Source organism: Nannobrachium achirus (assembly GCF_963921795.1).
Source record: "Nannobrachium achirus genome assembly, chromosome: 2".
Lineage (NCBI taxonomy): Eukaryota > Metazoa > Chordata > Actinopteri > Myctophiformes > Myctophidae > Nannobrachium > Nannobrachium achirus.
Window position 1 is genome coordinate 64,633,569 of NC_137811.1, and position 144,179 is coordinate 64,777,747.

At 42.6% G+C, this 144,179-nt stretch overlaps 5 protein-coding genes across 6 annotated transcripts in view; 2 read left to right on the forward strand and 3 right to left on the reverse strand.

Annotated features, from left to right (window-relative positions):
• Positions 1–8,763: 8,763 nt before the first annotated feature.
• On the reverse strand, positions 8,764–10,329 carry hoxa13b (homeobox A13b; the record flags this gene model as incomplete). Its single annotated transcript, XM_080751804.1, has 2 exons — positions 8,764–9,005; positions 9,678–10,329. The coding sequence occupies 2 exons, from the start codon at positions 10,327–10,329 to the stop codon at positions 8,764–8,766; spliced, it is 894 nt and encodes a 297-aa protein (XP_080607930.1).
• Positions 10,330–16,805: 6,476 nt separating this feature from the next.
• Positions 16,806–37,337, reverse strand: hibadhb (3-hydroxyisobutyrate dehydrogenase b). The gene is made up of 8 exons (XM_080737524.1): positions 37,251–37,337; positions 35,409–35,569; positions 33,647–33,756; positions 30,008–30,129; positions 23,657–23,793; positions 23,201–23,277; positions 21,217–21,373; positions 16,806–17,674 (listed from the first exon to the last, which is right to left on the reverse strand). Exons 1-8 carry the CDS (start codon positions 37,318–37,320, stop codon positions 17,516–17,518), a joined length of 993 nt encoding a protein of 330 aa, XP_080593650.1. The 5' UTR covers positions 37,321–37,337; the 3' UTR covers positions 16,806–17,515.
• A 420-nt stretch (positions 37,338–37,757) lies between these two features.
• tax1bp1b (Tax1 (human T-cell leukemia virus type I) binding protein 1b) lies at positions 37,758–82,526 on the forward strand. Of its 2 annotated transcripts, XM_080736908.1 has the most exons (19): positions 37,758–37,774; positions 38,244–38,331; positions 43,409–43,605; positions 55,724–55,826; positions 56,968–57,158; positions 58,160–58,318; positions 62,217–62,365; positions 63,448–63,538; positions 66,056–66,241; positions 70,674–70,925; positions 71,579–71,755; positions 72,426–72,498; positions 72,638–72,756; positions 73,853–73,978; positions 76,681–76,767; positions 79,175–79,376; positions 79,511–79,674; positions 80,190–80,275; positions 80,996–82,526. In XM_080736908.1, exons 3-19 carry the CDS (start codon positions 43,468–43,470, stop codon positions 81,192–81,194), a joined length of 2,502 nt encoding a protein of 833 aa, XP_080593034.1. In that variant the 5' UTR covers positions 37,758–37,774; positions 38,244–38,331; positions 43,409–43,467; the 3' UTR covers positions 81,195–82,526. The 2 variants fall into 2 exon arrangements, with proteins under 2 accessions (XP_080593034.1, XP_080593035.1); XM_080736909.1 differs by lacking the exon at positions 37,758–37,774 and having other exon boundaries at positions 43,413–43,605.
• Positions 82,527–86,703: 4,177 nt separating this feature from the next.
• On the reverse strand, positions 86,704–117,741 carry jazf1b (JAZF zinc finger 1b; the record flags this gene model as incomplete). Its single annotated transcript, XM_080749257.1, has 5 exons — positions 117,544–117,741; positions 99,056–99,128; positions 94,098–94,300; positions 88,595–88,764; positions 86,704–86,880 (listed from the first exon to the last, which is right to left on the reverse strand). Exons 1-5 carry the CDS (start codon positions 117,662–117,664, stop codon positions 86,704–86,706), a joined length of 744 nt encoding a protein of 247 aa, XP_080605383.1. The 5' UTR covers positions 117,665–117,741.
• Positions 117,742–139,557: 21,816 nt separating this feature from the next.
• Positions 139,558–144,179, forward strand: part of creb5b (cAMP responsive element binding protein 5b) — a gene marked incomplete at both ends in the record, with an annotated part of 123,342 nt that continues 118,720 nt past the window's right edge. The window contains 2 exon segments of the mRNA XM_080749172.1: positions 139,558–139,611; positions 144,031–144,124. Coding sequence (XP_080605298.1) covers positions 139,558–139,611; positions 144,031–144,124 — 148 coding nt within the window.

The following is a 144,179-nucleotide window of genomic DNA, read 5'->3' on the forward strand; positions in this document are numbered from 1 at the left end:
GTTTCAATGATACGTTAAAGGGCGGACGTTAAAAGGCAAGGATTATTATTCGTGGCAGGCATTTTGTCGTGGGCGTGAAAAGTAAATAGTAGAATACGTTTTGCTTTCTCGAATAAGTCACACACTAAGTCTAGGAACCCCTATGTTTAAATGGTGCGTCAAAGGTTAGAATTACACATGCGCTTGGGTAATATAATCATATAGCCTGTATATTTTTTCATGGGGAAAGAAAAGAAAAAAGAAATAAAAGCAAAACTCCTCGGTTCATAACTTTCCAACAATACAGCAGTGTTTTACTATGGTGTAATACTCCGCATGTGGGCCGGATGAGGCCGACTGTACTGTGAACATGATTAGTGACGCTCGCAGCCGTGACGAAGCACGCAATTATGAGCCAGTACATATAACACCACAGTGTTGATAACGTTTAATGTAGACGTGTTAGGCCTGTTTACAGGCTGTCAATAATCAGCGTATATTTCTGAATGAAGCGGAGTAGTGGATCTATACAGGCATTTGCACTATCGTTTCACAGCTTGTTCTATGTTTGGCAAAAGATATTCTATATGCAGGTTACGCATGTGCAGATTAGACTAGGCCGAATTTATTTTCCATTTGTCATCGCTTCTTAAAGTATGACCACATGAGATATTTGGGCATTTGGTGCTGATGCAGAGAGCGGTTATGGTGCGAAATGCATCTGTCATAGCAGGATATAAGCTAACGTCCTGTGGTGGACTATTAGCTATAGATGGGTTGTTCTCACCTGCTGGAAACACAGGTGTTGTGGTTCTTCCTAATTTATAGCCTATAGGCTACTCTCACGTAGTAGCCTGCAAGCCAAGGGTGTCACTCGCCGAAAATAACAGATCTTCAAGCTGTTATAGCTCGGTTGTCTTTTTTTTTTTTACTAAATGATATCTGACCGAATGGAATATAGCCTAAGCTAAACCGTATCTTTTCCATGACTGCAATCTTAGACTATATTATTAAGATATGTTTTGATATTATAATACGCAAAAGCACAAGGAAAGTAGACCGAGGTCTGTTTGGGGTGTTCGAAATAGTTTTTGAAATGTCGCCTAGATGACCAATATATAGGTGACATTTCATTTGTATTTTATATTTCGATTCATTCGTATCGTATGTAAACAAACAAAAACAAACAAACACAGCAGCCTGAAATAGGCCTAATTAGCCCTTCGCCTTCCAGACAAAACATAGCATGGTCAAAGTTAAGAACACAGTATAGGCCTATAGTTTAACTACAATTATTCAACTGACCAATGTTAAGTTGCAGTTATCTTGTCAAAAGAAAAGAGCGAGAAATGTGAGCAGGCTAATTTGACCATGCATGCACATATAACCCCGGGCCCGGCGTCTATCAGAAAAGCGAAAATAGCAAATCCACATAAGCTCAGGCATTGCAAGCATGTAAGCATGCAAGATCTGTTATTTTAGCTATTTGTCACGAAAGGACTGTAGAAAATGCAAATCATTTTAAACATTTTTCGAGTAATTTTCATTTTTTTGCAGGTATAGTTTGTTGGTCGGGTGTGCCTTGTCTTTTGGGGGAGTCAAGTGATTAAGGCAGAATACACAGTAAAATCCTTAACTTTGAGAGTTCAGAGACAGTCCATTAACATTTTACTGTGCAGGGTCGGATTCTCATATACCATTCTAGGCCTTCTAGGCCTATATAACAACAACAACCCCAATAAATGTTAAGCATTGAACACGGCTTAACATTTTTGTTTGGTGAGTTAAAATATTGAACTAATACAAACAAAATAAAATAGGCCTGCTAAATATTAAAAGGTTCTTGAAAACAGAGCAGTGGAGTGGTTATGAATTTCGCCAAATGCTATAGGCTAGTCTTCAGATGTGTTTCTGCCTCCATGATAATAGACTTTTCTAATTAAGGCAGATTTGGAGCCTATCAAAAATATTTTGAAAAATGTACACAATGTTTACATAATAGCTGTTGTACATGAACTGTGAAGTGAAAAGAGCATAATATAACGTCACTGTTGAGCAGAAACCTGTCAAACCTCGTATCTCCAAGTTTCAAATTTGTACATTGTAAAACCCTGCTTCATCATACAAGGCAGTTGCACAAAAGTAGTGAAAACAGCCGATCTACAAGCACACAAGCCTCTAGTTTAAATCATTTTTAAAATGATAAATACAAAACAAACGGTTTTGGACATACAAGGTTCCCACCCGACAACGACGATAATAGAAATGGCTACTTTTGTTCTTTGAGTTTAGATATAGACTAGACTAATCTCTCAAGACACCACTGCCTTAAACATGACATGTTGTTAGTATGAATAAGAAACACCCAGGCTTTTAGCGAATGGGGATTCCCTATACTGGGGGTGACACTTCCAATTTTCTTGATTTTCTTGAGGTCGGGGATTCCCTATACTGGGGGTGACACTTCCAATTTTTTAGGTCGTGATTTCCTAGACTGGGGGTCGACACTTCCCGAGTGACTTTTCTGCGATTAAGGGCGACTTGAAAAGCGGTCGTCTTATCTGGCTACCGTTCCGAATGAGCCTGTTGGCCCGGCCTAATAGACTAACACATTTGCTATGCTTATTGAATAACACCTCACATTATTCTAAACAAATTCATGCAAATATCCAAATGTCCGAATAAGATTTATGCACGCAACCAACGTCAAATCTTTGTCAAATCAAATTGTCAATTCTTGCGAATTCCACGAAGAATAGCCTGCAGCTATAAGTGTCTTCCTGTCATTTCACAATCACCATATAGCAGTAAACCCCTTAAGGCTCCGTGGTCCAATTTGTACACTCTTTGTAGTAAAGTTAGTTTTTTTTTTTTTTTTTTTTTTTTTACTGTAGGCTATGTGAAAATCTTCGGTTTAGATACAGTTCATAATACTCACTCAAAGCAGAATATGTATGAATGTATGGATTCCAAAACGGACAATAAAGAGTTAACGACAAACCAAATAGATCAGTGATTCAGTTGTTTACGAATTGTTCTATGGAACCAGATGGTTTACAAATGAGCCATGGTGCTACACATACTTGACACGAATAGAAGTAAACTAAAGAATGTACAATTATAATTATAACATTTGTTTGTCTGCATAACTTGGTTAAAAAAAGGTTGGTTAAATAGATGTATATTCTGATGCTCAGAGTGTTTTAGCGGAGTAGAGGAAGTCTCTCAAGCTCTTTAATAAACAGAACATACATTTTCAGGTGGGGATACCAATTTTATCCAATCAGGATAGAGTGAAATTGGGAGTGATGACACAAAGAAATAAGCAGACAAAATTGGTATGGAACACAAATGGTTATACTCTCCTGATTGGCTGGCTTTTTGCCACCAATACTGAAATGTATGTTCTGTTTATTAAAAAGCATGGAGAGATGAGGAGAATCCTGTTATTGAACAAACACTCTATAGAAATATATGATTCTGTCAGATTATAGAGCAGCTTTAACCCTATCACTTATATATCTTTGAATAGCTCAATTTAGTATTAATTTCGCATTAAGCTCCATCAGTGTTTTCATACGATTACATAACACAAAACACGCCCTGCAGTTGAATAATGGAACACACACACACACACACACACACACACACACACACACACACACACACACACACACACACACACACACACACACACACACACACACACACACACACACACACACGCCCCCCAAGGCCAGACGCCAGAGGATCTTGACTGTGACCTGTGACGTCATCAACATGCATCCGGATCCGGAGCTGCTGCATAAACAACATGAATGGGAGAGAGAGAGAGAGAGAGAGAGAGAGAGAGAGAGAGAGAGAGAGAGAGAGAGAGAGAGAGAGAGAGAGAGAGAGAGTGCTTATTGTGGTTTGAGCCAAATGTTTGAAATCCTCGTATGAGTTAATATGAACCCAAGTCATAAAGAAATAGGCTTAAATCAAGAGAATCTCTAAGTGAAGCAGTTCTGTAATGACGCAATTATATAATAACATGGTATAATAGCATATGGTTGATATTAGGTATAGTGTAAAATGGAATATATGGCGCCATATATATATATATATATATATATATATATATATATATATATATATATATATAATGCAACTAAACAGTATGTGTGGTGTCCAGTGATATTACACATGCATATGCATAGCATAGGTGTCCAAATGTGTTATAACCCGGTATGGTGACATAGGCATTGTTCATAATTGGTCTCACAACAGACTCCACTCCGAATTCCGAATTATGTTAGGCCTATAACTAATAGGCCTAAACCCAGATATATATATGAAATACTGTCTCTGATCCAATGTGCGTCACACATTGTGGAAGAGTTCCAATTACTGGTCTCTAAATGATACTCTGAACAACAAGTTACAGTATATAGTTGAAATAATAGAGTGGACATTAGGGCCGCTTCCCAATACAGAGGCTATTATGTCCAAAATAGTGAACACTAGGGGACGCGTCCGTGTTGGTTGTTAGTTCATTAGTTATATTGTAGTAATATAAGTAATAATTTAAGTTAGGTTAGGTTGCAATTACAATCCAGATAGGACTGTCTGTTTGTTTTCAGCTGCATTTTATTTTGATTGAGTATATATTTAGAGCAGTTTATTCTTTTATTATAATTAATGATTATATAAATCCATATGGAATAATTGTATGGGAGTGTATAGCCTATGTGTATTAAAATGTTGATTTGTCATCCTTTATAATTATTCTTTCAAAAGAGTCAGAGGTCTTGAAGTCTCATAACATTTAAACTTTCCATTAAAAATCAATTAGTCAGGAAAGTTGAAACGCATTCTTATATTCAAACCTTACCAGCCGATCACAACATCAACACTTCGGCAAGTTTCATAATTAACTTAATAATATATTATATAATAAAGAAACAATGCAAGATATGCCCAAAATAGGGAGTCCAGGTTGAAAGTGGTAAAGATCTGGGGCAGACCTTATACAAGAGGCAACACATGTCTATTACACCTTCTCAACGCTAGATGCCACCACGAGCATTGCAGGCCTTCTAGTATAGAATGACACTGCCTGCAAGTCTGTGTCTCCTGACAGTGCCAAAACAAACAACATTATGGAAATGAGCATATAGGCTATAGACATAACGGGCTAGATATTCAAATCTATGTGATGTTGGCAAAATATAAGCCTAGTCATTGTCCCCCCCCCCCCTCGCCCAATCGCCCTAATGTGATAAAGGGCCTGCACTGCGGACGAAAATTCGTCGGTCCTGCGAATTCATTCGCGTAATTCAAATAGCGCAAAAGCCTATTTAATACAACGGTTTCAGTCAGACATAATGGTATGTCCCTGTGAGGCTGTGACGACTTTCAACGCACAGCAGATGCAAAAAGGTATCTATGTATGTGAGTAGGCCGGTGTTCTCAGAACTTCTCACTCGAGCGAGTCTCACAAAATGGATACAAATATTAGGGATGGCAATACTGAGCAACGTAGGCCTACACAACGCAATTAAATCATTAATTAATTTAGATTCAACTCTGCAGGGACTGCAATTTGACACAAATGAAAAATACAGCTGATATGCGGGATTGTCTGATTAGCCTCAGAACGGAATTGACACCGTTATAATGTACGTTTATGCTATAACTGTCTGCAACATTTGGATTAATTACATAATGTGCAAAATAAATGACATCAACTTGCAATGGTTTATATAGGCCTATACGCATTAAAAACGAAACAGTATTAACCATGTACCAAGAATCCATGGATTGAAAGATTGAGCATTATCTATGCCTATTTTGTAGATTTTGTTTATAGCCTATTAGGCCTATATTTTAAGAAAATCTGTTTTGGCAACGAAATCTTAAAGCCTATTATTTGAAAGAATCAGATCCGTATGTGCTCAACAACTTAAGGGCATAGCATTGTTGAAAATCAAATTAATAAATTACCATTGGTCAAAATCCTTATTTGTCTTGACACTGCAGTGAACAAAGTTTCAGTTTGCAATGTTACTGGAACCACATCTGTAATTACATTATAGCTTTAGGCCTATATAGATGATAGTAATGGAATATTATACTATTGAACACCTACGTTCTATGCCCATTATTAGGCTATGAATAAATTGTGAAGTTAGAGCATTCAATAGAGCTCAGTGTGATCTCTGCACAGAGGATCTGTTTCTAATATCTACGCTGACATACTTGAGGAATGATGACTTTGAAGAACAGAACAGAACAGAACAAAGGGATCATGATAGAAGAATGGAATATAGATTTAGCAACACAGTTGTCTACTTATTGAACCACGCCAATAAGCTTGCACAGAGTAGAATAGAATAGAATAGAATAGAATAGAACAGTGGTTTTTCAAAATAATCATATTTGAACCGGGGACCCCCCCACCCTGATGTGCAAGAGTTGAGGCATTACATTTTGTATATCACGGTTCTAAAATGCTCACAACACTTGCGAGGCGTTGTGAGCAAGCATGTATTTGCTGTTTTCATAATTTCTGCCTCTAATATTTGACAATTTGGCCAATTTCTCATTTGTTATTTCAGAGGTAAAAAGTCCTTAAATTGTCACTTTATCAATATGTGCAGATGCCCTCTATACACTTAAACTTTATGTTGGTTTGTTTACAGTGGTGTGAGAAAACAACATTGCACATTTAAGTTGTTTTTTTTTATAAGTTATTCATATTGGGACCCCCCAAAATAATGTGGGGATTGAGAATCACTGAGAATAGAATAGAATAGAATAGAATAGAATAGAATAGAATCAATGAAGTCACGTGAAGTCTGCTGCCAATCATCCTGCTTGTCCTGCTTGTATCAAGTGCAATTGATTAAACAGGGACACTGTGTTGACACACATTCTTCACTAGATGGCGCCATAAAGGTACTGGTGAATCAAGAGGACTCAAAGAGCTCCCAATAGTCGATATAGTATTGGTTAATTGCTGTATTATTATTTTGTATTATTATTATTTTTTACAGCTGTGGCAATATCTAATTTAATCAAGGCCTGTCCTTATAGAAATATTTCAACATAACCATTCATTTTTTGATCATGACGGATTACAAAAGGTGGGTGAATATAGCACAATGTTGGGCTATAAGGAGTCTTTGAAAACATTTATTGGGAAATCTTGGCTATTGCAGTCAGAAGACGGAAAATGCGTATAGCTGCATTCACATAGTATTTACATGTTTAAATAGACTTGCATGTTCAATATTTTCAGAAATAAGTGACTGAAAGGTGTTAAAGGAGTAGTTCACCCCAAAATTACTTTTTTTCTAACGATTACTCACACTATATGGAGACTTGAGTTCAGTAATATTATTTTGTATTTGTCGCATTCCTAAGACAAAACATCGAATATAGTAAATTTACCCCCATTGATTCTGGAATCAATCAATGGGGGTAAATTCGTTGTAATCAAATTATTGTCTTAGGAATACGGGGGAAAAAATCAAGTCTCCATGGCGTGAGTAATCAATAGAAGAAAAGTCATTTTGGGGGTGGACTACTCCTTTAAATGGCATGGCATGTTGGCACGTCACACATGAGGGCGCATATAGGCCTATTCTGGCCTTAAGTTACAACAGGACAAGTTGCAAGGGGTTTATAAATGAATAAGCATGCTAATTTTGTATCCACCGATGGTGACATGCATGCGATGCGGGCCAGCTAATTCCTATATCATTCTAGCTATAATATCACATTCCATTTGAGGGAATAACACTCTTTCATTACGCGGTCAGTCAGCCGCTCACAATGAAGGTCTATCAAATCGGCAGATTGATAGTTAAAATGCTTAACTTAATTAGGTCTGGTTCTCAACTCTAGTGCACTGGTTCTCAACTCTTTGACGCCACCTTGACGAGCACTAAGAGTGGAGGCATTACATTTTGTATAACACGGTTCTATTGTGAAAATAGCCGATCTACATGCTCACAACGCGTTGCATGTGAGCATGCATGTAGATCTGCTATTTTCACAATTTCTGCCAATAATAATTGACAATTTGGCCAATGTTTCATTTGTCATTTTAGAGGTATTAAAAGATCTTAAATTGTCACTATAGAAATGTGGATATACCCTCTAGTATACACTTGTGTTTACTGTTGAGTGAGAAAACAATGTTATGTTAAATATTAAATCATCTGGGGACCCCCAAAATAACTTGGGGACACCAGGGTGAGAACCACTGCTGTAGTGTACATGAAACCTCTGTCCTTTCTGCGCTTGAGAACAATTAGAATTAACATAATAGAAAAATACGAGTGGCAGCTCGTTGATTCCGAAGATGCATCCATTCCAGACGGAGGTTTAATTAATGTCTGATTGAACCGTGCGTGTTGTTCCTCTACTGAGCAGTACACCCACATCCACACAGCTCGTCGTAGTACAACATCCTTCTCCAGGAGAATGAATGGCCTTGGTCAACATGTTGCAAGTCATTTCCGACCCTCTGTCAACAGCCGACGCTGCATGGTTCCAATTAATGGCGTTGGGTGGAGGAGGAGAATGTGCAGGCCTAACAAAAACGTGAATTTCCAAAAGCAAGGAACCATGCACCTTGGCGGCAAAGCATAGGAAGAATAAGAATTAAAAAAAAAACACTTCATAAGGTTACGTAATAAATTATATAGAACAGTTTATTTCGATGGAGGAACGTCAGTCTCAACCCTTATCGCCCCCCCCCTCTGGTTTGTTTTAAGTATAGTATTTCCAAAGAGGCTAACTGCTGCTCTTGAATTTGGTGACGACTTTCTTCTCCTTGACTCGCCTGTTCTGAAACCAGATGGTCACTTGTCTCTCTGTCAGATTGGTCTGGGCGGATATCCGTCTCCTTTTGTCCTTGGTGATGAATTTATTGGTGGCATACTCCCTTTCCAGTTCTTTCAGCTGGATCTTGGTGTACGGCACGCGCTTCTTTCTCCCGCGGCGCATGGAGTTGACGTCCCCGCCGGATATAGTGTCTGCGAATAAAAAAGAGCACGTTCTGAGATAAAATGCAACTATATATAAGAGGTCTATAAAGAGTTTTTTCAAAGTGTTGGCCCCACTCCAGGGGGCCCTTGGACAGTGTTTCAGTGCACTGAGTGCCTGGGTCCTCAAGCTTAGCCAAGAGTAGCCTATTTCATTTCACTATAATTCAATTCACTCCAAGACAAGTTATTATACAAAACATTCACGAGTGACTAACACGTTTCAGAGTCACCACTAAATGCATTTGTCATGTACCCTACAATTATGACAATTATACAATTAAATTGTATTTTACAAAAACATCTTTCTGGTCCTTGGCTATAATCTATCATTTGAAATGGGACCCATTATAATGACATTTAATTTGGGAGTCCGTGACCTGGAAAGCATTGAGAAACCCCTGCCCTTTCAGTCAAACAGCAAAAAAAAAAAAAGTTGGCAGCAAAACTTTCAATCTTTTTTCCCCCTTTTTTCCTCCAATGACGCCCCCCCTCCTCCCCTCATATTTCTTCTCTTCGACACATTTTACACCAAAGTGATTTAATCATGGACAATAGAAATATCACGACCATCGAGACATATAGCCCATTCAAATCCATTTCAAAGGTCATATATTGTGCTTTCTAGTTATTTTATTGCATTAATACATTTACGGTGTGTACCTTGTAAAGAGGACTTCCACAGGGCATTGGACTGAGGCTGCTCCTTGGCGCAGTAAACCTGGCCGTTCCAGCCGTTGCTGATGGCCCACGGCTGGTGGTAGGGCTCCACGGGCAGCAGGGGCTCGTGCCGGGGCTCAGGTGGGGCCCCCAGGGCCGGCACGACGGGTACGTCCAAGTAGCTGGGCTGGTAGGGAGCGGACGAGTAGCCCTGGTAAAAGGCGAATTCCTTTGCCCTTGACTGGAAGTCCTCGCCGGAGACTGACGTGTCCATGTACTTATCCCCATGGTAGCCGGGGGGCTGCGGCGCGCACGTCTTGACACCACCGTGTGACACCCTGCACGGGTAATAACCGCTGCCAAAATACCCGTAGGGCAAGGACGCGTTGGGCGAGCTCTGGGTGGCAGAGCAGGGGCTGCACTGTTTGACAGGCTCGCCCATCATGCCGGAGACTGGCACCTCGCTGCTGCTGGAGGTGTAGGTGGTGCTGGGCGCCAGCGAGGTCGGATGCGCCAGCAGATTCCGGCACTGGTTCGCGGCGAAGTTACCTCCAGCGAAGCCCTCCATGTTCTTGCTTCTCTCGTCCAAGGCGTTGTCGTACAGGAACATCATGGGGTCAATCCAGTGCGGATGGAGGAGTAATGACGCGGTCATAGCATTGGCCCTACATCGAGACACGGAGTGGAGCGGCTCTTTTTCAAAATCCCCTCGACTGAAAAGAGATAGAGAATCTGAGAGAGAGTAACCGATACCAGCCTGCCTGTGTACATAACGAGCGGGAGGTTATTGGCCAAGGCCAGGACACGTGATATGCAAAACGAGATGATAAAAGTCTAGACCGCAGATCACGCAGATCAAGGCGAGCTTTCCACGATTTAAGATATAATGTTCGATATAAGCATATCTTCTTCTTCTTCTTTTTAAATTTAGTACAGAGATGATCAGAGCTCCCCAGTCTCATTCAAAAGCAGATTTTACAGATTGTAACAGATATAGTTGCTTTTCCCCCCCTTTTTCTTTTTTGCACAGCATGCAAAAGACAACAAGCTTAGGCTACATGAAAAATCTTGTCATGGAAGAGTACAATTGATATATGTGCTGCTACTCATACACAATTATGTGTAGGCCAAGTAAAATTTAGTGCGAACCAGATGCATGATATTGCAACTGCATTCCATTCCAATTATGCACAAGGGTTACACCAATAGACTACTGTTAAGCTAAAGGTTATCTGAATACGAAGGCTGCATCAGCACGCCTTTACATTTTTGACCCAATTAATATGGCCGTCAGCTGTGACAGTCTGAAAACAGCAATGCATATATTTATAAACTGCGCCAACAAGTTTACGGGCTTAATTGGGTCCCTGGCAAATGATATGAATTATTTCACGGAGGGAAAAGGAAAAGAAAATAACCTGGAAAGCTTTGCCTAATAATTACTCTACATATAGGCGCAATTGAATCAAGTATTCTTAAGCTTCTTGCGTAATAGAAAATGTGCGTAATTTGCTGACATGACACTATATTATGCCAATATACAAACAGATCTAAGGTGTCACCAAACACAGGGCACATTTGGCGTTGTTGTTTTTTACGTTCGGGCTAGACACGACTATAGAGGCCAAGGTCAAGTTGAAAGTGGCCGTCTGGCCAAACAAGACACTGGTCATCAGCCCCGAATTCCAAGAACTAAGAAGTGAGAGTAGAAGTGAGAGTATACGAGAAGAAAGAGTTAAAACCTCAAATACCATTAAATGATCAATTCATAAGGAAGGTCTATGTTTATTTGATAAAATTATGTTTATAAATAGAATTATCCTATATGTTATAAAGGGGAAAGGCCAAACACAGCAAATGCATTGTCGCAGCATGCATTCAAACGAGGGTTTTAAAAAAATAAGTAAGGATTTTAATTGTGTTATTTGAGTCACAACGCAATTTAAATAAACAAAATGCACAAGAGAGGCGAACCAGACAATTATGTGCGTGCGTACAGACGTCGAACATAATTATAAACAATAGACGTATAGATGCTTCAAAATGCTGCGTGTTGACCGCTATAACAAAATAAACATGAACAAGTTCGAAATTCGTGTTTGCTGCCATGATAGCGAAACGAAATTCCTCTCAGTGCTGCAAACGACTGAAATTCGAATATACAGCGTCAAAAAATTAGGCCTAATCATGAGCCTACTATTGAAATAGGCCCATATTTGCTGTAGGTTTATTTTGTATTAATAATCTTTTTATGTTGATATAGGCTATATATTATTTAGCATTGCGGTCGGAATGTGAACATATATGGAGCAAGATCATTTGAATGAAAAAGGCGGATGGTTGGGGTTGGGGAACAAACAAACAAGAAAGAGAGAAAAAAAACAACACATACGTTTGTTTTCCATTCATTAAATTAAAGGTTTTATACCGCTTCCCTTTCCTAGCAGTAGGCTATAATTAGCAGAAATCTTGAAAAATATATAAAAATAAAAAAGGGTTGTCAGGATGTCAAAACAGGATGTCAAAACTGGAGATTTCAGACTGTGATTTCGAGGTACAATCCAGAGGATTTTGCAGTGTGTCTGTCTGGCTGCCCTATAGCCTATAGTGAAGGATCCAGAGGGTTTTGCAGTGTGTCTGGTTGCCCTGCATGGTATAGTGAAGGATCCAGAGGGTTTTGCAGTGTGTCTGGCTGGCTGCCCTGCATGGTATAGTGAAGGATCCAGAGGGTTTTGCAGTGTGTCTGGCTGCCCTGCATGGTATAGTTAGTGAACTGAAGGGAAGTGTTGTATTTGTGCAGGGTGGGCAGGAAACATCTCAGCCGCACATTGTTCTCACCTATAGTAAACCCGGCGCTGCGCTGTGTGCCACCATGGCGACTGTCACCAGACCTAAACCACCACAAACTGCTGCACGGAGGGGAACACAAATAGTAGTATAGCTATAGCTGTGGCCTATCATAAAGGCCTATTTGTTTAACAATTTAAGCCCTATATAGGCCTATTCGTTGCACGGCGAAAACGGCTGATCAACAAGATCACAATGGTGGCATGACGAGGTTGTGACTGTGAGGTTGTTGCCTATACGCCATGCTGCTATTCTTTTGACAATTATGACAAGACCAAAATATGGACGCCAAGTTGAAAGTGGTTAAGGAATGATGAGACGACGACTGTTTTATAAAATACAAAATGAAGGAAATAAAGGTTACAATACAGTAGAAAATGTATATTAACACGATGCTACAAAGAAACCGCATCAATATATTACACCATTATAATCAATGTGATTGTTTTTAATATTTCAAAATATTTTGAGCACCAGGATAAATACGAATATCTAATTTTTGGGTAACAATATTGTGAAATGTGGCACCAATGTGGTGGGCATGACGAGCTACACACACACACACACACACACACACACACACACACACACACACACACACACACACACACACACACACACACACACACACACACACACACACACACACACACACACAGTGAGTGTGAAAGAGACTGGAGAAAGTCAAAGCTATTTTGAGGTGTGTGTGTGTGTGTGTGTATGTGTGTGTGTGTGTGTGTGTGTGTGTGTGTGTGTGTGTGTGTGTGTGTGTGTGTGTGTGTGTGTGTGTGTGTGTGTGTGTGCTCGCGCGCGCACACACCTGCATGCATGGAGGTAAATAGCGGTTTAGCTGAATGAATAAATAACGTTGAATAATTTACTACTGGTAAAATAGGGCTAACAGGGGTAATTGTTTTCAAGTTCATTATTAAACTCTGAGGCCTCAGTGTTCATTATTTGATGTAAATTCTATTTTTTTATTTCGTTTTCAGATTCTGAATCTTAGACGCATTATATATGCACGACTGCTATCCTAACAGCTTCATAAGAAATTGGAATAAAATAAATAAATAAAAACACTATATAGGCTATAGCCGCTAGGCTATTGGAGTCATGTCGTGCACGATATTTAGAATTTGATCCCTATAATTGCGTCGGTTTTCTAGTCTTAGAGTAGGCTACAGGCCAAATAATGCAGGGCTTAAGTGGTTTACCATTTACGAAAACGTAGTGTAAAGTAGCCTAATAGTTAGGTAAAAATGATTAGTTAATTATAGGTTAGTTATATAATAATGATAGAGAAAACACAGCAGCTGGCTATCAGCAACAATGAGGGATAACATTGAAAGTTGTAGCTCGATAACATGGCAGATAATAAATCTTGATTATTTTGATAATCCGATTGTTTTCATAAAACTAAAACATCAAAGCAATGTATTTGTTCAAAGTCAAAGCGGTACACAAAACATAATGTGAATGTCAGCTGCATAGGCCTATTTAAAAGACGCTTCAACCACATTAATCCAACGATTTAAAGCAGGAGTTCTCCAACCTTTTTAGGCCGTGACACCCAAATAAACATATATGAACTGGGGACCCCCACCCTGACAACTGACAAGCATTTGGAATTTAATGTGACTCGGTTCCACACAGATAAATATTGTGAATAGGCTATAGCAGATCTACATGCGAGGCGTTGTGAGCATCTATTTTCACATCGTTCGCCTCTTGCTTAGGCCTACTTAATAGTTGACAGTTTGGCCAGCTTGGTATTAAAACGGTCTTGAAAATCCTTGAATTGTCACTTTATAAATGTGCATTTACCCTGTAGGCTATACGCTACACCTATTTTTTTTTTTTTTTTACATTAAGCTAATCATCTGGGGACCCTACAAAATAATTTGGGGACCCCACTTGGGGTCCCAACCCCACGTTTGAGAACCACTGATTTAAAGGTTCAAAGTAGGCTGGGCGGACATTTCATCTGCATTGTGACAGTAAGCTAGATCCCTCCCAGGGACCAGGGTATGTAGTAGTACTACTAGCCTACTGGACGTAAGCCCTGAGACCAAAGTGGTGTTCTGTTTGCAATACCTGCCAAGCAGATAACAACACAGCTCTCAGTCTACAGTGCTTAATGGACTTTTTATGACTTTGTCTTCTGATCGTGTGACCTATGGCATCTTGGCCCCTCACTGGCTCTTGGCAAACCAGATCAGAAACATGCCGACCCTCTTTTGTCTAAGTGGAGAGATACAGAAGAGACATAATATAGTTGTCCTTATAATTCACTGAAAGCGAAAGGCAATAGGGACGACCTTAATTGTATTTAATACGCTAACAAATCCAATTAAAATGGTTTAGCAAACGTATGCTACAGGTAGACATACATGGGAGATTGTAGAGTGTTGAGTGTCAGCCAGACTGTAAAGGAAACTATTCATAAATTCACGCCGAATCACGCATAGCCTTAAGGCATAGGCCTACAAATTGGTTTCTGACGATGTAGGTACACGTGCGCAAGCTTTTTTTTTTTTTTTACTGCAGCAGATCTTTGGACAAAGTTTTGTTGGACTATTTTTCTTACCTAACGGGGACGTTTGTAGGCATATAACAAAATAAAAGTTCGCTCACTGACTGACTGTATAGCGCCCCTTATTAGTTTGCACATTTATTTTGACGTATTGAGCACTAAGCTCTTCTTCAGACTAGACTAGTTTGGTACAACAGACGCCATCTTAAATCAACAACAACACTGATCAGTGATCATCACCTGATATCTAATCGGTGTGCTGTAGCCTACAATTTAATATTTACATAAAAAGTGAATGACAAAACATATAGGCTACTACAGCATAATAAACAACCAAAATATCAGTCTCTTACATAAATGTGATGTAACAAGCCGTCCTCGATCCTCCTCGTAAGCCTATAGTTTGCATGTGCATGTTCATTAATTTAGAAGAAAAATATCAAAATATGCGTATCTATTTACCAAATAAGGCACAACAAATCTATGACATATTTTATACAAATACAAAAGAACAGAATAGAATGGTTTCTCTTCACAGCAACCCTCAACAGGGGCCTTAATTCTCCACGTAAATATACTCCACGGTCAGAGCTCATGTAGGCGAAGATTATTATTTTACGTAGGCATGACACATTTATAACCTTTCAAGCCGCTAAATAGGCTACTGTCACATGCAGTGCATACATTTATATATATATATATATATATATATATATATATATATATATATATATATATATATATATATTAGTGCTGTCCGAGTTAACTAAATTAATCGCAATTAACTCACTGTTATGTTAATCGTGATTAATTATTTTAATCGCAATTAATCGCACATTTACAAACATTGGCTACAATATCGGCTATATTGGCTACAAGGTCCATCCCTGTTGATGTAACAAAAAATACAATGTATAATTAAAGCATAAAGGTGGACACAACAGTAATCATTTAGCAGATCCTTATACCCATCAGCTGCAGTCTGTTTAATGCAATACCATTATGATTTATTCAGGTTTTTAATTGATTTCTAATAAAAGATTAACATACTTTCGCATAAATCCAGCAAATATTTCCACTCCCAAGTTAATAGGGCCACGAAAGACTTGAAAGATATCCCTCTAAGTTACATTGTGACCTGATAAAAGCTGATGACTTATTTGTGATTAATCGCGCGATCAACTACATAAATCATGCGATTAATCGTGATTAAGATATTTAATCGTTGGACACCACTAATATATATATATATATATATATATATATATAATGTATTTATCTCAACAGCTATGTGACAGTATTTAGCGGCTTGAAAGGTATAAAGGTGTTCCAGTTCTGCCTATCGCAACATATTTTAGCATATTTTCTGAAAACTTAAGTCAGGATTTGGCGTTTTTAGAATGGACCTCATGCCTCTGGTCTAAATGGGTTTGTGTGATGTGTGGGACTCAAAATATTTCCAAATGCATACGCTTCAAAGGAGGAACGAAAATACATTTCCTCATGATTCAAGATTTACTTAATCTCGTCCAATTTGGCTACTTTTGTGTATTGCTTTGTTCATAATATTGGCCTTGAACATGATAGGTGGCAAAACAATGAAGAAGGACCTGACATTGCTATTCCTTGAGGGCAGAATAGCTGGGTGGACAGGTGGTGTTTGTTTGATAATTATAACTAATACGTAACTACACACACAGTACCTGGGTGGAGCTTTTGCAAGACTACAATTGAAATAAACTGTAGACAAATTAAAGACAACACAATCTCTCATCTTTATTACTGACATGAGGACACACGAAAGCCTTTCCCAAAGCAACCATCCCATCGCCGAGAGACAACAAACCCCGTAAACATAAGTGAAAAGGGGCAAAACAAACAAACAAAAACAAAACAGAAAAGCAATAATCACAATCGACAGATAAACGTGACGACTTAAACCGTTCAACCCCATCTACTGTAGGCCAAGGTGGCTGGTCGCTCATCGCCCTGACCCCTGTAACTCTCACCACAGCCACATGACAATCATTAGCCTACTAAACGCCATCTTCGGAGGAGGAGACTTCCTCAGAATCCACAACGCTTCTATAAATCTTTAAAGGAGTGTTGCTTTGCGTTATTCATTCCATATTAAACAAAGGCATGATCACGCATCAGGTACTGTAACACGGCTAGCCCAGATATGAGGTGATATAAGTGCACTAATCGTCTGCTTTGCGGTGGAGGTTTGGTTGAGCTTCATCTCGTTCTTTTGTCTCACACTTCACATCTCTGACATAAAGTCCTTGAGCGGGGCAGAAGGCACCCCGTTAACGAGCCTATGTGTGGGTCCTGTTGTGGGGCCGGGCCAGGCCTGGAGTGGAGGAGGGCTGCTGGGACGGGGGAGGGAGGGGAGGGGAGGGAGGGGGGGAGCAGGGGAGGGACGAGGCAGGGCAGGGTGGGGAAGGGGGAGTGTTTTCTTCTACTGGCCCTCCTCTTCACGCAGGAACTGAAACACGGAGGAGAAATCTTTGCCGGCGTAGCCGCGCGCGCACATCATCCTGTATATTTGGTGGGCCAGCGAGCCGAGGGGAACGGGGGTCTTTGTGTTGGTGGCGGTGTTCTGTGCCAGGCCCAGGTCCTGATATGAGAGAGAGAGAGAGAGAGAGAGAGAGAGAGAGAGAGAGAGAGCGCAACCATAACAATTATGAGCAGACATACAGCGTGTATACATGATGCCAAAGCCAGCTGCTTCAGTCATATCCACTTCAAACACTGAAGCCACTTCTGGGAGGCATGTTTTTCTGTCAAGGGCAGCAGAAAGGTTTCCAGAATTACATACTATAGCGACATCTATTAAGATGTAACCATCTCCCCCCCCCACACACCACCATATTTATAGAATAAGACATTTGGATTCAATATAACCTTGATGTTGCCCATAAACCATTACATAACTAATTAATATTTTAAGTAGGGCTGGCAATTAATTTGAAATGTTTAACAATCTAATAAAGTGTTCGTGTGGTATGACATCAGCCACACACTCTTTTGTGGAACATTTTTGCTCACACACCGTTTGCAGTCCATTAACTTGCACCGTGTCAACTTGCTGAAGATGACAAGTGCACAGAACCTCCAAATGGTTTTAATGGGAGAAATATGCGAATTTGAATTATGCGAATTCAAATTGCACTTCCACTTTCAAACCCTAGCATGGTTTGGCTTGACTTTTGATGGAAATTGCCCAAAAAATGTGAATGGTCATTCAGAAAAAAATACATTCCTTCAAAAACATTCAACTGTCCCTTCAGTGTGGGATTTATGAAACAAACAAACACTGCAAAGGAGTGACTTGACAAATAGTACTGGCCGATACAGTACTTCTAAGAGACCATACAATAACCAAGCTGTCCAGCTTGATTACGCTGGGAAACCTTTAACTTCTTTTGCTAAAGTAGGAGGTCTTCACTGGCACTTAGCGGTTTAATTTGGCTAGCACTTTAAAAGCTATTTGTGCTAATAACAGATCAGAACATTTGAGCATAGCAATGGTTGATCGGTTTGAGCGCTGCGGGTGTTTATAAACGCGGCATTTGAGCACTATGAGTGCCCCGGCACTCATAAAACACTTTGTCTGCACCGTATAAAGACAACGTGGAAGCTCAGTTAGGGGTGGACGATATGTAAAAATACAATAACACAATATCTTGTGGTCCTCAATGTGGATTCCAGGGACTCTGGGTTTCTTTTGGGAGGTCTAAATTGATCCTTACAAGTATGTAACTCTTACGGGTCCATTTGGTTTCATTTGTATACAGTCAGAGTTAAGGAGAGACCTTGACATTTTAAAGTTTGAGAACTACCGATTTAGACAAAAATGCAGGTTTAAATGAATTCTGCAATGAATCTCTGTAACAATTCAACAGGATTTTTTACAAGGCTCCCTCATTGTATCACGATGAAAAGGCATATCCTGGAGACATTGTATCGTCTCAACGATAAGGTGCTCCAGTCCAGGTGTCTCCTCAGGACCTGCGCACCAGTGTTAACCCACCATATCAACCTATCCCGTGCCCAGTCCATACACAGCCCCCACTTGCTTCAAAAGGGCCATTGTCTCTGCACCCCGGAACGCCTTCCCAGCCAGCCTGAATGACCATCGCCAGGTTGTGCTCATCACGGTGGTCATGGGAGTGCTTGGAGAGGCTAGTAAAAAGACCACATCTGCTCCTCTCTACCCAGCACCCTGCCTGCGCCTATACCTAAGTTTGCCTACGTCCCAACAGATCCAGCAACACCATCCATGACGCATCTCCAAGGTCCTGCATGCCACCCTGTCCCACCTCCAGAACAACAGGCAAGGGGGGATTATTAGGCTGGTGTTTATTGATTACAATATACTTTAACTGGGGACTGTGCATTCTATTATACTACTACCGGTATACCCTAATTCTGATAATTCTCCACTGCACATCACATTGCTAGAGGATTTTTGAGCGGTGGTTACACCGTCTCCTATACGTGGCCGTGTGTGTATGCGTGTGTGTGTGCGTGTGTGTCTGTATGTAGCCTGCAGGCCTGCAGTACCTTTTATGACCACACATGTTAAGGGAGGGGCGCTGTTGTTCAGGCCAGGCCAGACCAGGCACACACACACACGCACACACACACACACACACACACACAGGGGGGAAGGGGGGGGGGGGGGGGGTAAACCACCGCTCAGTTCACACGGGTGTGATTTTTTAAAGAGGATGTGTGTATTAAACTATTCTTCAACTTTTTAAAGAGTCATCTTATTTTTCTAATTTTGTTATCCCACAACCTTAATTAGAATCGCCCCAAAAAATAGTGTGTATGCTGGTTTGTCCGTTCAGCAGTTGTTCAATTGTCTAAAAAACATAATACAAAAATCAATAACGCATGTACCTTGCCCAACATCAACTTTATCACCTTCAGATGTGTCTCTACTTCTCATAATCCCCAAATGTTTAAAATATCTTCCCAAATTTTGGCCTGTAGGCGGCTGTCCTGTGATGCGATTTACATCACAAATGGGCGTCAACATCACAGTCTGTCTGCTTCACACCAAGGGGCTGTAGGCTAGTTTTATTTAATTACAGTCCAGGATTATCATTATCCTCATTATCTTGTGTAAATTAAGTACAAGTAATATTGCTGTTGTTGCAGTCGTGCTGCTTTTACCTGTATAAGCGCATGTCATGACAAATAACCCTCTTGATTTTCTTAAAATATTGCTTTTATGCCGTTGCCCCTAGTGGCAGAGGATGGCACTGCGTGGACAATCTGTGGAGCTGTGGACTGGTTGCCTGGGCAACACAGAGAGGACTTGAGCACCATTGTTAAAGTTATACTATGTAACTTTTTTTATAAAACATATCTTAAAATTATCCTAACTATTAAATCGTTAAAGTTTTAGAACCCTCACTCCGTTAATTTCAGCCCCAAAAGCCTTTTCTTTATATGTTTTCTACTTAGCCGTGACAGGGGCGGGATTTCCCGGCAAAATTACGTCATCTGCATCATCTGTATACGTTGTGTATATGTTGGCCACTGCTTGAACCACTGCTTTAATTAACCCATTTAGAATGGGTACACATTATTGTGTATATCATTATTTTATGCTTTAAATATTGAAAAATAGCAGATATACAAGCTCACAGCGCCGCGCTGCAAGCTTGTAGATTCGTGAAAATTTGAATTTTGACCCGATTCTATATTAAGTGTCTTTTGAATCCTTCTAAGGTTTTTTGAAAAACCCATGTTTCTATGTCAGCAATCTGGCCAGCCATTGTGAAAGAAAAGGTCCTTTTCACTTAACTGGAGCTCCGTTAGTCTGTTCTTGAGGGACTACTGTGTCAGTGGTTCTCAAACCTTTTCATGTGAAGGACCCCCAAAATGATATGTATTTGGCCACGGACCCGCATCTCAAAATATTTAGTTCCAGGGACCGCCCCCAGAAGCAAAATTTGAGTTACAAACGTTCGCTTTGAAAATACATGTATTCACAGATTTGCACACATTTTCACAACTTTTTCAAAAATAGCAGATCTACAAGCTCGCAGCGCGGCACTCGGTGCCGCGCTGTGAGCTTGTATATCTGCTATTTTTCACTGGTTAAAGCATTCAATAATTCTAGGCCTTTAATATCCCACCCACCTTAGCCATGAGCTGAGTGCCAAATCCTCCCTGGTAGTTGTTTGCAGAGGGGACCCCCTCCATCACTCCTGGTACTGGGTTATAGGTGTCGCTGGACCAGCAGCGGCCCGAGCTCATGTTCAGGATCTTGGCCAGCAGCTGGGGGTCAAGTCCTAGTCTGTCAGCAGAGGAAAACTTAATATTATGCCATACATTTATGACAGGGGTCTTCAACGTTTTCAGGCCAAAGGACCCCTTAGTTGAGAGAGCGATGAAGCAGGGACCCCCGCAGCCTTTTCACAAGAGTCCATATACTGTAGTTTCATTGTTTGACAGCATAATCATCAGTCTATTTTGGATTCATGTCAATTTGTGTTTTCAGATATTTAACCACTTGAGATAAACTTGACCTTTCACTCTGTACCTTGTTGCGTTGTGAGCTTGTAGATCTGCTATTTTTGGCTAAAGTTCTCAGGATATGGACTCTAGGGTTCAAGTTGTTAATAATATAAAAATCAAACCTCGGTTCGAAGTGAAACGGTGAATCTTAGTATAGAATTGTCTGGAGAGCCGGTATGACAGCCGGTATAATAGGTTTTAAAAAAATATATAAAAAGTCCTGCTTGCTGGTCTCTTAGTTGTTTGTCAACTGCATCCCTCTATAATTATTTCAGTTTCTGTTATCTTTGTGGCCTACTAAATTTTTCAACTTCTGCTAGATTTTCAATGTATTTACTCTTGTCTGCCTTAATGCTCCTTTTTACCATTCTGTTAGCATCTGTATATTCTTATTGTGCCTTTGCTTTTGCTCTTATGCGGCTATTTGTCATTGCTGCAATAGGTGAGACCTATTGCATGTACAAGACAGATAAAACCTGAAGGCCAAATTATCATGTGAAGCTTGACCAATCCTCAAAGTATCCTTTCATCTGACCGGGAGGGACACCGCACACATATTCTGGACGTACAGGACAGATAAAGCCTATTCATTCTGAACTGAAATGACCATATATGGATATGGGACACACATTTTGCTTTTTGAAAAAGCCTATTCATTCTGGACTGATATTTTGCACGTACAGGACAGGAAAAACCTGTTCATTCTGGCCTGGAGTGACCATATATGGACATGAGGTGACATACATTGTGTTTTTGAAAAACCCTGTTCATTCTGGACTGAGATCACCATATATGGTAATTAAACGGACATTCTGTTTTTGAAAAAGCCCTGTTCATTCTGGACTAAAATGACCATATATGGGCGTGATACACACAAAGCCACTCATAGGAAGCGGTTTTCACCGCTTCAAAAAGGATTGGAAAATTTGGAGGTCCCCCTGTAGTAACTCTGAGGACCCCCTAGGGGTCCCAGACCCCCTGTTGACGACCCCTGATTTCATTTAAAATTGTAATCATAAATGCTTTGTGTTTAGCATTTGGGGGGGTGGGATTGGATATCCATGCGTAATATTGCCATGCCAATATAGCCCTTCTGACTTTGACCACAACATTGTTTGGCAGCACCGTGGACTCTTAATGCTATACACAGATCTACCTACTTTTAACCGCATGAACCCTAGTGTATTCTGGGCGGAACATTATGCTAAAAATAGCAGATCTACAAGGTCACAGCACGTAAACTTGCAGATCAGCTATTTTAGGGCGAACAGATTAGGTGTAGATGGAAAAAAGGAGCAGACCAAGTATAGAGGTCAATTAAGCACACAGGGTTTAAACATGCTTTTCAAAATATATATTTTACATAAATATTGGTCCATAATACGGTTTTATACAGGTTTTAACCTAATTTCATAGATATGTATGTGAAATTCATGGTGGGGCCCCTTTAAGTGGTTGAGTTATGTAGTTTATTAAAAGATATTTGACTCCCGATTTCATGGTAAACAGAAAATGTGGGTCCCAAAAACGAATTGAGAACTGCTGTCCACAAGAGACTTGACTTTTCATACATTGTCCACTACTCTGTTATAACAAGAAAACTCACCTGATTCCGAGGTTCATGGTCTCAGATGTACCGATCATTCCGATGGCTAACAGCATGTTGTTGCAGATCTTAGCAGCCTGCAATAATGACAAACCAATGACAGTATATGTCATATATGTTCAGTATAGACAAACGTGTAATTAAGCAACAAAATGTTTCAGTTAAAGTAATAGCCAAAAATGTCATTCTCACTCCCCCCCCCCTTTAAAATAGCCGATCTACAAGCTCCCAAAGACACTTTGTGAGCTTGCAGATCAGCTATTTTTGAATAGCTGAAGCTCAGAGGGCAGTCATTTCATAATAAAATAGAAAACATATAACTATGATAGACTATTGAGTAAGGTGGACTGACAATAAGGCGAGTTGAACGGAACAAAACACCTGGTAAACTGAAGAATATTCATTTGTATTCAAATAGAAAGTTGTTTATGGTGGTATTAATAGCTGCTTAGTTACCTGTCCAGTTCCGACCTGTTCCCCACAGTGCACCACGTTGGCGCCCATGCAGTTGAGCAGCTCTGTGGCGGCTTGGAACTCTTCTTCTGGTCCTCCCACCATGAAGGTTAGCTTCCCTGAGGTGGCAGCTCCCACTCCTGGAACACAGGGAGAGAGAAAACAAACATGGTTATGCATTTATCTCATTATGTACACTACAGCAGGGTTCCCCAATTAGTTTTCCCCAAGACACACACACCTTCCCTCTGCAGTGCTCTATAAGTGACTGGAGTCTGTCTCATTTCTCTCCAAAACCCCTTGAATATGATTGAAAATGATAAAGGATTACTGTGATTATGGTAAGTTTACATTTCATATCGCACTCACCATACCTGTAACCTCCCCCACTATGGCGCACGCTGACCATTTTTAATTAATTAATTAATTTGATTAAACTAGCCCTTACCCGTTCAAAGATATGAGCTCCGAAATGATGTGCAGTGTGTGGATTATGGGATGTGCACTGTGCACACAGTATATGAGGGATGGAAAGTAACTTTAACTGGTGCTTGCATGCTAATATGTAGGAGCATCAATGTAAGAAATACCCGTTCCATTTAACGGCTACAGAGATACTGTGTCCCCCCCCCCCCGTGTGTGTGTGTGTGTGTGTGTGGGTTTGTGTGTGATTGTGCATGGCCTGAACAACAGCGCCCCTCCCTTAACATGTGTGGTCACAAAAGGTACTGTAGGCTAAATAGATATAGATACACCATAAAAATGCTATTATACAGCATACGATTTGTGAAAGTGACAAACGGGCTTCACAGTTATGTCAGGTGTGTTCATATGCTGATGGTGATGCGATTTCAGATCAATTGCTCCAGCCACCGAGGAGAAACGCTGGGACAGACAGACACTCACTCACTCACTCACTCAGTCAGACATTCGCAAAATTATAGTATAGATGAATTCCCTTGATTTAGATTCATTCTTAGTTTTGCACTCAACATAGTAGCCCGGAAAATTAGTACAACAATCGTTCACTTTGTGATACAAGCACCAACTTTCCTAGTTTGACCCCTCATATGCTACTTAAAGCAGATTTATGTTTTTGTATTATTTTACTGTATAGAAAGTCAATGGGACAACAACCCTTAAAAATAAAAAAATGAGTGGCTAACGTGCTTTTTGAGAAAAGTAGATCCAGAGGAAACTTTGTGCAAAATTTGGTGCTTGTATCACAAACTGAACGATTCTTCCAAAAAATAGACTTAATTTCCTAGACTATAGGAGAAGTTGCTTAAACAAACAAACGCAAAAGTATAGGTTGTTTTGCAGGTTTAGGAGGAACTTTGCATAATTTTAACCAGATTCTTGGCCGGGTGCTACGGATTTTAGGCCGGGTGGCCCGCCTGGCCAATAAAGCGCTGCAGGAAAGGAAACCCTGACTTGATACAGTCTTTTCTCACTACCAAATCTCTTTGACAAAGAATAGCTGATCTACAAGCTCACAACGTGTTGCAAATGTTCCGCCCCAGGATAATGAACGTTGGGGATATTTAGATTATCTTGATAATATCGTAAATCGCAATTTCTTTGGTCACAATAATCGTGACGTGAAATTCTCATATCGTCCTGTCCCTAGCACACATAAACAGCAGCAAATTAAAGCTTGATTTATGCTTTTGGCTGCGTACACCAGCAATGTGGCCCTCATCGGTCCGGCGGTTTGGAGGATTAGCTCCGGACAACCACAAAGACCGACCCCCTTATAGACGGTCCTGCAGAGCCACATCATAAAAACTCCTGGAATACTTCATGTAAAAACTTCTACATAATTATTACTCTTGTACTTGTCACTATACTGTACTCACTGACATATTTCTTGATAGTGGTTATTTACAATGTGGATGATCTACAAACTGAAGCTCATTGCTGTATGTCAGCAATGAGCTTCAGTTAAAAGCTAAATTACTACTTTCTGAAATGTGACATCAGACACACATGTAAAAACACAAAACAGGGCATCAGATCAGTTCCTTCAGTCAAGTATGCAGCATGACAATTTAATATTACAATAAATTAGTTAGTTTGCAATTTTACAACAAATTCTTTTGACACATTGAAGTATAGCTCTTGATATTCAGGTAATGAAAGAGCAGAGTCTGTGGGAGGACTCCATATTACCGTTCAGGCATGTTCCAACAAATTCAAAAGTGCCAGCTCTTACAAGAGTTAAATTTGACGCCGAACACATCAAACACTTATTCCAGAAGGACACACATTTCCACTGTGGTAAATCATTTCAAGTGTCAACACAGAAACATGAGATTGAAAAATAATGTATAATTACTATCGTTACAACAAAAATCATCCCAATTTCCTATTTTATCTGTGACCCTAACCCAATACAGTAAAAAAAGACACCTGCACCTCAAAAACAGCCAAATAAAAAGGAAGTAAATGTAATTTTCTGGTCTGTTGTATTCTCAACAAGCACTTTAGGTCCAGACGGCTAAGCTGTGAGAAAGCAGGTTTGTGGATTTCCCATTATTGCTCCAGTAAAAGCATTCCTTCCAGCTGCGTAGCTGCCAAAAAACCTCTCTGACGCAGTGGAGGCAGGGCCAGCAGCAAAACAAGAACAGAACAATTAAGAAACGCCTGCTTGTTGTCTCAAGAAAGCAGCAGCCAACTGCTACCTGAGAGAAGAGTTTCGGGCTAAACAACAAACCCACACAGAGGTGAGCTCCTGTGTAGGGGTGGGCGATATGGCGATAATTATCGTCTCGGCGATACAGCTTTGCCACGATAGGCCATTTCAGAATATCGTTTCTCTCGTGATACAAACAGTCATTTAGAAAAGGCTCTGGATACAGCGAGTGCACGTTCCATGAGTCGCAGCTCTATTGCTTAATTTATACTTCTATAGTACTGTGGTGTAATTCGCCAAAAAGAACAGATCTACAAGCTATAACGTGTCGCGGCTCAACGTGTCATATAGTTTGAGGATCTGTCCCCTGCTTTCACGGCCCCTCCCCCGTGCAGCACGCAGACAGGCTACAGAGTGTCTACAGCACTGACTGAGTTGTGATTGTGTGCAGGAGCACGGCACAGTGGTCCACGATTTAGTTTCACTTTCACGGGACTTTAGTAAAGCAGTGATGCAGCTTGGCCTGCATTCTTTGAAGCATATTTTTTATAATGGATGCATTAAACTAACAGGACGCAAACTACTTATCCGTCCTGCTATCGCTATCAGCCATCTCACTGCTTGCAAAGCTGAACTGTGCTGGAGTCTCATCCATAGCTGTGTGTTATGGCAGTATTGATGAGATGATTTAGATCACCTTGTAAATCCATGCATCTGTTTTTATTAACTATAAACAAGTAGCTATTTGCTGCTATTTGTAAAGTGCTTATGTTTTCACCATTGATGCATGCGTGTGTCGTCGCGAATCGCGGTGAAATCGTCGCGTCTATTTTGCGTCTATTTTATCTATTACATAATTGGCTTAGTCATAAAAACCATGCCATTATTGTTAGTAGAAAAGCGAAAAGCTAGGATGATAATGAGTGAGTAATTCTCTAAAAATAAAGCTTGTATCATAACAAACCTCCTGACTTTGGTTGGTCATAAGGTAATTTGTTTTCCCTCAAGTTTCAATGGTAAGGCATGGGTTGTTGTCAACCTGTGGGTCGAGACCCCCAGAGAGGTCCCGCCAAATTGTTTTGAATATAGCCTATCTACAAGCTCACAACACTCAAAAAACATTTCAAAGGAACCCATAAAACATTTCTGGGACCCATTTGAATGACCTGAACCATCATCACACCAACTAGTAAATATTTTGAGGTAAAAGATGATAATTATTTAATCAAACATCTGAATGTTATCATTAAAAAAAAAATATCTTTCTATCTGCAGCATAAAAATGAATAGATTATCTATAGAATATCTGTGTGGGTCTAATAAACCAACCATAAGGTAATTTGTTTTCCCTCAAGTTTCAATGGTAAGGCATGGGTTGTTGTCAACCTGTGGGTCGAGACCCCCAGAGAGGTCCCGCCAAATTGTTTTGAATATAGCCGATCTACAAGCTCACAACACTCTGATAACATTTTAAGGGAACCCATAAAACATTTCTGGGACCCATTTGAATGACCTGAACCATCATCACACCAACTAGTAAATATTTTGAGGTAAAAAATGATAATTGTTTAATCAAAAATCTGAATGTTATCATTAAAAAAATCATAGATTAGTCTATCTATCTTTCTATCTGCAGCATACAAATGAATAGATTATCTATAGAATATATGTGAGGGTCTAATAATCATAATAAACCTAAAAACCCGCATAAAACAGTATCGTGATAATATCGTGTATCGTGATACTGCATGAAGCATATCGTGATAATGCTTTTATCCAGTATCGCCCACCCCTACTCCTGTGTCAGGAGTGAGTTAAAAAAAAAAACGTTTTTGTGTGGTTCTTTAAAAAGGGTGTGTTGTCTGCGTGTGGTCCTCCTCTGTCATAAAGATTGGCAAGTCCTCCTGGCTACGCTCAAATGTCTTGGGGGGGAATCGACAACACAAGCCTCTTCTCCTCTTCACACGTCTGCCCTACCACGACTTGTTGAGCGATGTCCAATCGCTGCTAGGTTCCAAGCTCCTGTCGATTCACTAACTAGTGAGGCAAGTAAAAAGCACTCAGTTCCAAAGAAGAGAAAGTTACGATTTCTGGTAATCCCAGAGCGGGAAATGGATCAGTACCGAGGGCCAGGAATAGCATATAGCAAAAATTGCACGTGCTGACTGTGTATCTCATATTATATATCGTCACTGTCAGGCAGAAACCTTGTATCTCCAAGTTTGTATGTTTTTTCACCAAGTAAAGCCCTGCTTCATCATACAAGGCTGTTGCACAAAAGTAGTGAAAACAGCCAATCTACAAGCACACAACGCCTCTGGATGCCTTTGGACATACAAGGTTTCCACCCGACACCGACGATATGCATACATACACGTATAAACCACACACACACACACACACAGAAGTCCTGGGAAAAGACCAAGCAATCACTGAACTCCCTTGTTCTTCCGAGTCTTTACAAGACAACAATGAGACATGCTGACTCAATTACCACCCCACTTCAGTGTCACTCAGCTGCTTTCATGTTGGAACTCTTTTTGCACTGGATTAAGTGGTTGTTGGCCTGGCGCTCTACATCTACCTTTGATTTCAGTCTGACCACCAAGGATGTAAAAAAAAAAAAAAAAGAAAGAAACCTCAAGGCAGATGACTGACATCATACACCTAAATAAGGGTCAGGCTGCATATTGCACCATTTAGAACACACACACACACACACACACACACACACACACACACACACACACACACACACACACACACACACACACACACACACACACACACACACACACACACACACACACACACACACACACACACACACACACACACACACACACACACACACACACACACACACACACACACACACACACACACACACACACACACACACACACGATATGGAAAGCTGGACAACCTTAATCCATGTGCACTACCACAGGAAGGAAGCATATAAATCATTACTAATCTTTAGGGCCTGATCGTAAAAAAAAAAAAGAAGGGGAGGGGCAATTCAATTCAAAGCAAGTGCCTGCCCTGATGTTGAGAGGTTGAGTTCAAACAGGCAGTGGGTCTGCGTGGACCCCCCAAGACAGTCTAGTCTAGAGAGAGAGAGAGAACATGCACTTTACTAGTAAAGCCAGATTTATACTTGGCTGCGTGCTGGTGTTGCACATGGAAAACAGCAGGTCTGCAAGCTTTCAGTGCGTTGCAAGCATTCAGTGCGTTGCAAGCTTTCAGTGCGTTGCAAGCTTTCAGTGCGTTGCAAGCTTTCAGTGCGTTGCAAGCTTGCAGACCAGCTATTGTCCGTGTGCCATACCGGTGCGCAACTAAGTATAAGGGTACCACCACACACACACACCTTCCATCTCTCCTATAGTACCAATGCCTCTAATGTCTCTTGTGTACTGCTTTTGCATTTAAGTACAGAGCGAGAGCAGCTAAACTGGATACACCACTATGTCAGATACACGGTTACACAGGCCTCCTGGCTATTTTGAAAGTTAAATATGGATAACATTTAAATTCTGATGACGTGTGCTGTCGAGTTGCCAGTGAAAATAAGTTGCATATTCCTCGTTGGTACATGGATAAAATGGAAATTCATGCTTGCACACTGGGGTTGCTGGGTTCTGACAGCAGCAGAAAAAACAAATTGATGAGTTAAACAAATAATATAGATTTTTAAATATTAAATATGTAATAATTACCTCCTGACACAGGTGCATCCATAAAAACTGCCCCCATCTTCTCAGCAGCAGCAGCCATCTCCTTTGAAACAGCTGGGTCAATGGTGCTGGAGTCTATGAGCAATGATCCTTTCTTCACCTTTCTGTGGAGTCAGGTATATGATAATGCTTTAATCAAGCAAGTCTCCACTCCAGTCGTGGGGACCATGACTAGTGAATAGAATAGACTGGTTGAATAGAAAAACAAACAAATAGACCAGGTCCAAAAGAGGCCAAGTTAAGAACCATTGCTTTAGGATAGGCCTTAAGTCAAAAACAGCCTTGGCCTAAAACAGTATTATCCAACAGAGTTCCTACATTGCGCCAACAGGTCAATGCCTGATTTGCATTAAATCACCACCCAATTTATTTTTTTAGATTTGGGCAACCTGAACTAGAGTCTACGTTATTTCTTCCCACAACCTGGGCCTAACCATTCTGTCGCAGCATAGGCTGTGAGCTTTTGAAAATGCACAGCTTTGTATTCAACTTTGGCCCCACGTCCCTTCTTCTCATGCCTGGATTAACTGTATAGTCTATAAGGCTGCATGCAGCCTATGGCCACGCAAATCCAGGGCCTCGCAACAACCCCTACAGGACACGAAACATCCACAGCTGCACTGTGGTGTGAAGCCCATCTGTGGCGTGCAGGAATGGGTTGCACTGCACTGAGAAAAAGTAAGAGGCACAGCAATGCATCGTGGAGCTCAGCAGCACAGTTCAACCTAGCTGAAATGTTGCACTGCACTCTATAAAATCCATGGTGGGACAAACGAGAAGTCAAGTAGGAAGAGTGGAAAAAGTATGAACTTATTTAGGCTGTTTCTAATTTCCTCAAGCTAGTATCTTATATTTACAATGGGCTTATTGCCGCATCCCACTTCCAAGCCCATTCACGCCCCCTTTACATCGACTTCAACTCATAGGTAGTCGCATAGGTAGTCGTCGCATAGGTAGTCGGTAGTCGTCAGGACATAAGGAATACCGCCCATAACCCTATGCCGTCCGCTCATTCGCTAAGCACGAGAGAGAGGAGGCAACAGGGGAGGGGGGGCGGGCAAGCAAGAGAGAGAGAGTGAAATTTGACACCACTGTGTTTGCATGTGCAGCTGCTGCTGCTGCCTCCACACTGAGTGCAGAGAAATAGCAGAGGCATAACAGTCACTTCTCTCCAGTGCGTCCGGCGGTCAAATATGTCCGACCGGAAACGTGCGCTGCGGCACAATGGTTCCCCCCCATTTTTTTTTATTTTTTTTTTACTTTTTTTTTTTTCAAAAAAAAAACGTTTTTTTAGTAAAGAAGCGGGCGTGGACTCTAGATGTGAGCGGCCGAAGGCCGCGAACCTCTAGTATAATACATTTGTGAGGTGGAAAGCTTTCTCGTGTTAAGAGGTTTCCAAGGATTTGCTGCTCACAGACACACAGGGACGAAAACATAATACTCATCTGCCAGCCTAGAATGGTAAACGATTTCCTTCTCAATCCATGAGATACCTGATGAAGGTCGTTTAGACCGAAACGTAGCCTGTAGCGCGTAGCCTAATAAACGACTGCTGTAAGTGAAGAGAGTGAAAGCAAAGCATATATTCACTTTTTGAATTGAAGAAGACTATACCCCCACTCTCACCGCTTGGAAGTCTGGGGTTTTCTTCTGAAAATGGCATGGTGTATTTTAGGCTTTATCCTCATTTCACACACTGCCAATTACAGGAGACGACATGATTCGGCCCAGAAAGGAGGGACATAGCGCTGGGGGCAATTTGATTTGACGGTCAAAAAGTAGGAGGGCCATAATGCATTGAAGACATTAATATGTAAAGACAGGCGGCGCTGACACCGGTGAGTGTCACAGCTTTTCCGTAACAGCGCTCGCATAGACTGTAACAAGGCAGCGGCTATGGAAACAATAAACCCTTTTGTAAATCCCGCCCCATTCTGCCCTGTTACTATGATGGGACAATAACCCTGGGCAGATTGTTTTTATAGTGGAAGTGGATGGTTTTTTTTTCCCCTTCATAGCCTCATTACAGCTATATAAAGTACCAAAGGAAAAACACCTAGGTGATATTAATAAAAAGGGAAGACAAAGGTACAGTAGTTACATTGCAAAACAGGGGGTTTACCCGAAAATATATGTTTTAATTTGTTTAATCCCAGTGGGACAGAATCCTCTTTGCAGATTCTTTTATAGTGGAAGTGGATGGGATTTTTTTTCCCTTCATAGCCTCATTACAGCTATATAAAGTACCACAAAAAACACATCTACGTGATATTAATAAAAGGGAAGAAAAAGGTACAGTAATTACATAGCAAAACAGTAGTTTTCCCCCGAAAAATAAATGTTTTAATTAGTTTAATCCTCTGGATCAGAGATAGAAAGAGAAGCGCATTGCATCTTGGGTACTAGGAAGAGGACAGAGAGAATGTTTCTCCTCAAATAATAGGCTGGCTTTTCGTAATTCTGCCCATTTAAATTATATGTACCCAATCGTGACTCTTAGACCATTGATAAGGTACATGTGAACTAGTTTGTTGAAGCTTATTCGTTATGATAAGCGAGATCGCTTGACGCTTGCCGTCGCTATCACCGTACCGGCCGATCTCCGTGTCGCGCACTGCGGACAGTTGTTGAAAGGCACATTCAATATTCTCCACTGCACAAACTCCACCCCCGATAGCAAAAAGTGAATGTATTTTTCTGGTTGGCCAGTCAGGGAGTCTCAGGGACCAATCAGAAGGCTGACAAACGGTCTATTGTGTTCATAGGACGAGACGAGACGTCGGCCACGGCTTGTGATTGGCTGAGGCCAGCGCTCGGCTGTGCGGAGAGGACGAACGCAGAGGCAGGAAGGGGGGAGCCATGAAACCAGCGCAGTGAACGGTGGCTCGCGGAGAGTTGTTGAAGTTGATTGACACAGGCACCCGTCAATCATTCTGTCCTCTTGTATTATTAAGTAGAATCGACGTGTGTCATCACGCATTACGTTTTTGTTTGATAGGATCAATTAGGGCTGTACTTTTGATATTAAAATACACAAACATGATTTTTTTCACTTTTATTGGCACCTAGTGTTAGGAATGCCCATATGATTACCAAAGCTCTAAAAGTGTGAAACACTTTCTCAACCTTCATATAACTGGCCCTCACTAATGCTCATAATGAGATCGCATCATTTCCATCTACTCTTTGAGTACTGTCCACAGCCCACCTCTCGTAGGGCGCTTTTCGACCAGGAAAAAAAACGGTTCAGGTTCTTTCTCCAGCCTCTGGTTCAATCTGGTGGAAAGTGGAAACGCAAGCCAGTTCACAAGAACGAACCATAGTTCCAAGAAAGTTGAACGGCACTGGTTCTTGAACCACGGTTCTTTTGGTGGAAAAGGCCCCAGAGGTAGGCTGTGACAGTTCAGAATCTTGCCTACCAATGACATCATCGGTGGGGATTCCAAACAAATGGCAAACTATAGCCTCTCTCTTCTTGTTAAGTTAGCTGAAATAAAAGTAATTATTCTTATATATTAAAAAAAAACTGTCCACTTCAGAGACACAGAGCATGTAGACATGCTAAATATTCCTTCAAACAGATGACATGCTTAGATTGAAGGAAGTTAAGTGTTAGTTTACTTGAGAATGCCGTTGGGTCCTGTGTACACGTCAACAACATTAGGACTGGAGGGAAGCATTGTGATGATCCGGTCTGCCTTTTCTGCCACCTCAGCTGGGTTATCCAAAATCTAAAATGAAAATACAAGCTTATTGAGGTGGAGGGAGGATCAGTTTTTACAGCAGTCAGAATTAAGATGACAGATGTACTGTATAGTAATTAGGGCTGTCTTCTAAAAATCGACGAGTCGTTTTAAGCCCCCGGAATCAACGCCAACTGTTTCAGTCGAGGAGTCGAAAATATATTTGACCAGTTAATACTGCGGTGCGGTGCGGTATAGCGCTGGACTGGTGTCATGTACTTCCAATTGACTCCATACTTCCTAGTTCCTACTACTTCTAAGTAGACTTCAAAATAAAACCAGTTAACGTGACTTGAATGTTGCCTTGATCATATTACAGGCAGCTCTTATTTTGAAGTTAACCACTTTGAGAGGATATAAGCCAACGTGTTGTTATTCTACTTGTCGGAGCTAGCCAAGTGCAAGATGCAGCAGCGGCAGCCACTCTTTCACACACTGAGTGTGGTCTCAGGCAGAGAAGTAGCAATGGGGGAAAAGTTTTTTTATTGTCTCGCACCAGCGACTTGCAACATAGCTCTTTTGATACAGCAGCGCTGCGCTCTGAGAAATAATAAACGACACGCAGTTGTGTTGACAGAGAGATGCATTATTCTCGTCTCCATCTTTCTACTCTGCTCCACGATTCACAATTACACACGACTGGACGCAATCTTATCGTCATTAATGTCCACCGCTACCATGTCTCATTATGTCATATGCACTTGTGGATCTATTTCAAGGTTTAAAACAATGTTCATCTTAATGTTTTATTGTATTATGTTGACGTGGTTTAAAGCACTTTTTTTTTTTTTTTTTTACATACAGTATAAAATGATTCGTCGACGAATTGCATTAACCCCCGCGACTCGAATCGACTCCAAAAATCAATGTAGTGTATAAAGTAGCTTCAGACAGAAGTTTGCTGTCACAATCCACTAGATATGCCATCCTGTGTGTCATTGTGCATATGGCGTAATTGCTATGGTCAACAAAAGATTTGATCGATCGGTGAAACGCTAACATATTGATTCAGATCATAATTTTATTGCAAATCACGTTTTTATTCTTCAAAAATACATTGTTTTCTAAATGAACATATCATGGCAGTCGTGGCCATCATAGCTTCAACTTCCTTTAATGCACAAAGTTCCTTATTTACCTGTGTTTAGTGTGTTACATGTATAAGACAGCAATTATGAAGTCGTTTGCACTTCGCAGATGATGATTACTTTCAGTAGTGGGGGGGAGAAGAAGAACCTTGCCCAACAAAATTCTAAACCAAAAATGCAGAGCAGCCAACACACACAGCTCCCATTTCTCACACTGTGAAATTTCAAATCCCAATAGTGGGACAGAGTCTTGATTTAGTTTTCAAAGCATTGCGCATACTGTAGGTGTGTGAGCAGAGGTTTTCTCAGCTGTCTTAAGTATCGTTTACCCAGCAGCTAAACCTTTCATATTATAATGGGACGATTGTCAATCATTCACATTTTTAACTGCGGGGAGCTACTGAATACAATCTTTTACCCATAAAATATTAAAATAAGGGTTATGTTTGTGTGTGCCCTTTTAAGAAAACTGAAAAATAATTAACCAGACGAAATAAAGACATTGTGTTTATTTGCTAAATGAACAAATCAGCCAAATAAAATAAACTTCACCTGAGCACCCAGCTCCTGCAGTTCCTTACAGGACTCTGGGAAAACGTCGGTAGCAATGACAGGGTAGCCATGTTTCAACAGGTTCTTGGCCATCGGGTTCCCCATGTTGCCCAGTCCAATGAACCCCACATGTTTCTTTGAGGCCATGGACCTTGTGGAGACTAGAAGAAGATAATAACCACATTAGCTATGCAACATTTCTTTGCAACCTTTACCCATTTAGGACGGGAACCCACACAGTTCAGGATTTAGAAGGCGTTTTTTTAAATCGGCCTCAGGCCTAAATGGGTTAATGGAAAACACCTATGCATAATGTAACGGGTAAGTAAGCCTTGCCGAGCGATGAGGCCCATAGGGCAGGAGCCTATCTCCTGATTCTGTAGCGTGAGGCAGGGACTTACACCCAATCCAACCCTTGATGCTGAGTGCCAAGCAGGGAGGCACTGGGTCAGAGTCTTTGGTATGACCCGACCGGGGCTTGAACCCCGACCTCCCAGTCTCAGGGCGGACACTTAACCACAAGGCCACTGAGCTGGTCAATTTAACGGGTAGAGCAGGTGTTTTAGGGATGAGACTGGTGTCGGAAGATAGCAACCTGGCCCCTTTGCGCCATGCTAAATCCCCAAATACTGGGTAACAGAAATTGGGTGCAACATTTGGCCCTTTGAGCCAGTCCTGGGAACGATGATAAGCCTTAGCTGCCAGGACGTGGAAGAAAGGCTCAGGGGTGTCTACAACAGGACGCCCATTATTTTATATCAGATTGCCCTTTACTGCCAAAGTCACCGAGACGTTTCCAAGCCCTATGCAGGTGTGCATATATTTACACAAGTATACAAAAGGACTTACCAAATCAACTTAAGACAACGTGCAGCAGTATATCCTTTCATGGAACAAAAGTAGAGTTCTACCTTCTTAGATTATAAATTAGAAGCACGGTGCGCATGAAGGGGAAAATGTATTTCTAAAATCTAATTCAAGTCACATAGATGACATACCATACCAAGCCTGTGACACTGTTTGTACCAGTATGTACTATGTATAAACCCACGTGCAGAGGGCCAGGTCAGATGTTGTCACCGTGATAACAAAGTCTTTTATATTATTACCCCTTTTATATTATATTCACCCTTTAATCTCATTTTCCCTTTCTTTATCTTTGTTTCATCTCTACAGCAGTGCTGCTGTGACAACTGAACAACTTTCCTCAGTATCAATATAAGGTCTGTCTGTCTCTGTCTATCCATCCACACATTACATACATTGAGCTCATACGTTTCTTAAAAACAAAAAAACGATGGAGCTTGCACAAAAACTAATTTCACCCACTGTTTTACAACTGTGAACCTGGCTGTGATGTGACAATAAAGATGATTCTAAAACAGACAGCTGCACACAGGTGCAGCAGAGAAGGTGTGGAATGTTCACTTGTATTCCAGAGACTAGAAGGGCTCCAATGAGTTAAATTACACGAGGTGCCTGACATTAAAAGACAAACTGTACTGTAGCAGAGCAATTCTACCACCGCTATTGGGTTATTATGGGACTGTGTGCATCGTGGTTTGAAGCACTGCCAGACGATAAATAAAATGGCACGTAATTCATTGCTTAAAAAGGCAGGCTAGGACATGTTTAAGAGACGAGACTCTATTTCACCACATCACCTGCAAGTTGCAAAGCCTGCACAGCTAGTCTAACTAAAACCTAGCAACAATACTAGCACACATACTGCCTTCTCCTCCCTGCAAAGCACTGAAAGCAGCAGTAAAACGTATTCCAGGTCATAAATGGCATAAACCAGCTGCCAAATTGGCACAAACATCACATTATTCCACTTCTTACCAAGTGCAAAGTCAACATGTTGGTACCACCTTCCAACCAGCCTCGGAGACCCCCTTAATGCAGCGGCCATGCTTCTTTCGCCTTGACCTTACGTCTGACGTAACATCATTCAATATTAGGTCTTGACTGATATGTCCTCCAGCCAATCGCAGGGCGTTTCAGAGGGTCCCGCCCCCCACAACCAAACCAATGAGAGGGAGGATCGGAACAGCTGAAGGAAATCCCAACCCCCTCCATGCACTTCAATTCTATTTTTATGATGTAATGTAATATCATTAATCAGACATCACAAACACGAGGCTTTGTGGTGGTGGTGGTAATCACAAGACAGGCAGTCAACTTAGAACATGGAATGCTTCACCAGAGGCATTTGTTTTTGTTCCCACCACAGCAGCAGCTTTAGGAGTTCTCCTCTCCTCCTTTAATGGATGTGTCGGATCAGAGTGGATCGGATGATTCGGATCGGATCGTGAAAGCATCCCAGAGTGAAGTGAATTTTGAGATTAAGCTGCGAAATGATAAATGTAATACATGTTTTTCCATTAATTTGCATTGACTGTGCATGTGCATCCCTTCTGTGATTCCCATCAATAGTGTGTGTGAGTGAATGAATGAATGAATGAATAGGCCTACATTAATACATTCATTAGATTTGGGAAAGGGACATTTATAATATTTTCATATTTTTTTCTTATACAGCAAAAACGTTACAAAATAATTATACGGGGAAATAAAAAATATGTATTAGATCTCAGATTGTTTTAGATTTATTAATAAAATATATCAACAAATGATGTCAAACAACTTAATGTTATACTTGTGGAATCAATTCAATTCAATTCAAATGGGCTTTAATGGCATGAGAATGAGAAAACATACGTTTACTTTACATTGCCAAATCAAGTGTCAAAAAATAAAATAAAACAGTTGAACTTGGGGAATCCACGCATCCCAACACTGTCAGGAAGTGATGTAATGTTGATGTTCTTCCAGGAAGTGAGGGGACGGTGGAAAGCACCATCAGAAGTGCGTCAGCAGTTGTTTTGATACGGTCTCTAACACGGTTCAGCATGGCAACGGGGTATGTTTCACATTTATTATCACGTTTTATCAGTGTGACAACTAACAACCGTTTTAATAATCGCTTTTTCAATAGGTGACAAATTAAACTGTCCATTTAGCCAGCTAGCTAACCTTGTCGACCGTTGACACGTTAGCTTCCTTTGCTAGCTACTCTGATAGCTTAGCTTCTGTCATTCGGGACGACAAACCGAGAAACGTTCACACTGGTGCTTTTTAAAAAAAAACTTACATGTGTTGTGTTTCTAAACTTTTACCGTATATGCGTTTTCTACTAGCGTGTGTTGTGTGGAAACTGTCTTAACTACATGTATGAGCTTTGTTTTGATACAAATAAATACTAGGCCTATAGTCTTAGAGCAGGGGTCTTCAACGTTTTCAGGCCAAGGACCCCTTAGTTGAGAAATAGATGAAGCAGGGACCCCCACAACCTTGTCATAGATTCCATATAGTTTCATTGTTTGACAGCACAACCATCAGTGTATTTTGGATTCATTTCAATTTGTGTTTTCAGATACTTGAACCGTCAATACTTGACCTTTCACTCTGCACTTAGTCTGCTCTTTTCCCCTCTACACCAAACCTCTTTGCCGAAAATAGCCGATCTACTCTGAGGGTAACCGGTCTTCTCGCCAAAAATCCAACTCGCCAAATTGTCCACACTCATTGGGCAGGCTTGTCAATGCTCCTGGATTTGCCAGGATGATTGGCAATTACATCTACTATGTTAAATATTTTCTGGGGGAGGACCCCCAGATGAGAAGTCATTATTAAGGATGTCTTACTTTGCTTCAGTCATCAAATCTGTACGGGATGGTGTTTTCCTCTGGTGTTTCAGTCCGAGTGTATCAAAGGGTGCGTTCGGAAATGCGCACCGGGTGGACTGCGCGGGCGTTTATCGTGGGCTTGCCCAGGCCTTACGGCCTGGGGCGTGATTATAGATCCAACTGGGAAAGATGGATAACCACGCCCCGGACTCATTTTTGAAGCTTGTGATTGGCTGAACCGGACGTAGGGAGCGCTCCGTTGTAGTCACTTGGACCGCGCGAGGTGCACGGTACCCAATTATCATGGCGTTTATCGTGCGCTTGCCCAGGCCTTACGGCCTGGGCATAAATATAACGATTGCATTCACCACGGCTTCGTAACTCGTGCGGCGCTCCGCCGGCTCTTCGCGGCCACTCGCGCCTGCGGCGCTCGGGGGCGAAGAGCAGGACCAAGGTCCGCTGGCCTTCGCGCCGCTTGCAGTGTCGTGGACAATAACTGTGAAAACGAGCGCTCTATGCCGTTTCCATCCATCTTTCCCAGTTGGATCCATAATCACGCCGGCCTGGGCATAAATATAACGATTGCATTCACCACGGCTTCGTAACTCGCGCGGCGCTCCGCCGGCCGCGCGGCCCGCGCCCGCTCTTCGCAGCCACTCGCGCCTGCGGCGCTCGGGGGCGAAGAGCAGGACCAAGGTCCGCTGGCCTTCGCGCCGCTTGCAATGTCGTGGACAATAAAACGAGCGCACCCTTTGATACACTCGGACTGAATCACCAGTAGAAAACACTCTCTCAATCTGTACACCTACATTTGGCATTTTAAGGCTGAAATTGTACCCATGCTAGTAAAGCAAGCCTGATAAAAGTATCAAACATGCACAAAATTCAACAGAACACAGGAAAATATATCTGTTAAGAAGTTTTGGGGGAAGGACCACCAGACCCCTGTTGGGGAGTTCCGTGCACCCCCTAAAAAATAAATCGCCTGGATTCTCCTGGACTGACAGTCCAATGTTGACAACCCTGCTCATTGGCGAGGTGTCCTAGCAAGTTGATTTGGCGAGTTGGAAATTTGGCGAGTGGACCTGTATTCACTCTGAGGACCCCCTAGAGCTCCAGGACCCCTGTTGAAGACCCCTGGTCTAATTTATATCTGAACACTTACACCTGAGTGCCTAGACTAGGAATATATTGTGTGTTCTTGACATAACTATCGGAGATTCTGGGTCTTAAGCCAGTGTTGTATCATGGGCCCAAACATGTCGGACACAACTGCTCTTGTTTAGGCCAAATGGTGTTGAGAACTTAACAAATAATAATAGCAATCCCATGTCTGTCGATTTCATAAAGCTGCAAAACCAAAATGTTTTCCCAAACCTCATGCAAGAGCGATAGAACTGGCTTGCAACCCGGCTAGCTGTTGACATTTCATAGCTAACTGGCAGCAAATAGGGGACAGTTCTTCATAGACACAATAACTAATGGGTTACATTCCTGGCATATTGGTGTCCTATATATTTTGAGCACTGGGGCATTGTTTGTGTGGCTTAAAGAAACATTCTATTGTCCAAAAGAGACTGACAAAATTGACACATTTACTGTTGGTTCATTCATTCAGAGACATAGTGCAGTCTATATTGTCAGAATTTGTTGACAATTCTCTTCAGTTTTTCCTTATTTATCTTGGTTTGGTTCTGTTTATTCTTACCTGTACCTCCTGTGCGTCACTCTTTACACATCAAGATTAATTACTGTAATCATATCACCGATATGCTATTGATTTTTATGATGTGGCTCTGCTAGAGGCGTCTACAATATGAGGGGTTGGTCTGTCTGTCTGGAGCTAATCTCGCAAACTGCTGGACAGGTCAAACCCCCACGATTAATAAAGGCTTATCTTATCTTACTGAACATTTTCGTTATATCTAATCTATATCAGCCATTAACAACCTTGTATCTTACAGTGGCTGCCTGGCTGGAGGATAATCTGCGGTGCTGATATGTTTGTCTGCTAGCCAAGAATTGTAGAAGTAACAAAACATTGCCTCTTCTAAATTACCATACAGGTGTCAACACATGTATAAGACTATATTATATCACATAGACAATTTCCCCATTAATGACTTTTCTTTTAGATGATGCATTCGTTTACATTTTCTCCAGTTACTGAAACATTACCAAACTTGAATGAGTAATTGAGTCACTGTTGCCTAAACATAACATACACATTTTGTGTGAGCGGCAGTGGCTCAAGGGTAGAGTTGCCGTCTTAGAACATGGACTGCTCCCGAAGGGTTTCCAGTTAGATCCCGGGCTCCCCCAGAGTTAGTGTTGAAGACTCCTTGAGACTCTGAACCTTGCATGGTTTCCTCCGCCATCGGTGTGTGCATTAATGTGTGTGAATGGGTGAATGTAATGCACAATCTATGTAAAGCGCCTTAGATAAAGGCGCTATATAAATGCACCATTTACCAATTTACGTTTAATTTCATTCGTAATTTCATTTCTCCAGGCCCTACTTTTGGATAGACTTTTCTAATCAATCCATGCTTAAATAAAATGCAGCAGTAATTTAACTTTGACAAGAAATAAATAACCATAATAACCATAAAGTTCAGTTCACACACTGTGTACTATTACTTTTATCTCACATATTTCAAGTCTCTGCTAGTTAGACTTGCATACCATACTTGAAAGTGGTCTACTCAGCACTGCAGTAATGTCAAGTATAGTATACCACAACAAGTGGACTAAATATTAATAGGGGTCGACCGATATGGGATTTTCATGTTCGATTTCGATATCGATTTGTTGTGATCAAAGAGGCCGGTAAAAGAAAATACTGACATTTTAAATGGTGGTTAAGTGGTTCATTTATATATTTTTCTCATCCTAATTGTTCTAGAGGCTCACATCTAGTCGCCGCATCACCCTAGAACAGGGGTGGGCAACTTTGATGATGGAGAGGCCACTATATTTTCACACCCACTCCAGAGGGCCACATTACATACAGTTAAACATAGAAAAAATAGCCGATCTACAAGCTAAAAATGTGTCGCAGTGCGACACATTTTGAACTTGTAGATCTGCTATTTTTTTATTGGAATCTTGAATAGATCTTTAGCTATTTTTACATTTGAATCATTTAAATATGCTAGACCGTTGGTATGTTACATTTTTTACAGCATGGTTCTATAGGAAGAAAGCAATGATCTTAGAAAGGCACTTGTCTATGTGTTTGTCCAGGGCTAATGTTGCAAACCGCTTCACCAGTCAGTGTCAGATGTCTTGCGGATGCTGCACGTTTTTCTTTACATGTCATGTTCTGTATATCTTGAAAACATTCTAATGATAGTCAAAGGCGATCGACTGGGCTGAAAGCCCCATGGGAAAATTCATGTTTCATAGCGTGCGTGTGTGAGGCCTTAAAGAAACTGTTTACCCAGTACCTCAGTGATGGCTGATGGGGCCTTTCAAATCTGTCAGTGTGTGTAGGTTTAATAAGAGACATACAGTACATCGACAAACTTTGTGTGCACAGCAGCGGCCAGGGATTTCCTGCTGCGCCACTGGTCAGGCCACTCTGCCCTTTATTCCTGTCCTCTTACTGTCTTAACACGAAAGTGAGATGAGATAAATTATGGATTAACTGGACCAATCCAATAGATTGGAAAAGCAGTGAGAGATCACTGGTGGAACATTGTCATGTGTCCAACATCAGCCTCTGGCTTTTTTGTCTTCTGTAACACAGCACTACTGTAGATGGGATGTGGTCTAACTTGTCTGTCTGCCTTGCATTCTCTACTTATTGAGATGGTATCACAATGGGACTGCATCTGCTGCATATTTTACTTCATGGCATCACACGTGTCGACTATTAATTATTTATGAACCTCACTGTTTGGCTGAGAGTTGTTCTAATGAGTGTGAAACTGTGAATATAATGATATAGTACTCTGAAAGCTTCCACCTCAGCTGTAATCTGTCGCTACCTACAGTGTTCACGTTCGCGTGTTCAGCGTTTCTCACGGTGTGGCTCTGTAGGAGGGTTTGTCTTTGTGTGTGTTTGGTCCAGTGGTTCAAAGAATAACTAAGAATAGACAGAGAAGACAATCAGTATCAAATTTCTTGTGCACATTACCAGTAGTATACAGTATCAACAAAAATCACAAGGCATTGCATCACTCCCTCATATCACAATCACAATGTTCAGGAAAAGAATCCCTGCAGGATCGTTTGACTAAATATTACGTGGTCATTCAGATGAACAATTGTGGTTTTCTTGTGTTTCTCTCTTACCTCTTTCTGTAGCCAGTGCTGAGTGACTGAAGGCACCGTTCCAGGATAGGACGTTATCGTAGTCAAACAACATGGACACATCGAACTTTGCCCACGTCATCTTCCAGAATGTGGGCCAGGGCTACCTGCCTCACGCTGCACTGGAGTGTCATTACACCCTCACCGAGTTCATCAGACCCCATCAGAAAGACTGGGTGGGCATCTTCAAGGTGAGCCCTTCTCTCTCTCTACGTCGTCCTCAGACGAGCCTCCATTGGCGTCCTGTCTTATGTATTCTTCCTACCCTTGTTAAGTTCAGTTTAGGTTCCCTTTGTGCCATGCTTAAGTGTCCTTGGGCAACAACGGAACCCCTAACAATCTCAGAGCGGGCTTTGTGAAGGCTTAATTGATATGTTGTCTTTATTATGTATTTTAAACCTTTTTTAAATACGAACTTATGTGGAACTCGGATCCACATAGAAACAGCTATGGTGGAATTGCAGATCTTGTACTTCATGTGACCAGCCTGTGTGACAAGAGTCATCTTCGGTGTATGATGTAATGACGTATGGGAACACATTTGAGCAAGGTTTCAGAGTGATCACAGCCCCACTGACTTTGAATATAACATTAAAGTTAAATATTAGTGTCGGTACTTCTATGTTGTGTGTGTGTGTGTGTGTGTGTGTGTGTGTGTGTGTGTGTGTGTGTGTGTGTGTGTGTGTGTGTGTGTGTGTGTGTGTGTGTGTGTGTGTGTGTGTGTGTGTGTGTGTGTGTGTGTGTGTGTGTGTGTGTGTGTGTGTGTGTGTGTGTAGTAGCACACACAAACAGACCCTGTCATAGAGTGTTAACCTCTGCTATAAAAAGTGCAAATGCGACACTTTTTAAAGTTTAAAATACATTTATTTCAAGCAAAATGGTTGTGTGCTGAAGTATAAATTCATCTTAAACTGTAGCTAACTCTGAGCCTGGGGCCTCTAGTATGACCAGCCAAAGTACCTACGCTGATCATTGGTGTAAAGAAAATGTTAAAATGTCCAACCTCTCTCTCAGACTTGACAATATCTGTGTCATGGATATATTTAGTCCAAGACCTAAACACCTATGAGTCAGTGCCAGCAGTCTGAGCATCACTGTCTGGAGATTCCATCTCGAGAAGCTTACATTTTGCCAATGAAATGTGGATAAAGTAGTGATGCATCAACCAGTGTAAGGTGATTTGGAGTGCTGTCGTTGTCTTGCTCATGTGAAAAACGAGCTTGGCAGAGGGAGCAGAGGTTTTTTTTGGCTCCCGTCACGCACTTGAATGTCCCAGATGGATGTGGTTATAGGAGGCCATTAAATCCAATACAGTGGCAGTAATTGATTTTAGTCTCGTCTGTAGTGAATGATGGGGGTGAAATGGGGGCATTTCAGCTGCTGAGGAACAGCATGTTTGTGGAGTAGAGCTCATGAGAATGTCTGGAATCGAATCAGACCAGATTCAAGCAGAGGGTAAAATATACGCACCATCAGCAGTGTTTGCTGCTGGGTTAAGTTCAGACTGAAAGTAGAAGCCACCACCAACACATGATCAAAACCATGTCATTAACAGCGGAAGTTTAACGGAAGTTACGTCCTGCTGTTTACATTCCCCAGCAAAACAAAGACAAATACTGTAGCTTTTAACTCGCTCTTAATAGGTGTAACTAGGCCTGGGGCGGTATCGACATTTTGTTACCGCGATTACCGTCTTCCCATTTACCGCCGGTACTGCGGTAATTACCGCACCCCCGTATCTATTAATTAAGGTTCGGCGATAAGCCAAAATATTGCAATCATCTTCCCAAAAGTCGCCTCTCCACAGCCTGACTGCCCGAGTTATACTTCTCCGTACAGCACAGCGGGTCTGGCTTTAAAAGGAGCAGATCTACAAGCTCAGAACCATAGAGTATATCAGATACGCGTCGCGGATGCGACGTGTTTTAGATCTGTGCCCTGTCGGGTTACCATAGTAACATAGGCTCCGTACTTTTCACACAGCTGTGTGTGAACAGGGGCGTCAATTGGGTATGGCAGGGATATGCAGCTGCCTTACAGGCCTGGGTCCAGGGGGGGGAAGATAAAAGTTAGTTCTAAATGTAAATCCATAAATGTCTCTTTGTCTATCTGTACTGGTTATTATGTTGGTAAATTACAGTAAAATAACTACAAATGCAAAATGTAACAAAATGGTCACTTTAACAAGGTATTATAATTATATTATAGGTATATATAATTATATATTATATGTACTTCTTAAAATAAATATATCATGCCTGTTGCTAAGGTATGGCAACACCAGTCATGTTGCCATACCTTAGCTTTTTCTGAACTGACGCTACTGTGTGTGAACAAACCAGAAGAGAGAGACGGGTAGTCAGGATCGTGTAGGCTACAGTGATTCTGTAAACTCCATAACTCTATGGTAAACTCATGTCTCAAAACGCAGTGATTGAGTGCTGATACAGGTTTTAGTTACAAGACTTGACAGAAAAGGTTATAAAATCGCCGACGGGGCTCATCGCGCGTCGCGGTTGAAAAAGTAAAATAGTTTCATTTTCGGTTTTAGTCCACGCGGCCCGCGCTCCGCTCGTAATCCGTATGAATAAAAAAAGAAACAGCCACAACACAAGGTATGTATTAACATACTTGTGTCGTGGATTACAGAGAAAGTTTACTCTGTTCCGTACTCCCCTACGACGCTGCTGCTGCTGCAGACCTGCACAGCAGGGCAGCAGCCACTCGGACAGTCACGAGTGACGTACACTGTATGTGGCTTCCAAACTGTGGTATACGGCCCAGAGCAGAGCGGCATGGAGCGCATGCGGTCCTCGCTTCTCCCCTGTTTTAAAACTCGCTTGTTTTCAATAAAAAAATATACTATTTTTTGTCTTTTTTGACCGCGGTAAGGACCATGACACCGCGGTAGGCCTCGGTTTACCGCGGTACGGCGGTACGGCGGTTACCGCCCCCAACCCTAGGTGTAACGTTGTCCGAATTGATGTTTTTGTTTATATATTGTATATTGCGAGTGCAACTGACAGAGCGGGAGACGTAGAGTTTTTTTCTAGCGGGGAATACGTTTGCAGGGACACCGCACTGTGAAAAAAAGACAAATTCCGGGAAAATTCAGCCCCACCTCCTAGAACTCTCAGCCTCATATCTTGACCAGGCTTTTCTCTTCACAGACGAGTAAGCCTGGCTACGCGAGGCTACCTTCAACCTGGCTTCCATATTTTGGGCATGTCAAAAAAACATTCCAATAGTTTTTCAAACATTTTCTATTTCCATTAACATTCAACTCTGTAATGTTTCTGACTGTACCTGGTTCTACATTCATATCATGTAAACTATTCAAACCATTGGTTCTCCTCCTTGTGCACTTTGGGTGGGGCCCTATCACACATGGCCTGCATGAACTTATCAGTAAGTAGAGGCTTTGCATTCTCCCGTCTCATGGTGCCGCTTAATTTACCTTTGTCATAAGGTGACTCCACCAAACAGACTACTTCGGGGACACGGTGGCGCAGTGGTTAGCGCTTCGCCTCACAGCTAGAAGGTCCTGGGTTCGATTCCCGCCGGGGGACGCTGTGGGCGCTGGCGGCGTGTTCCTCCTCCGCGTCATCAGCGCCCACACCCTAGGTGGGGTTGGCGATAGGGCCTTTCTGTGTGGAGTTTGCATGTTCTCCCCGTGTCTCCTAGGGTTGATACCCTCACAAAAACATGCACGTAATCCTGGTCTCAATAATGCCTCCCCCTGGCCAGCCGGGGCACCTGATGGAGGGGAAAGGAACTGGTTGGAATAACGTGTTCCTTCCACGCGCTACGTCCAAACCAGGGAAATCTCCACTGTCAGGTGAAAAGAAGCAACTTGGACTCCTCATGCATAGAAGGAAGCATGAGGTCAGTCCGTTGTCTCCCCAGGCACGGCAGAGAATTAGCACTGGGTGAAAAAATGGGTTACAAAATTGTGGGATAAAAATTATAGTAAAAAAAAAAAAACAGACTACTTCACACTACTTCAAACTTCTAGTTTGTTGTAGTCGTCTGCTATCATTAGTTGGCAAAATTGGCATTTAAATGTCGGATGAAGGAACATTGCATTCAGATCTCCACAACACACCAGGAGGCGGAACTAGCCTGCAACGCTGGCCTGCCAGTGTTGCCATGTCCGCTTATTATAAGCAACTTTGGGCGTGTTTTCTTGTAAAGTCGTGTGTAAATATTCATAGTTGCGGGTTATGTTTGGCCTTGTATCTGAAGTGTAGTTGTTGGAATTGGAAGGAAAGATGGCGACGGAGCAGCAGGAGCGCTGATGTTTATCTCGTGTTGTTTATAGCTAACTATAAAGATTGTTGCGTCACTCAAGAATCCTCACTCAAACGTGCACTTGTATGTTTGGGCCACTATAAAGCAAACTCCACATGTCCAAACGTTTTATTTACCCACCACAGTGTCAACCCCTTACCCCTGTACTGGATCGGTGGATAGACAGGCGTACTCGCTGATTCCGATATGACCAAATAAGGCCATATCGGACACTTTTCTGATACCAACCCTACTTCTGGTTCTGGATAGTGGTGGATACAAGGGACAACAGTTTTATGCACAGAGCCTGACTGACTAGGGGTGCTACACATCTGCAGGTTCAAATAGTCTTGCAGACAATTCAGAGTATTGGTCTGAGACTTCTCTCCCCTAAAAGGGTGAAGAGATACAAGATCCTCTCAGTGGTGCTCACTAGCAGGCTAAGGAAGCTCTTTTTCCCACAGGCCATCAGACTGTTAAATAACAGTGAAATGGGACTGTGTTATAACTCTATGTACTTTGCACTATGCACTTTCTTTGACTGTTATTCTTGCCCTGTGTTCATTTTTATTGAGTGTTTTAGGTAGTTTTATCACGTTTCAACTTCTTATGATGTTTTTATTGTATTGGAGTGTACGTTTTTCACATGTATGTGCCTAAATGGTGCATTTAAGTGACAATAAAGTGAATCTGAATCATACCAGCACATACTTATTTTTTGCTGCGACCACACAGCTAGTATAAACCACTCTGCCCATCTGTTGGTCGGCTTGTCCGTAGGTCCAAACCTATCGAGTGTGAATCGAGAGCTGGTCACGGCTTATCATGAATTACGTGCTTGTTTAATGATTATTTTAACTAGGTTATAAATCAGTTGGCTGGGGCTGCAGTTAGGACTCTTTGACAAAAGCTATCGTTAAGAACTTCAACTTTAGATATATATTTTCCACACTTGCATTCCCCCCCCCCTCCTTGTTTACAAAGGGAAAGCTTGTCCTGTGCATTATTTTCTTGCATGGGATGGAGGCTTAAAATAGCTAGTTTTTATGAGTTTCCTGTGGTCGCATAGCAGCCAAGTCATGTTGCTGCCAGCATTTAAGCCCCTGGCGAGGCTGCATTTGATTGAAGTAGTTGGTGAAATAATTGGGTTATATTTTCTGGGTCCAAACAATAGCCTAACCCTAAATGAGCTTCATAAACCCAACGTGTGCTTTCCACGATTCTTTGCTGAGAAGAGAGCCAAGCATCAGTGAGAAGTGAGGGGTTACATTAGTCTTGTCTGGCGGGGAGGCTCAGGTAATAAATGCCTAGGGGCTGTTGAAGAAGTATGGGAAACACTATTATGTTTTCTTTGGATGGCATGCAATCAATGCCACATCACTGTTTACCCTAAAGCGAGGCACCAACTGTAGCATATGTTTTCTGAAACAACTCCACACACACACACACACACACACACACACACACACACACACACACACACACACACACACAGGCACACTCACACGCACCTCTAGTCTAGAATATGGAGTGAAGGTTGCAGAGGCTGACGACATGAGACCATAAATCATGTAAACCTTCCTGGCTGCACTGACAGACGAGCAGCTCCCTGCCCGAACTCCTATGTTCTCAGGAAAATGGATACCTATGTACTGAGTCACTCCGACTCGACAGCGTAAACCAGACCCATGCCCTGTCACACGGGTCATTGAGGGACAGGACGGCCTTTGACTATTGGAGGAGTGCCACCACTCTGTGGCGTGTGTGTGTGTGTGTGTGTGTGTGTGTCAGTGTGTGGGTGGGACACAACCTGTGGCTGAGTCATTGACAGACAGTAGATCATGTGGCTGACGCACTAATATGGGCTCATGAATTAAAATATGAATTGTGATCTTGTTGACCTCGATTTAGTGGGTGTAGAAGTTTTCTCCCTTTTTGATAAAACGATTGATCAAGTGGTTGGCTTTATTATACAAACTTTATATAATCATCATGTCATTAAACTTTACATCACTTATGATTGCTGTCCAACCAAAACAACATTTACAACAATACAACAATACAACATTGACCAACTCTAGTATCCATGTAGAGTAACCTAATCGCATGATTTGAGAGATCACAAAGACAAACAAGTTTACACTTCAACATCATTAACCCTCCAAATTAACCCTCCAAATCTTTGTGTGATAGAAACCTTTTTCTCCTTTTTTATTTTAACCACTTGAACCCTATATCGTCCATATTCGGAGAACTTTAGACAAAAATGGCAGATCTACAAGCTCGAAGATAAGCTATTTTCGGCAAAGAGGTTTGGTGTAGAGGGGAAAAAGAGAAGACTAAGTACAGAGTGATAGGTCAGGTTTATTAAGTATTGACGGTTCAAGTGGTTAAATATCTGAAAACACAAATTTAGATGAACCCAAAATACACTGATGATTGTGCTGTCAAACGATGAAACTAAACTATATGGTATCTATGGGTTGTGGGGGGTCCCTGCTTCATCTCTCTCTCTCGACTAAGGGGTCCCTGGCCTGAAAACGTTTGAAGACTCCTGGCCTGCATTACAGTATATGGCTCACTTCCTCTCAGCAGGGTGCAGAAGAGGCAAGTCTTATCTTCACAACACCACCGATATGTCATTCATTTTGAGGAGTTAGATCAAGGTGATGAGCAAGCAATTGCCAATCCAAAGTGAAACATTTGCAGATTTATAGCCTTGTTTATGATCAATAAATCCCTGCGAATCATAATTGTGCCCTGTACTCCTTGCCAAGTCAGTTATCTTAATGCACATCAAGCGAAGCGACAAGCCTTGCGGATAGCTGTTTGTTTGAACATGCGTGCATGCAAGCAGCATTTTGGTGCTGGAACGTTGACAATGAGACCAGCTTTTTGCCAGGCTTCGTGGAGGAGCGCTGTTGGGACAGGTTGTCAAGATGGCCCGACAGAAGCCAAACACAGCCACATAATTAAGCTGTCGCAGAGCACAGCCCCTCTGCGTGATTCATGGGCAACATGTCTTGCGTGTTGTGATTGATTAAGTCCAATTGGCACACCCATGCAACGTTACACTACCTGGTTGCTACAATGTTGCCACTGGCTTCTGTCAGCTCCCTGCAGAACTATGGGTCTGCTGGAATGTTGATGAAACATTCATATTCCAATGCAGTGTTAAAGGCAAATTCTTTTGGCTGGGGTCATGTGACTGTTGAGCAACCTTTTCCGCTCTCGAGCTTTTTCTTTTTAGAAATGTTCTTTACGTATGGATGGATGTGGCCAGAAAGTGGATCATTAGATAGATGTTTTCACAGTCATGGATAAATACATGGGTGTGTGCCTCTATCTATTGATGATCATCTTTTTGATTTATTCTATTGATTGCTGGTTTGAATAATTGAGAAGCGTGGTTTTAACGAATCGACGTGTGATACTATCGATTTGGTAGATCTATTAATAGAGATCATTTTAAATATGGGGCTATAATAGCCGATCTACAAGGTCATAATGTGTCGATTTGTGATGCGTAATGAGCTGGTAGATTGGCTGTTTTTGCAATTTATGAACAAAAATATTTGTTTGACTGTTTCATTTTTTGGGGGGCGGGATGTTGGATGCCAAATTCACCAAAAAAACGAGTTGAAAAGCACTGCAAACGGACCCAACTACCAGCCGAAGCCTCTCGCTGCCAGTCCACAAAGACCTCTAATATAACGAGGGTAGCGTTTTGACCATGCTAACCGGTCCAAAGTGTTTTGTCTGGAGGACGTCCTTTGCTTTCTGCAGTCTTTCACCCCCTAGTAATATGAACTGCAGACCCCTCTCCTGGTTAAGTGAAAGAGTTCCTGTCAGAGATCTCACCCGTGTCACCTCGGCTGCTCTAATGAGTGGAGCGGTGAAGGGCCCAGCCTTCGGTAATGGCACTCACTAACTATGTGCATGTTTTTAATTGCTTCCTGTTCTTTATACTCCTGGAAGTTGGAAACTCCCCTTGCTAACAAATGAGAGAGAGAGAGGGGGGGGGGGGGTGTAAGTAGTAGCTATGAGCAACCAGAATGTTCCATCTCTGGCTCAGATTTGCCTGACCGAAGCGTGTGCCGGAGGACTGACCGGTAGCTAGCCGACCAGTGACTGACTTGGTGCACTAAACTACCTGTTGTTTTTCTTAGCAATTATACTATAAATTACTTTTTCGATTGATTTTGGTGTGACGCGTAATGGAATTAACTAGTACATAGCACTGCTTACTTAACGCCAGGTGTGATTTTTCGTAATTTCTCGTCCGTGACTGTAACAAGAGTTATTTTTTAATCTGTTTGTACAGTCACTCCACATGTTTTTTTGGCGGTGTTCAGAATGAATGAAAGCTGCTGTCACTACAGCGGGTGGCTGCCCACACTATAGTAACTAGTATTATCAGAACATAAACCCATTTTGTTATTATTTGAATAAAATAAAATAAATCACTTACCCTACCTTTTGAAGGGAAAAAAATGGTTTTTCCTGTCAATTAATTAATTCTGTATTTGCCGATCTACCAATGCACTGCTATATTTTGCTGTTTTCTTGTCTCCGTGTTGACTATATTCTCACTTTAATTTACAGTGCGTGCACAACCCTGGCGGCGCCAAGCGAAATGTTTTTCACTTCATTCGTGTGCACCGTGAGAGTGAACCGGTGAGAGTAGGGCTATTTATTATTTCACTGGTGAGAAAACATGTACAAGTGTCCATCCCACTAGTGCAGGCAGGGGAAAGGGAGCAGCTATCAAAAGCTCTTATGTGCAGCAAGCAACTGGGCATAAGGCTCATTAAAACACAGTGTGGAATGGATATTTCTGACTTCACTTTGCAAATCGTCTCCTGCATCACAAACTGTGTGTTGTGGCAGCAGGATGATGTAACAGCACTGGTTGGACAGACGTTTGTTTTGGATGCGTGTGTGTGTGTGAGTGTGTGTGTGTGTGCGTGTGCGTGTGTGTGTGCGCGTGTGTGTGTGTGTGTCTGTGTGTGTGTGTGTGTGTGTGTGTGCAGAAAACCCCAGCCAACCCAACGTGACTCTGATTTTGTTTGACAGTTTTATGGTCGGCGGCCTGAAAGTTATGGATGTATTTTCTGTACTCCCTCCCTCATCAGCCATCACTTAACAACACATAAAATACATATAATTACATTTTGGTTTTCATTTTGAAGTTTGACTATATATAAAATTTTCACCTATTTTCCTCTTCCTGCTTGAGGTGAGTTGTGGCCACTTTTCCGCAGTCAGGCTTGTTCACGACCACGGGACGGAACCAGGAACCATAACGCCTTGGCTCAAATGATCCGTTCTCTCTCTCTCCTTCTGAATTCATTTCACACCAAAGGGCTTAGACCCGACCCTGTGCTTCTATTCGGCTCCAATTTGTCACTCCACTTGTCATCGGTGGTGGAAAAAGTACTCAAATGTTTTACTTGAGTGAAAGTATCAATACTGCAATGTAGAAACATAAAATGTACTTGCGTAAAAGTGCCAAGGTATTGGTAACAAAATGTACTTGCATAAAAGTGCAAAGGTATTGGTAACAAAATGTACTTGCATAAAAGTGCAAAGGTATTGGTAACAAAATGTACTTGCATAAAAGTGCAAAGGTATTGGTATCATGGTGTAGAAACTACTCCCATTTCACAAGTTTTCAAATGTATGAAATGTATTCAAAACATCTTTTGAAAATAGCAGATGTACAAGCTCACAATGCGTCGCACTACGCATTGTGAGCTTTTAGATAGGCTATTTTCAAATGGCTGAAAAGTTTTTTGGGCTGAAGTGGTTAATGTATGTTTTGTAATAATCAAAATATACAAAGCAACTAAAGTTTTCAAATAAATGTAGTGGAGTAAAAGTACAATATTTTCCTCTGAGATGTAGTGGGTAGAAGTAAAATTATTGAAAATTGTAAGTGCTCCAGTAAAGTCAAACGACCTCATGTACAGTACTTGTACTTGCTTTACACCACTGCTTGTCATAAATCCACAGTAAACGACAAAATGTATAAAGGAGAAAAAGAACGAAACAAATGTCAACAAGCGATAAATCAGGTAATACAAACAATGCAACAATTCAGCAGTAACTAACTAGGTAACTGGTGACACAAACCGCTGCACGTTGTAGACACGACAACATTCTGACAATACAATGGGAGTACCGGTAGTAACAACAGGGCAGCCTGTGCCAGCAGAGACCGAATGAGTGTATTAACCTCATTGTTTAATACTGTAGGAAGGACGTCTCTGAATTTTAAGGTTGTGTCCTTCTTAGTAGGATTGTCAAAAGTATCAATACCTATCAGAAGTGTAAGTACCCAAGCTCTATGTTTTCTTTCTTTTGTCAGTCCAGCCACTGTTAATTATTTGTGTTCATCCATTCCATTGTGTGAATGAATTGTATTGCTTCAAAGATATTGCATACACAACAGTGTACAGTGCTTTTAAATTGTACATGAAATGTAAGAATTATACCTTCAAATCTAAAAATCTAACATTTTCTATCATGTAGGGGAGGGGAAAAAAATTAAATATGATATCAGGTGGTATCGTGATTCGCGATAAGACAACCCTGCTCTTCGTGATATTGTGATATGAGTCGAGATTAGATATCGTCTGGGATTTTGGATATTCTTTAACCTGGTTTTATTCACCTTCTTTTATACTTTAAAAGAATGTTCTAAAAAATAAAGCTGAGGTCTTAACCCATTTAAACCTGGTGCTACCTATACGTTGTCATACCTTTCAAGCCGGGAGCCACATCTGTGTGTCATTAGTATTTGCTATACATGTCATATAAGGGTTCCCGAAGGGTTCCCAGTTCGAATGTCTCTGAAGACTCTGAACCCCTAATTGCTCCCGGTGAGCAGGTTGGTGCCTTGCACGGTTTCCTCCGCCACCGGTGTATGAATGTGTGCGTGAATGGGTGAATGTAATGCACAAATCTATGTAAAGCGCCTTGGATAAAAGCGCTATATAAATGCACCATTCATATAGCAACATAATTTATTTAAATTCTCTTGAATAAGAATTTTAAGGTTTTCAGAAACCGTAGCCGGTTAGGTTTTAGAAGGCCTTAGGTCTAAAATAAATGAGTTAAGGCGCATATCACATCATGGGCTCTGATGCCTGACTGCGAATCCCAGGTTCAATTCCTGATCCCAGTAGAACTGGCTGCATGTCACTCCCTGACAGTCTCTCACAGCTTCCTGTCTTCCCTTTGCAACGTGGACTGTCAATAAAGTCAGTTGAAAAGCCCCAAAATATCTTAACCCATTTAGGCCTGAACACATTATGACGCAATATTTTATGCTTTAAATATAAAAGAATTGAAGATATACAAGCTCACACCGAGTGCCGCGCTGCGAGCTTGTAGATCAGCTATTTTTGAAAAATCGTGAAAATTAGAATTCTGACCCGATTCTATAAGTGTCTTTTGAATCCTTCTAAGATTTTTGGAGAAAACCTATGTTTCTACAGTATGTCAGCAATCTGGCCAGCCATCGTCAAAGAAAAGGTCCTTTTCACTTCAACTGGAGCTCAGTTAGTCTGTTCTTGAGAGACTACTATGTCAGTGGTGCTCAAACCTTTTCATGTGAAGGACCCCCAAAATGATATTTATGTGGCCACGGACCCCCATTTCAAAATATCTAGTTCCAGGGACCACCCAGAAGCAAAATTTGAGTTACAAACGTTCGCTTTGAAAACACATATATTCAAAGATTTGCACACATTTTCACGACTTTTTCCAAAAATAGCAGATCTACAAGCTCGCAGCGCGGCACTCGGTGCCGCGCTGTGAGCTTGTATATCTGCTATTTTTCAATAGTTAAAGCAGTCAATAATCCTAGGTCTAAATGGGTTAAAGATATTGTGCCATTTGATTTGCTCCGTATATTTCCCAGGCCTACTCATTCATGTGGTGTTTTCTGGCCTGTATATTGATGATGCAGTGAGAGCACCACATTTGAACACGGTGCCCATGCTGTCTTTGCAGGTGGGTTGGAGCACAGCAAGGGACTATTACACATTCCTGTGGTCGCCTCTCCCCGAGAACTACACGGAAGGCACAGCGGTCAACAGGGCTGTGGTGTTCCAAGGTAAGATTAGACCACACTTTTATAAAAAACCTCTGCCACCTTTTTTTTTTACAGCCACATGTCAGAGGCTTCTTTAGAGGGCCGTTAAAAAGGTTTCATACCAAAAAACACTGGGCTTCGTTTAAAGGTGAAAGGAGGGCTACTCGTAGATCTGTCTTCTGGCGTTAACGAGACCATATCAATGCGTCATTGCTTTATTATGTCAGTTTCTCTTTATTATACGGCATGCCGTGTGGAGTGCCAGGGAAGATGGGTGACGGATATCTTACCAACTCTTTACATATTCAAAACCATAACACTGTAAAAACCAACAGGTTCCATGGACCGTAATGGCCAAAATGGCTGCCTCTTTTTGATCCACAGCCTGTACATAGATTGGCTATTTTTGCTATTATCTTCGACAAAGAATATTGGGCTTCATTGATTAAGCCCTTACTTACAAAATTTAAAAAATAATTGCTGATCTACTGAGCTCATAACGTGCCACGATGTATTGTGAGCTTGTGGATCTGCTGTTATTTGATATTGGCTATTTTGGATTACTTTGATTTGTCCTTTGAACATTTTTGCCTATAATGCTATGGGGCGCTAGGTTTAAAGTGGTTGACTCTTACTTAGTCCCTGGAGACAGACTGTTGACTCACACAATTAATTATCTAATGCCTCTGTCATACAGTCTGTGCAACGGAAGTGCCGGAAATTATTTCGGAGTAAAGCGGATGCCCCCCCCCCATCCGCTTCACTCCCACACACTTCTTGTTTTGCAGTCGTACAAATCTGTCCTAATGCAAATCAAATTAATCAAGGCATATATCTATATATATAGCTTAGTTCGTAGCAGAAATGAAAATTCTAAAATATATTTTGGCGATATTACAAAATGTTTTTACTAATATTTTTTGACAAAGATGATTAGCTTTCGCGGGGCATACTTCCGTACTGTGTAGCATTCAGAGATTGTGGAATTGTTTTTTGGCTACACGAGACGAACTCTTACTCAACCTTTAACTGTCAGACAAGTTCTATGGTGTAGAGAAACTCCGTTGTGCTAGGCGTACGGAACTGGCCGAGACGTTTGGACCAACCTCTTTTCCCTCACCACACACACAACACCTTCAACGCTGTCTTTCGTCTCCTCCAGGATATTACGTGCCCAACGACGACGGGGATTTCTATCAGTTCTGCTATGTGACCCATAAGGGGGAGATCCGCGGCGCCAGCACACCCTTCCAGTTCCGCGCCAGCAGCCCCTCCGAGGACGAACTGCTGACCGTGGAGGATGAGTGCAACTCAGACATCCTGGTGGTCACCACCAAGGCCAGCTTCCTGGAGGTACAGGCGCACAGACACAAACAAAAAGGGCGCAAAGGCCAAAAACAAAATAACCTTGAGGGATGATCTCAAAATGGCCCCTGAAATCTGAAGGACACAGGGGAGTTAGGGAGAGTGTTTTCTGCTGGTGATTCAGTCAGAGTGTATCAAAGGGTGCGTTCGTAAGTGTGCACCGGATGTGGTTAGGGTTAGGGGTTATGGTTAGGTTTAGGCATAGTTTTACTGAGGTTAGGGTTAGGGTTAGGGTTAGGCATAGTTTTACTGAGGTTAGGATTAGGGTTAGGTTTAGGCACTCACTACACTGAGCACACACCCGGTGCGCATTTCCGAACGCACCCTTTGATACGCTCGGACTGAAACACCAGCAGAAAACACCATCCCAGGGGAGTTAAGCACGTGAACCCCTAGGCTCGGCATAACGGGTGAACATTCGTCTATAATTGTAGATCTACAAGCTCAGTGTGAGATTGTCGATAAGATATTTTCGGGTTAGGGTTAGTGGTCACTAGATTTGGTGAAAATAGGAAGGATCCCTGGTGGACCCTGGTCAGTGAAATATTTTACATTTGTTATGCGAGGTTAATATCCTATCATTAAATACAAAGTTTGTCTCAATACTGTGCTGGAATGGAGGTGACAGACAGAACATACTTAGTAAAAGAGGAGTGTGGCTGCCGATGCAAACTTTTTTATTATGATGACACAGAGAGGACTGCTCTGTGTCATCATAATAAAAAGGTTTGCATCGGCAGCTACAAGTGTGCGGCTATACTCCTCTTTTAATTATAGTGTTTGTTCTGTTGGCTGGCACCTCATAAGGATCGGTGTGCTATGTATTATAATTTTTTAAATATATTAGAACATACTTAGCAGACATTTTTCTGTTTTTTCTTTTTTTAACATGTCGGTGAATTAGTAAACCATGCTGAACCATGATGAATCATGAACTACCGTTTTTATTAGAACAAGCTTCTCCTCTTCCTTCCTTCCTTTTCTTGCAGCAAAAGATGGAGGAGGCTCAGAGAGAGAAGGAGGAGCTGGTGAAGAACATGGCTGTGCTCCAGCAGGAGAAGGAGCAGCTGGAGGAGGAGAGGGAGCGTCTGCAGAAGGAGTGCGAGCAGGAGAAGGAGACGTGCGCCCAGCTGAGGAGAGAGAACCAAGTGAGAACCATGCACAAAGCCCAGTCCGTTTTCCCTGTTCAGTGTTCACCACTTGAGCCCATGCACTTTAAAACGTTTAGGCCTAGAATTATATATATATATATATATATATATATATATATATATATATATATATATATATATGTTACCGGATGTTTGGGTAACTCAGGACGTTCTATGTAAGAGCGCTTGTTTTGTCGCTCACCACACACCAATCACCACCAGGTGGCGACGACAGCCCATAGAGTTATAATGCGACAGCCATTCACTAGTGAATGCGCTGACGTCACTCGTTTGCGACTCTTTCTTTATTTACTAGCCTAGCCTAGCCTAGCCTAGCCATTAGCTCCATTGTAGTCACTTGGACAGGGCGTTTATCGTGGGCTTGCCCAGGCCTTACGGCCTGGGCATAAATATAACGATTGCATTCACCACGGCTTCGTAACTCGCGCGGCGCTCCGCCGGCCGCGCGGCCCTGGCCCGCTCTTCGCGGCCACTCGCACCTGCGGTGCTCGGGGGCGAAGAGCAGGACCAAGGTCCGCTGGCCTGCGCGCCGCTTGCAATGTCGTGGACAATCGAGCGGCTCCGTTCCGCCCCGTGCTGCACGACGAGTGCTCCGTTTCTCGACCGTCCTGTTTCTCTAACAAACCGTGACATATATATATAATTTTTTTTTTTTTTTTTTTTTTGCAAGTCTTTGAATATGTCTTTGAATATGTCTTTGAAAGCAAACATTTGTAACTCAAATATTTGCTTCTGGGTGGTCCCTGAAACAACATATTTTGAGATGGGGGTCCGCGGGCCAAATGCATGTACTTTTGGGGGTCCTTGACATGAAATGGTTTGAGAAGAATTTAGAAGACATTTATGGAATCGGGTCAAAAATATTCAAAGACTTTCATAAATGTTCATGCTTTTTTCAAAAAATAGCAGATGTACAAGCTCGCTGCACTGTGAGCTTGTATGTCTGCTATTTTTTAATAGTTAAAGCATAAAATAAAGGTTAAAGTGGTTACGATCTAAAGTAACACAGATTTGAAGCCTAAATGGGTTAAATGGGTTATTTTTGCTATTTGCTATTTATTTTTTTGATAATTTGTTTTTGTATTCTTTAACGTTTTGCCTCTTATGACATGCCCAAAATAAAGTTGCAAGTGGGTTGACCCATTAAAACCATGAAAACATTATTGTCATTTTCACATTGGATATTCAAAAACAGCAGATATACAAGCTCACAGCGAGCGTCTAGTCTACAGCTTGCTATTTTTGAACGTTTTAGAAGAATCTTGAAAGTGTGAGAACTACTGATTTAGAATGCTTTTGTAGAATCGGCCTGGGGTCTTAATGGGTTAATTGAGCTCCAGAGAGTGTAAAGGGTACATTTTTTTCTTTTGGGCGTTAAATGAGCACAGAGGATTTAGCTTCAGAGGGGGATGGGGGAGGTGGGGGGGCTGGGGACTGCCAAGAGGAAACGCTCATCGTCTAAACACGGTGGAACTGTCCACGTTTTTCCTGTTTTCCAAACCTTTGCGGCTTTGTTCACTTAAAATGACATGCCTTGACAAGGCATGACATGACACTACGGTATAGCCAGGAACAGGTCACAAACATAGCGGCATTTACCAAGAAAATAAAATTGCCCGTATTATTAGTTGTCCGATGAATTGCGAAAATTAGACGATCTACAAGCTCACACTGCAATGCTCATTGTCAGCTTGTAGATGCAGATTGGCTTTTTTTTCTCTCATTTTTGAACATTCAGATTTTCTTTTTTTTTTTATTGTTAGATTTCTTTATTTATTTATTTTTGTTTTGCTTCATAATAACTTCTCCAAAATGGGACACCGGGTAGAAAGTAGTTGAAGGACAAGAGCTTGGTGTTTGGTTGCAGTTGATCTCACAGATCAGAACTCACATCTGGCCTCGCAGTCTCTCAGCACCCCCTAGTGTGGGCTTGAACTCCCATCCCTTCATCTGTCCACAGACCAACCGCAGTCTCTGCACACCAAAAAAGATAAATCAGAACTTGACAGTTATGAATGTCCTTATTATCAGAGTTATTATTATCATCATCATCATCATATTTTTACAGCATATAATGTTATAATCACATCTTTTAAAAAGCTGTGTCAGTACTAATTTCTACAAAACGTTCTTTATGTACCATAAATCTTCCGGGGCATTTAAAAACAGCTTTTGAGATGAAAACATGATTACAGATTTTTTTGCGGCTGTTAATTTTATGACTACACTTTTATACGGATTTTTTATGTGGTGCGAGAAAAATGATTCCAAAATTCTCCCTATAAACATACTGTAGAAAAATCCATCCCTCCGTTGCTTGCTAGCTGCCATGAAAGTGTCTTAAAGTAAACCGAGACTCTGAATGTGCTGTACCACGACTGAACTGCTTTCTGTTTTTACTCTTTAAATTGCATATCGTCGCTTTTGGGTGGAAAAGTTGTATGTCCAAAACGTTTAAGTTTCAGGAAATGGGAGAAAAGAACCTGTGTTTCAGTAGACCCTTATTAATTATTATTATGTAGTCAAAAGATCTTCTTATTACTTAACATTTTGTTAAAGAGGTGGTGCCACAGTTTTGTACATTTTCTGTTTTGTATGTGTCGGGGCTGTTAAGTATGACATCATTTTGTAGGCAGAGGAGAATTTCTGCCCCCAGTTTCCGTGAATCTTTTTACTATTTTTACTATTTACACATTTTTCTTCTCTTTGTTGTTGAAAGGAAAGTGTTGGAATTATACTTTAGTCGTTATTTTTGTCTCAGATCTGTTGAAATAGCGAGGGACAGAAAATGCTCTGGGGGCAGAGTTCTCCTCTGCCTACAAAATGATGTCACAGCTTAAAAGCCCCATTGGTTATAATGTGCACATTTGCCTTCCCTGTGTATTTTTTGGTGTCTTCCTAAAAGCTGAAAGTCAAAAGGCCGAAAAACTTTAGATTAAATGACATCATAAACTCAGCCCCTCCCCTTTTACCATTCACCCAACAGATAGAAGTTTTCCACCCGACAGCAACGATATGAAAAGGAATACGTCTCGGGGGTGTTTCTGTTTGATTGTTTTTGAAGTGCCGCTCTCCTAGATTCCATTGAGACATTTTAAAATATTTTTCTTTTTACATGACATAGCATATGTACCACACCCAATTTCATGGGAGATAAAGTTTTGAGCATAACTAAACTCCTCCTGGGCTGGCTGGGCTTTGGAACATGTGCATTCCCAAAATAACAAGCAGGCTGTCCAAGTGCCCCAGTCTCTCCGCATGTTTCCCCTCCATTGATTTGCAATGGTCTGTCTGTCTGTCTGTGTGTCTGTCCCAAAACAAAGACAAATCTTGACTATGTACAGACTCAGTGAGCACAGTCTCGCGATCGAGAAAGGCCGCCATAGGCATACCTGGCTCCCTAGAGAAAATAGACTTTGCACCCACTGTGCACAAAATGAAGTGGAACCTCAACTACACTTCCTTACCACCTGTACCCACTGTACCAAGACATCAGAGACACATACTTCCCACAGATCATAACCACCCAAGGAGAGTTTGAAAACATGACCAATGATTAAAAAAAAATCCCATACCTGCTGGGTGAATTACAACAATGTGCAAACACAGCAACAAGATTTGTGAGCTGCTGTAATAGCAGAAGGATATCAAATGGAACACAACCACCTTAAAGACTACTGTAGTGTATACATCCCTGCACTGTCTGCATCGAGTAATCTCCATACATGAAAACTGTTCCACACCTTTCAATTGTACATATTTTATTTTGATTGTATTAATATTGATTGATTGTATTGTACTGTGTACACTTCTGCTTTGGCAATGTAAACGTATGTTTTCTCGTGTCAATAAAGCCAATGTAATTGTGTGTCAGGAGGTGCAGAGCTCGTCGCAGGCCCTGCAGGAGGAGCGTGAGGAGGTGAAGAGGAGGCTGGAGGAGGCCACCGCCAGGGTGCTCCAGCTGGAGGAGGACCTGATAGGAGTCACCCAGAAGGGCCTGCAGAAGGAGACCGAGTTGGACGGGTGAGCTGAGGAGTGCAGTTCTAGGGCTGTCACAATTATTACATAATCGTCTAATCGCAGTTATTTGAGGTAATTGCAATTATATTGTGATAATCGTCATGATCGTTTCCACGTTGAGAAATGTTAATATAGTTTCAAACACTTTCAAAAAGTAGTGGAAATAGCAAAGCGAGCTTGTAGATCGGCTATTTCCACCATCAATGTTATTTTTTAAGTATAAAGTGTCAAATATGTAGGTCATGTTTTTGTATATTTAGGTTATGTGTCATATCTGCAATGTGCAACTTCAAAGCCTAAAAGCCAAACAGAAATGTAATTGTCAACGACAAATACACAATTAAATCGTTAATCGCAATTATTTGAGTGACAATTAATCGTCATGTAAAATGTCATAATCGTGACAGCCCTAAATGCAGTTCAATGCACAATTAGGGATGGAACGATAAGCGATATTATCGTTTATCGTGATGAAAAACACGATTTAATTTGTCACAATAATCATGATATGAAATTTTAATATCGTCCCATCCCTATGCACAATAACATCCTCGCCGGCAGTTTAAGGGAATGCAAAAAATTGACCCAAATGGGGGGTGTTAGTGTGGTTGAAGGATTGTTTCCTTTTTCAGGTAGCGTTGAAACAAACAAACAAACAATCCTCCACGGCCGTCATGTTTCAGGACTAGTTGCTGCACAAGGCATATATAATGTCCAAACGGTCGCTGCGGTCATGTTGAGTGTAGTCATTGATCAGCTTAACCTCCACCACTTTGGTTGTCTCGTTGTTTACTACTAGCTGCATCTCGCGCCTCCGTGCATTCACTTCCTGACTACGGAGTGCACCGAGGCTCAAACGTCACTGCGTTAATCACGCGTCAAAATATTTTGTGGCGTTAAAAGAATTTTGCGATGATTGGTTAATAATGCATTAACTTCGACAGCTTTAATTAAAATGTAATTAATGTAATAATTAATAACTAAAGTAAAAAATAACGAAATAATTGAATTGGGTGGAATTAGAAAGGAGAGAAAAAGAAAAGAAAAAATAATATTATCTATAAAGCTATGACATGTTTCCTCAGACTGAAGGACAGGGTGAAGAAGCTGACTGTGGAGAAGGAAGCCCTGGAGTCCCATCTAAAGAACGAGAAAGATGAGAAGGAACTGTACAAGGTAAACAGTCTTGTTTCAGTTAGAGTAGAGTCATTACTAATATATCGTCGTTGTCGGGTGAAAACCTTGTATGTCCAAAACCATTAGTTTTGCATTTATTTATGTTTTCACTACTTTTGTGCGACGGCCTTGTATGATGAAGCAGGGCTTTACTTTGCGAAAGAACGTACAAATTTGAAACTTGGAGATACGAGGTTTCCACCCGACAACAACGATATGTACATGTACACACCAACCCCACACGCTGTAGTTTATTGTAGAGATTCTCTACCTTTTTATTTTCAAGGACTCGCACGTTTGATGCACGTTTATTCCACAGGCCCCCAATTGATCTGATTCTTATCTCTGGTACCCCGATCTACACTCTGACATCATCTGTGTTAATTTAACTCTGAGAGTGTACAAATGGAACCAAATGGACCCATAAACATCCATTTGGTTCCATTTGTATGCCCCCCTCGAGTAAGGGTCCATTTAGTCCATAACTATCTGGGGACCCCCCCGTAACCCCCCCCCCCCCCCCCCATGTGCAGTGTGTGGGTTATGGGATGAGGGATGGAAAGTAACTTTAACTGGTGCTTGCATGATAATATGTAGGAGCATCAATGTAAGAAATACCCGTTTTGTTTAATGGCTACAGAGATACTGTGTAGATGTAAAATAAAGTGATTCCGATGCTAGTTCTGTTTATACTTCAAAAACATCCCGAACTTCCTGAGTCAGAAATCGATTTCCAAATATATGAATATCTCATGCTTCCGTTGTGTTTTTCACTCTCTCCGGTGGTCATTATGAGGCATACTTTTGCTTAATATACACCCAGACTGTATACTTAGTCTAAACAGGGCATGACTTATTCTGCCTTCTTCTTCTACTGGTGTTTTGTGGCTCTTTGTTGTGGTGTACACTTGGGAGTGGTACGTAGGCTACTGTCGCCAAGGAAACGGGTTAAAAGAAACTGCTGGCTAATTTAGCTTGTGCAGTCACACTGAGACCGTAGCTGTACTGGGGAACTTTACAGGCTCACCTCACTCTCTGTTTTGTAATTAACGTCACGCAGCATTTACTTTAATTGTCGTATGTTGTTTGGTACATCTTATTCAAAGTTGTTCAGACTACGCCATTGTAGCCCTGATTCGCCCGTCAGCAACAGTTTTTTCAGACATAGCCGACAAAAGCTCCAGATAAGAGGCAAACGAACGAACGCTCGCTTTCATGAACTTTGGTTGTGTGTAGACTGGACTGTTCAAAGTGATCTGAGCGTCACCAAGTCACTCGCTGATGTGTCACAGACATTTGAGAGATATCTAGCAGGTGAAATATCTGAGCCTGTCGGCGTGTCGAAATCAGTTGCCACAAAGTGTTTGACTGGCAGTGAGAGCAGCCAATGAGAAGTGAGAGTGCACAGTGCAGGACACAGGATGAAATCTGAGGGAGGAGTTATAAGCCTTGCATTCATTCATCTTGTTTTTAAAGGTGATACACCATGCATTTAAAAAGTATTTATGTCATATTGTTTATGTCCCAAAAACGTTTTTCAAAAGGTTTGAGGCTAAATTACCACTCCTGAATAGAGAGCCTCTCATTTTTGAATGGCTCTCAGAGCATTTTCAGCTGCAGTACCACCTTTGGCCTGAACTGCGCCACCCTCCCCCCCTCAATTTCTTTGAGAAAAAAAAAAAAAATTGAAAAAAAAAAAAAAAAAAAAAATGGCCGTTTATGACGTCACAAACGGCAGCAAATCTGGACAGCCTATTTTGAGAACCCGTGGGATGCTTTTAACCTCCACCTTCCCAAAACCAGAGAAAGACACAACGGTCTGAAATGGGACTTTGTGAGGATAGAAGGTGCTAGTGGGACCCCAAAAAAAGATTTTAAAATAGGAAAAGTTAATTTTCATGGTGTATCACCTTTAAGCTGCAAATCTACTCACAAACTGCTTCGACTTCAAGTTTCTTGTGATCATCCATTTTTGGAATTGCGTAACTAACTTGCATGTTACATCTTGCAAGATACCTGATTATAAGACAGAATGTTATGCAATACGACCACTTTGAAAGTCTTGTAGTGTGAGCCTGGCAGCCTGCTATTACTGATGGGTACATAGGCTACGGCATTATTAGAAGGGCCTTTGCTACCTTTATCCTCCCCGTTTAGGCACATGGTCAATGGACTGCGATTATATAGCACCTTTCTGACTACTCAAGGCACTCCATTCTCTCATTCACACACATTCGCACCCTGGCAGCAGAAACAGCCATGAGAGGCACCAACCTGCCATAAATGTAAGAGTGTGGCAGAGCAGAGTTAGTGAATGATTGTATTCAATGTAAGGTCCTCACAAATACTGTGTGTGTGTGTGTGTGTGTGTGTGTGTGTGTGTGTGTGTGTGTGTGTGTGTGTGTGTGTGTGTGTGTGTGTGTGTGTGTGTGTGTGTGTGTGTGTGTGTGTGTGTGTGTGTGTGTGTGTGTGTGTGTGTGTGTGTGTGTGAGCGCGCGCGTACGTGTACGTGCGCAGATTCACCTGAAGAACCGTGAGCTGGAGAACACGAAGCTGAGCGCTGAGCTGCAGATGCTGAAGTCGGTGGACATGAACAAAGAGAACACTATCGCCCAGTTCAAAGAGGAGGTGGCTCGCCTGCAGGCCTGCCTCACGGAGAAGGACAAACAGCACAGAGAGATTCTGGCCAAAGTTTCCCCTCTGGTTGGTACAACCTCCAATAACAACACTCTCTGGCACACCTCCAATAACAACACTCATCTTACTCATGTACTCACTTCTGCTTTGCTTCTGAGATGGCTTAGTTTTTTTATTGGATAATGAAAGAAATGTATATACTGTATAGACAGACAATGTACAAGAATTAACATTAACACTTTGGATGCCTAACACGTCCAGGAACATGATAACGATTGCCCCCCCGTGGAGTGCCGTGGCCCCGTTGTCAGGTCCAGGGACATGTGTTAACTGGTTACCATGGTAACTGATGGCCCCCACGCTGCGGCAGCCACGAGTGAGCGAAGAAACTCAATTTCCCATGATTCCTAGCGGAAATAGTATTCTGCGGACATTCAGTTCTCATTGCTTTGTATACAAACTCGCTGCAGAAATATGGATATATCTCCACTTCTTTTCCCATATCGCTTGTTTGGTCAAAACGGCCTGTTTTCTATGGACCATAGCTTACACACAGATCATCGCGTCTCTATTTTTTCTTCTCCGTGTGAACCGAAAGACTTTGAAGGCCCGCGCGCACAAAGGCGCCAACAAAAATCAGGTAAAAACAATAGGAAAATCCATGAAAGTTAATCTACATTAGTTATGGCAAAAACTATGGCAGCCTGGCCTGGGCCACGGGGTAGTGGTCCAGGAACCTAGGCTGGTAATCCAGCCCTTGCAGCGTCGCAGGTTCGAGTCCCTATCCTGACGACCTTTGCTGCGTGTAGTCCGTCCGTCCGTCCCCCGCTGCCCCCATCTCTCTCCCCGTTTCCTGTCAGCCTACTGTACACCTATCAATTAATGCAGAAAAAGCCCAAAAATATCAAACTATGGCAGCCCAAGTGTTAATTTAAATGGTTGGCAAATTTTGCCAAGCGTTCCATGGAGTGAAATGGAGTCCATGGCCATAATATAACAAGGTGCCGTGTGCCCAGTGCCACTATGCCTCAAGCAGTCGTAATGCGGTTACAGTATGCTGTTAAAATACATGAAATACACTTACTTAAAGGAACATTTGGCCTTTCTTGAGTCTCAGAGGTGTTCTGTGGATGGATCAAAATGAGCCTGCCGATGACATCATTGGTGTTAAATTGAAATTCAAACAAGATTTCAATCTATTTTATTGACGTTTTTTTAATGATGCAAGGACAATGGCTTCTGTTTCCACGTGCTAAACTTTCCCAGAAGAGAGAGGCTGTCGTTTTTCCATTAGCTTGCTATCCCCATCGATGATGTCATTGGTAGGCATGTCCACAGCCCACCGATGAGACCCAAAGCGAGTAGACATAAATGGTACTACAGTATGAATCTAATCGTGAGCCAATGTAAGTGAAGTGTTCCTTTAACTGTTCTGCTGCTGTTGACGGCGCTCACCGTCATTGAAAGGGTTAATACCATGGCGCCGTTGACGGTGAGGACTGTCAATCTTACTGTATATACAGTAAAGGTATTATTACTTACTGTACGTCGCTCCGGTCCCGCCCGCATCGGTAATGTCCGCGATTTGTTTACAACGCACGTCGGGCGTGCACGCGAAGTGAACGCCCTCCATAGTAAATCCATTGGGAGGCCCATAAAGAGACTTCATTTTCTCCAAAAGAGTCATTCTTATACAAAGGATGGTCTCCACTCTTCCATACTGTACACAAACGATGGGCGCAGCCATGTTCTCTTCTGGACCCACACTGTCATGTGACTAGATTACGTAATCGTTGCCGTCAAGTGATAATCCAAAAAAACAAAAACAACCCCCTTCCAGCCCTTCAAAATAATAGCGGCGGCCTATGGAGGAAACGGCGTGGCACCAAGCAACCTTCAGATTAAGAGGCACTATTAGTGTTAACTGCTGCTTTTACTTATTCTGGTCAGAATTCACCATAGAAGTTCCTTGTACTGTAATATCGTCTGTCGGGTGGAAACCTCATGTCCAAAACTGTTACTTTTCAGGATTCCAATTAAAAAATAGCAAAAGCAGCAGATCTAAGCAAACTTCACCTGCCCCAACGTTTTAGGTGGGCAAGCCTTAATTGCAGTGGTTCTCAAACTTGGGGTCGGGACCCCAAATTATTTTGTGGGGTCCCCAGATGATTAGCTTAATGTCCATTTTTTTCTCACTCAATGGTAAATAATCCAACATATGGTATAAGTGTGTACAGGGTATCTGCACATTTATAAAGTGACAATTCAAGACCTTTTTAATACCAAACTGGCAAATATTAAGTAAGAAAGAGGTGAACATTGTGAAAATAGCCGAACTACAAGCTCACAACGCCTCGCACTGCTTGTATTTTGCCTATTTTCAAAATATTTATCCTACAATTCCAAGTGCTTGTCAGGGTGGGAGTCCCCAGTTCAAATATGTTTATTTTGGGGGTCACAGCCTAAAAAGTTGGAGAACCACTGCCTTAGTGTCAATGCCTGCCACTCATCCCCTGCAGGGAGATGTGATATGTAGAACCAGGCATCATTCTGACCCTCATCCCCTGCAGGGAGATGTGATATGTAGAACCAGGCATCATTCTGACCCTCATCCCCTGCAGGGATCAGTGATGTCATTACGTGCGCATCCCGCATCAAAAACTCATTCAAGTCGCCCAGGGACTCATTCATGTCATGGTCCTGGGGTCCCGGGGATGCGCCTCCATTGGAGTCCATGTTAAAATAATTTACTGGGTCGCGGTAAAATAAAAACATTTTAACTCATTTAGTGCTCCTGAAATTAACGGATTATAAAGTCCACGATGCCACCTTCAGGCTGCATTCACTCCCGTTATCTTATTTTGAAGGCCAGAAGTCCACAGCGTAAACACTTCCGGTCTGACGTCATCGCGTCCTGCGCCGGAACCAATCGTTGTTTACGTGGTGTCATGGCGGATCGGCTCGGAGCTTTTCTCCATGTGCTTTATAAGCGAGCATCTGCCTCTATCTTCGCTTCTAAAGTGTAGTTTTGAGATAATGGACATTAAAGATGAGATCCCCCGTCCACCTCAATGTTATGGGATGACTATTTTGTGCTCGTGGAGCTGTGATGATGAGAAATCAGCGACGGATTTCGGCTCCGGACCTTCCGCCATTGTACTCGGTAATATAACCGCTGTTACAGTAATATATTACTTTTCACGAGTATACTCGGGATTGGCACCATGTGATACTCGAGTATTTTTCACGAGTCTTCTCGGGATTGGCACTATATGAGTTAAAATTCCACAGACACCACCATTGTTCATGGGTGAAAGCATCCTACTTTACCATACGTTAACGCAAATAAAATCCACTTAGAAAGTCTTAAAAAGGCGATAGAAACGTCAATGTTTTGATTCCACCGACGTCCGACGCCATTTTGCGCGCCCGGATTCATTAGACCCATTACATTGAAAACCTAGTAACATCACTGCAGGGAGATATGATATGTAGAACCAGGCATCATTCTGACCCTCATCCCCTGCAGGGAGAGATGATATGTAGAACCAGGCATCATTCTGACCCTCATCCCCTGCAGGGAGACATGATATGTAGAACCAGGCATCATTCTGACCCTCCTCCCCTGCAGGGAGATATGATATGTAGAACCAGGCATCATTCTGACCCTCATCCCCTGCAGGGAGAGATGATATGTAGAACCAGGCATCATTCTGACCCTCATCCCCTGCAGGGAGATATGATATGTAGAACCAGGCATCATTCTGACCCTCATCCCCTGCAGGGAGATATGATATGTAGAACCAGGCATCATTCTGACCCTCATCCCCTTCAGGGAGACATGATATGTAGAACCAGGCATCATTCTGACCCTCATCCCCTGCAGGGAGACATGATATGTAGAACCAGGCATCATTCTGACCCTCATCCCCTGCAGGGAGACATGATATGTAGAACCAGGCATCATTCTGACCCTCATCCCCTGCAGGGAGAGATGATATGTAGAACCAGGCATCATTCTGACCCTCATCCCCTGCAGGGAGACATGATATGTAGAACCAGGCATCATTCTGACCCTCATCCCCTGCAGGGAGAGATGATATGTAGAACCAGGCATCATTCTGACCCTCATCCCCTGCAGGGAGACATGATATGTAGAACCAGGCATCATTCTGACCCTCATCCCCTGCAGGGAGACATGATATGTAGAACCAGGCATCATTCTGACCCTCATCCCCTGCAGGGAGATATGATATGTAGAACCAGGCATCATTCTGACCCTCATCCCCTGCAGGGAGACATGATATGTAGAACCAGGCATCATTCTGACCCTCATCCCCTGCAGGGAGAGATGATATGTAGAACCAGGCATCATTCTGACCCTCATCCCCTGCAGGGAGACATGATATGTAGAACCAGGCATCATTCTGACCCTCATCCCCTGCAGGGAGACATGATATGTAGAACCAGGCATCACTCTGACCCTCATCCCCTGCAGGGAGACATGAAGGTCCTGAAGGAGCAGCTCCGTCAGAAGGAGGAGCAGCTGCAGGCCACCCAGCAGCAGTCGGCCATGCTGTCGGCCGAGCTGCGCGACGCCTCCAGCGCCCGCGACCGCAGCATGTCCGACCTGTACCGCATGAAGCTGGAGGCCGACGCGCTGAAGCAGGGCAAGGCCGACGCGCAGGCGCACTGCGGCCGCCTGGAGCGCCTCGTCGAGACCATGAAGGCCGAGGCCAAGCGCGAGGCGGTGAGGACCCTTTTTACACTCATGAAATCGTCCCCAATTACATCGAGAAGCCTGTCATTTGTTTTGACGATGGAAGATGTATAGAGGGTATGCGCATGCATAAAGAGAATGGCATATCGAGTGGCAGTCAGTTTAACATCGTTCTAATGCAATCAGATGGGACTTTTCTGTTTGGATGTATGGGATTTCAAGGCCAGAAAGTCTACGGAAAGTAGTTTTTTCCACTTGGTAGGCGTTCCCACATAATTTCCGGCTTCCGGGTATTATGATGATGTCATGCGCATAACCTCAATAGTAATGTGTGAGAAAACTGGTTTAAAGATTTACTCTATTTGCATTTACTGCAATTGGATTGATGGTGTTGACTTATGGTAGAATAAATGAATAACTATTGTCCGAGGTTTCCAGACGGTGGCATAGCCGTTTCCTGTTCCATTTCATTTTCTCATAGCTTCGTTTAATATGCTCGGCAGCAGATTTGAACGGAAAACACACACATAAAGGTGTCGTTGTGTTTCCCATTCAAACCCAAAAAGAAGCTATGGTTCTGTTCTGTTTTTGAGACACGATTCTGCAGTTCGCCATGTCACATCTTAGCATGACATTTGAACCGTTGACGTTGACTGTGAATGCGTGGTGTTGCATGGACTCAGGCCAGGGCCGAGGAGGAGGCGGCGCAGGCAGAGCCAGCCGTGCTGGCTGAGATGCAGAGAGAGGTGGAGGACCTGAAGCTGCGGCTGCACATGGCAGCAGAACATTACAAGGACAAGTACAAGGAGTGTCAGAGGCTGCAGAGGCAGGTGCTCCGCTTCTCTGAAACGCAGACTGGGGTGAGTCTTCTAGTAAAACTCACGTGTGTGTGTGTGTGTGTGTGTGTGTGTGTGTGTGTGTGTGTGTGTGTGTGTGTGTGTGTGTGTGTGTGTGTGTGTGTGTGTGTGTGTGTGTGTGTGTGTGTGTGTGTGTGTGTGTGTGTGTGTGTGTGTGTGTGTGTGTGTGTGTGTGTGTGTGTGTGTGTGTGTGCGTGCGCGCGCGCGCGCGCGCGCGCGCGCGCGTGCGTGCGTGCGTGCGTGCGTGCGTGCGTGCGCGCGCGTGCGTGCGCGCGAACTTTTTGTGTGACAAATAGTGACACGATTCTAATCTTCCATGTCAAATCAGTCAGCCATTTAAGTCTTTTATACAGTTTTTGGTTATATGATATACTCTGTGTGTGGGTGTGTGTGTGTTTGTATATAGATGAAAAGCAAAAATAGAATACATACGTACATATAGTGAAAGTAGAATACAGTATATTCAAGGTATGTCGACAAATAGCTAAAATAGAATATATACACACAGTATAGTAAGCAGGTTGGAGTGGCTTATTTTCGGCATATATAGCAACATGGAGAAATAGAATGTATAAAAAAGTAGGGCTGTCAAAAGTCTATAGACGAACCCGTCGACCCCCACAATCACTAACCACGGCTGAACCCCAGTAATTGCTTGTGTTCCTGTCTTTAGGAGCAGAAGAAGCACTTTGCAGCCGAGGCCATAACGGTCCCTGCCTCTGGGAGTCCAGACACTTCCGTACCAGGTACCGCCATCTAAACACAACAATGTGTTTGTCCCCCTTGTGACGCACTGCACTGCCTCAGGTAAATGACTATGTGTGTGTGTGTGTGTGTGTGTGTGTGTGTGTGTGTGTGTGTGTGTGTGTGTGTGTGTCTCTGCAGGCAGCCCTGGCTCCTCTGAGCACATGCTGGAAGCCCTCATTCAGGAGAAGCTCAAAGGCATTAGCAGGGAGGCGTCCGACAGGAGCGACAAGTACAGGAAATACAAACAGATGCTCAGCGTAAGAATTCCTATAGTTAACCACTTAAACTCTGTGTACTTCATTGGCCGTGGTCCTCCGGGGCTCTTACACTAGGTCTGCACCTTTTCTTTGCCCTTTACACCAAATCTCTTTGCCTCTCTTTGAAAAAAAAGCTGATCTACAACTCAAAATGTGAAACACGTACTTCATAGTGTAAGAATTCCTACAGTTAATAACCACTTAAACTCAGTGTACTTCATTGGCCGTGGTCCTCCGGGGCTCTTACACTAGGTCTGCACCTTTTCTTTGCCCTTTACACCAAATCTCTTTGCCTCTCTTTGAAAAAAAAGCTGATCTACAACTCAAATGTGAAACACGTACTTCATAGTGTAAGAATTCCTACAGTTAATAACCACTTAAACTCAGTGTACTTCATTGGCCGTGGTCCTCCGGGGCTCTTACACTAGGTCTGCACCTTTTCTTTGCCCTTTACACCAAATCTCTTTGCCTCTCTTTGAAAAAAAAGCTGATCTACAACTCAAAATGTGAAACACGTGAGCTTGTGGATCACTCATTCATGTTCGCCACAGAATAGGGATGTTAGGATTTGTGTGGTTTTAAGGCCATAAAAAACATTTGGACTCTCTGTGCAAGGCAGGGCTTTATTGTTTGTGTGTTATACTGTTATTCAATTTGATTAATTACAAGTTACAGACACACAATTTACAGCACTACATTGGCTAATAAATGTAGTACATGGTCAGGTGTTGAAGTGGTCCAGATTGCAGGTTTAGGGTATATGAACTTAAAACACGCAAGTGAATATACCAGTAAAATAAGGAAACCAACTTTAGCCTCAATGGCTAATGAATTCCACAGTTCACCAGCCGGTTGAATTAGATTTGAGATTTCAATATAAAATAGAGCAGGACTCTTGAAGGCTGGTTACTTGCCAAAGTGTCATCTTCCCAGCAACAATCAAAACATACTAGCATTTTATTTGTTGATATTAATGAATTCCCAGCTTGCTTAGAGTACAGAATGTAAACACAGTGACTGAACTACACAGGTATTACGGCTGAGCTCCACAGAACGCGAGGCATCCTAATGAAGCCATTGTTGATCTGTTCGGTAGGAGGAGAAGGAGCGAAGCTGCATGTTTGCAGACGAGCTGGCTAAGATGGAGGTGAAACTGAAGGAGCAGCTGAAGATCAATGACGCTCTGAAGATGCAGCTGGCTGCGGAGGAGGACCGCTACAAGGTCTGTCCGTCACAAACATGCACACTCACACGCGCGCACACACACACACAGCAGGGGATGAAACCATCAACGACTTAACCCATTTAGGCCTAGAATTATTGACTGCTTTAACCAGTGAAAAATAGCAGATATACAAGCTCACAGCGCGGCACCGAGTGCCGCACTGCGAGCTTGTAGATCTGCTATTTTTGAAAAAGTCATGAAAATGTGTGCAACTCTTTGGATATATGTATATTCAAAGCGAACGTTTGTAACTCAAATTTTGCTTCTGGGTGGTCCCTGGAACTAGATATTTTGAAATGGGGGTCCGTGGACAAATACATATCATTTTGGGGGTCCTTCACATGAAAAGGTTTGAGCACCACTGACATAGTAGTCTCTCAAGAACAGACTAACTGAGCTCCAGTTGAGTGAAAAGGACCTTTTCTTTGACGATGGCTGGCCAGCTTGCTGACATTTTTTCCAAAAATCTTAGAAGGATTCAAAAGACACTTATAGAATCGGGTCAAAATTCTAATTTTCACGATTTTTCAAAAATAGCAGATCTACAAGCTCGCAGCGCGGCACTCGGTGCCGCGCTGTGAGCTTGTATATCTGCTATTTTTCAGTAGTTAAAGCATAAAATATTGCGTCATAATGTGTTCAGGCCTATGGTTGACCGGAGTCCCTCAGGGCTTTATACTAGTTTATTTTCTGTTTTCGTTCCACAATAAATATCTTCCCTGAAAGTAGCCGATCTACAAGCTCTCAACTCGCCTCAAGCTCTCAGAACTTTCAGATCTGCTGTTTTCTGCAAAGGTTTTTCCCTGAATATGGTTGCTGTGGTTGAAGTGGTTTAACAATCTAGACTTAGTAAACTAGACATGAGTTGGCTCTGTACTTGGTCTGCACCAAAATAGATCTTTCGCTTATACACAATTTCAGTATGGTTTTCGGGTCCATTTGGTTCCATTTGTACACTCTCAAAGAGTTAGGATTTCATAGTATAGATTGCGGTCCCAGAGATGGAAAATGGTATCAAATGGGGGTCGGTACAATACATATCAGTGGGGGTCCTTGAAATTGAAACGTTTGAGAACCACTACACCAGGGGTTTTCAAAGTGGGTGACGGGGCACCCTGGGGTGCCGCGAGATCTTTTGATAATGTTTGGACACTTGAAAAAATATTTAGTATCATTTTAAACTTGAAGTACACAGTTATTTTCAGTCAGTTCTAACCAAAATGGCTATTATCTCAACATAATCACTCATTATCTCGCAACATAATCACTAAAATATCATTACTGTCAGGCAGAAACCTCTGTTGCACAAAACTAGTGAAAACAGCCGATCTACAAGCACACATCGCGAGGCGTTGTGTGCTTGTAGATCTGCTGTACATTGTATAGATGATAAATACAAAACGAGCTGTTTTGGACATACAAGGTTTCCACCCGACAACGATGATATGCTATAAATATATGGTACTGGGAGTGAAAATTATAATGTAGGTGTGCCTCGGATTAAAAAGATATTCATGGGGTGCCCTGTGACAAAAACGTTTGGGAACCCCTGCACTACACTACACTCCACAGGTCCAGTGTATTTATTCATGTGTTTGGGGACAGTGTGTACTGGTTGGTAGTCTGGTGTTCTTCATGGATGTGTGTGTGGCTGCTCTAGCTCAGCGACTCCATGCAGCCTTTGATGCTGTCTGTCCAGCCCAACAACACAATCCCTCCTGACACTGTTGTTTATGGGCCAGCCTGCTCAGAGAAGACCTTTTTACTGCTGTTTATGTGAGGCGGCGGAGACAGTGGAGGCCCTCGCTCTGAGGAATCCCCAGGCCCCTGCCTGCCTGCCTAACAGGGGCGTCACAGGGGGGGGAGTGGGACTGAGTTACAAGGGCCCAAGGTGGAGGGGCCTGGAATTATTTTATACTTTAGCTATTGAAAAATAGCAGCTGCGAGTTTGTTGATCTGCTATTTTTGAAAAGTCGTGAAAATGTGTGCAAATCTTTGAATATATGTATTTTTTAAGCGCACATTTGTAACTCAAATGTTGCTTCTGGGGGGGTCCCTGGAACTAAATATTTTGAAATGGGGGTCCGTGGCCAAATACATATCATTTTGGGGGTCCTTCACAAAAAGTTTGAGCACCAATGACATAGAAACATAGGTTTTTCAAAAAACCTCAGAAGGATTTGAAATATTCAAAGACTTGTGTTGTTCAAGATTTTTCAAAAATAGCAGATCTACAGTATATCTGCGAGTATATCTGCTATTTTTCAATAGTTAAAGCACAAAATAATGCGTTCCCAGTCTAAATGGGTTAACCCTCCCCCTATGAAGAACATTCATGGGGGGCCCGCAGTGAATCCTTGTACCCAGGGCCCAGAATTTGGTGCGACACCCCTGCCTAATGCCTGGTGCTTGGCTCGGGACGGCCGGATATTTGCTCAGCGCCTTGGGGGGGGCTTGTGGGGATTCAAACAGGTTGTTTTGCTTTGAGCTCTACTGTACATAAAATTAGGCACTCGGCCGAGAAGGAAGCCCTTGACAGCCATGATCAATTAACGTCACACGTTGGAAGGACTCTTGTGAGTGCTTCTGGTTTCCGCTCTCCAAGCGGGAGCCACGTCAGTTGTTGCACCTACGTGACACTTTTAACCTCTTTCTCTCTCTCTCTCTTTCTCATTGTGTCTTTGTGTGCGGGGCTGCAGAGCCAGGTGGCAGAGAAGGGGCGAGAAGTGAAGGAACTCAAGGACACGATCACAGTCCTGATGAAGGAGAAGGAAAAACTGGAGGGGGTTAGTAGTGACAGCTTTCATTTTCTTCTTTATAGACTTCTTCCACACGAAAAGAAAGAAAGAACTCTGAAAGCTGGCTTTTTCCCCCCCTTTCCCAATCTGGTCTGGGTTTTAACCCATTTAGGCCTGAACACATTATGACGCAATATGTTATGCTTTAACTATTGAAAAATAGCAGATATACAAGCTCACAGCGCGGCACCGAGTGCCGCGCTGCGAGCTTGTAGATCTGCTATTTTTGAAAAATCGTGAAAATTAGAATTTTGACCCAATTCTATAAGTGTCTTTTGAATCCTTCTAAGATTTTTGGAAAAACGATGTCAGCAATCTGGCCAGCCATCGTCAAAGAAAAGGTCCTTTTCACTTAACTGGAGCTCAGTTAGTCTGTTCTTGAGAGACTGCTATGTCAGTGGCGCTCAAACCTTTTCATGTGAAGGACCCCCAAAATGATATTTATTTGGCCAGGGACCCCCATTTCAAAATATCTAGTTCCAGGGACCACCCAGAAGCAAAATTTGAGTTACAAACGTTCGCTTTGAAAATACATATATTCAAAGATTTGCACACATTTTCACGACTTTTTCAAAAATAGCAGATCTACAAGCTCGCAGCGCGGCACTCGGTGCCGCGCTGTGAGCTTGTATATCTGCTATTTTTCACTGGTTAAAGCATTCAATAATTCTAGGCCTAAATGGGTTAAAATGTCTCTCTAATTGGAGAAGCTAAGTAAATGAGTTCTGATTTTCCATTCAATTACTCTGGACCACAGCATGGTCCACGTTGGCCCCAGAACCTCCACCACTCACAGCAGCTCAGAGGAGCAAAATGACCCCATTTGAGGTTTAGACTGTAAATAAAATTGGCGCCTGCAACAAACGTCAAATAAAAACCAGCCTCCCGTCTCTCTTTGAAAACAAGAGGAGTTTCTTTTCTCGACGAAGACGCTAATTAAACTGTTTGCGAGACCAAAAGAGAATGCGCAGCTTCCCTCCTGTGCTGCTTGCTGTGTGACTGTGTTGTCTGCAACTCTGCATCACCACTGATTTCAGCCATAGAGTCTGACATGTCTTTCTCTTGGCTAACTCTTTGCTTTCTCTAAGCCAGGGGTCCTCAACAGGGGTCTGGGACCCCTAGGGGGGTCCTCAGATTTACTACAGTGTGATAGGAACTTTTTATATATTACATGTTGCATTAACCACTTGAACCGCGCATCCCTATTCTGAAGGGAACATTAGCTGAAAAAATCTGGGAGTGGTGTTAGCTGGAGTATTGGTTGAGCTTCACATGACAGTTAGCACACTGCAGAATATAGTCACGTTGGCAAACATAAGAAATGAAGAACAATTTATTTGATTAAGAGTTTTTGAAGCGGTGAAAACCGCTTCCAAGGTATAGCTTTGTCTGTCCCGTGCATGTCCTGTGCATGTCCAGTCCAGAATGAAGAATTGAGGATTGGTCAAGCTTCACATGACAATTTGGCTCTCCAGACAAAATCATTCATTCATTCAGAACACATAGAATCTAAAAATATAGAACTAAAGCACATAGAAAGTATAGATCTAGAACACAGAATGTATAGATCTAGAACACAGATTTCATAGCTATAGAACACATAGAATAAAAATTCACCGCTTCACTTCGAACTGAGGTTTATTTAGTTATTGTTGTGGGCTCGCCTGAAAGGTGAGAACACTGTTATCCTCATTATTGTGGGCTCGCCTGAAAGGCGAGAACACTGTTATCTTCATTATTTATATATAGTGAGTTCCGTCGCAGACAGTATAAAGGCAGTTATTTATATAGTGAGTTCCGTCGCAGATAGTACAAAGGCAGGGCCCTTGAGGTGCAATTGAGTTGTGGAAAATCTGGGAATGGTGTTAGCTGGAGTATTGGTTGAGCTTCACGACAGTTAGCACGCTGCAGAATATATTATAGTCACGAGCGAGCCCACACTGTTTCGTAGGAACAGTATTTCTAGTTAAACTTATTAATAATGTTCCTAGTGCCCAGATGTCCCACCATTTCCTGCATTTGAGTTGGGAACATGTACTTTTTTTTGGTTGGGGAACATATTATTATTAGTATAATTTTTTTTTGCGGGGAACCTTTTTTGGGGGTGAAGTGGGGAACATAGAACCTGGGGAACATAGGGAGGACCTCCACAGATTGCATGCACGCCAACACACACACACTGTGTAAACTGTGTAAATCCGACCCTTGATCTTGTTCACACACGTAAATCCATTGCGAGATTTGTCATTAATCGTCCTTGATCCACGTTTGATGCTTGTAGTAGGATGACTTGCACATGCATTATTTAACATAACCGGCCCGCATAAATAATGTTGGATAAAAGACCAAAGCAGGGAAGCTGATCGTTTGCCTCCCCCCCCTTCTCTCCCACCAGGATGTGTCGAAGACGGGCACCAAGAAAGACCAGTCCAGCGGTGAGAAGCTCCAGAATGTGGAGTGCAGCCAGAGCAGTGTTCCTGTGTTCCTGCAATATCCCCTCCCCTACAGCCAGGACGCTCCCACCCCTCTCCTGGTCTCCCAGAGCCCCACCCAGCTGCACTTTGGGAACCCATACTCCAGCTCCTCAGACACGAAAGGTCAGCTTGACCCCACCTACTGTGAATGTAACGCACACCCATAGGCTTTGACTGTGTTTAGCGCTGGTCCATAGCGTTACATCTTGGCAGAATACATAGAAATATTTGGAGTGTAATTGACTTTTCTCCTGCAGACGAGGAGGTAGACGAGCAGTTCTCTGATGAGCAGCTGCTGCGCCTGCCCCCCGTGGGCCCCCCGTCCTGGGACAGCAACGTGGTGTGCATCCAGCCCAGCCGCAACCTCAGCCGGCCCGACGCCCTGGACGACACCGAGGAGCAGCACAACAACAACAACAATGTAAACAACTACCATGATATGTAATTGGACCATAATTGCGACCAAAGGTCGCAGTATACAATGAGAAATGTTGCAGCTTGTCTGTGTCAGTCCTTCCTTCCTTCAGTCAGTACACATTTTTACAGTCTTTTGGTTCCCTTGTCACTGTGACATCACTCTGACATCATGCTTTGATGTCACTGTGATGTCAGGGGAACCACTCTTAACAGACTGGGTTTGCTGCTCTGACATCACACATCACGTCAGAACATGCCCATATATGGGCATTCCCAGATCACACTTGCAAATTAATAACGTCCTTGTCTGTTTTATGCCCATATATGGAGATCTCTGTCCCGATGTCATCAATATTAAGGGCATATCTGGGACATTAATTAATGTTAAGAGAATAATTAAAAATAGTTGGTAACGGACTTCCCTCTTCAGTTAAAATCACTATGGACATCTTCATGAGATATATAATGAAATATAGTACATTCTTTATAGTCATTCTTTATCATATACTACTTTCTTAGGGCAACGCCAACGAGCAGCCCGCAGCGACTGAACCCCACAGCCCCTTCATGAACGAAGGACAAACCGCCTTCTGCTTTGACTCCAGGTACGTAACCATATACCATGTCTGAAAATGCCCCTTTTCTGGGTTCCAGGTCAGCCTGCCCCTCCCCCCACCTGTGCATTGTTCCATGTGCAGAATGTTTCTTCTGCTGTACACAACCCCGCCCTTGCTGTCCTGATGTTGACGTTAGCAGCCCAGCGGACCACCCACACAGACCCCAGACAGATGCTCTTTATTAGCAAAACGTGCCTGCTTTGCCAACACCATCACTCCACTTGCTGATTAACCCAGTGAAACCGTGAATGCGTCTTGTCATTTTTAGATTTTTAACCACTTTAACCGTATACTTTGTCCATTCAAAAATGGCAGATATACAAGCACGCCTATGAGCTTATAGATATGCTATTTTAGACAATCCGGAACATTAGTGCAAATCTGTATCTATTTTTTACTCAAATCTTTGCTTCTGGGGTCCCTGGAACAAAATATTTTGAGGTGGGGGTCGCCGGTTTTGGGGGTCCTTGACATGAAAAGGTTTGAGCACCGCTGATATAGAAACGTAGGTTTTTTCATAAAACTGTTTAGAAGACATTCGTAAAATCAGCCTCTGGTCTAAATCTGTTAACACAAGCTCTCTTTCTCTCCCTCCCTCTTTTTCTCTTTCCTCTCTTGCACCCATTTCCCATCTCTCTGTTTCCATCGATTCTCTCTCTCTGTCTTTGTCTCCCCGTCTGTCCTGTCCTCTCGTTCCCATATCCACAGCATGGACATGAAGCGCTGTCCGCTCTGCGGGGTCATCTTCCCGCCCAACTACGACCAGAGTAAGTTTGAGGAGCACGTGGAGAGCCACTGGAAGGTCTGCCCCATGTGCAGCGAGCAGTTCCCCCTGGACTGCGACCAGAAGATCTTCGAGAACCACGTGCTCACGCACTTTGACGGAAACGTGCTGAATTTCGACTAAACGGAGTCCGCGGGGCGGGTGAATGAGCCTAACACGCCTCCACCCCCACGCACTCAACCACTGAAATAAAATCGCACTCTGTCTGCACCCCTTCTTCAGTATGTAACAGTGTGAACGATAGGGGACTGTTATTGACTTTTCGCTTTGTGACTTCTAACTTAGAGGAACTTCTCCCAAAGGTGGTGTGGCACTCGAAAACAAAGAGGAAAATGAACCTAGTCGAGCGTGATTTATACTGCATTGCAAGACTGTGATGCTTGCCGAAAATTGCCATGTGGTGTTTTTTTCGGCAAGCAACACCGTCGTACCGTGGCGTATAAATGAGGTTTTAATGTGTGTCCCCGGGGGCTAATGTGTAGTAGCAAATCCAAATGTTTTCTAACAGACCCCTCATTGGTGGGGGTTTCAGTGATTTATTTTGGTGCAGTCATTTCCCAACTCCGGCCCCCGGGACCCCTGGTACTGCTGATTTCCTATTTCTACAGCCAGAATTACAAGGACACCAGGAGAACGCAATTAACGTCCCGGTGGGATGTGAAAACCACGAGTACCAGGCGTCCTGAGGAGCGCAGTTTGGAATAGGAAGGAGCCACTGTTTTAGGGGGTGTGGGGTAAGACTGTTCTTTAGGCTCACGTTTACTGGAGTCTCTCAGATCTTTCTCAGATCCGCTTGAACACCTAAACGTCACAAATCAGGGAAAGACGCAGCGAGTTTGTTTACCAAACCCCTCCCCGGTCATCATAATTCATATTTTGGCACACGACGGATTGCGTTGCGCGCCAGGAAATGGCATACCTACAAGCTCACAATGCATCACGGATGCAATGCGTAGTGAGCTTATAGGTCAGCTATTTTCAGCGCGCAAGCAGAGCATAGTAAATTTGGCATACCATTCAGGTGTCCATCACTTTTGGAAAACAGCCTTGGTGCACTAATATGCAGTCAGGGACGAACGCTTACTTCTGCAAATTACATCAAAAGCGGTTTATCTATATTGTAAAATCATTTATTTTAGGATAAGGTATTATTAATGCCAATGAATGTTGTGAAAGCTTTGAACTGATTTGTGTATTTAAAAGAGATCTGTCTTTCATGTTAGCGTTAGCTGGTTTCTTCTGTTGTGTTTTTACCATTACCTAACTGCGTCTGGCTAACAAACACCTATTATTATCATCAGCTAGTCATCGCTGCATGCCAGGCTTCTGTTTAGATTATTTTCTTTGGTTCATATTTTACGAAAAATAAGTTATTTCTGTCATAGATACTTCTTGACTTTTGTTTTGTGAGTCTCATGTACCAAACAAACTAAATAAAAAAATGTTTCAAACCAAGAGGTTCTCCTAATGGTATGTGACCTTGTTAAAACATACATTGACTATTAGTTGGGGCGAATCCGATGACCACGAGAGCAAAGGTCCGTTTCTCAGTGGTTTTGTCAACTATGAAGGTTAAATAACAAATTGAGCTCCCATGGACCCCAAAAGACTGTGAAAAGGGATGACTGACTCATCATTAAACCATAATTTTGTTGGCCGTTCTTAGCCCAGGGAATGTTTTTTGTGCAAAACAAATGCTTGCAATGGATTCAGAATAATTAAAAACCCCTAGTTTGACCCCTCACATCCAACTTAAAGCAGACTTTTGGGAGTCATTTTTTTCCTTTATAGTATGGTGTATAGTAAGTGAATGAGACTGAAAATTACCCTAGCTGTCAAACATTTTGCCCGCATTTTTGCGAGGGACATGGGAGCTCAATTTGTTATTTAACCTTCATAGTTGACAAAACCACTGAGAAATTGACCTTTGCTCTCGCGGTCACGGAAGTAGCGGATTCGCCCCAACTATATGTCATTTTGACCTTGATTTTGAACAGAGACAGAGGTTGATGAAAATCTGCTCAACTGTCTAGTTATTTTAGTCACAACTGACAGGAGTGGTGACAACCTGCAGGACATTAAATCATATTTACGCTTATTTCCTTAAATGTAGCAGTTTTACTTTGAAGAAATACATTACATCACCGTCGGTTTAGAAAACGTTGGGTGTTTACCATGTACGTTTTTTAATTCTTTACTTTTCATTTCAGAAACATACGAAAATATAATTTTAATGCACTTAACAATACATTCACTGTATACACACACTATATCAAACACTTCCCTCCATCACTGGCAGTACAATACTGTCACGGTTCGTCATCAATGGACCGACCGCAAGTTCCATCACACCAGACGTCCATGCAGTGAAACATGATGTATGAATGGATCATTGTCCATTACTCCAGTGGTTCTCAACCTGTGGGTCGGGACCCCCAGGGGGTCCCCAAATGATTTTGGGTGGGTCCCCAGATGACAATTAAGTCAGCTAAGTGACAATTTAAGGACTTTTAAGACCTTTTTAATACCTAAAAAAAAGATACTGGAAAAAACACAATTTCTCCATCAAAAGTAATCAACAAACTACAATAAAAGCTGGTCAAACATTGGTCAGTTAAAAAAAAAGAGGGAAAATTGTGAAAATGGCCATCTACAGGCGTGAGCCTGTAGATCTGCTATTTTAGTTCAGTTCAAATATGATTCTTTTTAGGGTTACAGCCTGAAAAGGTTGAGAACCACTGCCTTACTCCATTCTCCCACAACCTGGTGGTGTCTTTAAGATCCTGCGTTTTAAGGGCTTAATGTGAAGTAACAGTGCCCATTTCCACCCCATGTGTATGTACAATATGTACAACATGTGTATTATGCTTTTCATTTGTTAGGTCACTTAAGCCCTATACTGTACATACGTACGACAAATGGCAAAAATGGCAAAAATCTGCTCACAATGCATGGCACTGACTGTGACACATTGTGAGCTTGTGTATTTCCCCGATATAGGGGTGGTTAAAGGACCACTTCACCTCTGGGACAACCAGATCTTATTTTATTGTTGTTTGGGACACGATCAACACAATCCTGAATTATTTTTTGTGTTTAATCTGTGTTTTTAGCTTGTGTTTTTCAAAAAAATAAATCAGGATTGTGTTGATCGTGTCCCAAACAACAATAAAATAAGATCTGGTTGTCCCAGAGGTGAAGTGGTCCTTTAAAGTGGTTAAAATGGCTATGGCACAAAGCAGGACCCATACACATGATTCAGTCAACATAACGCGGTGTGTGGCGATGTCGTGATTGCGACTAGATAGCTGATGCAGGCCTCCATCTTTCATGGACATGAGCATGGTTCCATTTGCTGGGGAACTAGTCATAATAACAATAGAACAAGTCCAGGGCTCAGGCTCAGACAAGGGGAATGGCACACGATCCGACTGAGCTGATGTTTGAAAACATCGAGTGCAGGGCCAAATGTTCCTTCGTTGTCCAGACAAAGCCATAGAAAGATCTGTTCTGGACTGGAATGCTGTGGTCTGCAAGATTCAAGGCAACCAGAATGATACATCATCTCACACACAGAGGGAACACTTGATGGTCCTGGCGGAGTCCCAGCCTCGGAGCAATCTAGAAACGGCTTTGGCTTTCTCTAAAGCAGTGGTTCCCAAACTTTGGCTCACGGAACCATTGTTAAGTGTCGCGAGTGAATATCCTTTTTTCTTACATTTCCTATATTTAAAAAAGTATATACAGTATATTATTTCATATATTTTCAGTAATTTAAAAAAAAATCTATATCTTTATTTTATTTTATTTTATTTTACAAATACTGAAGATGAGACATGTTGCGATCTTGTAGATTGGCTATTTTCACTATAATTCTAATGGGGCTTAAGGTATTAATAATACGTTTGGGTCATGGGGAGACACCAAATGTCTCTTTTTGGTCTCGAGTTGAAACAGTTGGGGAACCACTGCTCCGAAGGCCTTTTCACTCTGTTTCAGTGAATGCAGCAGGAGCGTTGAAGACAAGAGGTACTGTTGGCAACAGAAAAACACTCCTAATGAGTTGCCAACTGGTTTACTACAAAGTGCTTGAAAATCCCCCGCCACGGTACGGTGAGGGGAGAGGGCTCCGGAATAGCTGGGAGCCATGACGCCCAATGAGGAACTGGTTCGTTGGAACACTTGGGAAGGACTGTGGCGCTGAAATACTTAAAACTGTAACCTGAGATCATCTTTTGGTGGAAACAGAGATGCTGTCTTGACAGAGAAGGTGAACTAACAATAGTCTAGTGCAGTGTTTCTCAACCAGTGGGGGACAACTTAAAAGTGGGCATAGGGCAGTGAGGTGTTCTTTCAGGGTCACAACACAAAATTGACAATATTGTGTTATCGAAACACGTTTCTGTTATCAAGGTCATTGTCAAATGTACCAGTCCCAGTGCGAAACCAGTTGAGAACCACTTGGCTAGAATAATAATGAGGTGGTATTAGTGGCACTTGAGTGATACGAAAAGAACCAGAGTGAAGTCCTGAACATAAACGCTAGATAGTATGCATGTACTGTACTGTATGTACACTGCTGTTCTGGTTCAGGTTGGCTAGTCGATGTTATATTACCCAAATTCACGTTTTTGCTTTATGCCTCCATCCTTTCGTTTCATTTTACAAGGTAGAGGTATCAGAGGTCACAATCCTTTCTCTCTTTAGATACAATCTGTTCTCATGCCTTCCCCTCTCTCTCTACCCTACATATTTTCAACCCACAGCCAACGTGGCAGGACATCACAACATGCTAGGCGACCGCTCTACAACATGCTCCCATCGACAATACAAATGTCCAAAGAAACTAAAATAATAATAATACATATACATAGTTACATCATATAAAAAACATGAGTGATGGCTTAAATGTGCAAAAGTACAAACACGTGAACCACACAAAGATACAGCATTCCAAATAAAAACAAAAAAAGGTGGGAAAAAAATGATATATTTAAAGCATGCAATCAAAGAGTATAGTGTTGGTTCAACAATGAGGATAAGAGAAGAGAGAGTGAGAGAGAGAGAGAGAGAGAGAGAGGTAGAGGGGAAAAGAGGTAGATAAAAAGGGGAATGAAATACTGAGAGAGAGAGCGATAAAGGGATGGTGGTGACCAGGGACAAGCAGAGAATGTTAGAGAGGCAGTTGGTGAAAATAGCCGACCTCCAAGCTCACAACGCGTTGCAGAGCTTGGAGGTCGGCTATTTTCGGTGCTTGACACCACACTAATGATAATGACGTCAATACTGGATATGTGGCGTAAAGGCATGGATTTCTACACAGCGATTTTTTTCTTACAACATAAGATGCTGCATTCAAGTTCAGGAGAGTTTGGACAAGGCAATTCTCTTGAATGCTGCCTTCAGGTATGGCATGGAAAGGGGGGCATTTGCGTTTCTTTCGCCATAGTAAAAACTGTATTCATGGTCTGGAGAGGGCACTTTTTACAGACGGGTAAAAGGGCAGGGGCTCAAGCCCCCTTTGATGTCTATGTGTGCAGGTGCCTGGTGGTGACTGACGGACCACTGCCACTGCTGGTGATGGTGGTGCCAGGGGTTTGGGTGGGTGAGTGGGTGGGTGTGGGGTTTCTTCCTACTGCTGCATCTTGCGGATGAGGTCGGTGGAGATGGGTGGGTGGAAGTTGATGGTGTGGTGGCGGAGGCCCTGAGAGGTTTTGTAGCTCTTCCCGCATCGGCACTTGAAGGGTTTGCGCACCCTGATCTGGGTCCGGTGGCCGTTCTTGGCGTGGTACTTGATCCCGTTCACGTTCTGCCGAGAAACGGGGGTGAAAATGTCAGACCAGGGTCCCTCAAGGAATTCAAATCTCGCTACTGTGCTTACATGATGAACGTGCTTGCATAATGTGCTGACACATGCTTCTCACTCCCTCTGTCTCTTGCATCTTCTCTTTCACAACACTGTACTTGTCAGCCTGTTCCCAACAACACTTGACACGTTTTAGAACATAGCAACGGAGACATTTTGACCTTAAGAGAAGAGCACCTCACTTTTAAAGTGGGTTTTCGGCGACCCCATAACGTCGCCAGCCGTTACCAGCATCCTGCTAACAGGAACAGGAGCGCTTAGAGAATGTAGCTGAAGCGGATCTGGACGTCAAATCTACCTTGTCCTCTGGTTTCGGTGTACTCCAAGGGCTGCCTACTCGCTGCCTATGACTATGTCATCGCCCATAACCCTGTCATTCACGTCAGCAAATGCAATTTTCTCAAGCTGCACATAATTTATCCCGACCGCACGGCCCAGATGTGAATGGAAACTGCAGTAAAACGCTCAATCATTGAAGTGGACTAGATGTATGCAGCCATGTTGACATGCTGTTATACTTCTGGTTAACACCCTATTTTCCATTCTCTGCAGCAGGATGTCTGCAGGATAGTGTGACTTTCACATCCGTCTGCGCTGATGTTCTGCGGGCGAAAGAGGGCTGCCGCATCAGAGCCTCAAAGGTTATGGTTTGACCTGTGAGGCTTTGGCTGTGGTATCTGTCGTTTCAATAGGGCTACTGTGTGCTCAGACTGGCAGGCCTAACTTTTGGCCTATCCAGATATCAGATTGGTTTTAAGTCAAGTCTGAACTGCAGAAATACACATGGGAACTGATCTTTGTGTTATTATAAGTACCTTTTAACAATTATAGAGGGTTTAAGTGGTACCTGATATGCAGCTCGGCAAATAAAAGGGGAATTGATCCCAGGGCGATATCACGATACATTAAATCTCCACGATACGATTATCATGAATGTTTTTTATCACAAACGATAATATCGCTTATTGTCCCATCCCTAATCCTAAAGATCAGATTTGAGAAACAAGTCAGACGTATTTGTCTGCATTCTGTCTAATAGACATTTTAGAATGCCATTTTGTTCAGAATCATGTCAGATCTACAGTATGTGCCTGTACTTATTTGGACCTCAGCCTCAGGTTCCCTAATCCAAATACAAGTACATGGTATTTGGACCTCAGCCTCAGGTTCCCTAATCCAAATACAAGTACATGGTATTTGGACCATACATTGAGTGTTAGCTTCACAGCAGGGGTCTTCCCACAGCTCCTGTTGCTGTCATTCAACAGCTGGTCCCAGCTCTATTTCTACTACACTACTAGTACTGTTTCGGCTGATCCACACATTGTCCATGTGTAACAAGCCTGTACGTCTTAGTATGGACGCTCTCAACTTAACTAGTAAGTATTTTTGCACTATCACTGTGTATAGCAAATGACCATTTAGGATAACATCTCTGTGTATAAGAAGAGTTAGACATTGGTGCTCTGGGTCTTTACTCTTCTTGCCCTGCTGCTGTTGCCATTTTTTCTGCCTGAATCTTCCTCAATAAACACTTCACTGGATATTTACCCACTCGACTGTGCTTTGTCTTTTAGCTTGTTGTTTCTATTGAGACAGAGGGAGAGTGGAGACACAGGAGTATCGTAGCGTGTGAAGGCTGAGTCTTTAGGCCAACCTTGTATCTCTTCTTACAGCCGGGGACGGGGCAGGCGAAGGGCTTCTCGTCGCCTCCGTTCATGCACATGGAGCTGAGGATGGACTCGGAGCTGATGGCGCTCTCTGTGGTCCACGACTCGTCGCTGTCCGAGTCCTCGTAGTCCACGTCGTCCTCGTCACACTCACTGCCTGAGTGGGGGATTAGAGAGACAGAGAAAGTCCGTCATTGCATTTTAAATTGTTTATTGTTGTTACTGGTCTTAATATTATACTGCTTTCTGGTTTTGTACAGTATTGCAGTACAGCAGTAAAGCAGTACAGCGACCCAGATTCAACTGTATAACAGTAATTTAAAATCAGTTCTGCTGTATGGTGGTTGAGACTAGTGACATCTAAAAGATTGCATTCGACAATGGGTGTCTCCTGAATATACGTCGCATCTTTTGGCCGGGAAGGATTTCAGACGAGGACCTGTGTAAAAAACACAAACTGTCACAATGTGATGCTGGAAATGAACCTATTAAGATCTGTGTCACTCTAGATTTTAACCACTTTAACCATTATTTTATGCTTTAATTATTAAAAAATAGCAGATATACAAGCGCACAGCGTGGCACAAGCTTGTAGATCTGCTATTTTTGAAAAACCTTGGAAAAAAAATCTGTTTTAAGCGAACATTTGTAACTTAATCTTTCTCTTAGTCCCTGGAACAAAATATTTTCAGATGGGGGTCTGCGTTCAAATTCATATAATTCTAGGGGTCCTTGAAAACCATTAGGCATTTTTAGGTATTTTTCAGGTCTAAATGGGGTAAACACGGGCGGCTCGGACATGAGTTCAGAATGGAGCGGGAGGGACTGCATTCCCTGAAGGAGCCTTGAATCGGAGCCCACCTGGAAAGAGGAAGCAAGGGAGGCCAAAGACAACATGGTGGACACCTGTGACCTCAGACCTGAACACGGCAAACCTAACTTGTTGGGGGCGAGGAGGCAAAACACTCTGCACAGGACAGGACCAGATGGAAGCAGACATCCCTTATGCACCACAGGAAAGGAAGATGACTAAGTAGGCAAGTACGCCAGAACGTCACTGCACGGGCGCTCAGAAAAGACAAGAACATTGTATTCTCAGGGAAATACAAAACACCAAGACATGGAGAGAGTGGCGGAGAAACCTTTTTATTGTTGATGAAATAACGTAAACGGGGTTATCGGAATAGTTGTTTTGGTGCATTGAACACTTTAACAAATGTGGCAGTGGGTATTTTCATGGGCATGTAAACCTATTTGCAAATTCACTCGTTACCTGGTATGGTAGGGGTCTTCAACGTTTTCAGGCCAAGGACCCCTTAGTTGAGAGAGAGATGAAGCCGGGACCCCCACAACCTTATCATAGATTCCATATAGTTTCATTGTTTGACAGCACAATCATCAGTGTATTTTGGATTCATGTCAATTTGAGTTTTCAGTTATTTAACCACTTGAACCGTCAATACTTAATAAACTTGACTTTTAACTCTGTACTTAGTCTGCTCTTCCCCCTCTGTACCAAACCTCTTTGCCGAAAATAGCCAATATACAATCTCATAGCTTGTTGATCTGCTATTTTTGACTAAAGTTCTCAGAATATGGACACCAGGGTTCAAGTGGTTAATATAAAAAAATTAGGAAAAAACGTTATATCACTCAAAGATTTGGAGGACCCCCTGTAGTAACTCTAGAGGACCCCCTGTTGTGATATGGGGTCACGTTCAGAAACACAGATGGTCCTACAATCACTGTGCAGTGTGCACAACAGGCTGCTCTCCAAACTCTCTGACTCATGCACATGGCATGACTAATCTTTGGCAAGAGTCGCCCTGGCCGCATTCTGGACTGACCAGGACTCTGGGGTGTAGGAATGACTTGGACTTTGGTTGGGAACAGACAAGGTCCCCTGGGAAGAAAGCTTTTCACAAAAACAGCTCTGAAATTCTCATTTGTAGTGACATTATGACAAAGCATATCTCATATAATATTGAACAGTTAAAGTTATCAGCCAGCACCAATAGGTCTACTACTCTATTACTTCAGTTTAAGGTCACAAGATGGCTTAAACTGAATATTGAGACATCTTGGACTAATGCAGTTTCTGGACTGTGTTTTAACGGCTAATGTTCCAATATTATGTACTTCCTTTGCTGCCGAGGTTGTGGAAACACTGAAAAATGCCAAAAGACAAGAACATTGGATTCTCAGGGAAATACAAAACACCAAGACATGGAGAGAGTGGCGGAGAAACCTGTTCGTTGTTGATGAAATAACATAAACGGGGTTATCGGAATAGTTGTTTTGGTGCACTGAACGCTTTAACAAATGTGGCAGTGGGTATTTTCATGGGCATGTAAACCTATTTGCTAATTCACTCGTTACCTGGTATGGTAGGGGTCTTCAACGTTTTCAGGCCAAGGACCCCTTAGTTGAGAGAGAGATGAAGCCGGGACCCCCACAACCTTATCATAGATTCCATATAGTTTCATTGTTTGACAGCACAATCATCAGTGTATTTTGGATTCATGTCAATTTGTGTTTTCAGTTATTTGTTTCTGGACTGTGTTTTAACGGCTAAATGTTCCAATATTATGTACTTCCTTTGCTGCCGAGGTTGTGGAAACACTGAAAAATGCCAACCGTGGGAAAGAATCCAGCCCTGTCTGCACTGTCTCCGGGGTTTTACTCGCTGCTATTGTCTTATTACTTAATTAACATTTAAGATTAAATAAATATATGAGAATGTTTGGCTCCAAGACCACAAGGACCAAAAGGAAGATTTTCTTACATGCAGTGAACATGGGAAACACGGTCCTGAACATAAACTACTTAGAATAAGTGCACTGCACACACAGTGATATAGTGAATCAAATAAGAGGCCATTTCTTTAAGGACAGAATGGAGCTATTCTCTAGTCTAGAGGGCTTAAATTCTTGCAGTGGTCTCTATCACGTTGCTCATGGCTGTCTGCACTCAGCCAATGAGTAAGTAGCTCACCAAGCATTTTCTAGACAAACATTTATATAAACATATATAAATTAAATACTACACTAAGTATTCTTTTTTTTATAATCATTTATACCCCACGATTTTGCAACCCATTTTTCACCCAGTGCCAATTATCTAATGTAATCCTGGGGGCTACACTCTCTCTGCCAACCTGGGGAGAGCAACGGACTGACCTCATGCTTCCTTCTATGCATGAGTAGTCCAAGCCGCTTCTTTTCACCTGACATGGGAGACGTAGTGCGTGGAAGGAACCCGTTATTCCAACCAGTTCCTTTCCCCTCCATCAGGTGCACCGGCTGGCCAGGGGGAGGCAGTATAGAGACCAGGATTACTGCATGTTTTGTGAGGGTACACTTTCACCCTACAGTAGGTGACTTGGGGAGAACATGCAATCTTCACATACCGGTAGAAAGGCCCTTTTGCCAACCCCACTTAGGGTATGGGCACTGATGGCTAACGGGTACAGCAGGTATTGCATGAACCGGAGGGGCATGCGTTACCAACGGGCAGTGTCTGCCTAGTTATATAAATGGTAATTAAAAAAAGGACCGTTATGTAAAGATTTATAACACAGGGGTCATATTTGACATCAGTCTTCTCACAGCTCTGTCCGGTACACGAGTGCAGCGGCCAAGTCAGGCGAAAAGTGAAGTCAAAAGTAAGAAAGTATTGTTAACACAAGTGTTCTGTCATGGCAGAAGAAACTTTTATTACTTTCACAAGGAGTGAAGAGTTTTTTTCCACCAAGAACGTGTGTTGTTTGCCTGGTATGTGGAGCTAGCATAGTGGTTGGTAAGTGACAAAGCGTGGAGAGACATTCTACCACAACAACACACAACTTTGACTCAAACTACCCATCATGCAGCAGCTTAAAGTTTGTAAATTCAAGGCATGACTGGACTGCACACGGCATTGTTTTTTTTTTCAAGACTATCAAAGAAGTCCCAAGCTACAACAGAAAGATAACTAAATGAATGGTTCTCAAAGCGAGGTCCTGGGACCCCAGGGGTCCTTGAGGGGGTTCTAGTGGGAGTATTGACATTAACCAAGTGGACGCTAACAGGTCCATTTGATTCCATTTGTCCATTTGAGTTATGGGGGGACCAATGGACCATGTCCCTATTATGTCATCAATATGTCCGTACACGGACAAATGTGTCTGTGGCAAGACTTGAGATTTTTACACAAATGTTCTTATTTTGATCATAATAGTAAATTATTGAATGTCAAGTCTCCAGGTGTTCTCCAGAATATGAATGATGCTGTACTACTAGTGTCATACCACTGGTACTCGGGGTTCTCAAATGCTTTATTTGCAAGCACCCCCATAACTCTGAGAGTAGGGGTCCATTAATTTGGTTCCATTTGTACACTCTCAGAGTTACAGACCTGTTATGGTCATTCAGGGCTATCCCTTTGTGTTTCTGATTGTCCACTCAGTTTGGTGTGTCGGTGGCAAAAATTTAATTTTGACAAAAATGCCCACCACAAGCCAACATGGCGATGACCAGGGGTGTGACGATTCGATTTCGATACCTAGGGTGACGATTCGATTTATATCACGATTCCTGATTTTATTGCGATTTGCGATTCACGATTATTGAGATGTTTTTCCCCCAAATTACATTGCTTTTTTATAAACTTTGGATTTAAAATGTTTAGGTGGTCGTCGTACAACCACAGCACTTCCCATCAGACAACAGCGTAGCAGGCAGTGGAGAGGCAGTATGATTTTCATTTTTGAAACTCCTTGTAACTTATTTCACCTCAATAAAAAAAATACTAAAAAATTGAAATGTGACTTTTTAGACACAATAAGCCACCAATTTCTTTAATACTATTTACAGTAACACTACTAGCCCCCATAAGTCACATCTCTTTAATCTTGGCATAAAAAATCACGATAGTTGAGTGAATCATTTTTTTTGCCCACCCCTAGGGATGAGCCCCTGGTCCGTTGCCATGACATACAGGGTTCCCACACATTTTTACCAATTCATTTCCAAAACTTTTCCAGAATATTTTAAGTCACTTACTCCTATGCGCAATGCCCAAAGACAGGTAGTGTATGCCAGTGGTTCTCAACCTTTTCAGGCTGTGACCCCTGAAATAATCATGTTTTAACTGGGGACCCCCCACCCTGATGAGTACTAAGAGTTGAGGAATTTTGTATAACACGTTTCTATAGTGAAAATAGCAGATCTACATGCTCACAACGCCTCGCAACGCGAGGCGTTGTGAGCATGTAGATCGGCTATTTTCACAATTTCTGACTCTAATATTTGACAATTTGGCCAATGTTGAATTTGTCATTTCAGAAGCATTAACAAAATCAATAACCAAAGACAATGCATAGCTATTTTTTTCCAGGACCTTCCAGGACCCTTGATCAATTCCAAAATTTTTCCAGTAATGGAAAAAAATATTTTTCTAATTTCAAAATATTTCCAGGAATTTCATGACCGTGGGAACCCTGATAGTTACCTGTGGGCGTGCTGCTGCGGAAGGAGGAGGACGGGGTGATGGGAGGGGTGACCGGGGGCGTGAGGTTGCCGCCGCTGCTGCTGTGGCGAGGAGGGGTGGCCGTGCTGAGGCGGGACAGGCTGCCCGTCAGCGACAGAGACAGCTTGGGCTGGGCCTTCCTCTTCAGGGCCTCGTGCTCGCGGCGGGCCGCCTCCGTCATGAACCTGGTGGCCGACACACCATGGAAGACACAGAGCTGGTTGAGTGTTGTTTGGAACCATAGAGCAGGGACGTGCTGGCCATTGGGAAAAGCGGGACAACTCCCGAACGGCAGGTTCATTCCCGGCCGGTCCAGGCCGGCCATTAGGAAAAAAATGTCGAGCAGAAACCTTGTATCTCCAAGTTTCAAATTTGTAATTTTTTTCGCAAAGTAAAGCCCTGCTTTATCATACAAGGCCGTCGCACAAAAGTAGTGAAAACAGCAGATCTACAAGCACACAACGCCTCGCGGTGAAAGGCGTTGTGTGCTTGTAGATTGGCTGTTTTCACTATTTTAAATCATTTTTTAAATGATAAATACAAAACAAACGGTTTTGGATCTACAAGGTTTCCACCCGACAATGGACGAAATATAACTCATGTAATTGGCCCACTGGCTTGTCACTTTGTCACAAATCTTTGAGTAGCAGCAGCGCTATAGAGAGAGATCTCTCTCTATAGCACGCAATGAGGGCCTCTACAACTCTTTTTCCCAGGCTGAATCAGGGGCCCAGCATGTCCCTGCCATAGAGGTAATTAACTCACCCACCGCTATTTTTAAGACCCTTCTGAGGGTCCACACCGCCAGGATTTTGCCTACCTTTAACGTGGGCGCGCGCGCGAATCCATTGCGCGATGGTTCACCGATTGCATTCACAATACGATCCAGGCAGGGTAAGCAACAAAGCACTACAGCCTTCCATCGCTCAAAGCGAAACCGACGGAGCGCCACGCTGGTGTTGCACAACATTGAACCGGATGACATTTCGGCAGACAGGATACAGGCGTCGTTGTCCCGCCCCCCCATTTCCGTTCTGGAACATCCAGATCCGTTTTTTGTGAATAGGGCGGGTCCACAGAGCGCTATGGACGGCGAATCGGCGATCATACTTTTTTGTTTTATAGTTATTAAAGCTAATTGATAGCTCGTCATATTCATCATAAGCAGAGTGGACCCATAACTATAGCTCGTCAAACTCGTCCAATGTAGTGGATGAGTTAAGCAATATTACACTCGAAGGTGTGCAATATCGTCAATATCATCACGCCTGCGTTGCCTGCGAGTTCCGTTGGCAGCGCAGAAGTGATAATATTGACATATTGCACACCCCTCGAGTGTAATATTACGATTATAAAAAAAACACGCCAACTTCATTTCGACTCATTCGCGCCCGCGCCCCGATCTCGTCTTTCTTTCCATTCACTTTGAAGCGCCGTGTCTGCGTTGCCTCCTCGTTACGTCTCCCGAGTAAAGCCTGACTTATGCCTCATTCACACTACGAAAAGCCAAGCTAATGGTTTGCTTGCTAATTCAATGTATTCTCAATGCAAACCAGCTTTAAACATTTCCACGCTTTTTTTCCAGCTTGGAAATGTTAAAAGCTGGTTTGCATAGAGAATACATTGAATTACCAAGCACACCATTAGCTTGGCTTTTCGTAGTGTGAATGAGGCATTAGACTTAGTTGTATGTCGTGTTGTATGCCGAAAATAGCTGATCTGCAAGCCCACATCGGGTCGCATCCACCGTGACTTGGGTGAGTAGAGCTGCCGACGCTGGTTGTCCAAATAATGACTTGTCGAAAGAGCGAGATTTCCCCGAAGCAAACTAAGGGGATTCTGCCAATATGTAACTTTACAAAACCTGACATGGCTTTGAAACCGGGTCAGTAACCCAGGTAGAACATGAATCTTACCGATTACAGCTTTAATTTATGTTCCATCTTACTGTACGACGAAGCATAAATCACGCTTTACAGTAGAAGGCCCTCCAGTCTTAGTTTAGAGGAACCTCTACCGTTGGAGGACGGTCGGCTAGGCTACTGTAAAACATATGCTTGGAATCAATATAATATCGCTGGATCCATTCCCACAAATGAGACCAAAGTTTATGACAGACAGTTAAAGCGCTCGCTAAATGTACGTCATAAAAATAAAATGTTCGTGCAGACGTTCGCGTGAAAAGAAAAAGTGGAATTAACAGATTAAGTGGAACCACATCAAGACCATGCTGGTGAAGGGTTAGGGAGACAGTGGCACGGGGTCCCTCTCTTCTCCTGGCTGGTTACACAAGAGCCCTTTTAAAACCACCATTCAAACACTCTATATCAAAGTGGAGAGGGATGAGTCTGGGGCAATATAAAATCCAATTACTGAACGCAAGAGCAATTCATCAGATTAATCCACCAGATGAGACCTTGGCAGTGGTGTAAAGTAACTACGGTAAGTACATTTGTACTCAAGTAGATGTACTTAAAGGAGCTATAGTCAACTTTTTCTTGAAAAACGGATGCTAAAATAAAAATAATGTTTCGAAAATATTTTATAAAAAAATAAGCTTCATATATGTGTTTCAATTCAAAAATGACCACAAAAAGCGTAAAATAATGATAAAATAATTATTTTGGCCATTGTCAGACCGACACTTTGTTTACATTCTAGTCTATTCTTTGATAGTGTTAGACTACGATGTAAACAAAGTGTCGGCCCGAACAATGGCCAAAATTGTTATTTTACCATTATTTTACCATTATTTTACGCTTATTGTGGTCATTTCCTTTATTGAAACACATATATGAAGCTTATTTTTTTTATAAAATATTTTCGAAACATTATTTTTATTTTAGCATCCGTTTTTCAAGAACAGGTTGACTATAGCTCCTTTACAATTTTGTGGTAGGCCTATTTGTACTTTACTTAGGTATTTCCAATTCCCAATACTTTCACTTCTACTCCACTACACCTCGGATCCAAAAATATTACTTTCACTTCATTACATTATTTGAAGACTTTAGTTAGTTATTTTGTAGATTTTGATTATTATTACAAGACTTACATCAACCATCCTTATACATTTGAAAACTTGTGAAATGGGACATTCTGCATACTTTTGGTACTTTAAAGGGGAAGACCACCCATTTTCAATATTGAAATATGTCGTTAATATACCTTAGAGGAGTTGTGTGGAAATAGAAAAAAGTTCCCCCCCTTCTGTGTTGCCTAGAACTGGAGGATTGATTTTGGGGTTTGTATTGTAAATTACAACTTGATGACATCACACATTGTACTTTACAGTACAAACCCCAAAATCAATCCTCCAGTTCTAGGCAACACAGAAGAGGGGGAACTTCTTTTCTATTTCCACACAACTCCTCTAAGGTATATTAATGACACATTTCAATATTGAAAATGGGTGGTCTTCCCCTTTAAGTACATTTTGAAAACATTACTTTTGTACTTTTACTTAAGTGCATTTTGAATTCCGGACATTAACTTGTAAGGCTGAGTGTACCTATGAGGGTGGATTCTCCATTCCGCCAATGCATTTCAATGAGAATGGAGCGTTTTCATGACAGTAGAGGAGTTCTGCAAAAAGCGCTCCATTCTCCATTGAAATGCATTGGCGGAATGGGGAATCCATCCTCATAGGTACTTTGGTGTGGTTTCAGCCTAAGGGTGCCCTCACACCAAAATACCTATGAGAGTGGAATCCGCGTTCCGCCAATGCATTTCAATGATAAGGGAGCGTTTTTTGCAGAAATCCTCTGCTGGCATGAAACCGCTTCACTCTCATTGAAATGCATTGGCGGAACACGGATTCTACTCTCATAGGTATTTTGGTGTGAGGGCACCCTAAGGCTGCCCTCAGACCAAAATACCTACGAGAGTGGAATCCGCGTTCCGCCAATGCATTTCAATGAGAAGGCCGCGGTTTCATGTCAGTGGAGGATATCTGCGCTCCGCGCAGACCTTGCGTTTATGCTGGAGCAAAGACATTCTCCACGCAGATTCTGGTTTCCCCCTTCTGTCCAATCGGGTGAGTCGAAGGCGTAACATTCCGAGAATCAGGAAGGGACTGGGAGATGTTTTGTTTTGATCAAGAGTCTCATGCACCCAAACTCTTCTCTTTTTAGCTTGTTGCATCTCCCCTTCCAATAAAGCAAGGGCGAGTACCCTTCGCCTGTCCATTATAGGGTTGACACGTAAAATATGATGAGGATCGCTACGCTAGTGTAACAGGCTACAGGGAGGGAGGGCGGTGCGGGAAGTGAGTGACAGGGGCGTCTTTGGGACGGAATATGCTCTCTGCGTTTTTTGCCAGCCGCGCACCAGAAGAGTTTATCCACTGCCGACCATATTTTGGTCTGAGGGCACCCTAACAGAGTATTTCTCCATTGCAGTATTGATACTTTTACTTAAGTAAAGAACGTGAGTACTTTTCCCACCACTGGACTTTGGAGACTGCTTGCTGGAGTTTGGCCCACCGTTGTGTACAACATTTTAATGACAGCTGAGTAGCAGTCGTGTACAATAACTGACAAAACCAGAATAAGAACGCAGTACATTTACAGTACAGGACCAAACAAATAAAATACATGAGATTTTGGACCAACTTAAGGGAAATGTTATGAATGGTTATGAGTATAAGTAGCCTTCTGTGCTACTTAGCCATGCATTTAGGTATAAATGGTTGTACATAAATGTAATTGGATTTTCTTATTTGAATATCATTGAATCAAAGAGTAAAAGGTGGATTTTTTTTTTCATAGCTGTAGTGTTGATTTGTAACAAAAAAATATATAATAAGTAAATCAATCCTTTAATTACCACGGTCGGACTATATACAAAGAATTTCTGTTTTTAAATAACTATTTATCTGGCCTCTAGCATAGATTGTCAGTGCTATTTGTGTGCTATAGCTGTACATATAATGTGGTCACCTGTTGATGTAGCTGAGGGCGACATAGGTGGGCTGCTGCTGCTCCTGCTTCTCCAGAAGACGGGGGTCTGTGTCTGCGGACGAGAGACAACAGGATAGAGCAGGGGTTTTCAAAGTGGCTGACGGGGCACCCTGGGGTGCTGCGACGGCAGCCAAGAGGTGCCGCGAGATCATTTGATAATAATTGGAATTTATTTGGACACTTGAAAAAATATTTAGTATCATTTTAAACTTGAAGTACAAAGTTATTTTCAGTCAGTTCTGACCAAAATGGCTATTATCTCAACGTTTTCCTCGCAACATAATCACAAAAATATCGTCACTGTCGGGCAGAAACCTTGTATCTCCAAGTTTCAAATGTGTACGTCTTTTGGTAAAGTAAAGCCCTGCTTCACCATAGAAGACTGTCGCACAAAACTAGTGAAAATAGCCGATCTACAAGCACACAACGCCTCACGATGCGAGGCGTTGTGTGCTTGTAGATCTGCTGTTTTCACTAGTTTAGTACATTTTATAGATGATAAATACAAAACGAACGGTTTTGGACATACAAGGTTTCCACCTGACAACGACGATATGCTATAAATATAAGGTGCTGGGAGTGAAAATTATAATGTAGGGGTGCCTCGGATTAAAACAAATATTTGTGGGGTGCCCTGAGACAAAAAAGTTTGGGAATCCCTGGGATAGGGAGAGGGAGAGGGAGAGGGAGAGGGAGAGGGAGACAGTTGATCAGGGACGAGGGATTTTCTCTCCCAGTCGGGTCATTCCAGCTACTCTCCCCATGTGTATAGTGGTAGTTTCATGCATTGTACAGTATGGTGGGAGTAGAGGGGGGGGGGGGAGCCCTGTAAAACAACATTAAATAAACCATGCTTCTCACAGAGCTGTGAGAGACTGCTGCCACCATGTGGTAACAGAAATTACTGCGGGCCAAACCAGCTAGATGGAGCACAGACAGACACACTTGTTACAGTCTCTTTAATACCACATTTCTTGTCTTTTTCACCTAGTATCTGATAAAACAGAAATGCCTTCACACATGAACAGGAGTCAGGCTTACAAAGGAACAAACCAGGATAAGGGAATCATACACTTGGGAAACGGTAATCTCATTCCCACCACACACGCACCCGCGCACACACGTGCATGCACAGGAACGCACGCACAGAGGCAGCCTGTGTGTTGATGTTGTTGCGTATTCTTACCCCAGGGTCCCCAGATGATTAATAATGTGCAACATTGTTTTCTCTCTCAACAGTAAACAAACCAACATAAAGTTTAAGTGTATAGATAGAGAGTATCTGCACATTTCTAAAGTGACAATTTAAGGACTTATTATACCTCTAAAACCAGTAAGACTCCCTAATCGGGAGATAAGCGACCGTAGGTCGCTTATCTCCACAAATAGGGCAACCATGAATCTTGAATGAACACTGATGCCTTTTAAATACGTCCCTTGATACATAGCAGATATGCCACTGTGAGATTGTTCCGTTTCAATTCAAAGACTTATTGTCTTGTGATAATAATACGAACATTATAAGAAAGAAATATAAAGCTGGACCTATTTGACACGGCCAGGGATACTAATAAGCCCCAAATCTAAACACATCTATTTCTACAGTATGAAAAACAATACGCACTTAGTTTGCAGCAGCACACATTGGATGTATAAATCGCTCACCCCTAAGTGTTTTGCCCGTCTTTTCTCACACTAGATCACCTGGTAACCTCTCATAAAAACAGTCTTTCCAAAGTGCTTCTCAAAGTAAGCCTGGCTTCTCTTTGGGTGGGCCGCGTCACTTAACTTAACGCCGTCTCAGCCATCTTTGTCATCTAGCGTCCATAATTAGAAATCTGCAAAAAGTTTCAACGTGGACAGAAGTGTAAAATTACCGTGTGAGAAAGACTGACTGTCTAAATGTAAGGTACACGCACGCATGCACGCACACGCACACACACAGGGGCGTCACAAAGGGGGGAAAGCGTGACTGAGGTGGAAGGGCCTGGAATTATGTTATACTTTAGCTATTGAAAAATATCAGATATACAAGCTCACAGAGCGGCACCGAGTGCCGCGCTGTAAGCTTGTAGATCTGCTATTTTTTTTTATAAGTCATGAAAATGTGTGAAAATATTTGAATAGGTGTATTTTTTAAGCGAACATTTGTAACTCAAATTTTGCTTCTGGGGGGTCCCTGGAACGAAATATTTTGAGATGGGGGTCCGTGGCCAAATACATATCATTTTGGGGGTCCTTAACATGAAAAGGTTTGAGCACCACTGACATAGAAACATAGGTTTTTCAAAAAACCTTAGAAGGATTTGAAATATTCACGATTTTTCAAAAAATATCAGATCTACAAGCTCGCAGCGCGGCACTCGGTGCCACGCTGTGAGCTTGTATATCTGATATTTTTCAATAGTTAAAGTACCCAGGGCCCAGAATTTGGTGCGACACCCCTGCACACACACACACACACGCACGTACACGTACACATAATGAATTCTTACTGCGGTAATGGCTCACAGATGCACGCGGGTCTTTCCATCCATAAAGTAAACAGCAAACACACGGTGCCCCACATTTTAACAATACGGGCTACTAGCCCTAATGCTGCCGCAAAGGCCAGCCAGGGCAACGGCAAGCAATTCAGCTTAACGTGAACCACATTCAGCTCTAGAGGGGGAAAACCAAAGATCTCATTGCAGATCGGCGGTTGAGAGCAACATCTCAGGAAAAGTGGGTAAATAAAAACAACATAGCACTGGCAGCCATTCTTTCAGAGGGGAACGCTTTAACTGGCTGATGGTAAGGTAGCATGAAGGTGGCAGTGTCTTGGACTGGAGCCTCACTCAGATAGGCTCAGACCCAGTAGGGGTATGCTAGGTTTGAATTTGTACCATTATCTTATTCAGCACAAATGTCTTCTTAAAGGTCTTCTGACATCAAATTTATATTTTTTTTATTATTAGGCTTTTTTGTTTGTTTCCTGACCTCAATTACACCAAAAAAAAAACCTGACCTTTCAACATTCAGTGTTTTTCTGTAATCTGTAGTGTTTTTTTAATAAATAGGCTCAGAAAGGTGAGTTCATTTGTCTCTGGATGTACAGTAGGCATCATCATCCAGGGGAGGGTGTGGTTGTAGGGGAGGGTGTATCACCTTTGCTGTTACTTTACATTGTGTTACCATCGGTCCAATGCACCATTTACCATTCACCACTCTGGTTGTTCACCCTCCCCTACAACCACACCCTTCCCTGGATGATGATGCGTACATCCAGAGGCAAATTAACTCACCTTTCTGAGCCTAGTAATTAAAAAAACTACAGATTACAGAATTGAAAGTTTTTGGTCTAACTGAGGTCTGGAAAAATTTCATAAGACCTTTAACAGTGAGGAAGTGTTGTGTTACTCTAAAGACATGTTTTTCTTTCTTTTTTTTCCTGAAAAGTTGATATTTTGGACATATACTTTAAATAGAGGACTGTTTCTTCTTTCATGAAAACAGTGGCAGTGAGATTTACCAGCGGTCCAAAGCTCAGCACCTGCAGGGCCCTGGAGAGAGCTGCTCCCTAAGCCTCCACTCCCAAGCAAGTGTTTCATTAATCGTGATTCGCTCACGTCACGAAGGGACGTCACGCTCTCCTCTCTCACTCCACTCCTCAACTCATGGAAACGTTAGGTTAAAAGAAAAGGCACATTTAGACCGTCGTTATTATCCCTCCTGCCAAGAACGCTGCATGAGGTGGAGGAGACAGGAGTTTGTGAGCAGTTCAGTGTTGTGGTACGTGTTGAGCGTTTCCTCTCAACCGTGAGTGCACGAGACGAAATCCTTCCTAAGATCCCTAATGAGCAGCTAAAAAACGTGTGTGTGAGTGCGTGCGTGATGGGGGTCCTTCACTGTCGACTGCTCAATTAATTAGCTGTGGATCAGTCTGACGCCATACGCAGTAAATCACACACACTTCAGGTGGGAGGAGGCAGGGGGCCCTTTGGGGGACCGATCCTATCCCGCACAATGCCTCGCTATTCTTTTGGGGGCCAGAGAAAAGGGGCCACCACCCACAGGGCCTCAGATTAGGAGCAGGACTGGGGGGGCGCCTGGGAGGGAGATGGGAAACACCCTAATGGGTCTGTACAGGTGGTCCACCTTGGTGGTCCCCCCCCCCACTATCAGCCAGCCTGGAGGAGAGATGCAACAGGACTTGTTGACTTCCTCCTCCAGGCTGTAGACCAGTAGTTTTCAACCCTTATCATATTGGGGCAGCATAGCTGAATGGTTAAGGAGCCCGCCTGGGAAACCAAAACCCCTGGTTGTCCCAGGTTCGATTCCAAGCCAGGGTAGCAATGTTGATGTGTGTCCCTGAGCAAGACTCTAAACCCCTAATTGCTCACGCGCTCCTTGTAGGCAGTGAATCAGCTGGGTTGAGCTGAAAATACAGAATTTGACTCGCGGGAGGATGTAGGTAACTATTATTATTATATTATCAAGGTCCATTATTTATTCTGCATTTTGAGCCACGGACCACCATTTGATAAGATTCTATCCTCTCAAACGCAAGACAGAACATTTTGCTGACGTTGGATAAGATTTCGTCCACGATTCCGTGCTGTATTGATCTTGGTACCATAGGAGATGGATAATTCTTCTACATTCTCTAATTGTGTAGACATCTTGTAAATTCTTGAGAGTGTAAAACAAAGCTGAGAACCCCCTGGAAACTCCTCAAGAGCCACCGGTGGTCCCCGGACCACTGGTTGAGAACCACTGCTGTAGACGGATCAAGCATCACTTCTTCCATACAACCAGTAAGACTCCCTAATCGGGAGATAAGCGACCGTAGGTCTCGCTAGGGTGTGACCAGGTGGCTGTAGTGGCTGCACCACCAGCTATAGGTGACCATGTACCGGGATATCTTAAAAGGTCTTGGAATAAATTCCTTACCAAACAATTTCTTCACCAATGTGTTTGTAAAGGTGTCTAGTAACACATCTCACAAAGACTGAAATTCAGTTTCCCTAGGAGAATCGGTTACAGATGCTGAAAGTTGGGGTCCCATTAAACTAACTATACAGGATAAAACACCAAAATAAATATGCTTTAAGTAGCATGTGAGGGGTCAAACCAGGGTTTTTTCATGATTCTGAATCCATTGCAAGCATTTGTTTTGCACGAAAAACATTCCTTGGGGTAAAGGCGGCTAAGACAAAACTGTGAAAGGTGACGACTCACCACTAAACCATAGTTTTGTGGGGGTGTTTTTAGCCCAAGGAATGTTTTTCGTGCAAAACAGATGCTTGCAATGGATTCAGAATAATGAAAAAAAAAAAAAAAAAAAAAAGTTTGACTCCTCACATGCTACTTAAAGCATATTTATTTTGGTGTGTTTTATCCTGTATATTAATTTAATGGGACGCCAACTTTCAGCAGCTGTCAAGGATTCTCCTAGGGAAACTGAATTTCAGTCTTTGTGAGATGTGTTACTAGACACCTTTACAAACACATTGGTGAATAATTGTTTTGGTAAGGAATTTATTCCAGGATTTGACACTATTTCTGAAGATATCCCCTGACTAATATTGCACCAGCACTCACTGTTGGATTCAAAGCCCTTGTTGCATAAAATAATGTCCTCATTCTCCATTCTGGGTCTCACACCGCGAGGCGTTGTGTGCTTGTAGATCTGCTGTTTTCACTACCTTTGTGCGACGGTCTTGTATGATGAAGCAGGGCTTTACTTTGCGAAAAAAAAAAAAAAACGTACAAATTTGAAACTTGGAGATATGAGGTTTCTGCCCGACAGTGGCGATATGTAGATGTGCAGTTTCAACTCTTCAGTATTTACGGCTCTTTTCCGGACAATGTTCTGCACATTCAGCTTTCTTTCCCTGTTTTGCCTTTCGGGCCTTTAGGGAGAATGGAGCGTTTTTTGCAGAAACATGCAAATGACAAGAAACCCTCCATTCTCGTCGAAAAGCAGAATCCACCTTCATGGGTAGAGTTAAACTTCGACATCAGAGAAGGTCATGAAATAACAAAAAATAGCTGATCTACAAGCTCAATGTTCTGCAAATCCCTTGAAAATCTACTGTCTTGCCAATGGCAGGCCGTGTGAGGTTTTGAAATGGTACATCTGTATGGTCGCTTTTGGGTGGAAGGAAGCCTTGTAGGTCCAAAATAGCATGTTTTTTTAATACTTTTCATTGGTTCGTTATTTGTACCACACAGACGTGAAGGGTGTTTAATAGCACTCACTGATTTATTAAAACAATCACACCGGTGTGAAGTGAGCGGTGCTGAGGATGCTGAGAATGATAATCCCACATGACGTCACAGGATAGGGACATACGTACGACATCAGTATTTGATACAAAACGACAAACAAACACGTGGACATACACACACAGTCACGTATTGGAGCGGTTAGCACTGCTCAAAGATCACACACACACACACACACACACACACACACACACACACACACACACACACACACACACACACACACACACACACACACACACACACACACACACACACACACACCTCCAGTGGTGTAAAGTAACTAAGTACATTACTTAAGTACTTAACAGTACTTTACAGTTTTGAGGTATTTGTACTTTACTTGAGTATTTCCAATTTCCACTTCTACTTCTACTCCACCACATCTTGGAGGCAAATATTGTACTTTTACTCCACAACAATTATTTGAAAACTTTAGTTACTAGTTACTTTGCAGATATACGTAAATTATAATATTATAAAACATACAATAAAATAGACGATCTACGCGAGTACTTTTCCCACCACTGAAAATCTCACACACACACACACACACACACACACACACACACACACACACACACACACACACACACACACACACACACACACACACACACACACACACACACACACACACACACACACCTCCCTCATTTGCTCCAGGTCTCCAAATGAAAGACCAAGCTCGAACCTCGAACCCGGGCCGATGGCGATCATATGTGCATGGGCCGATCATGTGTCATTCTGCCTCTATAATTCGGACGCAGACCACAGCAGGGCCCAGAGTGCTACGGTACGGGGGTCAGCCTAGAGTGGCAAACATCATGGTGACATGTTTACGATGCTTCCTGAGCGGCAGGCCAGGGGGAAACGGTTCCAGGAGTGGCACCACAGCTAATACATTAAGATGTGACCTCCACAAGAGAGGAAATGAGAAGTTTCAGGCTCAGCCTTGCAGAGCCAGAGTGTTATTCTACCACTGCTGGTCTGGAGTAGCCTGGCAGGAGGCAGAGGGTTCACACACACATAGACAAGTGTGTGTGAGACATTGAAAATTTGAAATAGATTAAATCGGCCTCATGGTGGCGCTAGAAGAGGGCCATGTGAGAATTGCATGGATCGGGGCAACGGTTGCGGAGATATGAGCAGGGCAAAAGTGTGACGTGTGACAGACAGACTGACTGACTGACTGACAGACTGACAGACGGACAGCTGGTCGAGGTTTTGATAGTAAATGCGACCTGACCGTCGCAACAAACATCAGAGATAAAGGGCTTTAAAGATGGGGAAATGCATTGGAGTATATGGAGAAAAACGGCCGCGCGATGCTCTCAGCATCCAATGGAAACAACCCGTGGTGATTGGGCAACATCCAGGCGTAGCTCCGACCTTACGGTGAGATTTAATGTTGTTACTGTAAATACAGTAAACGCGGCGAACGCGCCGTGGGCCTCCAGCGACATCAAAGAGTTTGACGCGTGGGCACTCGCTGAGTTTTTAACATGCAAAAACATCCAAGCCCACGAAGCACGGCACGCAACACCTCCTGAATCAAACCAACCCCCGTCGCTGTGTAATATATATACCAACACACACACGCACGCACGCACGCACGCACACACACACAGGCTGCACGTTATCTCCCTCCCATAAAGCCCAGCTTGTACAGTGGAGGAAAGGAAAACAGGCAGGCAGCGCACCACAAACAACAGCTCTGCTGTCAGGGGTGGGGGTGTGGGTGGGTGGGTGGGGGGGGGGGGGGGGTTATAGAGAGCTGGGGTGAGAGGGCCGTAATTAGGTCCTCCAGGTGCAGAGATCGGGGGCACCGGTTACTGCCTTCCCAAATTTATTACTTCCGCTCAGATTTTGAGAGGGTGGAGGAGGTTGGGGGGTGGAGGGGAGTGGAGGGGGGAGGGGCTTTAAAAATTCTTCTAAGCGAGACATACGTGCAGTGACAAACAGGTTTATTGTTGGATGCAGAAACCACTAAAGCTGCAGGGTCTTCAACTAGTGGGTCCTCAGAGTTACTATAGGGGGCCCTCCAAATCTTTGTGTGATGGAAACTTTTTTTCTTAACTTTTTTTTATATTAACCACTTGAACCCTAGTGTCCTTATTCTGAAAACTTGAGCCAAAGATAGCCGATCTACAAGCTCACAACGCCTCGCAGCAAGCAGGCAAAGAGCAAAGAGCTTTTGGTGTAGAGGGGAAAAAGAGACGACTAATTACATAGTGATCTACAAGCTCACAACTACTAGTGATCTACAAGCTCACAACGCCTCGCAGCTCGCGCTGCGAGGCGTTGTGAGCTTGTAGATCGGCTATTTTTGGCAAATAGCTTTGGTGTAGAGGGGAAAAAGAGACGACTAATTACATAGTGAAAGACTAAGTATTGACAGTTCAAGTGGTTAAATATCTGAAAACAGAAATTGACATGAATCCGAAAATACACTGATGATTGTGCTGTCAAACAATGAAACTATATGGAATCTATGAACAGGTTGTGATGGTCCCTGCTTCATCTCTCTCTCTCAACTAAGGGGTCCATGGGCTGAAAACGTTGAAGACCCCTTCACAAAAGGCTCTTCAGACCCCAGTAGTGAGGCCACTCGCCCACTCACAGCTCCGAATAACGTGCTTTCTGTTTGTTCCCCATGTGTCACTGGACAAACCCCAGTAGGTCAGTGACAAAGTAAACACCTCAGTGGCTTAACCTTAATGCACGGACGGACGAGGCAGCTTCTTTTTTCAGTTTTTTTTTTTTTTTTTTTTTGCCACACAAGAACAGTAAACCATTGAGAAGCTCATGGAAGTTTAACCGCTTAAAGGAGGAGTTCAGTCAGTTCACCCCCAAAATGACTTTTTTCCTCTTGATTACTCACGGCATGGAGACTCGAGTTCAATAATATTTTTTCGTATTTGTCGCATTCCTAAGACAAAAAATGTATTTCAGTAAATGTAACCCCATTGATTCCGAATGGGGACCCGAATGCATTTTGGGTCCCCATCCGGAATCAATGGGGGTACAATTATTGTAATCAAAATATTGTCTTATGAATGACAAAAAACTAAAACTATTATTGAACTCAAGTCTCCATGGCATGAGTAAGATGTAACTACTCCTTTAAGCCTATATCAAAAAAGAGAATAGAGGAAATCTACAAGCTCACAATGCATCATCATTGCGACGCGTTGGGAGCTTGTAGATATTTGCTTTATATTATTTTAACATTAAAAAAAGAAATTCAGCTACAATACGTCGATGTCGGGAGGAAACCTCGTATCTCCAAGTTTTAAATTTGTATGTTCTGTCGCAAGGTAAAGCCCTGCTTCATCGTACAAGGCCGTCGCACAAAAGTAGTGAAAACAGCAGATCTACAAGCACACAACGCCTCACGGTGCGAGGCGTTGTGTGCTTGTAGAACGGCTGTTTTCACTAGTTTAAATCGTTTTTAAAATGGAAAATGCAAAACGAACGGTTTTGGACATACAAGGTTTTCACCCGACAACGACGAATAGCATGCTAAGAATAGGGATGCCAGGTTAAACATGTGTGTCAAACCTGTATTATTCCCATTTATAACACTGGCTATCTCTGGGGCTCCTTACTACCTGTTCGGATAGAGACAGCTGAAGTAGTTAGGTTCATATTTGCCATAAATATCGGACAATATTTAAATAAATCCCATCCCATAAAATATAGCTGTTATTATGGGCAGGTCTCAGAACTCTGTAAAAAGTCAGGCATGCACTTTTATTGTGTAGACCAACCAGTACACACATTATCAGCTTTTTACTGCTTTTAAAAGAGGGGGACCATGAAAGGGGAAAGCCAAAGCAAAACCACCCAGCCAAATCCTGCATTTGAATGAAAACATTTGCATTTATAAAGTGTGTGTGATATGCAGAACAGCTCGACATTGTGTGGTACAAGTGAATGGTGAAAACTTGTGGTTTTGAATCACTACCATTTATGCTGTGACACCAAGAAGGTAGTTAAACTTTAGTTTAAACTATAGTTTTATCTACCAGTTCTCCTCTAGGCCTTAACTCAGGGGTGGGCAATTATTTTCCCCAAGGGGCCAAATGAGAAATTGAAAATATTGTGGAGGGCCGGGCCAAAAGGCTGAACTCAATTCTGCATAATATTAATTTTATTTCTATATAAAAGCAGTAAATAGCATTGTTTTGACAAGCTGGTATACATATGTTATGATTAGGCAATGAAAAGGCGAGGTTGCCTTACAAAAATGTAATTTATTCAATCAAAAATGTCAAAAGCAGGTTAGGCCTAAACAAAATGTGAAACATTTGTGACACATTACATTTGTGATCATTTTCAGTCACATTGACCCCAAAACCAAACGCATTTTGAGTTTCATATACTGTTGAGAGTTGAAACAACAAAGGTAAAATTAGAACATAAGTTAAAATTAGAACAGATTTTATTTTCAAATTTCTAAGTAACCTCTCAGGGGCCTGTCAGAGTCAGCCAAAGGGCCGCATATGGCCCCCGGGCCACATTATGCCCAGGTCTGCCTTAACTGGTATTCAGAGATTTTCTTCTTTAATACAAAGGTCTTCAACAGGGTGTCCGGGACCCCTAGGGGGTTACTACAGGGTGTCCTCTAAATCTTTGTGTGATAGGAAAAAAAATCTCTTTTTTTATATTAACCACTTGAACCCTAGCGTCCATACTCTGAGAACTTTAGCCAAAAATAGCAGATCTACAAGCTCACAACGCCTCGCGCTGAGCTTGTAGATCGGCTATTTTCGGGAAAGAGGTTTGGTATAGAGGTGAAAAAGAGCAGAGTACAGAGTGAGAGGTCAAGTTTATTTAGTATTGATGGTTCAAGTGGTTAAATATCTGAAAACACAAATTGACATGAATCCAAAATACACTGATGATTGTGTATAGGCCTATAGTTTTCATCAAACGATGAAACAACTACATCATTCATCTCTCTCTCAACTAAGGGTTCCTTGGCCTGAAAACGTTGAAGACCCCTGCTTTAATAGATCAATTACACTGTACAGCTAAACGAAGCAGAGAGAGCGATGCTGGTTAGTAAGTATGTATTAATGAAACACACCATCATCTCCTACATTGCCAGAACAAACAGCAAGCCCTCTCTATCCTACAGCAGAGCAGCGCCACCTGGTGCTCAAACATCGGGCCCCTGGAGAGAGGGAAAACGGGGACAAAGTATGTGAGCTTGTTTTCCAGGCGCCTAATTATAAAAGGAGAATGTGTTTTAAGCAGCAGGCCACCAGATGAGGAGGAAGAGAAGCCAAATCAAGCACCGTCTCTGTAATTACGGGTTCACAGGCGCTTTGGCAGGACGCGCCAGATTTCACACTTCTCCGAAAGCGGCCCACAGGCCAGCAGATCTAAGAGGGGCACTGGAGGCTTTTTTCCACTCTGGGCCAGCTAATTGCCTCATTATTCCCCAATAAGTCATTTGGAGCCATTTTCGCTGGGCTAACACCTTAGACACATGCACGGCACACAATCAGAGGGGGCAAAGGATATTAAAACAAGTCAAGCAATAAACAAGAACAACAGAACGACAGCTGGGCTGTGTCAGATTTTACTGCATTAAGTCTAAAATACTGGACTGATCTGGAGTGCAACAAGTATGACTAAATAAAGGAGCTACTTAAGAGAAAAATGCCCAAATGCTCCTCTTACTAAGCAGCCAGTATCCATTAACCACATTCAACTGTCCCTATTTTCAGGCATTGTTGCAATGTGTCACGTTGTGAGCTTGTAGATCGTCCATTTCCCTATTCAACGTTCGATAAAGTATATGGGCGGTTAATTATCAAAAATGTAAAGTCCATATTGGGTGAAGGGTCATTCAGAACAGAGGCCCAGTAAATAACTAACCAAAACAAAACTGCAGTAATTAAATGTGCCAGGTTGATGCCTCATCAAATAAATCCCTCAAACATGCTTCTACATTGTTCCCAAACATTAAACAAAGACACGAAAAACATCACACCATAAAACATAGGATCTAGGCTGATGTTAAATCAATGTTTCTCAACGGTGCAGTGATGTTGCTAGGTTTTCAATGTAATGGGTCCCGGGATCCACAGGTGGCCATTCAAATGGGTCCCAGAATAATTGTATGGGTCCCGCGACGACACACGCTTTATGTATCAACAGCGAAAACATAAAAAAGGACTTTAATTTAAACAAATAGTGGCAAATAGCTACTTGTATGTAGTTGATAAAGGACAGAAGCATGGATTTACAAGGCAATCTCAATCATCTCTTCAATAATGCCAGAATTGAATTTTTTGGAAGAATTGTTCACTTTGTGATACAAGCACAACATTTGGCATGAACAATGCCAAGGACCTACTTTTTCCAAAAAGCTTGTTAGCCACTCAAAAAAATGCAATATGGCCACCAATTGTCCACACAAAAGAAGTTGGGGTCTCATTGACTGAAAAAAATACAAAAAAATAATCTGCTTTAAGTAGCATGTGAGGGGTCAAACTAGGGGTTTTACATGATTCTGAATCCATTGCAAGCATTTGTTTTGCACAAAAGTTATTCCTTGGGCTAAAAACGGCCCCCACAAACTGTGAAAAGTGATGACTCATCACTAAACCATAATTTTGAGGGGGCTGTTTTTAGCCCAAGGAATGTTTTTCCTGCAAAACAAATGCTTGCAATGGATTCAGAATCATGACTAGTTTGACCCCTCACATCCTACACATGATACTACATATATAAAAAATTGATACTAGCATAGAGCCCTGAGGGGCTCCGCTCAATCAGTTTAAGTGGTTAATGGTCAGCGGCATTCTGGAGAGTCAAATAAACTACACTAGTCAGCTCCTGTACACAAAGAAGAACAGGAAAGAGGATGAGCTACCTTTTAATTAGTTCTCTGAGAATGGGGCTTGTGTCCAGAAGGTCATACGTTTCCCTGGTCTGAGAAACCCCATGGGCAGTAATGAGAAACACTGACCCTCCCCTTCCTTAATAGCTATACTGTCATCCCAAAGACCCTTTGAGCAAGGAAAATATGACTCCCAAAAAATCTGCTTTAAGTGGGATGTGAGGGGTCAAACTAACATTTGTTTTGCATGAAAAACATTCCTTGGGCTAAAAACGGACCCCAAAAGACTGTGAAAATTGATGACTCATCACTAAACCATCGTTTTGAGGGGCCATTTCTTGCCCAAGGAATGTTTTTCGTGCAAAACAAATGCTTGCAATGGATTCAGAATAATTAAAAACCCCTTGAGGCACTTCACCTGTCCCAGTGGTAGTCTGCGTGCACGGCAAACTGAGGGAGTCCCATCCCTAGCATGCACATCCCCCCCAACATGAGACCTGATGAAGAAAGACCCGCTAGCGTTGAAACATTGTGAACTTGCCCATAAATGTATGGCCTGAAGTGCCTGCCCATATTGGGAATCTTGGGATCAGTTCATTATGCATGCCTATATGCTGCCCAAGCAACTTCAAACTTGGTGCGTGCATCACCGAGGACCTGAGGGAGTGATAGCCTTCGCTTTTCAGTCTGACCAGACTCCTATCTCCAAGGGAGGTGGAACATAGAAAACGAGTGGAAACCACTCACGGCTTCTGATTGGTCTGTGCTGCGGGGCGGGACAAAAACAGCAGTGTATTGGCTGGCTGATGACGTAGCTACCCTAATCCTACTGTGATTCATTGGAACAACATCCAATCAGCAACAACGTCGCCTGCGTAACAAGGTGGGACGTTCGGATTCGGATATATGAGTCAAATGGAGGCTTGGCAGACTAAAAAGCGATGTGACAAAACCAATCCACTGAACGTAGCATAGCAGGCTGCTACCCAGGCTAAGGGAGTGATGCACCACATGGGAGGTCGATGGAGTACCCTGATGTCATCAATATGACTTCATGTGTAGTGAAACAGAGAGCAACTAAGGCCCCGTTCACACGACGCCGCTCCCATGAGAATTCCGCAAAATGAAATGTCACCCAGACAGCACAGCGACATAACGCTGATGCCTTCTCTCCCTCTGTAACAATGTAGGCGCTATGTAGCGTCGGGAGCGTTTGCTCATTGGGAAGATGCATTTGCGACGTCGCTGCGCGAACGAGAAGCTACATTGGCAAGTGACGTCGCAAATGCATCTTCCCAATGAGCAAACGCTCCCGACGCTACATAGCGCCTACATTTTTACAGAAGGAGCTACTAGGTCGCTGTGCTGTTAGGGCAGATATGCCTTCCGTTCAGACGACAACTGCATTTTCGGGGTGATGTCATGGCTCGCATACAACCTACTGCAGCCACGTTACCATGGTGAAGGGTAAACAACAAGTGGAATCGTCTATCCGTGCGTCACCGCCAATCTAGTGAAATTACTAACTACATCGTTTCATGCCCTGATGCAGCTTCATATGAACGCTGGATAAAAAGCAAAACAGGACCTCACTGTTTTCTCTACAGAGCGTTGTCGTCTGAACATGGCCTAAGGCTACAATGTGCATTACATTCACCCATTCAGACACATTCACACACCGACGACCCCATGCAAGGTACCAATGTGCTCATTGGGAGCAGTTAAGGGTTCAGTGTCTTGCCTAAGGGCACTTCAATACTAAGCCAAGCAGGAGGAGCATGGGATCTAATAACTTGGATCCTTCCGATTCTCAGGCAGCTGCTCTAGCTCCTGAGCCACTAACCACCGGCCCTTCAATAAGCCAATGACAAGATGCTATCTCTCAGGCTGTAAAGTTCTTTCATGCATGGACAGAGGCATCAGTGTTCTCTGGCTCAATAAAATACTCTGGGAAGAGAAGTACACTATACCAGTAAGACACCCTAAGGGCGAGAAGGGCGAGGTCGAGGTGCGTCAAATCCTGAACGCAGCGTGCGATTTCTGAGGAATTTTGCACGCACATTCCCACTAGGTCCAGGAACAAATGCCACCCTTTTCACATTGGCCTGTCATAGCGCCACCAGCATTTTTGGAACAAAATGCCTAAAATCATGAATGCCTACCAGTTTGCCTACCAGGCTGACTTTGGGGTCGATGATGCCTTCACCTACATGCTCCACAAGGCCCTCACCCACCTGGAAGATCTGGGCTGCACGGTCAGAATAATGTTTTTTGACTTCTCCAGTGCTTTCAACACTATCCAACCTCCTCTGCTTGCAGAGAAGCTTGCGCTGATGGGGGTGGACAAGGGCCTGGTGGCATGGATCACTGACTACCTTTCAGGCAGACGTGAGGCTGCAGAGTTGCCGGTCTGATGTGCTGGTGAGCAATACGGGTGCCCCTCAGGGCACTGTGCTCTCACCTTTTCTGTTCACTCTCTATACATCGGATTTCCGCTTCAACTCCAAGACCTGTCATCTGCAGAAGTTCTCAGATAACACTGTGGTGGTCAGCCAGATCTTGGGTGACAACACGGCTGAGCACGATGGTGTGGTAAGGGACTTTGTGCAGTGGAGCGAGGCCAATCACCTCAGGCTCAATGCGAGCAAGACCAAGGAGATGGTGGTGGACTTCCGCACTTCCAAGAGAGTTCCTCCGGTGCCAGGCACCATAAATGGAGAGGTGGTGGAGTTTGTGGACAACTACAAATTCCTAGGACTGCACCTGAACAGTTCACTGGACTGGTCGAACAACACGGAGGCCATTCATAGCAAGGGGAAAAGCAGGCTGTTCTTCCTGAGAAGACTGAGATCGTTTGGCGTGTAAAATAGGATGCTACAGATGTTCTACCAGTCTGTCATGGTAAGTGTCCTCTTTTTTGGAATAACCTGCTGGGGTGGCAACAACAGAGCGGGCGACACCTTTAACCTAAATAGACTGGTGAGGAAAGCGGGCTCTGTTGTTGGGTACTCTTTGCAGGGGGTGGAGGAAGTAGCCAGAGTGCGAAGTCTGCGAACGGCTAGGAAGCTGGACTCCATCTTGAACAACTCCTCCCACCCCCTCCATCTTGAGATCTTCAGTTACTGGAGTAAGAGAGGAAATGACCGTTTTGTCTACCCAGGACGGAGATGCGAGAGACTAGGAAAGTCTTTTGTACCGGCTGCTCTCAAGCTGTACAATGAGACACACAACGGTCGATTGACAAGGACTACCTTCCTAACGTAGGACGACGGTAGCCTTTTTTCTTTACTGGAACTATATCTGCACTGACTTTGACCTCTAAGGACCTTCCAGGGAGGGTGTTTTTTGTGTGTCTTGCCGCATCACCCTTTCTTGTTTTTTTTATTTTTTTTGCTAGTTGTTTTTATCGCTCTGACCTTTGGACACTGCACTATTAGGTTGTGTTAGTAGTTTTTTTTTTTGTATTTCTTCTTGTGTTTGACATGATGTAGAGATACTTGTTGCACTAACTAGCATTGACTATTATGGTCACTTTGATTTGGGCACTGTATTATATTGATAGTCGTGCTTTAGGACACTTTATGTATACATATTACTCGTTCCCTTTCCTGTTGTACCTTGCTCTTACTGTACTCTGTACTCTGTTCTTGTTTTTTCTTTTTTCTTTTTCATACTTCTCTGTAACTTTGTAAATAACCTTATACTGCTGTGCTGCCTCTGGGCAACTAATTTTCCCCCTTGGGATAATAAAGGTATCTATCTATCTATCTATCTATCTATCTATCTATCTATCTAATACAGCGTCCGATTGCTGTGAGAGGCCGAAGAAGAAATGGCACCCTTTTCACATTGGCCTATTATAACACCAACAGGAGGCCACAATAACCTGCCTGACCTGGCAGGGACCTATGCTCGGAAGAGCACTGCTTCTAGTTCTGACTTCTGACCATGTCTTACCAATGATGCGCCTCACTTTATGATGAGCACTGTGAGCTCATCATAAAGGTCCTAAAAACACATACTGTAGGCATTGCTGCCTGACGGCGTCGCCGGCTCGATGCCCGATCCGACCTTTGCCGCATGTCTCTCCCCATCTCTACCCCCATTTCCTGTCAGTCTACTGTCCTATCCAATAAAAGCCCCAAAACAAATCTTAAAAAAAAAAAAAAAAAAACATTTACCACATCACCATGGGGTGATTCATAGATCTAGTCTGCTTCCAGTCAGCAAGCAACACAGGCACAGCTCACAGCTGTTCCTGCATCTTATGTTGAAAAACAGAAAGTAAAAGTAAATACAACCCTAGTCTAAAGCATCACTGTTGAAATACTTCAGATCAAATGCTGTATTTTGGTATCAGGTGTACATGTGATGCTATACGTCATGAAGTAAAATTGTACTACAGAAGATAACAATACTACACTATAATGTTACCATATAGTTGCTATAGCTATGGTGGCAGACTGTCAGTAGATGAAAATGAGACCAAAGCAGTAAAAAGCAGAGGATCTGTTAAGACTCAGGAGTCAGGAATGAAACAAGCCCTGATGGCTTTCTGTGTTGTATAGCATCATTGTATAATCATACCACTGTAGCCTACTATTTGCAAACTGTTAATAAAGTATTCAATCAATCAATCAATCAATCAATCAATCAATCGATCAATCAATCAATCACTCAATAAAAGACTAAAGGGACAAACACAAATAGTTGTGTTGTGCATGTGCAATATTGCATTGTCAGACGTTGAAAAACACTGCTACGTATTGTAAACTTGTACGAATCTCAACTTCTCAAGTCAACTCAATCTGCACGGCGGCCTATATGCGCTGCAATAACAGTATACTACTATCCATCCATAATCTATATCCTAATCATAACAACACCTTTTCAGGAGCGACCAAACGAGACACAGACTGCTGAGTGATTCTACTATTGTGGTTGCTGTTGTAGTAGAAGCTTAATGCACACAATCACACATGTAATCTCAGCATTATGGTGGTAAATAGGCTACCTCTGCTCTGATAGCTACACGGAAACATCAATAGTTACCACACCTAGCAACAGGGCTGTCAGGACGCAGGAAGTAACGCTAGAGCAGCTTCTCACGGTTCTCAGACTCAGCCACAACCACAATATCTGCATGCAAACCTCGGCCATTGCAGAGTTGCAGCTGCAGCACGCATTATTATCATCCTTATTGTTATGACTTCTGTTCTGTCAAGCCAGGGTCAGTCCCGTGCCGGCCAGATCGAGCCCCGAACCCCGGTCCATGCAGTCCGGGGTCCCGGCGGCCCGGCCCGGTCGGTCGGCCGGTGGTGCTGCCTGCAGTGCTTACCGATGTGGTTGTCCTCGATGTGCACGATAAGTTCGGGCAGAGACTCGAAGTGGAGACCGCAGCCGCCGAACCTGCAAGTGTTGGAGAAGAAAGAAGCAGCTGCGATACCAGTCATGGACATGGTCGCTGCTGCTGCATTGGAAATGAGGGCAGCAGCAGTGGCAGTAGCACTGGAGGACTGGAGGTGAGGCAGACAGACACACAGACACACACACTGAGACAAACACACACACAGACAGCGGTGCAACAGCTGGATGAGCGCAGCAGCAACAGCAACAACAGCAGGGCTCGGTCGGAGAGCGCAGCGGTGGGTGTTGTCTACTCTACATCCCATGGCCCGGCCGGTCGGCCGCTCGCGCCGTAATTGGCTAGATTGGTTGCCCTGACAACCAACTAAACTCAGTGACTGACAACAACCACCATATGACAACAATTTGGTCGAAATCAAATAAACATTGTCCGAATTTGTACATTAATGACACAGGTGAGGTGAGGTATAGGCAGGTTTTTTGATTGATTGATTGATTGATTGATTGATTGATTGATTGATTGATTGATTGATTGACACTTTATTAACAGTTTGCAAATAGTATAGCCTACAGTGGCACAATGATGCTAAAATGATAACATTTGTTTCCATTATGGTCATAGCTGACCTGTTCTGACATCACATTGTTGACTGTCAAGACTGCTGACTATCATCACCTGGATATCCATATATGAAGATCATGACACTGACCTCATCAAACCCTAGATATCCAAACATGGAGACGACTGGATCATCACCTAGATCTCCATATGGAGCTGACCTCCAGAGTACTGTCTGAACCAGGCAGCACATAGTAGGCATGCAGGCGCCTCTTACTCACACTGGGCGTACATTTTTAGTGAAAACAGCTGATCTACGAGCCATCATATGATTGATTGATTGATTGAAGGCTTTATTAGAAGTTTGCATAGGAAAATGTACAGATTCATGACGGTACAGTTCACTGGTACAAGGTCTACTAAAAGGAGATCCATGAAAAGACTAAGCTTATTTCAACAGGAAACCATTAAAGTATCTCATATAACATTGAATGACAGACAAATAGAACACAGTACTATGCAGTAGATATGTAAAGAAAAAAAGAAAACAGTAGGTCTATACAATCAGTAAGTACAGTATATACAATATATACAAGGAAGGGGCAGGTAACAGTAAGTCTAAACAATCAGTATGTACAGTATATACAAGGAAGGGGCAGGGAGGGTAGGGTTGGGCTAGGTTTTTACCAGTTGTGAACGGCTGCTGCCTGTAAGTGGTTTGAAGAAGTGGTTAACTCATAGACAGACTTCACTACTAGTTAGACGCCCTAAAGGGGCGAGGTCGCGCCATGTCTTGGCCGCCTGGCCAGTGATGTATATCGGACCAGTTCCCCATCTATGGATATGAAGTCCTGTTAGATATGGGCTTAACTCTTTTGATGCCTTTCCCGAACTACCAAATATGGGCATAGAGTGGTTCCCATGACATCACAACATACAATCCCTTTTATGCCCATACATGGAGATCCCTGTCTGTACCAGCCACACCACTGTGATGTCACCTGTTTATGCCCATATACTGTATGGAGATCCCTGCTCTGAGTAGCTGACATCACTGTGATGTCACCTGTGATATCACAGTGATGTGTCAGGGGAACCACAGTGTCAGGCCACAGTACGGTCGCAATTAACTCTAGCCAAAATAAGTTTGTGTAAAGTAATGGATAGCCTATAGGTTGTTTGTCAAAACCAGACAACCAACTGTGGCTGCCAGGCAGCTGCCTGTCTCTGATAATTGATTAGCCAATTAAAGCGAGGCCGACCGTCCCTCCCAGAGATGGGATGTAAACGAGGTGTGTGCAGTCTCACACAGCAAGATGAAGAGAGAATGGACGGTTTGTTTGTTCGTCATCATTATTTATCACCTGTTGAATGTTTGAAACTTATCCTCGATAGTACACAAATGTATGTAGGCCTACACATCTATTTTTGTTTATCAACTCCAAATACTGTAAAGGCTCATTCATACTCCAGTTATAGCCGGTGAAAAGATAGCAACTCACCGTGGTGTAGTTGTATAAAGTCAGAAAACTACAACATTACGTCCCTCACCGGCGTCACTGCGGTGAGTAGCAACTCACCTGTCATCCTCCTGTCACATCTCTCTGTTTTTAAATTGGTTGTGTGTTGGTTATGGAAGTAGCCGTAGGTTAATAATGTATTTATTTTCAGGGTTTTTTGGCTGGGCCAGATGAGGATCCGTTTGTTTTTAGAAGATGCACCTTTTTCTTCTGGCCACCATGAGGCAGTATTGGTCAAAATATAAACTATAGTGATATTGAGATGTAGGCCTATGCCTCACACTCTCAGCAACCAGTTGGAAACCTTTTTTTAGTAATATATTTAAAACCTTAAAATAGTGAAAACACACTTCTATAATTAAGTTAAATTCATGAAAAAAGGGTTGAAATATGGAGTTAGGCTACAAGCCTTGACAGCATTGGTCTTTATTTGATATCGTAGGTCGCAGTTTAGTATGAGAAAGAGTCTCATCTTGTCCCTGTCCGTCTAACGCTTGGTTTGACTCTCTGACATCACTGTGATGTCATGGGGAAACCACACTAACAGAATCCCTTTTATGCCCATATATAGAGATCCCTGATGTCATCAATATTAAGCCCATATCTGTGAATGCCAATATGTATTGTACAGTACATGTCAGTCTAACCTATAGCCTATACATGTCAGTCTAACCAGTGTGGCTGGTTCTTCAGACAAGGATCTCCATATATGGGCATAAAAGGGAATGTATGTATGATGTCAGAAGTCATAGGACTTTCACATAACTAGTAAACAAGTTCTCGATTTTCGGTACAACCTTTGTTGTTGGTGGCTGTGTGTGTGTGTGTGTGTGTGTGTGTGTGTGTGTGTGTGTGTGTGTGTGTGTGTGTGGTGTGTGTGTGTGTGTGTGTGTGTGTGTGTGTGTGTGTGTGTGTGTGTGTGTGTGTGTGTGTGTGTGTGTGTGTGTGTGAGAGAGAGAGAGAGAGACAAAGAGTAAGGGAGAGAAAGGGAGAGATAGTGTGGCTGCTTGTGTAGAACAAATGTACTTTGAATTGCTATTCAAACTGATGGCCCTGAAGTGAAATGTTTTGTTCCTTAGCCACTTTCAACCATGGTGTCCCGATTTTGGACATCCCGAGCATTACTATTCGAATGTATTTATTTATGTATATTTATTCAGTTTCTTTTTTTGTATTGTATAACTACTGTAGGGCTGAAGTGGTTAAAACAATGGCAAACAATAATGGTGTACATTATTGTACTGCTCTGCCTCACTGTAATTGTTTAACTTACATTATTGTATTGCTCTGCCTCACTGCAGCTGCCACCTGCCATGTGGAGTGTGATGCTCACACCTTGGTTATTCCCATTCATCACCCAGACAAAGGTAATATTTCATTCTGACAACTTGTATCACAGTAACATGAATGTCTTCAAAGTTAGCAGTAGGCTAATACATATGATAGTACACACACGCACGCACGCACGCACGCACGCACGCACGCACGCACGCACACACACACACACACACACACACACACACACACACACACACACACACACACACACACACACACACACACACACACACACACACACACAGTACAAATACACTACACATGAAGTACACTATTACACAGGGAAACTCAGGGAACCTCACAGTAAATGCTAAAAGTAAATAAATGCCAAACCCTTTTTAATGCAAAAGTGTTTTGTGTATATTACATATACACAAAACATATTATGTATTTTTCCACATCACATTTAATGTACTGGTTGTGGTGCTTCACAGGACATACAGACCACAAATATATACAAAATATACAGAAATGGTGCAAATTTCCATACTCGAGTGTTGTGTTGTGTAGTAGACCTATTATTGGAGTAACAAACCCAACAGTCAAAGCCACACTTTCCCCTCCCTAACTAAGCTGTCATTTTTTTTTCTTCTTCTCCTTCACCATTCCACTGAACTCTTAATCTCTCCAGTTAGTGTTTCCCTTTCACATGTACTGGCATGGGAGCCGCTTTGGGCGCGTGCCCACTGGTGGTGTAATAGGTTCCTCAGAGTGGACCCAGCCCTGCCTCAGATCAGTCCAAGCAATGCTGGTAAAGCCATTTTCCAAGGATGATGGAGAGAGAGAGGGAGAGAGAGAGAGAGGGGGAGAGAGAGAGAGAGAGAGCTATGTGTGGGACATTACGGGGAAAGCATGACATCACACTCAACCCCCTGTTTGAGTGAGTTGAGAAGCGCTTTCATTTTTGAAATGTTGGCATCGCCTGTCCCCGGGTTATTTATCGACGGCCGTTCTTGACGAGTAAAGCTGCTACTAATCACAACCGTTCGATTCGTTATGGGCCATAAAAGCGGATGAGGTAATAGACCTATGTGTGATTTTCTGCCCTAAAAGATTTACCAAATAGGTTGTTTTAATCACAGGATGGCGACCACAGGTAATCTGTTCAGGTAATTGACATTGTATACTGTGGCCTCCTTTCTTCTACCCAACAAGTTCATTCACTTGTATGCACTATGCACAGTGTGGTGGGCAGCAAGGGAACCCATTCGAGGAAAAACCCATTCGAGAAAAAATAAAATCTTTTAAATGTGTACACTGCAGGATCTGTCTTGCGTGCCAGCAGGAGGTCGAGCGTCCGTCTTGGAATCTGCAGGTTCCCACGGTTGGATCCCTGGATTCTCCTGGCTTCGTGTCAAAGTGTCCTTGAGCAAGACCCCCTAACTTCTCCCGATTAGCAGGTTAGCGCCTTGTGACAATGTGAAATACATTGTCCAATGTACAATGCAGTCCATTTACTATTCAACAACAGGCCCTCGTGCTAGAGTCAAGTAAGTTATTTGATTACTAAGGAAATGATACAAGTCCCTTAAGCACTTAAACCCTTTTATACTTCGTTTACCGGCGTCCCTCAGGGCTCGATACAAGGTAAGCACCGTTTCCCCTCCACATCCCTATTCCACATAGCATCCCTATTCTGGGGTGAATATTCAGTGAAAATAAATAGCTGATCTACAAGCTCACAACGTGTCACAACGTGTAGACTGGCTTGTTTCAGTGAAGAGATTTGGTTTAGTGGGGAAAAAAGGAGGGGGCCTACTATAGACCACTGGGGGACTCCGGTCAATGAATAGGGTTTAAAGTGGTTAATTTCACCCATCAAAATAAGCATCAGTGAGATTTTCCAGCTCAGAGACTCCCCTGACCAATCCAGTATTTATTTCTGGCTCAACTCGTTATCGTGTTTATTTGTCAGTTGCAATCTAGCATGTTAGCCGAGCAGCGAGCTCGCAGACCACGGCAAAAATGGCCCCGTAAATCTGGAAGATATAAAGCAACAGCAATACCTCACCACAGGGGAAATACAATCCTGTTGAGTTATGTGGAAAAACAAACCATCAGAATTAGTTAATTATGATAGTGTGATGTATGAAAACATTATCAATTACAGATTGGGGTTCTTTCTTTGACTTGAGTCACTGGCCATTTAAAAGACAACACACGTTTTGTTTGTTTTCTTCTTCTTTCCCCATTCCCCTGTTCTCCTGCCTTTCCACCAACCTGTATGTGGCTTGCATCTGGGAGATCTGCCGGAATATCCCTTTGCTGTGACACTGTACACGTCTGAAGGTTAATTTAAAACGGGTACACATTATTGCGTATCATTATTTTATGCTTTAACTATTGAAAAATAGCAGATATACAAGCTCACAGCGCGGCACCAAGTGCCGCGCTGCGAGCTTATAGACCTGCTATTTTTTTTTAAGTCATGAAAATTTGAATTTTGACCCGATTCTATAAGTGTCTTTTGAATCCTTCTAAGATTTTTGGAAAAACCTATGTTTCTATGTCAGCAATCTGACCAGCCAGTGTCAAAGAGCAATCTGGCCAGCCATCGTCAAAGAAAAGGCCCTTTTCTCTTAAATGGAGCAGTTAGTCTGTTCTTGAGAGACTACTATGTCAGTGGTGCTCAAACTTTTTCATGTGAAGGACCCCCAAAATGATATGTATTTGGCCACGGACCCGCATCTCAAAATATTTAGTTCCAGGGACCCCCCAGAAGCAAAATTTGAGTTACAAACGTTCGCTTTGAAAAATACATATATTCAAAGATTTGCACACATTTTCACGACTTTTTCAAAAATAGCAGATCTACAAGCTCGCAGCGCGGCACCGTGAGCTTGTATATCTGCTATTTTTCACTGGTTAAAGCATTCAATAATTCTAGGCCTAAAAGGGTTAAAGATTTTGAAATTCCCTTTCGAATTTCCCTTCCATTTTTGCATATAGTGACCATGCCTAAAATATGGATGCCAGGTTAAAAGTGCTTAAATGGGTATCTTCACTTGCCCTGCCCTGGGTGCGGTGCAGAAGAAGGGCCACTGCAACATTACATAAAACCCAATACCTCAACATTTCCATTCCTGCAGGCACAATCATCTCTGCTCCATAGAAGAGACGGTAACATTCCATCCATCTGCAAGATCAAACACAGTTCGCTTCCAACTTCACCGTTTGTTCACTGACTGATATTTCCAAATGGATTTTTATTCAACAAAACAACAACAACAAATGATTTACTCGTGCACACAAAATAATGGAGGTTCTTACGTGGATCTTACAGTATATACAGTAGCGCATGCAAAGAACCTGTTAATGCAGGGACATGGTTCTATAGAAGTTACCTGATAGTTCTTCCGCGTGGTTTAGATTATAGATTAGTTTAGTTTAGTTTAGTTTAGTTTATTTGGGGAATGAAACATAACTTGTTTAAAATACTGTGTGTTTCCTAAGGATAACACATTAAAGCAGTGGTATTAAACCTTTTTTCCAGGGTGCCCAAAAGAGACATGACTGCCTGTCAGCATTGCAGCTCCATCTGTACACACTCCACATTTCTGATGCTTCTATTGCACCAAAAGAAGTTCCTCTATTATTACAGGTAAATAACCAGTTTTAGTGCTATTTTGCACCATTTCTGTTTAGTGTGTAAAGTTTTCCTATTTGTCTTGTCGCTGCTTCCTGTACCCACTTCAACTAAACAGCCATCAGTGGCAGCCTCTGTCTTCTTTTTATTTCAAGGTGATCTTATTCGAAAAAGCACAGTGGAAAAGGCCCTGGAATATAGTAAAAGCTTTGTTATAATATAGATCGAGTCTCCTTTAGTGAGGGTCGCCGACCTCAAACTGTATCGGCTCTTCCGCCCGTTAATAGTCCTGCTCCACCGGGAACATAATGTTTGGATTGGTCGGGAAATATATTGGCAATAAAGAGACAAAAGCATGTCATAAACGTTGATTAAAGCTCAGCGTTAAAGGACAGAGGCGGAGGGGCCCTGAGTTATGGGGCGCTCCTCAGCCTGCATTATTGTTTCAGTCACAGGAGCTCTTAATATGTCTAATTTATGATCCGCCGTACTGAGGCATTGCCAACCTAAAATAGCAGATCTATAAGCTTGCGACGCGTCGCATCTGAGACACGCTGTGAGCCTATGGATTGGCTGTTTTCTGGCCTGCGACGCCATCATATGACAAAGTATAAATTGGGCTTTACTGTGTCTGGTGGTGATGGAGGAGAAGCACTGGAGCCAGGGACATGCTGGGCCCCTGATTCAGCCCGGGAAAAAGAGTTGGAGAGGCCCTCATTGCGCGCTATAGAGAGAGATCTCTCTATAGCGCTGCTGCTACTTTGCCATTTCAGATCATGACAAGTGACAAGCCAGTGGGCCAATTACATAAAAATTATTTAAAATAGTGAAAACAGCCGATCTACTAGCACACAACGCCTCGCACCGTGAGGCGCTTTGTGCTTGTAGATCAGCTGTTTTCACTACTTTTGTGCGACAGCCTTGTATGATGAAGCAGGGCTTTGCTTTGCGAAGAAAATTACACATTTGAAACCTGGAGATACGAGGTTTCTGCCCGACAGTGACGATTTACTTTGTTGGCCGCCCAGCCCCCAAAATGGAACGAATGGCCGACATTTTATTTTTATTTTTTTCCCTAATGGCCTGGACCGGCCAGGAATTAACCGGCCGTTCGGGAGTTGTCCCGCTTTTCCCAATGGCCAGCATGTCCCTGGAGGAGAAGCACTGGAGCAGTCAGGACCAGTGGTAAACATCCCTCACTGGGTGAGGGAGGCGTCATCGTTAATCCCTGCTCCAGTGGTACTCAGGACAACTTCGCTTCCGGTGTCTGTGGCTGCCAGACGCCAGGGTCACACACACGGCTCCGACCCGAGGCGTTTCCTCCTCTGAAAGCGCTTCAGTATCTCTGAGTATAGTCTACTGTGGTGGTTCTCAACCTTGTCGGGCTGTGACCCCCCAAAATGATCATATTTGAACTGGGGACCCCTCACCATGACAAGCACTTGGAATGTAGGAGTTGAGGCATTCACTTAGTTTGGTTCGGTAAATATTAGGTTCCACTGATAAATATTGTGAAAATATCAGATCTACAAGCTTGCAAGGCATTTGAGAGCTTGTAGATCGTCTATTTTCATAGTATATAGTATAGTGTTTTTAGACTATAGTTTGTTGATTACTTTTGGTGCAGTAATGGTCTTTTTCTTTTTGAGGTATTAATGTTGAGGTATTAAAAAAGTCTTAAAAGTCCTTAAATTGTCCCCTCACTGTCATCTGGGGACCCTCCCAATACCACTGGTCTACTGGCCCGTAACAAAGGTGCAGATATCTCATTTAGATAAGAGAGAGTGTAGCAACAGGAGCGCAGGTCTTTGCTGGAATCAAACCGGGGACGCTGCAGTCAGGGACGTGCTGGGCCCCTGATTCAGCCCGGTAAAAAGAGTTGGAGAAGTCCTCATTTTTTTTTTGTATTTATCATTTTTAAAATGATTTAAACTAGTGAAAACAGCCGATCTACAAGTGTGCTTGTAGATCTGCTGTTTTCACTACTTTTGTGCAACGGCCTTGTATGATGAAGCAGGGCTTTGCTTTGCGAAAAAATGTATACATTTGAAACTTGGAGATACGAGGTTTCTGCCCGATAGTGACGATTTACTTTGTTGGCCGCACAGCCCCCAAAATGAAACGAACGCTGACATTTTTTTTTTCTAATGGCCAGCCTGGACCGGCCGGGAATGAACCGGACGTTCGGGAGTTGTCCCGCTTTTCCCAATGGCCAGCACGTCCCTGGCTGCAGTCATGTGGTCTACGCACTATCCCCTATCCACTATCTACTAACTATACAGTCTATTCCCGCCCCACATTCAGATTGATTAAATAATGATTTGTGTAGAAATTGCTGCAATTGTAGCTATACTTATCTATGTCACAGTTATATGTAATTATGGAATTGACTATATGGCTGGAAATGTTTGCTATAGCAAGTTTTAGATGGATTGACAGACAGATATGGATAGTTTGTGTGACTGACTGACTGACTGACTGACTGACTGACTGACTGACTGACTGACGGACTGGTCAGTCGGTTGGTTGGACCAGTGATTGATTGATTGACAGACAGTGATATACAGTATTGCGTATCCCAACTAGTTAAAATACGATCCTACAAACCTAATTAGAATCATTATCCTCATGATTAAACACTAATTTTGTCAGGAGACAAACATTGTTCAGCACTGTTTGTCATGAGTATATGAATCCTGTGCATTACAGAGTTACATTATAATACTGTACCTTTGTATTGTATACATTTCGCTCGAGAAGCCGGTGTTTGACTTGCAGAGCTGCGTGCATAAAGGGCTCATACTATAGTCTGGCCCGTTGATATCCTCGGCATCGAATGACCCCATCTCTCTCTCTCTTCGACAAATATCATTCACTTCTCTGTCTCCGTAACAGCATCTCTTTAAATCCAACATTTAGAGGTCAATATGATGCCACCGATTACTTATTTACATAGACCAGCAGCTCCATTATTTATTATTAACAGAGGAAAGAAAGAAGATAGCACATTTTCTTATTAGCCTTCTAGCACACACACGGGCGCGCGCACACAAGCGTGCACCTGAGGGGGGGAATGAATGGGGATAAATAAACACATGGATTTATTTTCCTTTTCAATTCTAATGTTTGCATCTTAATCTAATCTAAAGATCTCTGATGTGTTTATAAAGCTTTAATTATAATCCTGGATGAGCTGCAAGTGCAGTCCTGTTCTCGTGGGAAAACTGAAGTTAAATAAGGTTTGGGATTAATTATGCAAAAGCAGCCTTTGAGCCCCTGAATATGTTACAAACTGATGAGAGGATAGGCCAGGGGTCTTCAATGTTTTCAGGCCGAGGACCCCTTAGTTGAGAGAGAGATGAAGCAAAATGCAAAATGTATACAATACAAAGGTACCCCCCCACAATCTTATCATAGATTCCATATAGTTTCATCGTTTGACAGCACAATCATCAGTGTATTTTGGATCATGTCAATTTGTGTTTTCAGATATTTAACCACTTGAACCGTCAATACTTAATAAACTTGAACTTTCACTCTGTACTTAGTGTGCTCTTTTTCCGCTCTACACCAAAGCTCTTTGCCGAAAATAGCCGATTTACAAGCTTGTAGATCTGCTATTTTTGGCTAAAGTTCTCAGAATAAGGACACTAGGGTTCAAGTGGTTAATATAAAAAAAGGAGGAAAAAATGAATTTCTATCACTCAAAGATTTGGAGGACCCCCTGTGGTAACTCTGCGGACCCCCTAGGGGTCCCGGACCCCCTGTTGAAGACCCTTGGGCTATACAGCAGCAGTACCGCGCAGGTTATTGCTAATTGGTCAATAGCCTAATAGCCTATAGTGGAGCAGCATGGGTCTATGCGCCACACCCTCTCCCATCATGTCCAGCAGACTGTGTGTGTGTGTGTGTGTGTGTGTGTGTGTGTGTGTGTGTGTGTGTGTGTGTGTGTGTGTGTGTGTGTGTGTGTGTGTGTGTGTGTGTGTGTGTGTGTGTCAGGAGGACAAACCCCGCCTCGCTGGCTCCGCCCCCTCCCGAGCGGGACCGCAATGATTTAGAAGTTCAGGAATCCCACGTGACGTCACCTAGGGGTGACGTTATGCTTCTCTAAATAGAACGTATTGTAATCTTTTCTCAGTCCAACGTGGTTTGTGCTCAGAGGCAACTCTTCAATTTTTCTACACTTGTTTGGTAAGTTCAAAGCCATCCTACGCCGCTATGCGAGCAGATCGTGCATGCTGTGCACTTGTAGATTGTTGAAGATAATAGATAGATAGATAGTTGAAGCCGTTCCGTGTTACTTTTTGCCCAGTTCTTTTAGGATGCAACAGCTTGTTTTAAAGTCGCATAATATGATGATATAATAACAATAAAAACACACGGGCTCCTCCGAGGTTGCTGATGTGCGCTCCGGAGAGTTTTCTCATTTATATTGCTCAAGTCCATTCATGCATGCTCATTTAAATGACTTCAAAATGCTGTCGCTCGCATTTCTTTCACTAAAATCTAACAGTTCACGGGCATGTCGCTCCAGTGTCCCTGCGTGTCTGTGTGCTGTGGAGGACTGTTGTTGAAGTTGAGCGCCGTGCAGTCAAAGTCAAGTGCTTGCTGTCCCGTTGCACGCACACTGTCACGCACAGACAGCCTGCAGGAATTTAACTCACAACTCAGCAAATTGAGGAAAAAACGCAAAATGCGCGTTTAATGATCGCCCTAAATAATCTACTTCTTGATTGATACGCATTTAATTGTGGACGTGATCACCCGGCCGTCGTTTTGTTGCGTCTCAAATCGGTCAAGAAAGAAAGAGCTCCAGCCGTGCGTCATTGTCATCCCTGTCCCGTCCGCGGATAGCCGGAGCCAGTCTACAGCACGTTACGTGACCCGCTGCGGGGATGCGCTTTATACAAGCCATCATCATTCACCACCACGGCTTAAAAATAAGATAAAATGTTGCTGCTGCGGCTGCCAAGACGCGGGGTTTAAATAATGTCCCGATGTCGCGCGCGTGTTTCTATGAAATTTATGTTCTCCCTTTCTTTCTTTCTCTTGCAAAGAGGAATGTATAACCAACATTACGTCATTCTGCAGGCCGGGTCGATATTTGATTATGCGCCGGGATGGCGAGCGTCTTTTTCGGGGTTGTGCTGACGAGGCGCACTTGTGGCTGAAAAGAGAGATGTTTTAATCTTTTGGCGAGGCTTCGCTGCCTGTCATGATGTTTGTATGTGAGTGTGACAGTGACAGCGGAGCGCAGCACCACGTTTGTTTGGTTGACCACTTGTTTCATGCAGCACTATACACTGATTTTAGCACACTCAATTCTAGGGTTTCATTTCATTTCATTTTCTTATTTTATTTGTTTGTCACTAATACAATACAAAACAATCTCTGTTGTCATGCCATTCAATGCTTATAGCTTGGTATTTGATGGTAATAACTGGACTGATTAATTGATTTAGTTCAACAGTTGTAAAATATAGGGGGGGGGGAAATAATGGAACATTTTAGTTTTAGACATAGCCTAAACCACTTACAAAAACATGTTATAAAGTACATTAAATAAAAAAATAATAGGCTATAGAATAAGCTTGAATTAGAAGTTCAAACTTTCTTTTAGACACTATGTGTATAGGAACCTGTGTTTCACAAAAAAAAGGTTGAGGAGAGCTTGTCTTTAGCCTTTATTAGAAACCAAATAGAAAAAAAGTTTATGTAGCCCACTATAACATTTACAGCATGAATTATTCTTTGCTAAATCAAAGTTGTATTGTACAAAAACTTGAATTTTATATAAAAGAAATAGTCAAATCAGGGTCTGGTCCAACAAAATGTAAATACTGTATGCATGTGCTTATAGAGTTCAGCTAAATCTTCTGTGTTATTTTAACATTGCTATGTAATGAAACTATAGAAATGACAAGAGAATGTGTTTCTTTTTATTCCACTAACAATGCTGATATATTAGCCCATGATACATCAACTTCTTTTGACAAGGCAACAACAGCAGACTGAACTGAACCCTCAGTGAGTTTGTATAGTGTCGCTATCGGTGCCTTAAATCAATGCACCTCAGAGTCACTAGGCTACAAACTCACAGAAGTTTAGGATAAAGTCTACATACATTTCAAGAAGTAAATGAACGTTCAACTTGATGCTTTATAGTGCCTACCTCTATGCTGTGGAAACAGCAGATCTACAAGCTCACAACTGAGCTTGTAGATCGGCTGTTTCCACTATCAGTGTTATTTTTTTAAGCATAAAGTTGTCAAATATGTCAGTCATTTCTTTGTATATTTAGGTTATGTGTCATATCTGCCATGTGCAACTTCAAAGCCTAAAAGCCAAACAGAAATGTAATTGTCAACGACAAAAGCACAATTGAATCGTTAATCGCAATTATTTGAGTGACAATTAATCGTCATGTAAAATGTCATAATCGTGACAGCCCTAGTCTGGAATGTGATCCACAACCATATTCATTTTTAACATTTGTTGCGTGCACTGTCTGGAAGAGATGGTGGTGATTTTACAGGTGCTCAAACTATACAGTCAGTGGGCCCACTATATAAATATTAAATAATTCCTGCAATGAGCAGATCACTTTAGTCAGCAATTTGGCCAAAACCTCGACTTGGATTTTGAGACGTCTGTTTAATTTTGAGGTATCGTATAGGAACAGTTTTATTCTGAATCAGTTTCTATCTGTTCCAGTCTTCTGTTAATAGTCTACACATCGACACAGTACATTCTTTTGAAACTCTCTTTCTCCTCCGTTGTAGTACAAGCTTGCAACTAATACACGTGTAACTTGTTATCAATAGACGTCTGCATATCAAGACTATATTCAGAGCGGTGCCAGTGCCACAGTCAGAATCTTTGTGTTTGTTGTGAACTTAGCGGGGCGAGACGCTGCAGCCGCTGTGGCAGTGTGGCTGACAGTTTAACCTCTCGCAGGCCTGCATGACATGCGTTCAGGTATAGACGCCGGGACTTCTCAGCAGCACACGTACATCGTCTCAGAGGGAAGAACGTGGGCCGTTGCCTCGGGGCCTGTCGTGATCCCACCTTGAACTCGGGCTGTTGTTGAAGGTTTCCCGGGGCAGGCCAAGCGAACCAGGAGATTTGAGACGTCGCCGTGCAAGTTTGTGCTTGCTGTAACCCCGAATGCCTTTAAAACCCTCCCTCCCCTCCTCCGTGCGTGGCGCTCTCTCCTGTCACCAGATTGTTTAAATTCTAATATGTGGGGTCTACCTGGAGAATTCTTTCCCCGGCCCCCGATTCCCCTTGAAACCGAACTCCAGGTCCCTAATCCTAACCCTCTCCCACCTCTCCTCAACTCTCTCTCACATCAGGATTTAGTTAATGTAAAATGTAACCAAATTTCCTCCGCTAAACTAAAACATCTATATCAAATGAGAGCCAAATGCCCAGACGAAGGGAAAAGGGCGTTGAGCGCTGACAATTTAAAGTGTGAAAGCTATTGGACAATTCAGCCAGGCATACAGTATACGCGGAGGCCATGTTTTAATGTTTTACGCCTCATATGGTTTGGATTTCCTGCTCAGAATGTGATGAGTTGATGTAGGTCTATTTTAGAAGTAAGTAGGAAGATGAAAAAAAAAACATTTTTTATTTCTATTTTTGTATAATCCTCATATTCTTAGGAAACAATGTCTACAAATTGTTTTATGATTTGAAATTGCTTTTGTGATTTGTTGTGAAGCTTTGGAGTGTTAGACTGTTGAAATGATACGTGCAACAGTTTGAGAATGATCATCATCGGTTACCATTGAAAAAAATGTCTTTGGCAAACTTTGCGAAAGAGCCTCTACAAATAGGCCAACATTTTTTTCTTCTCTCACACTATGTGAGAAACTTCATCTCCCTTTCTTATTAAGGTCAGAACGTGGCCCGGGACGTTTTCATGCAGCCGAGAACAAACCGCAGCACAATGAACTCGCCTAAGCAGTAAAGTATTCACTTTTTGCCGAGGTCTACTGGCATTGAGCTGTTCAAGGCCTTACAACAGGGTTCCCCAATAGGTGGCCCGCGGGCCATTTGCGGCCCGCGGGGGGCTACTGTCTGGCCCACACCAACCCCAGTAATAATGGTGGTATAAGAGCAGCAACAACACTAGTATATCGTCGTTGTCGGGTGGAAATCTCGTATCTCCAAATTTGTACGTTCTTTCGCAAATCATACAAGGACGTCACACAAAAGTAGTGAAAACAGCAGATTTACAAGCACACAACGCCTCGCGGTCCGAGGCATTGTGTGCTTGTAAGTCGGCTGTTTTCACTAGTTTAAATATTTTTTGAAATGATAAATGCAAAACGAATGGTTTTGGAAATACTGTACAAGATTTTCACCCGGCGACGACGAAGACTGTTGCTGGAGTAGTGGGAACACAACCGTCGCCCCCTGCAATGTTGTGGCCCTCGGCTTGGTACCCTAGACATAATTCGGCCCTTGGGGAAAACTAATTGGGGAACCTAGCCTTACAACATCACCGGTGGTGTTTGTCATGTTGCGATTTTCTTTTTAGTCCTAACATTTTCTCCTTTGAGGTTTTGTTGTGTCCAAAACAGAGCAGGTGAGCGCGTGGAGAGCACGAGGGGAGGGGTGCGGATGGATTAGGAGGCTATAGGGTGAGAGAGAGAGAGAGAGAGAGAGAGAGAGAGAGAGAGAGAGAGAGAGAGAGAGAGAGAACCAGTCCCCCATGCTCTTTGACAGAGAGACCCTGTCCAGACCCTCGTCTGCCTGCTCAGCTATGAAGTACAGCCTGTTAGGAAAACAGCGCTGCTTAGCATAACACAATATTTGAATGTTTTGACTGTGCCGGAGGAAATAGTCTGTACCCCGTGAAAAAAACACACGTGTAAATAATGTATGAAGGTATTCATGTCCAACACGTCATGTGTGGCTGCGCCCTGCAGGTTCTGGTGCGTTTAAGTACCTGTAAACGTGCCGGTCATGGCATGGCAGAGAGCTGGGACACCTGGTCTGTGTTGTGTCTGTCACACGTTGTGTGTGGACTGTATGGTACTGTACCAGTCGTCACTGTAAATGCCAGCTCTGGTCACTGTGGAGAGAGCATGGCATGGTGGTGGAGGCCGTACGACGTTGTTCGTCGATTGATCAAACAAACTTTTCGAAATGGTGTATAAACGAACTTGTATTGACAGCTGTACAGTAGCGATGAAAGATATCAGAGAATACATACAAGGAAATTATGGAGTTTTCATTCAGGTACACTGTTTAGCTTTTAAGCTCGGCTTCAGATGTGATGGAATAGAACAGTGGTTCTCAACGTGTGGGTCGGGACCCCCATGGGGGGTCCCCAAATTATTTTGGGGGGTCCCCAGAGGATCAACTTAATGTGCAACATTGTTTTCTCACTCAACTGTAAACAAACCAGCATTAAGTTTAAGCAATTATCTTTCTTGCTTATTATATTGATGTTTTACCTGCTAATTGTAAGTTGCTTTAAATTAAAAGTGTCTGCTAAAAAAATGCCTAAATTGTAAATTGTAAGTTTACGTGTATAGAGGGTATGTGCCCATTTCTAAAGTGACCATTGAGGACTTTTTAATACCTTTTTAATACCTAAAATGACATATTAAATATTTGTCAAATTGTCAAATATTAGAGGCAGACATTGTGAAAAGAGCTGATCTACATGCTCACAAAGCCTCGCAACGCGAGGCGTTGTGAGCATGTAGATCTGCTATTTTCACAATAGAAACGTGTCATACAAAATGCAATGCTTCAACTGAGTGCTCGTACGGTAAAGGGGGTGCCCAGTTAAAATATGATTATTTTGGGGGTCGCGGCCTGAAAAGGTTGAGAACCACTGGAATAGAAAGACATTGGTCCGAGCTGCATTCACGTTGTTGTCCCATGCATGCTTGTTGCATTTGCAGGAGTGAAAAACTTCTGTCCCGTAAGAAGTACGGCCTTTCATCCACATGTTCTTGTCATCCTCACTAAGCTTGTCTGACCGTGTATTTTTGTGCCGTTGCCTAGATGTTTGTGATGTTTGTGCCAACACTGGCAAACCGGGGGTGGCTGCAGGGGCGTCACACCAAATTCTGGGCCCTGGGTACAAGGATTCACTGCGGGCCCCCCATGAATGTTAACTCTTGAAAAATAGCAGATATACAAGCTCACAGCGCGGCACCGAGTGCCGCGCTGCGAGCTTGTAGATCTGCTATTTTTGAAAAATCGTGAAAATATTTGCAAGAAACCTATGTTTCCATGTCAGAGGTGCTCAAACTTTTTCATGTCGAGGACCCCCAAGATGATATGTATTTGGCCACGGACCCCCATCCCAAAATATTTAGTTCCAGGGGACCCCCCAGAAGCAACATTTGAGTTACAAATGTTCGCTTAAAAAGTACATATATTCAAAGATTTTCACACATTTTCACGACTTTTCAAAAATAGCAGATTTACAAGCTCGCATCGAGTGCCGCGCTGTGAGCTTGTAGATCTGTTATTTTTCAATAGCTGAAGTTACTAGGGCCCCTCCACCTTGGGCCCTGGTAACTCAGTCCCACTTTCCTCCCCCTTGTGACGCCCCTGGCGGCTGCTTTGTGGTTGAGTGTCATAGCGATGAGTGTAGTTTACCTTGTGGTTCGATGGTCAGCGATATGCCTCCATAAATCAGATACTCGCACAGCAGCGTGCGTGACACTGCAGGCCACAGTCACCCGGTGTCATATTAGGGACGTGGTCAGGGCTTGTGTTGAGCAAGAAGCACACTTGATCGCTCTCCAAACAACGAGGTTGTACCTTTTTTCAGTTGAGAGATGTACCGTCTTGTTGCCGTGTCAGTAAAGTCATGTCTATTGAGACATTTACAGCTGAAAATGGTACATTGGCAACCTCAATAACAGTTAAATGTCCCTGTAAAGGGTAAATGTATGTCATTTGTATCTATTTATCTATATTACATCTCTAAAGTAGACATATTTATGAGAGCGCAGCATCTAATGTGCATATTTCCATAACCACACACATTGTTTTCATTTTCGCACCAAAGCCATGTGGTGTGTCGAACGTCCCTGCGTTTGATTTTGAAACCAAAGGAATAAGGAGTCAAAATAGGCCTGTTTTTCATGAGTTTTGTATTGGTTTTTCTTTTTTTTGCCTCCCTGCCATCTGGATAGGGCACAGTGCCGGCTTTTCTGGGTGGGATAAAATCAAGCTTTTCTCTAAACTGTCTTAAGCCTGCATGAGTACAAAACCAAGCCCAAAGGCCTTCTTTTGTGTTGTGTTGTGCATGTTGTCTTGGAGCACATGAGTGGTGCGGTAAAAGCTGCAGAAGTTGGTAGATGTCTTTAACCTTCTGAACGCTGTTCAAAATCGGCACAGTATTTGCTCACATTTTATTGTACGTCTGTTGCAACAGAGGAGTGGAATTCTACTCTTTGTTAGTTTATTAAAAAATCACACCCGTGTGAAGTGGAGCTGTGTGTGTGTGTGTGTGTGTGTGTGTGTGTGTGTGTGTGTGTGTGTGTGTGTGTGTGTGTGTGTGTGTGTGTGTGTGTGTGTGTGTGTGTGTGTGTGTGTGTGTGTGTGTGGATCATGTGTACCGATTTTTGTGACATTTGAAGAAAATATGTAGGAAAAGGAGCAAAAAGTGTGTTTTGGAGAAAATTCAAGATGGCGGAAAATCTATCATGGCGCAAATGGGCGTGGCCTATATGGGGAGATGCGTCATGACCCAAGGAATCCAGGGAATTCTTTTTTTTTATTTTCCGACCTACGGTTCAAGAGTTACAGGCCAAAACGTAAAGTGGGGTGTTATGGCGCCACCATGCGGCCAAATGACACAATTATTTTTTATTTAATCCTTGAAATCATTATGAACCTCCTCTCCAAGTCTTGAAACTCTAGCCCCTATGGTTTGCGAGAGACAAATAATTGAATGTGAGTTTTTGCGATTCCCATTATAAGTCAATGGGGAAAATTAATTCACTAATAAATTAATATCAATTAAACTATTGAACCTTTCTCTTAGCAAGTTACTAGCCCACGATTCCCGAGTAAGCCGGTCGATTTGACATATGGCGCGAGTGTGTGGTGGCAAAACTGTGGGACTAGTAGCGTGCCGAAGTTTAGGAAGTTCAGGCTACATACACACAGACACACACACACACACAGACAGACAGACAGACAGACAGACCCACACGGCCACGTATAGGGAGCCTGTGCTTCACACAGCTCCAAAAAACATCTGTACAGTACCTAAGAAAGCCATAGCAAGTTGAACATGGCAGGTTACAGTGGCTGTAGTCCATCTGAGGTAAAGGCGACCTATATGCCAGGGGTGGCATAGCTGAATGGTTAGGGAGCCCGTCTGGGGAACCAGAGCCCCTGGTTGGTCCCTGGTTCGATTCCAGGCCAGGGTAGCGAGGTCGATGTGTGTCCCTGAGCAAGACTCTTAACCCCCTAATTGCTCACGTGCTCCTTGTGGCCAGCAAATCAGCTGGGTTGGGCCGAAAATATAATATATATTATATTATATTATATATATTAGATTTAAACCACCAATTATTAAGCAACGTTTTGACCGATGAACAATCAAACAAGTAAATATAAATACACACAAACTGAACTTGTTTTATTTAACCACATAAACCCTCTTCCACAATGTTCAAATACTTTCAGTTTACAAGCTCACAACATGAACACTGTGATGCATTGTGAGCTTGTAGATTTGCTATTTTTGATTTTATTTTTATTTTTTATTTTTCTAAAATAGGGACGCCAAGTTGTAAATGGTTAAATCAGCTGCATACTTGCAGATACCAATGTCGTGAAAAAAGTCAAAAGAGGGCTGACTCTTAATTTGAAGCGCCGGATATACAGTACAGTATGCCCCAGGCTATTGCTGAAAATATACTTGGCGATTACTTACTTACTTACAAATATTTGGCAGAAGTTTGCAGGTACATAAATAGGTTGCCCTCTTATTTGCAATTCTGCGAGCTGTAAAACATTTCCATGTGCTCTTGAAGTTATGATGAGTCGAAACTATCTTGCTGACTGATGAGTCCTCTTTTCGACATGTGCTGCCGATCTCGCATCACTTCCCCATCCTCGTCTCTGGCGAAGAGCGAGCATTATAATTATTGAATTGGACAAATGGATTAAACATTTAAACGAGTACAATATGTCTGGAACTGAAAGTGCACTCATATGAACAAAAAGAAAGGGGGAAAAAAAGTCCTTGATTAGATCTGATTGTATGTTCTTCTTCTAAAATCCAATGTGGCTCGCTGCTTCGCCAAGGATTTGCTGAACTGTCTTTCACATTATGGTTAACGGTAAAGACAGGCTATAGTGCTGAGGTGTCCAATCCTGGCTCTGGGAATCCGAGGAGCTGAAAGGGTTTTCCTTCCAACCAAACAAACACTACAGCACGTTCGAAAATCCTCAGTGTCAATTTCACTCTGAGAGTGTAAAATGGACTCTGACGCTGACTTTACTCCCCATACTTTGGTTTGCTAACAATGTAATGTCAGCTTCAGCTTGTGCAGGTGGCACACATAGACATCAAAGGGGGCTTGAGCCCCTGCCCTTTTATCCATTGGTAAAAAGTGCCCTCTCCAGACCATGAATTCAGTTTTTACTATGGTGAAAGAAATGCCGTATACCTGAAGGCAGCATACAAGAGAAACTTTCCTGAACTTGAATGGAAATCCATACCGTTACACCACATCTCCAGAATTGACTTGATTATGCATAGTTCAGTGTGGTATCAAGCACCGAAAATAGCCGACCTACAAGCTCACAATGCGTTGTGAGCTTGGAGGTCTGCTATTTTCAATATTTTCACCAAAAGGCCCTTTTAGAAAATTCAGCCCCTGCCTCTCTAACATTCTCTGCACGCCCCTGGTCAGCTTGTGTACTTGAAGTCCTCCCTTTGTACCTGTATCACTCATACATTTTGTTTTTAATATTTATTGATATTTATTTACTGTTGAGAATCGAACCGGGGACTCATGTGGTACACTATACGCACCATAACCGTTGGGCTAAAGGGGTTGGCTCAACATGGAGACAGACATAATATAGATATGTGTTTACAGACACATAACTTTAACCACTTAAAGGAGTAGTTCACCTCCAAAATGACTTTTTTCTATTGATTACTCATGCCATGGAGACTTGAGTTCAATAATATATATATTTTTTTGTTTTTTTGTCGCATTCCTAAGACAATAATTTGTCCCCTAATTGATCACTAATCAATAGAAAAAAATCATTTTGGGGGTGAACTACTCCTTTAAGCCGGCCTATATATACAGTACTTTGTTGTATGACGAATAGAGAAAATAACTGACCTACCAGCTCACAACACATTGCATTGTGATACTTGCAGATCGGCTATTTCAGCTATATTTTAAAATATAATATAATAATTTAAAATGTTCACCTAAAATGAGACGCTGAGACGTTAATGTGGTTAATAGAGCAATTTGACGTAATTTAATATCCTAGGCCCTGACTTCATTATACGCAAAACACAAAATTCCCATCCCCACCGTGGCACCTTGTTGAGAACCTTGGGCTTTGGATCGTGCTCGCCTCTCTCTCTTACATGCGGCAAATAATAGGAACGGGGCAAAACGAGATGCTCACAAATGACGCAGGTTTAGTTATCACATCACAGCGTTTCCTGGGCCTTTCAAAGCTGAAACCCTAACCACCCTCCGTGTCATTTCCTTGGACTCTGGACCGCCGCGGGGCGGGAATATTGTATGTTTTCCCCCCTCCTCGTCGACCAAAAATAACCACAACTGCTATTTTCAGAATGCCACGGTTAGCGGCGGCACCCATCTAGGATGACAGCATCAGTGTGGAGTGTGTGTTTGTGTTTCTTATATGGGTGCAGGTAAACTGATGCCTCCCGGGCTTTCCTGCTCTCCTCTTTATGTTCGCAGTTTTATGAGGAGCTCGGCTGGAGTGATGAACGCGGAGCAGGAAAGGCCGTACGTGTGCAGCGCCCCCGGCTGTTCTCAGGTGAGTGTTTGACACAACTGTTCCACCAACCAACACGCCAACCCAAGTCTCAGTGTTTAAAAGCCATTTAGGCCTAGAATTATTTAATGCTTTAACTGTTGAAAAATAGCAGATATACAAGCTCACAGCGCGGCACCGAGTGCCGCGCTGCAAGCTTGTAGATCTGCTATTTTTGAAAAAGTCGTGAAAATGTGTGCAAATCTTTAAATATAGGTATTTTCAAAGCGAACGTTTGTAACTCAAATTTTGCTTCTGGGTGGTCCCTGGAACTAAATAGTTTGAGATGGGGGTCCGTGGCCAAATACATATCATTTTGGGGGTCCTTCACATGAAAAGGTTTGAGAACCACTGACATAGTAGTCTCTCAAGAACAGACTAACTGAGCTCCAGTTAAGTGAAAAGGACCTTTTCTTTGACGATGGCTGGCCAGATTGCTGACATAGAAACATAGTTTTTTTCAAAAAATCTTAGAAGGATTCAAAAGACACTTATAGAATCGGGTCAAAATTCAAATTTTCACGATTTTTCAAAAATAGCAGATCTACAAGCTTGCAGCGCGGCACTTGGTGCCGCGCTGTGAGCTTATCTACTATTTTTCAATAGTTAAAGCATAAAATAATGATACACAATAATGTGTACCCGTTCTAAATGGGTTAAAAGCCATTTAGGCCTAGAACTATTTAATGCTTTAACTGTTGAAAGATAGCAGATATACAAGCCTGTAGATCTGCTATTTTTGAAAAATCTTTTTTCTTTTTTTCTTTTTTCAAAAGTCTTTGAATATATGTTTAAAAAAAAACATTTGTAACTCTAATCTCTAGTTCTGGGGGGTCCCTGGAACAACATATTTTGAGATCGGGGGTCGGCGGAAAAACATACAGTAGGTAATTTTGGGGGTCCTTGACATGAAAAAGTTTGATAACCACTGTTGTAGAAGAAGGATTTGGAAGGCATTTATAGAATCGGGTCAACAATATTCAAAGACTTGCACAAATTGCTCACGATTTAAAAAGAATAGCAGATCTACAAGCTTGTATATCTGCTATTTCTCAATAGTTAAAGCATTAAATAATTCTAGGCCTAAATGGGTTTAATACATCTAGGGCAATGCATCACTTAAACCCCTGTTGTCTTAGAGAACTGGACTTGAGTTGCCACTGTACTTTGACCACTTTTTCCGTCTATACACCAAATCTCTCTGCCAAAAGTAGCCGCCGAGTTGTGGGCTTGTAGATCGGCTATTTTTTTGACTAATGCTCCCCCCTATTTTTGGATGTTTTTATAATCGACTGAATGGATTTGTCTGATTAATCACTTATTCACCTGTTTTATACTTTGTTGTACAATGGCGGTGGCGTGCACAAATAGCCGATCCCCAAGCTCACAACGCATTGCACATGCGACTTGTAGATCTGCTAGATCTGTATTTTGACTATATAAATATAGTGATGATATTGAGAAATGATGACAATGAGAAATAGTGATGATATCGATTTGAATCATAACTGTGAATATACGGTAGGGTGTCTTACTAGTGTATTGCATGCATGTGTGTGCGTGTGTGTGCATGAATGAGGTGCATGTGTGTGCCTACGTATGTGTGTGCGTGCATGTCTGAGTGAATGCGTGTGCATGTGCACAAGAGTGTCATGCATGCATAGGCACTTAGGCAGTGTGTGTGTGTGTGTGTGTGTGTGTGTGTGTGTGTGTGTGTGTGTGTGTGTGTGTGTGTGTGTGTGTGTGTGTGTGTGTGTGTGTGTGTGTGTGTGTGTGTGTGTGTGTGTGTGTGTGTGTGTGTGTGTGTGTGCGTGCGTTACTGTAACATGAAGAGCAGGCCTGCGGAGGTTGGTTACTGCCTCACAAATAAGGCAGAAACAGAATAGCGCAGACTCGAGAGAAAGAGGAACTGTAAATAAAGCTTGTTGCTCCGGGTCTGAAAGTGGTTATGAAGTTTAATACATGTGGCGTGTCACGCTTTTGTAAAGATGCGCTCCGGAGATGAAAAAAATATGATTTAGTGCTGTGAGGAACATGGGATCCATTGACTGTGTATAATAGGCCCATACAACGTTTACTTCCCTTTTGTATTCATGATTATAATTGTTCTATCTTTGAAAACAGTGTGTTTTCAGGCAGTCCTTTATTTGGATAGTATAATACAGTGAAGACATGCAATATTATAGAGGCAAAAGCATCAATGAGTTGGCGTGTTATGTGGCTTCCCCTGCCGAACCCTGCGGGACATCTTGTTGAGGACATGACTATAGGGATGGGACTAGGGGTGGGCGATACGGTGATAATTATCGTTGAGATGTATATATCGTGATACAATTGAGGGAGACTTATACAAAATCCTGTTGAATCATTAATATACAGAGATTCATTGCAGAATTCAATTTAAACCTGCATTTTTGTCTAAATCAGTAGTTCTCAAAAGGTCTCCACTTAACTCTGACAGCATACAAATGAAACCAAATGGACCTGTAAGGGTCCATTTGGTTTCATTTGTATACTGTCAGAGTTACATACTTGTAAAGTTCAAATTAGACCTCCCAAAAGGAACCCAGAGAGTCTAGTTTTTCTCAAGTAACTTGAAAAATAACCATAAAAACCAATGTGAAAGAGAATCGTGATAAAATCGTGTATCGTGATACAGCTTGGGAAAATATCGTGATATTGTATTTTTCCATATCGCCCACCCCTAGATGGGACGATAAGCGATATTATCGTTTAACGTGATAAAAAACACCCACGATAATCGTATCGTGGAGATTTAATTTATCGTGAAATTGTCCTCTGTCATGCACTGGGATCAATTCACCTTTTTTACGGTATATGCCGAGCTGCATATCCAGTATACCATTTAAACCCTCTATTGGTAAAACGTACTTATAATATACGTACTTGTATTTTTCGTCTTATTTTTTTTTTCAATCTCTACCAAACCTCTGCCAAAAAATAGCCGATCTACAAGCTCACATGTTGTGAGCCCCAGGATAATGGATGTTGGGGATATTTTGATTATCACGATAATATCGTAAATCGCATTTCTTTGGTCACAATAATCGTGATATGACATTTTCATATCGTCTCATCCCTAAACATGACATTGGTGATGTCTGGTGGATGCGAGTTCTGTTTCAAAATATATAACTGCTATTCACAAATTTGTAATTACTCATTTAGTTTTTAACAATATATGAAAAAATACTAGACATTTTCCGCTGACCAGTTGACCAAAAATAAGACCAAAAAAAAAAAGGAAAAAGAAAGAAAGATGGCATAGCTTCAAAACAATGACAGTTTCATTACAATGAGTTAAACTGCTTGATAATAAAGTGTCTGTGTAAAAGTGGATGGCCACAACTTACTACCAAGTAGGTTTAGTGTGACATTTGAGCAAGATGATGAGCAAGAATGGCTGCCATGTACAGTATCATAAATCTGAATTATCCATCATGTCATATCGAATTTTCTCCATATATAATACAGGCATTGACACTAAGGCTTGCCCACCTGCCCCCAGCAGGTAAATAAAACTTTAGGGCAGGTGGAGTTTACTTTCAGGTTGCCCGATGGCAACTAGGCAAGTGCTTGTTTATGTGGGGAAGCAACCGTCTATAAACAACACCAGATATAATGTGCTGTTTTCACTGTTGCTACACTAAAAAAATATAAAATATGTGTGAACCCATAGTCATATTATTCAATCATAGCTATGTAGGAATTTGGATAAAAAATTTGGTATGACATTCTTTATCGCACAGCCCCAGGAAGTAAAACTAAATAAGCGTTAAATTGAATGGTAATTCAAATTTTACCCATCATTTTATAATGGACGATTCGATTTACTCTTCGGGCAAGTGGGCATGACCTTTGGGCAAGTAGAACATGACCTGTTCTTGCCCGATGGGCAAGTACCTCTGAGACCTTACTCTCAACCCCTGTAATGTACAAGTAAGTTCAGATAGATTGAAGTGTCCAGTAAGACAGTGACAATATCCGATTTCCTTAGCCGAGCTTCTAGTATCTGATAATATAATATAATAACTTTATTAATGGAAATACTGTAATCGACTTTCATCATGGTCACTTTTACACATCCCTTCTGAAAAGATGTTGTGCCATGGACCCACATAAAATATTTGCGTTGTTAAATTTTAAATGTTTCAAGATGTGTTTACAAGCTCACAGTGCCTTTTACCGCGATCCGTTGTGATGTGATATGTATAGGGTTAACGTGGTCAAACTGATTTTGATGTTATAGTAACACATTTTAGCTGGGGACCCCCTGGAACCCCCTCAAGGACCCCCTAGGGGGGGGGTCCCCGGACCCCACTTGGAGAACCACCGCTATACACACCAACTATTATTCTTCCTGTTCAGGGAGTTGAATCTTTATGTTCTTCTACTTAACAGCGATTCCCCACAGAAGACCATCTGATGATTCACCGACACAAGCATGAGATGACCCTGAAGTTCCCCTCCATAAAGAATGACAACATGCTATCAGGTTAGTTACCGCTCGATCGATACGGTTGTGATTCTCCTCCAGTGGGCCGCAACGC

Excerpts from the sequence above, each read along its gene's own strand:
- hibadhb (XM_080737524.1), bottom strand. The coding sequence starts at position 37,320 with ATGGCCGCTGCATTAAGGGGGTCTCCGAGGCTGGTTGGAAGGTGGTAC. Across the intron at positions 33,757-35,408 it reads TGCAGGAGCTGGGTGCTCAG|ATTTTGGATAACCCAGCTGA; the intron begins GTGAAGTTTATT and ends TTTTCATTTTAG. Across the intron at positions 21,374-23,200 it reads ACCATGAACCTCGGAATCAG|ACTAGGACTTGACCCCCAGC; the intron begins GTGAGTTTTCTT and ends CTCTGCTGACAG.
- tax1bp1b (XM_080736908.1), top strand. The coding sequence starts at position 43,468 with ATGGACACATCGAACTTTGCCCACGTCATCTTCCAGAATGTGGGCCAG. Across the intron at positions 79,675-80,189 it reads AGCACAACAACAACAACAAT|GGCAACGCCAACGAGCAGCC; the intron begins GTAAACAACTAC and ends CTACTTTCTTAG. Across the intron at positions 80,276-80,995 it reads GCCTTCTGCTTTGACTCCAG|CATGGACATGAAGCGCTGTC; the intron begins GTACGTAACCAT and ends CCATATCCACAG.